We start from the raw sequence: 144,179 nt of genomic DNA, 5'->3' as shown, positions 1-144,179 counted from the left end.
GACATATATAACAAGGCTAACACTGCACCGTGGGTCAAGTTGCAGCAGGAGTGATGGCAAATGCATGGGAATGAGTCAATGCAGGATTAGAACAAAGAATGTAATTCATGGAAGCTTCTCAAATATACATGTTGGGATGTGCTGAACAGTCGACTTGAGTGGATTTGTAGCAGCATGTGAAGATAATTTACATAAATGTGAACTCATGCCCAGAAAACAAATGTGGCTTGCAAATTCACAACCCTGAAATCATGGAAGATGTACACAGAATCAGACATAATTTACAGTCAACACTACTCCCCTTAACTACTATTAAACACTCAGTGAACTCCAATAATGCAAGGCCAGGATAAGACTGAATAAACTGGCCTTTAGTTGAATCACTGAGGGGCCAAACCCATGCCCCCTTTCACCTAAGACTGAAAAGATCGCGCTGTTGCAAATGAGGGTGGCGACTTGGATTCTATTCAACTGGAAGAGTTTAGGAACATAGACAGAAGTGTTACTTTCGCTCTCTCTGCCTTCTAGCAGTCTACTTGATGTGTCCACCTATAAATGTCCTGCCCACACCTCAAGACAAATGTGTATTCCTTCCTCTTACAGCCAGTCCTCCCTCCTGACTCCTGTTTCTTCATTTAGCCATGCTGTGATGAACCTTCAACTCTTCCAGACACCTTTTTCTCCTCCCATGATCCAACCAGTTGCCAAGTCATGTATATTCTCCTCTGCAGTGGCTCTGGAATTGATCGCTTCCTTTCCATTCTCAAGTTCAAGTACTTACTACCTCACTCCTGAAATACTGCCATAGGCTCTTAACTAGTCCACCCAGCTCCTGTCTTCATCTCTTCCTCCTCCAGTCAACTCTATGTATGTGACACTTCATCTTTCTAAAAGGCACTACAGCCGTTCCAGCCTCTTACTCAGAAAACCTCAGTGCTTGCCCACAACCCTCTATTTCAAGTAAAATCTTTAAAAATTCTTATGCTACTTCCTAAGCTTATTTCCCATTAATGTCCCAAAGTAGCTACGCTCTTGGCCAGGGCTTCTCAACCATGGCTCTGTTGACATATTGGACTGAATAATCCTTTGTTGTAGGAAACTGTCCTGTGCGTTCCAGAATGTTTGGCAGCATCTTTGTCCTCTACCCATTAAATGCCCACCTACTCCAAATGGTGAAACCAAAAATGTCCTCACGCTGGTAATGGTTCCCAGGGGGTAAAATCCCTGCCATAGACAATAATGGGTCCCTTGTGCTTATCAAGAAGAGCTTTAGGTATTTTGGGTCTAGATGTATGTTTGCAATGGGCCCTCGGCTTGGAATACCCTTCCTACCATCTCTGCCTATTCTAATCACGGCCATCATTTCAGGTTTATCTCAAAAGCTCCCTGTTAGCCAAGTCTTCTCTTCTAACCAGGCTCTCTGAATAGCCAAGTCTATTCAGGGAGCCTGGTTAGAAGTCTATTTTGAATAGCCAAAAGCTCCCTATTAGCCAAGTCTTCTCTTCTAACCAGGTTTTCCTTCATTCAGCCTCGGAGTACCATAGCACTTTATGAATTGCTTAAATTATTTATCTCATTTCCACTGTTTCCCCATAACTTAGCTGCTAAAAACGTTAAAACGTTTAGACCCATGATTTAAATATATAAAAATCTATGGTGTGAGTTATATAAGCTACTCTCTCTTCTGTTTGAATTTTACTTTCCTCATGGGCTTTTTTTTGCCTCTAACAAATCTACTGTATTTCCTTGTATAAAATTTCCACTGGCATATAAATACCAAAAATGATCATCTTTATGTAATTATCTCAAAGTCACTGATAAATGCAATAATGTGGGTCACTCTTTTGTCAAAAATGGTACAAAAAAACCATGGCCCCTTCAGATAGAAGAAATAAAAAATAACTTAAAGTCAGCTGGACTTCAGAAACTATCTGACCCTCCTTCCTCTGCCACTTTACTTAGAAAAGAAATAGGATGGTGGATGAGTAAATGCCTTTCACAAGGTGGTAGACCTAGTCTGTGCCAATCATGCACCCAGGGCTCTTGTTCAGAATGTATCCCACTAGACGTGCTCCTCATGTGGGGTCTTGGGTCAGTATTTTGTGTACACCACTTGAGGACGTGTTAGAAATGCTAATTCTGGGGTCCCGCCCCCAAGCTTACTGGCTTAGAAAGTGGCTGGAGCCCAGCTATCCACATTTGCTCTAGTGCAGGAGTTCTCAAACCCCAGTTCATTAGAATAACTCAGAGGACCTGTTTAAGTGCAGAGTGGTCCTTTAATAACTGCATGCAGTGTTGGGTAAAGGTAAGTTGTGGGCTTGCAAAACCAGACCATAAAAGGCAGCTGTGCTCAATATCAAATTAACAGCCTGACCTATTTCCTGGAATTTACAACTTAATCCAGATTCCTCTGTTGACGTAGTAAAAAATTTTATTCCACTTGAATCACTATAGTGTCTGTTCCATCTTAATTAAGAGAACACACTGAATTTGCATCAAATTTAAAATAAAAATGCACCAGAATTCATTCAGCTCTGGTTTTTATCACATAAGATGCAGAGAGATGAAAGCATATTTTTGTCCTATTGAAAATAGATATATGCAAATAAATGATAGGCATTTTCAGAATGATATGTTTAAATACAATTTTAAACATGCAAGGACAACCACTGAAATGAAAGAGAGAATATATATATACCAATAGAACAAAAAGTACAGACAACATATCCATGTGCTAAAGAAAAAGAGAGAGCAAGAAAAATGGAAAAGATGTCAATAGTCATAACAATCATGACCGTTCTCCTCAAAACTGGTTTCAAAACCAGACAAAAATTTACGGAAGAGAATAAAGGGAGAAAAAAAAGACACACTGGGTAAATTCTTTAAAAACTAGGACAGCACTGCCGTGTTAATGTCTGACATCGTAATTCGAGGCAAAAAGCAGAAAGAGAACTAAATTTTTTATAAAGTTGTAATTCTCCAATATGATTTAGTAGTCCTCCAAACAAGCGCTCCTGACGATGTAACTTTGGGAAAGACAAAAAGTGCCATGAGAAATGGGAGTAGAGACGGACTATGTCACCCTGGAGGCAGAGACTGACACGTTTATCTCTGTAGTCAGCATGCTCAACAGGTAAAAGGGTGGCAGCCTGGTGACTACTGGAATCACAGAAAGAGCAGGCATATAAATGCTAAGAATTTGTGCCTAATGAAAGGCAAGTTAGGGTACCTTCATTTCCAATAGTCTTGGCATATGGATGAAAAGTGGCCATTGTGTTTTAGAGAACACCATACATTACATGTTTTCTGACCATAGGTCAATAAAATTAGAAATTAAAAACAAAAGGGAAGAGAGACTCCTTCCTACCAAAAAAAATACAAGAAATAAAGCAAATATTCAAGTGGAGATTTTAAGACTCATTTTGATAACATTTTGGTTATTACAAACTACTTAGAAAAAAAGTTTTAAATGACAATGCCACACCTCCAAAATCTATATGGATTTTGGTGAAAGTGGTATTCAGATGGTATTTTATAAAGGACTGCATTTGTAATAAAACAAAGAAAAAGGGAATGGGAAAAATAAACTATGTGCTCCACTCAATAATCTTGAATAAGATTCAAAAAAGCAATACATTTTTGCTGAAAAAATATGTAAATTATAAAGAAAAAAAATACCATGATCCCACTATTATCATTATTTCCTTTCCTGTAAGTATAATACATATAATGGACAATAAATAAATCAGGCCAAAAGACTAAAATTATGTGGCATTTGTACAGTTTCTGGGCAGAACTTCCCCTTTGATCCTACCGATATCCCAAGAGAGACTGCTTCTCAGGGACTCCGGGAGTCATCACAGAGTACATGTGGTTTTCTGTGTACGTGCAAGTGGGGTGTGTGTGTACGCACTAGGACAGGGTGATGGGCAAAATGGTCCTCCACCCAATTTTTTCTCAGAAACACTGCTTTCTTTTTAAGAAAAAAAAAAAGGGTGCAAGGAAAACAGACATGCTTCATTTTAGCCAATTTTCTAGAAAGATTTCAGTGACACAAAAATTTGGTCAAGATTTGACCGCAAAATGAAGTGATGAAAGCAGAATGGGAAATAATATCTGGAAGGAAATGATAGAGAAAGAATTCCATGGAATCCAATGAGGGGAAATCATTTCGGACACCGAGGTTAGGAGAGAAGGTTTTCTTATACACCCAAACCTGGTGGGAACAGCTCCATTCCCATGTGAGAGAGGGAGGCCACTTTCGCTTGGCTGGAAGTTCCAGGAAGAGCCTACCTCTTGTTCTTGGGAAGCAGTTGTTGTGTTTTGGGCTAACAAAGCCACTTTAGTCAGAAGAAGGCATCTGGGGCACCAAACGTGTTTCTTGTTGGGGCATTGACCCTACCAGGAGGTCTGCCAGGAGACTACCTTCTTTTCTGGGAAAGAGAGAGAATAAGAAAGGAGCAGCATGTCCCAACAAGCTGTGAAATCCTATCCTTCTTGCCCCCTGAATAGAGTCCAATGCCCCAAGAAAAAGGAAATCCACTCTGTCATCTGATAGGTTTGTTACCGAGTGTTTTGCCAAGAACAACGGCTTTCCTTCACATGGTGCCAGGGTCCAGGTGCACAAAGGCCAACCTCACAAACGCCAGTACAAAAAAGAAACAAACAATAACAAAAACCAAAAGACCTTGACACTGAATGCACATGATATGACAGGGGATACCATGGATTTTCTCAGCCATGATAGAAGGGCGAGCGTTCACATCTCTCATGCAGGCACTGTATTGGAGGTCTTCTGGCCTGATTGCCAAGGTCATAGCACAAAAATAGAAATCTAAAATTAGATTCCTGTAATTGTTGTTCTCATTCTCCCTCACTCTACTGCAAACCCTTTGAAAATCGTACCTTTGAATTTCCAACATCTATCATGGTTCCAGACGCCTGGTGCTAGGTAAAACTTTCCTAAATGGGAAGAGCTCTTTTTCTTTTTTTGGATAGACTTATACATTTTGAATTTAGAGTAAAGACAATCTATATTAGAAAGTGAAGAACTGTTATCACAAGTATAAAACTAACTAATATACATGCAGAATTTTTTAATCATTTATGGAGCACTTTTATAAAAAAAACTATCTCCTTTTACATCACACAAAATTCTGTTTTTATTTTTATTTTTCAGTACAAAAACCAAGGCTCAAAAGGCTCCAAGAGCCCGTGAAAGGCAATTTTTGGCAGCTCTTTCTCAGCAGAAGATGATTCCAGTTACAAGGAATATCTCACTCAGTGGGGTTAAATGCATCTTAACGGAAATAAAAAGATTAGGAGAAATCAAATCTGTATTCAGTGTTTGGAAGGCCCTAAGATCTTGAAAATTGGACAGTACAATTTTCCTCGGAGAGAGAGAGGATAAAACCAAGGACATGATGCATCGAAGCAGCATGTCAAGGTGTAGGACCTTGAAAAGGCAGGATGGACTTCTAGAAAAGAAGATCTGGCAGCCGGCAGGTACCAAAGTGTGAACATTTAGCTAGTGCCATTTCTAAAACTAGACCAGCCATCTTGTTTAAGTGCTTACTGACAGCAGCTACAGCCTTACAAACAAAACAAAACAAAAAACGTAAATAAAACAAACAAAAAAAACCAAAGCGATACAAGCAAACAAACAAACAGAAAACCCGAAGGATTTCTTGAGTGTCTAAGGTCAGAAAGGTTTGTTTTCACGAATCTAGAATTTCTAGACCTTTGTACCCAGTGGTAATAACCACTAAGGGGACAGTCCTCAAGCACAGTGTTAAATGTCTGCTTGGCTCTGAGTTCAGATGGTTTGTTTCTGGGGGGTGGGGAGGGGGGTTGTTTGTTTTGTTTGTTTTGTTTTTGCTGTTATTGGGTTTAGTTTTGTTTTCTCCACATTTACCCCAAGAAGGTCTCAACTTTTAAGTTTTTCCAAAATAATCAGAAACTCCATTCTTGAGCAACGTGGGCTTTACAGAAAATATGCGTGGAAATCAAGGAGCATTCTCTGCACACCCTCCCCAGGAAACAACATCTAACTGTTCTTGCAGGTCATAGTTCTGTGGCAATTTCTTTTCCCTACCCTCCTCACTCCAGGTTTACTCTTTTTACCGCCTGAATCCCAGTGAGCTACTAAGCAAAACAAATGAGCGTGTGGTTAGCAAGACCCTCTTTGTTAGAAATGAGCAGCTTTATAAATGCACAGATTTCTTTTTAATTTTATGTAATAACTGGTTAACAACTGTCTCCCTAAGATGGACCAAGTAATAAACTCCCATTGAGTGGCAGCTATATGCCATTACGTTAAAAGTTCTGGAAATTCTAGATTCATGACAGGAAAAATTTTCAATCTTAGACACAAGGAAATTCTTCAGTTCTTTTTTTTTTTTTTTTTTTTTTGGCAAGCACGTAGCTGGTTTCAGTGGGCATTTAAACAGCACGGCCAGTCTAGTTTTAGAAATGGCACTAGCTGAGCTAGCCACACCTTTACCTGCAGGCTGCCGTCTCTCCAAAATGCGAAAACCTCTTTCGTATTTTATTCATACAAAGGACTGATTTGCAGAAATAAGGACTGATCTTGCAGAAAGCCTTAGTGGAGGCCCTCATGCAGTGTAAAATGCTAAGAAGCTATCCATGATCCTCCAGATCAAGAGAATAGACAGGGCGTATTCACAGACAACAAATAGGATTGTATTCTGCCTCACCAGACACACCTTGTACCTTTTGCATTTTCCTTTCTAAGTAAATTCGATACTGCACACAACTGCATGCAAATCACGAGCGGGAAAGAGCAGCCTAAGCACTTTTTGGATCGTGCCAACGTGCAGGTTCAGGATCGCCTTGTTTCACTAAAGAATACAAGGAAGAGGAGATAATTTTTTCTTCCAGTAAATCGAATCCCTCAACCCCTCCAAAGGTGCAAAGACAGGGACAGACTCTAAATTTTGAGCCCTGCCTCCCAAGTGAGATGATATTGCAAGGGGGGCACTCCGAGATGCTTGTTTCTGCCTCCCTCACCTCTTCAATGGGAAAGGAAGTGTTTATTGCAAGTAGCAACAGGATTTTTTTAAAGAGAAGAATAAAGAAGGAGGAGGAAGAGTGGAGAGGGAGGAGGAAGAAAAGGAAAGAGAAGGGGAAGGAGGAGGAGGAAGGGGAGGAGAATTATTCTGCTAGCCTTTTCCACTAATTGCCTTTAGGGCATTCTCCTTCCACTTCATTTTTCTCATTCCACAGAATGAGCCTAAACCTTCAGGTGAATGAACTGAAGGCAAAAGGACCCAAAATGAACATACAGTGGAAATGGACCTTGTGTTAGCAGACTCCACGTTCAGATATCGAGAAAGGGCCAGGGAAAGGTAGGGAGGGATTCAGAAGAAAGGTCGGGATTTTCAGAAGAAAATCTCACACCATTACCTTAGCCAAATCTTGGGCTCCCTTCAATTAAACCTTAAATGAAGACTCCTGCTTGAATCCTTCAAATGTTTTGAAATAGAAAGGGGGAAGCAAGCTGCAGACTGAGCAAAAGTACATACTGTATTTATTATCACTGAACACAGCTTTTTATATAATTACATCCCCGTGCACATTTTATTTTTGGTCCTTGAATCGAGTCACTCAGATGAATTTAAGGAGTATGCAGGAGAGGTGTGCTTCAGTGCTTCTTTCCGTTTCTATGGCAACTCTGAGGCATCTTCCTCAACTTCCTCACTGAGTGTGCCCTGGGCATGGGGGCTGCAACTTGCAGATGATTCTGGAAATGCCAGGGAGGAGACCTTCGTGGGTCTCACACCAAGAGCACTTCTGACACAACAGGAGGAAACCTCCTGCACGCTGATTCAACTTTCCCTCACTTTCATATGAATGGCTGCCATCTAAGAGCACTTTGTTTTGCAGGGATGTGTGCGCACTTGCCTTTGAACTTCCTCTGTTGGTAAACAATCTGTTTTTGCCGATCTGTGTGTACGTGTCTGATGCAACCCCTTTTGAGGACACCTCTGCATGCTGTTTAGTGAAATACTCTCTTTGTCTGCAGAATCAAGTAAAAAGTGGCTTCCCCCCAACTTCAGATGCAGACGTGTGTTAGCAAAAATTAGAAACATGAAAGCCAAAAAAAAAAACACAACCATCCAGTGTGAAACTTGATTCATGTGTTTGTTATACAGGAGTGAACCCAGATACTTGCCCCAGGGGTGTCTTTCGGATCAGGAGTCCCTATCAGAGAGGTGATGAGTCAAAGATGACGTCACAGCCCTAATCTCAGCAGAGCTTGAGGTCCAAGAGGTCATTTAACATAAAGAAACAGAAGAGCAGCTTCCATGGCAACAGAGTTTTGACAAAATCAACTTCAACCATTCCCAATAAGATATTACAAAAATATCTGACTCCGTGGTGACATCCCCCCCCAAAATATTTCATTAAGTAAAGCTTTCTGTACATGGAGGGCATGCACTGTATTGTCACACAGCACCACACAGGCTGCAAGTATTTCATAACCGGTGGTTACAGTTACACATAAGTTTTTACCATCTGAAACCCAGGGGCGTGCCTCAAGCGTACGACAAAATGAGCACACACCTGTGCTGCCCATTTCCCACACTGGGATCTGTCGCTGACAAAGTCCAGATCGAAAACTTGGAGGAACCAACACCAACCGTATAATAGTTCCTGGACAAATTTTTGGTCACATTAAACAGCTTTTCAGACATCAGACCCCTTCATAGCTTCAACCTCTCAGAATATAATCCCAAATCTAAAATTCAAAAGGTCTCTGAGAGTAAGTAGAGTCACCATAAAACCCCTACATTCGAGGCATGTCTTTTTGTCTAACCTGCATGTTTCTGGCCTGCCTGGCATTCTGGTATTAATTATGTAGTCCTCATAATAAATTACCTGCTTTTCTCAACACAGCAGATCACAAGGAGAGACCTAGATGGTGCCTGGGGACTCCTGGCCCCAGACAAAGCAGCAGCTGATGGCTTAATGAATGGACAAACGTTTAAAAGTACATCCTACCAGGAAGAACTTGTGCCACATGAGGAAACATTAAATAACACAGACCACCTTTTGAATAAGGTGGAGAATTGTATAATATTCTAGAAAACCAATCCTCCAAAATAATGAATGCCTTGAGGCTATAAACTTCAGTTATTTGGAGAGAGCCACTTATATGCAATTATTCATCATTAGTATTCTTACTAGTTAGTTACATTCCTGTCTGGAATCTGGCTCACCTTTCTCCAGCTCTTCCCATTCCAATTTCTTCTTACCTGTCCTTCCCCACCTCTCCCCTCCCCCAACTATGCTGCTTCTCTTGCTCCCAAAGTGAATGACTGACTCATCCCAGTTTGTCCAGAAATTCCCCAGTTTCAGCACTGCAAATTCTGCATCCTGAGAAAACCTCTCTGTCCCAGGCAGACCAGGATAGTCGGTCACCTCATTCCAGAGCCAGGTATTGTGATCATCTTACTGCACCTGCACCTTGCAGGTGTTACCTTGTAAGTAGGTAACTTCTGAAAAAGGCATTATAACAACCCTTGTACAGTGGCTCAAATCAGTGACTTGGATCCCTGACCAAAACTATTTTGAAAAAGAAGTCTTTGGGGTCTTGAAATATGCTAATCATGGGCTTGTTTCTTTACTTCAGTTAAAGTACATAGAGCTAGTCTTCCTTCCTTCCTTCCTTCCTTCCCCCTTCCTTTCTTTTGTTCAATTTGGGGAAGCTAATCTGCTTGATTTCATCCGTTTGTCAGCTCTAAAATGGAACATGCTACAGAAAAAGTTGTTTTCTTTTTTACAAATATCATCCAGAGAGGTGCTACTGGCAAGGCCAGGGTTTGGAGGCCTTATTTGGATGTCATTGGAAAGAAGGCGTTAAGCAGAAAGACTCTGAACCTGGCCCTACTTTCTCTTCTTGTATGTATTTTATAAAAACATTTTCCAAGTAGAGGTGAGGCTTGTAGCTTTCAAGTCACTGCCTGGAGTCATCATTCTCTCTCTTGCATAGTAGGACAGGTCACCAGCAGGATTGTACTACACCTTTGACTGTGGGAAGATAGCAGAGGCCCCTGGCGCGGTGGGTGCCTGAAGTATGGCTAGTAACTGAGCTTTGTGAGTTTGCCATTGGACAGGCCCATGCAATTCCTAGTTAAGTGAGATTAATCCGAAGTGTGAAATGTACCAAACCCCACAATCCAGGCTTAAATTTCTAGCCTACCCTTTGTGAGTTGTTATCTCTCTCCAAGAACTAAAGTAGGAAGTATGCTTCCTGTGTGAAGAATAAAGGCTTTTCATCACCTAGGGGGATACGACTGACAAGCAGAAAGACTTTAGATAGTGAAACTTTTATCAAGAACCACTGCAGATGGAAGGCACAGAGTTGTGATAAAAAGCACAGCCCAGGGCTGGATGGGCCTCAGTTTAAATCTCAGCTCTAATACCTACTAGCTGAGTGTATTAGAGCTGAGTGTGCTAGCATGAGATGCTTGACCTCTCTGGGCCTCAGTTCCTTCATTTCTTAAATGGGAATAAAAATAGTGCCTACTCACTCCATTGGTTTGCTATTAAGATTATATTAAAACTTCTTAAGTTAAAACTTATTAAGAACCTAGAACCATGCTGGAACATAGTTAAACATAGTTAACTGTATGCTAAGGAAAAATAGTAAGGAGCAGCCCTTATTTCTGAATGCAGGTTTTCTCAGTATTTCCCATCTTGAAAAGCAGTTAAATTATTCCAGATTTGCTAGGGAGGAAGCAATACTTTCCCTGAGACCATGTGTCCTTGGTAACTTTGTGCCTTCAAACAACATATACCTTAGTGGAGTAAACTAGGTTTGGAGGCAGAAAACACCTGAATTCTAATATCACTTCATGACTGATGAGCTTTAAAATCTCAGCAGAGGTTGAGAAACCTGGCCCGCCACCTGAAGTTGTAAATAAAGTTTTATTGACACGCAGCCACACCATTGGCCCCATACTGTTTATCATTGCTCTCACCCTGCAGGGCTGGAATTGCAGAGTTCAGGCAGACACTCTCTGTTCGGCAAACCAAAAACTTTTACTCTCTGGCCTTTTACGAGACAATCTGCCTACCCCTGAGCTCTAACACATCGATCATAACTTCCTCATTTGCTTTTTGAGAATGAGATAATATCTCGATTCCAAGAAAAGCAATTGTTTGTATTACACACACAAAAATCTAAATCTAAACATTATATTTTTTGTTAGTTTTGTTTGCTTGTTTCTTGGGGTTTTTTTTTCCTTCTCTCCTTTCTCCACCTAGGTCATTCTGTCCAAAAACAAAACATGAGCTTGACTTCCTCCAACTTGGATTAACCTAATCTGCCACCCCACTGCACCTGCCTTTCTATGGCTCTATTCACGCAAACCATAGGGCTTCTCTCCCATTGTGTTACCGGCATGTGTTCACAGCCCCACAACTCAACACGAGCATAGAGGAAGCCCAAAGATCTTGCACCGCTTAGTTTTTCAACATTGAAGTTTTTATTTAGAAATAATAAAATAAGACATAATATATAAAAATATGTACAATCCATGGTTTGTGCAGTACAATAGGAAGACTGTAGATACAAAAGGACGGCAAATGGGAAGCTAATAACTATCACGGTTGTACAAGGCCGGGTTTGTTCAACTCGCCAGAGGCCAGAGCTAAAACCCAACGTCGCTAGAAAAGAGATTCTAGTTGGGAGAGTGCGTGGCGGGCAGGGATGACTATGCAACACTTTGTTTTTCCACCTGAACATTAGCAGACACAGAGTGAAAAGGAACTCGCTCTGCTTCTCAGGACAAGCTTCTTGCCTTTACTGAGGGGCTTAATCATATAATGTGAACTGACATTTGGTACTTGCAAGGGTAACAATTTGGGGGGATACAGCCCATGAAATAAACATCAAGGTTTGGGATGGGAGTTTGTAAGGACGAAAAGGAAGCAAAGGGAAAGAATAATTCATTAACAGACTGTTTCTTAAAGGTAAAACTTTCTCCAGGAATTTGGAAAAAACTACAGTGCTAGAGCTGACATTCTTTAAATGTCTGATTCAAGTATATGCTTAGAGGGATAGAAAACTATTCCTTTCTCAATAATCAAAATAGAATTCACTTTGTCTACATTTTATTTAAAAAATAGGATAACCAAGAGTCTATGCCTCCTCCCAAAAATATAACGCCCAGCCAGATATGGGCAAAGAATTCTTTAAAAGGGAATAAGTCCTAAGTAAATTCAATGAGGGTTTGCTTGCAATAGAGAAGCAACATGCATCCAGGGATAGACCCCAGACATTTGCGGTGAGTCCCTTCAATCTGCATTCTAATGACATGTGTGTACTGATTGAGGAGACCTGGGCAGTAAGGACAAATGTTTCAAATGTTTTAAAGGTAAAATGCAGCAAAAAAAAATATTGTGCATTACCTGTGTCGTGGCTCTTGACAAAAAAAAAAAAAAGCTTGTAACTGTTAAAATATTAATAACTAGAAAAAAGCTTTCAAATGAACAGTCCATGCTGAAATAAATAACCGGAGAACGTAGCAATACAAACCTTATAAGGCTGGTATACACTTGCTAAAACCATGCTAACCGGTAGCATACGGGTACTTAGCTCTCAGAAATTGCTGCACTGGAAGTATACTTGCTATGGCAACTTTTTTCCCTTTACACACTTCTATTTACATTTGGCTTTAAATATGAAAATATCTGATAAACTTTATAAAATGTACACTTTAAAAACATAGCTTCTGCAAAATTTTCTTGAAAAACAAACAAACAAACAAACAAACCTGTGCACCAGAAGTTTTAGATTTTTTTTTTCTCTGTTTCAGAAAGAAGTTGAAAGATTTCCCTCCCTCCTTCCTGCCCCCCCATGCCCGCCCCCTCTTCAGGTATCTCTAGTCTTTTAAGTGGCAGCCTGTGTGTCTGGGAGAAGCCTTGTCTGCAGTCACCCCCACTCTCAACTCCACCTTCATTTCATTTACATATCACTGAATACTCTTTGGTTTGATTATTTTCCTTTGCAAAATATCAAATAGCAGCAGCTGAAGCCCCCCTGGTACCCTCTCACTGTCAATGGCCAAACTGCTGCCTCTTGGGTCGATTCTCTTGTTCACTCAGTCCCAGTCCCTCCAGCTCTCTGAACAACTTCCCAAACCTGCCTTTCAATCTGAACTGCAAACAGCATCCACTTGCTTGACACCTCTGTCTTGGTTTCCAGGAATTTAACGCCACAGGTTTCAAACCCAAGGACTTGGAAGGCTGACAACAGCAGGTGCTGTGACCTCATCGCAGGCACTGCATTCAGATATGGCTGCTCAAGACCCAGAGACCGTCACAAACATCAATTCACAAAATACAGGATTCTAGAACAAGCTGTTTTTTAATGGCATACAGGGACATAATACCATGAGAGAGTTGGTTTTGAGACTCCAATTAAGAAGAAAAGTCAGTGACCCCAGAATTCACAGATAGGGCACTTCAGACCAAGAAAAAAGTATTAAACTACAGTGGAGGAAAATTGTTTTAGCAAGTTAGGCAGCCGGGCAGGATAGGATTCTGGGAAACAGTGTCCATAGTGACCCGCACGTGAGGGCCACAGGGGACAAGAATCAGCTCAGATTCAGTCATTAGTGGGCGCCCATAAAGGAGAAATAACCCTTTTTGGCCATCATCTCCTTTCTTTGTGATTGTGTTATACTTTGTATGGCTCTTGTTGACTGTAAAATACTGAGACATTTTCAATCCTACCCTCTACCGCTAAGTGATTTTCCTCTCCCTCCTGAATGCTGGAGCTGATGTACCACATCCAAAGAGGCTTGTCCGCATCTCGCCGCCTCCCCCACTTTGGCATTTCTCCAGACAGACTGATCAGAAGAACCAGCCCAGAGAGCTGGTGTGGCATCTTTTCTAAGGCAAAGTCCATCAGGAAATGTCCTGAGAGTCAGGGAAATGAATTCAACCGCAAGGACTTAAACCAATTTACCTTCCGTGGTGGATGGCTCAGTTTTGAGGATGCTGACTAAATTCAACCAAGCTCTCATCTTATGGAATAAATTTTGGAATGTGCAAAAAGGGAAAACCCAGAAAAATCTAAGAACCTGTCACCAACTCTCACCTTACGTGTTAGCCTCACCAGCACTACCCGGCCGGAGAGAAAAGGTGTTTTCATAGTGTGCGTGTGTATGAATGTCACTTCCCCTTTCTTCTTCCTCTTTTAATACAAAAGTTACATGAAAGAACAAAATTTAAAAAGCACTAGATGCTGTGTGTACAATGTCCTATTTTCTAGAGGGCAGTCAGTTCAGGTCTTGCTGAGGTTCAAAGTCATTATTTCTTGATTTCAAGGAATCTTTTCTTCCCTTTTAAGTATAAACTCCACTGTGCAAAAATGTGCATTATCTTTGGTATTTACTTTAGGTAGTCTGACTTAAAATTTTAGATAACCCATTAACATCATGGAGGGAAAAAAAACCAACCTGGAGGCTACCATTTGGCTAGTGTTACATAATGCCCTTATGTAACTGGAGAGAGAGAGAGAGGGAGAGAGAGAGAGAGAGAGAGAGAGAGAGAATCAATTCTAGCAAACAAATTACTGGCCTCGAAAAATCAGGCTCTCATTTTGGCAGCTAATAGCCAAATACTTGCCACTTTGAAGCGCATATCATGAGCTTTCAACAAAGTTCAATACTGACTTTTAAATTACACTAAGGAAAAACTACACTGCAACAAAAATACAATTTGTGTTCATGTAGTTTTTAGCAGCTTTTCGAGATTAAGGCAGAGTCTTGCCTTTGTTATGCCATTAAAAACATTCTTGTTCCCTAAAGAGAAGCATTCTGGATAAGTCAAATACCCAACCAAGGCTTGCCTGCAAGTTCAAGTCTTGTAAAAACACAAAACGCAACACAAGACCCCCATAACTTATTCTACAACATGTATATGTGCCATCAGGTCATGGGGAGGCATGTTTAGTGCTTTCCGTTAATCTTTGAGCTTAGAGTCTTTCTCTGAAACCATTGTGCTCGCCTCAGTCCCTGGTGGCCACTTGCCTTCACCCACCTCTTCACCAGTACCGTCGTCTGAATCACTGTTTCGGGCCTTTGACCACCAGACTGTGTTTTAACGTAACTATTCCACAGAAGGAATCAGTAAGTCATATCTCTGATTCTCGCCGTAAGGGCCTGGGCTCTAGAGGTACGCTTGCCTGGTTGTGAAGGTCAATGTCAGGGGGTGTGTCTGTACTTGTGCTTTCTGGAACGCCATTGTCACTGTCATCTTCCTCTTTGCTCGTGAGGGCAACTTCATTTTCATAGCAAAATGAATTTGCATTTGAGAGGATATATTTCTTTTCTGCTAAGTCTCTGGCGCTGCAAAGGGGTGTGTTGGGTACTTCATAAGTCTTGTGGAACCTCGAATAGTCCACTTTGTAGTAATGCTTCTCTTCAAACAGGACAGGCTCATAGCGGTGGCCCCAAAGGATTTCATTTGCCAGGTACGAGCTACGGCACTGTGTCGTCATAGCTGTGGCTTCTACCATGCCTTCCAGTATCACGACAATTTCAAAGTCTGCGTTGTCAATGTCCTGTTTACTCAAGTCATACAAAGGGCTGTCTTCATCAATTTCATGGACTATTGTGATTGGGGACACCAGAAATATACGGTCAATTCCACTGTCAAAGCCAACATTGATGTCTATTTGATCCAGGGGGATATACTCCCCTTCTGAAGTAATTCTGGATTTGAGGAGCTGCGCTCGAACATGAGCTTCCACCAGGTGGCTTTTCCGAAGATTGCCCACTCGCCACATCAAACAGAGCTTGCCATCTCTCATGGCGATCACAGCATTGTGACTGAAGACAAGAGTCTCATTTCTCTTCTTCGGTTTTGCCATCTTCGCCATGACTGCGCCAATGATAAAGGCATCGATGATGCAGCCCACAATTGACTGGAACACCACCATGAAAACAGCGATCGGGCACTCGTCTGTGACGCACCTGAAACCATAGCCTATGGTGGTCTGGGTCTCAATGGAGAAGAGGAAGGCGGCCGTGAAACTTTTGACCTCAGACACACAAGCTTTGCTCTCCTTTGGTGCATCCAGATCCCCATGGAGCAGAGCTATCAACCAAAATGCGCAGCCAAAAAATAGCCACGAGAGCACGAAAGCCAGGCAGAAGATAACCAGCATCCACCGCCAGCGAATGTCCACGCATGTGGTAAAGATGTCTGCGAGGTACCGTTGTCCCTTCTCACCCACGTTGATGAACTGAACATTGCAGTGCCCATCTTTCTTCACGAAGCGGCTCCTGCACTGTTGTCGGGTGTGGACTTTGCTCTTCCCATTCCCAAAGCCATTTGCAACCGCCATGGTGGCCAGCTTCATGCCGTCTTCTTCTGAAGACACGATGCTATAGCGGTTGGTTCGCACACTGCCCATCGCTTCTGCCGTGGACTCCAGTGCTTCTGCTTTGGAGAACAGTCTGAGTTTTTGCAAAACCCTTTGGAGAAACAGTTTTGAATGCTCAGTGAGGACACACACCAAAAAAAAAAAAAAAGGAGAGTTGGGGGTCTCCAGGAGCCTTGAGGTTCTACCAAGGTCTTTCTACTGACATGCAGAGTTACCTTAGTAACTCAGCTGACATCCAGAGAACAGGTCCTGCCAAAAACAGAGAGAGCATTCATTACAAAAGAAGTCATTATTAAGGGCTCTGCTTCCTAAGGCAACACTTCCTAGCAAGACACAGAGTCAGACGTAGATAAATAAATATACCCTACATTGAACTACTGGGTTTTTAATTCTTTGTTCCATAAAAGATTTTTTAAATTATACTTAAAAGCATTAAATCCTTAAATGCAGAAAAATTAGTTGTTTGTGATACTCTTTCCATGAAACTTTAAGGTTCCGTTTCTCCTATTATTTGCAAGCAATCTAAAATATTCTGTTGTATGGGTCTACAGCTCCCCTCTCATTCTCTTCTTTTGCTTTCTCTGCTTGCGAGGGTCCCGAGTGATTAAGCAGAAGAAAGACTTTCTAACTCCAAGGTTAATCCAAAACTCAATACATGGAGATTCAAGAACTTGGACACATCTAGAGAACATGCCATATGAATGCAGAATGTTAGTATCGGTTGAATTGCAGGTACACTATGGGAGAATATGACAAGGGTGAAATCAGAAGGCATAGGTTATTTTGTTTAAATGATGAAACTGAGCAGACAAGTCCTTAAAAGCATCTCAAATGGATCCCGATTTCTGGCAAATGTTTGGGCTGGCTTCCACTTTCTGCACACTTCAAGCAGCCACTCTGCAGAAATGCCTGATAACATCTCTGTTAGTGCAAGTGATTCTGACTTGAAGACGCAAATTTGCTCTGGGGGAGAGAGAGCGCAATTCTGTTGCCTAGCAATCAGAGTCCTGAAAATTCTCTGGAGATGGGACTGCCATGTATAATGACAGGCTAGGAAGTAAGCACCTTTGTGCCAAAGGACCGGGTCTTTAGTGGATTGAGATAAGGCAGGAACTCATTTCATATGAGTCCAATTCTGTGTTTTCCCAAACAGAGGCAACTGTGTAGGAATAGATCATATATGTCAGTCCGCTCACTTTCACTTCCAAGCACTGCTGTTTGCTGTATGTTCCTATGGAGAAGGCACTCACCTATACCTAATGTGAACAAACAGTAGTTCTCAGTTTTCTACTCTTGCCTTATCCTATCCTAGGTAAAAACAACACAAAACTATCTATAGATTTTTAACTTTCCTTCTCAGCTCCAAAGACACTATTTTTCTCTTAGGTGAATTAACAAAAGCCTAAGCAAAAGGCAGAGGGTGTTTTCTTTATCAAATATAAATTAATGCAGCATAGAATTAAAAAATAAAAGTGATTCTCCATATTTCAAGCAACCAAACCTATCTCCTGCATTAAAGGCAGACAAGGAACAACAGGTAAAAAAAAGGTCAGAAATTCGTCGAAGCCCTGATAATGAGGACTGCACTTTTGCTTTCTCCTTCCACCAAATCATATTATTAAGCAGTTAACAAAAAACAATCTCAGCCAAGCCACCTGCAAACAAAAAGCAAGTCATTTATCTTATTTTTGTTCACCCCCTTAAAGAGAGGCAAGGTGCATTGTCTTTGAAAAATGCCTTGTTACAGTCTTTTCTCTTCTCCCTCCTCATCCAAGTTATTATGCAAGAATGTGCCCCGACACATTTTTCCTGAGATTAGTCATCTGTGAAAATTGCAATGTGTGTTACATTTTGGCAGCTTTTGACACCTAAATGATGCCCGATTTGAAAGTGTCTTTGAATTACTTTATAAAAAGAAGTTACTGTGCCTTCCCAGTCTTCCACCTGCTTCAATGTTTTGTCTGCTTCCCTAGGAAGTTTGTACTTGGACAAAAGAAACAAGACTCTTATTCCTCAGGGTTCTAGATCCTGGACACGCGGAAAGAACTTTCTAAACACTGCTTACAGCTCATTTTACGCACATGAAATTGCCACGCATTTCTACACAAAACCAGGCAGAGGTGAGACATAACACCAGAGGCAGGTATATTTTTCCCCAAACAAGAGTGGGGGGAAAGGCTTCACTTAAATAGTTCTTGTATCTTTGCATTCTGATGGACTTCAGCATTTTATAAGCTGACATCAAGAAATTCCCTTTTCATGATTCAAAATAATCCTTCCTTCTGAGTTAGCATTAGGGACCATGAATAGACAAGTCTCAAATTTCTTCTGACTTATTTCTGCGCTTTTTCAGATTATAAAGCATAACCACCACAGGAAATCTAAAGACTGAATTACGACTTTCCAAAAAATCTTGACTCCAGGACATTAGCCTGAATCCCACAAAACTGCACACGACCAGCCTCCTCTGAATAGCTTTCCACATTTAGACCCTTGAAAAGAGCCTGGATTGAGCCACTATTATTGCTTTATTTCCATTGCTAGTGACAGAATGTATTCCACATTCAGAGCATCATTTACAAATTTTACCATTTCCACCCAGAAAGGGGAAAAAAGATTCTGGGGGGCAAAATGGAGACTTTTGCCACTTTGAATAGATGTGCTCCCAAACAGATTTATATGTGTGTGTGCATTTAGACTTTCATGGGGCTGATTACATAGCAAAAATCTAGAACCTGCCAAAGTCTGATAGGTTGTTTTAATATTCCACTATGAAAAGTGACTTTCCTATTAACCTGTCCAAATGCCAAGTGGCTTTAGGCAAGTGGACAACTTGCTTGCTCTTCTCTCACTGAAAACCACCAATTCATGAGCATTTGGGAAAACTTCTATTAGCAACTTGGGCTTTTATGCATCTTGATTTTAGGGACAGAATCAACATGATTTGGGGAGAAAGAATCAATTAAGAGCAGATGAGAACACTAAGTGAGGTGACTCCTTGATGGGAACAACCAAGAAGAACTGGTATTTGATTGGATGAACAATGTGGGGGATCCCCCTTTCAGCCAAAATACTGAAGGACCTGATGTAAGTTTGAAAGACACAAATCATCATCTCGCCCAGACTATAACCAATGAGGTAGAACATATTTCTGGGAAATTGAGAGGCTACATGTGGTGCTGTTCATGGTAAGACTATTTATAGGCTGAGCCAAAATTAAGCATAAGCAATGGAAAAAAATAGTTCAGTGCTTCAATCTTAGGTAGATGTTAAGGGACAGGGAGCTATGGGTAAAAAATGTCAAGGAGATAACATAATGAGTAACCCTAGATCATTTTTATCATATAGGAAATATTTCCAATATGAATTATAAAAAGACAGAAAAATGTCATTGTGAACAGTAAAGAAGAATGAATGTGACCCATACTATGTTCGTGATGTACTGGAAAAGAAAGTTTCTCACTAAGGATGAGAGCTAGGTAGTACAAGCTAGGTAGTGTGCTGGGCTTAGAGAGAGGTCTGCTAATGAGTGTTTAGAGCAGCTATTCCCCAGCTGACGCCATATAGACCAGCCTGGTGTGCTCTGGGCACATGTTGCTATGTGAGCACAACTGCTAGCAAAGCAACCTCTTAGAAGCTCAGTAAACAGAAGGAAGGGGGAGGGGAAACAAGGAAGGGGAAGGGGACACCCATTTACCTACGTGATCACCACAACATTTACAATCAACAATGCACGCAGCATCATTGAGCATGCACAAATGCTGAAGAATATACCTTATGTGGTAAACAAAAATACACTAAAATAAAGAAAAACTTAAAGCAGCCCATCTGTTCAGGTAAAGACACAGTCAACCTTTCAAGCTACTTAAAAGTCAAACAAGGGCTCTACTGCTAACTACAGATTCAACAACTGGGGAGTCTCATGGAAGTGGAAGTACTGTGACTTCCTTTTAATGACAAATTCACAAGACTTTACAACAAATATTCCTAGGGACACCAATAACATGAACTAAAGTGCTCCCAAAACACGTGGGGGAAGGGCTAAAGGCAAAGTGAAATGACCTTGACCCCAACTCCCACCCTCCCACAGTCCTCGAGGTTACACCTTTTATCCCTGAGCATGGAGATTTTTCCAGATAATGGCAAACAGAAATAAAACACAGGGGATGAGGGTGGAAGGAGCAAGAAAAAACTAACCAGTGCATGCTAATATACAGCAGACATACAGCAGTGGTTGGTGAGAGAAAATCTGACAGCCTATAGGCTATTAATGTGAAAAAGGTGATAAAAAGCAATATGCATTCTTTGCAAACCCAAAACACATTTTCAAATAAAGTCTTATTTCCTAAGAGGTAAATTCTGAGTTTATAAAAATCCCCAGGATTCACAGCCATATCCTGGTTATCATCCTACTGATACATTTACCCAGGCACAAACATTTCCTATCTCTATTTTTTTTCCAATTGTCACGATGAGTCTGTGTTATGATGCAATCTTTTTTGCAGAAAATGTCGTTTCCACCACTAAGCTCCCTAGAAACCATGCTGTCTTCAACGTAGGTGTTAGTACTATTAAGAATTATAAGTTGCTTAGGGAAAAGCGACATAATGGTGTGAAAGTTTTTCAGTGTTTAGGCTCAATTCCAACTCGAGCTCCTGCTCTCTTCCTCCCCAAAGCAACTTTGAGACGCTTGCTCTGTTTCGAACTCGACGCTACACTTGAAGCCATGACAAAGAAAAAAAAAAAAAAAAGCCAAGGATCAAGAGAATTGCTGGTCTGCCAAGGTTTGAGACCAGTACTCTACATATAGACTGTCCGTCTGCCCCTTCCCTTATCTTCGTTAGAGTGAGAGTCAAAGTAAAGTTCCCTCGCCCTTGTCTCCAAACTCAGTATCTCGCTACAGCTGGTGCATTGGAAGTTATGAGCACAAACAGATGCTGCAGAGAAATGTTTCTATTGCTCAACTGTTCCAAGCATGTCTCAGTATTTTTAGATCTGGGGATGTTCTGGTGCGCACACAAACTCTATAGGCATGATCAGGGGCTCGGGAGCTTCGGCGAGCGCTACTGCAGCGTGACAGCTGGGCACCTCTGGAGCAGCGGGGCAGGGTAGAGTCGGGAATGGCAGCCCGAGTCCACTCCCCAGGACACACAAGCAGCGAGACAGAAGGAGGAAAAGAAAATACACAGCAGCCCTTACCTGTTGCTGGAGCAGGAGCATGGGGACATGGAGTGGAAGTTGGGGGACACAGAGTCATGTAAGATCCAGTAGTTTGTAAGAGCCAGTAAGCCAAAGCAAACCAGAATTCCCAAAACTCAGCTTGCCGGCGCCGGGGAAGACTGCGCGCTGGCCAGGGCTCCAGTGCGCTCTGCAATATCCTGGGCTCTTTTGAGCCGGCCCACGAGATACCGGCCAGCCTGGCTCCGCCCCCGGGCTGCTGCGGGCCAATCGCAGCCGGCCTGGCCGCGCGTCCGGCCCAGAGACCGCAGCAGGGAGGGGAGGATGCTACACCCGTGGCCCTGGGCTCTGCCAACTAGGAGAACCTGCTGCGGCTTCCACCGCCTCCAGCCTCCGAGCCCGGTACGGGAGTCAGGCCCCGGCTGGGCAGGAGGAGCTTGCGCTCCATCTTGGACAGCAGCAGGTGGAAAGCTCCGCTTCCGGGATTTGGCCGCTACAAAAAATTGCAGCCTGGCCTTAGGCAGAGTTTCCTACCCTTCTCGGAGCCTCACACTTCCCTTTTTCTATCCTCTGTAGCCACTGCGCGGTGCGTGTTTCTCGAGGGGCCTGAGAAGTGCTGGTGCCAGTGCCAGGGCGAAACGTCTGCAGCTAGGGAGAGGATTGCATTTCAACCCGGGTGCGCCCCCCTTCTTCTCACGCCCCCCCGAATCCTCTGCAGAACCTGCATTACGCGGAGAAGCCGCAAATTAAATGGGGAAAGAGACCGCGACTGGCGCACAGAACCCAGCTGGATTTAGACGCGCACAAGTGTTGCAAAGCCGCTGGGCTCTTTCTTCCCCACCATTCGCAAATTACTTACAAAGCACCCAGACGTCTCCAAAGGGTGAACGACTTCTTCTCTCTCTCATTCTCCTCCCTCAATCTCTTTCTCCACCACCGCCCGGCACGCTCTGCTGATCTAAAATCGGAGCAATTAGAGAGTAATGAATTCTCTGGAACAGCAACTCCTACAGACACTCACGCTTTGCCCCTGCACCAGCGCCTTCCAGCCCTCATTTCCAGCAACAAGGCAATAGCATGTAGACCCTTTAAAAAAACCTCTGTTAAATTCGATGTTAACTGGGTCTGGGTAGTGAAACTTCGCAGATTAATCTGTGTGAGTTTGTGTATGTGTGTGTACACTACATAATGCATGCATAATACATTTAGTAATCTTTTCCTAACATCGAGTTTGAAATACGTGTGTGTGATTAATGTTAACTTCCTCGAGTGATCAAATTTGTCTTTCGTGCAGTTTATTACTCCTCCAAAAGGCCTCTTAGAGTTGCCAAACTACTTCAACAATCTAGTTCTTATTCTGGGTGGCACAGCCCGTGTACATTTGTGTTTGGAGAGAGAGAGGAGTGAAACGCACTTTACTAGGGAAGGGTTTGCGCCGGTGCTCACCTCTGAGCCTCATACCCTCACATGGCCTCTAGGAGGTGCTAGTGAAATATGCTTAGGTTTTGAAGATACGTTCTTAATCCTGTGTTAGCGTGTGCCTCTTTGCCTAGCACTGAACAAAATATTGAAATTAAAAGGGTGTGGAGTAGTTTATGCACGCGGTGTCACTGCTCTGATAGCCAAATGCATTTCTGATCCATTCCACTTGTTGAGATTACGCAGTCTGCAAGCCCTGTTACTAACTGTCTGGCCTTTTAAAGCCCTGTACGAGGGAATGGTGCCTCACATGAGGGAGGTCTACCTTAACGTTTATTTATTAAGTCGTGTATTATTTATAAACAACCTGAATGAACTCTGCAAAATAGATGGATGTCTAGGAACCCAGGCTGTAGCCCGAAGCTAAAAGAACCTGGAGATAGACAAGCTAATTCTAGACAGCCTAAGGACAGAGGATGAGTTACAGCTGGTTCCGCTAAGACAACCTTCTTCTGAAATGTGTTTTCTGTTGGATTGCTTCTAAGAAACAGGTGGGAGAGGTCTAATTAATTCCTTAAAATGTGTTAAGCCTAAATGGAAAGAGGAAATTAATCATTTATATATGTTTTCTTTTATTATGATTCAATCTGTGCATCTGTAGAGGGCTAAGAATTTTCCAAACCATATGAATTCAAAGAGGCAACACTTTTTATTTCCAGCTGCTTTTGAACATCAGTCATCCAGAAGAAGATGCTATTTCTCTGAAACTTGGATTGAAATGGATTTACTTTCATATTCTACTGTAAATAAACTGAATGTACCACAGGCTAAAGTATTTTTATATGGTAGGAAAATCTTTAAAGAAAGGAACACCAAGGTATAAAATTATGGTTGGTGGTTAGTATTTAGGTATGGGAGGAGGGGTGAATAAAAAATCTAGTCTTTCTCATCGACATTCCTCTCACTCTCCCATGGACTTATTCCTTGAAGTAGAAAGTTGGAGAACACTGGATTATTTTAATAAGCAGCTTCCTAATCTCAATGAAAAATTTTTTTGCCTGATTTAGCTACATAAAGAACTATGAAAGATAAATTCAGTGAGTAAGTGAAACTTTGTACATGCATTACAGCATTGTTTAATTTCATTGCCTCATCTTATAAAGAAAAAATATAAATGTGCATTTTAATTAATAAGTGACTTTTCTCTCTGTCCCCATTAGGAAAATTCTCGTGTTCCAATGCAATCAATGCTCGCATATATATACTTTTTGGAGTGATGTGTGATACAGATTTCTCAAGTCAGAGTACATCTTTTTTGGCTGAATCAGTCTTTATTTAGTAAAAATTCCCATTAGTTTTGGACACCAAGGCAGCTGGGTGCTGGGATCCATCTGTGGATTAAATTTTTCCAAGGAAATGACAATTATGCTATTACTGATTCCCTCTATGGTAACCACCTATGAGAGCCAAATATTAGTCACAATCCAGATCTGTAATCTGATTGTGTGTGGTTGTGTGACGCAGACGGTGATTGTCCCACTGGAAACACAGATCTCTCCTCTGTACTTATATGAAGATTTCCAGCAATTAGGTATAGCTTCAGACTTCCATTAACCATACACGCAACCCATTTCAGAATGGTGAGAGGTGAAAAACTCCTGTCCTTTGCATCTACTAGGTATTAAGAACCACTTATTAAGCTGCACAGCAATAATTAATAGTCCTAATAAATAAGTGTCAGATTGACTTGAAATGTAGACAGGATGAGTCTGCAATCTGCTGCTGTGTGGACAAGCCACCTACTATGGTATTTTAAGGTACTGAATATATTCTCATCTATTAGAAAACAGTTTTGGCAACTTCACTTATGGCATTAACAAGATTTAATCTTCATATTAAAGTCAATAAATGTATTTGTTAAGCAGCTACTTTGTAATTTAGCTATATGCTAGTTTATGACATGGGAGCCATAAGAGCCCTAGGAGAAACAATTGCTTCCCTCTAACGATTCACTATCTCCGGTTCAGTAGACAAGCAATGCACACATGAAATCAAATGACAATATAAGGCAGCCTGTGATTAAGTGATAAAATGGACCATGCAAAACAAAAATTCCAGAGTTTCTGAGGAGTGGAATGAAATGGAGTTGAATTTGTGGAGGAGTCTTCTAGAATGAAAGACTTAATATTATGACATATTACCATGGGCAGTTATATTCAGGATGCTAAGAACATATTAGAAGGCTATCCTGTTTGTGTCCTAAAATGCCTGTTTGCCCCAGATCTGTCTATATATGGTGCATGTAACCGTTTGTATAAATTCGAAGCTGCTTCTTAGAATGTCACACATGGCACTGCTTACACAGACACCGTTTCCTCTAAAGCAAATGTTCCACAAGCCTTATGTGTCATTTGTCACCACCGTAACACATAGTGACTGTGCCTTATTTGTCTGGCATACCTGGGAATGCAACATATCACGTAACGGCTTTTCTAAACTGCAATTTGTTTGGGTGGAAATTCTTTTCCCCGATATATTGTATGCATTCTCCACCTCTCCCACTGATTGCCTCTGAAGCGCTGGGTACGTATTTCTAGAAGAGCAGAGTTTGTTCTTCTCATGCTATTGCAAGTAAATTTTCTCTATATTTGTGTCTACCCACCCATAGTCACATTTTCAAAATCCACTGCCATGTCTTTTTTCCTTTATATCCTCATTGCCCTGTGTAGAGCCAAGTTAAAAAAAAGTCACTCTTATTAAATGTCGGTTGAATAAAGAAATGAATGAAAGTCATAATATTTTTTAGGATGTATGTCTTTTGTACAGTGACTCAGTTTCATTTTAATAAACATAAGCTGTTTCATTTTACCTGGAACAGATCAGGCCTATCAGGGTACCATGAGAGCAGGATCCCCTACATCAAATGACCCTACACTAAACTCACTCAAGCCTTTTCTCTGCTTGTTTTTCCTTCTCCAACAGTGACAGCCCTCACTGCTCATTTTTCGCTTCTGCCAATGTGCCTTGAATCAGGCCGTTACAGAGCTCTGTCTCATTTGCCGATTCTCATCTGCACTGGGCTGAGAAATTATGTAACTGAGGTTGTTAAAAATATGTATATAAAGTAAAAGCAACTGCAATTGGGGTTTTTTTAAGTGGATGTATGTTTTGGAAATAGAATGAGGAGGTGCTAAAATTGGAGTTACCTTGTTTTGTTCAGTGGTTTTTTAGGTAAAAAGCTTCAGGATATGGATTTACGACATCTCTTTTAGCTTCTCAGAGCACTTAAATGCTTTAGTCCTTGTGTTTGCTGTGTTATGAAAAGGTAAGTGAAGTACCCCTGTGTTTGCAAATGTGCCTTTGTTTAGATGTATATATACAACAAAATCACACTCTCTTTTATTGAAAAATCATCAAGTGCTTACTCTGCCCATGAATGCAGTCTTTATTTTTCATCAAATATTGTTAAAACTAACAACAGTAAGTGGGATTGCTCTTTAAGAGGCCCACGCTTCCACAGCAGCTGAGTTATTATTTAGTAAATTACATTTCATGCTTTGGCAGACTTCATTTATCTCGTGTGGGTGCGGCAATTACACTCTGAAAATGCCACATAAATGAGAAGGGAAGTATCTGAGGAGTTTCGGAACATATCATAGCCGTACCTGGAAGTCTAGGTTGGCCTCAGACAAAGGGGGGAAAGTAAATGGACGGCCAGCATCTGAATAAATGCATGAATAAAGGGTTATTTGCATCAGGCGTTAATTTTGAGCCAGATTTTAGGCCCCCAAGACACGCTTGGGGAGTTGGCACTTTATTCTTCAGACAGAGAGGAGTGCAAGGAGCATTCACCAGACTCTCCTTCATTTGTTCCTTCGCCTGCAGTCCTGACATGGGATTATTTCTGTTGTGTTTGTTTGTTTGTTTGTTTGTTTTTAATCTTAGATGGTTTACCAAATCCCTATTTTCATTTATAAGGAAATAGAGATGTAAAAATCATGTTCCAAGAAAGCACCCTGTGAGTAGAAGCTGTTGATAAGAATTCTGAGCCTGCGGATTACAAGTCCTGCAGGACCGAACTTTCTGGAGCATCTCGGCTCCAACAGAGATGCTGAGAAATCTAGGAAGCACTGGAAGAGGACCTATATTTTTCACAGCACTTACCGATTCCCCAGAACATCTCCACCCTGAATGTAGTATGTAAAGCTTAGTCTTTCACTGTTTCCTAATTCCAAACATTTGGCTCAATGTCCATGCTTCTCTGGGGGGAGTTTCTTCTGTTTTAAAAATAAATTTGATCAGCATGTAAGGATTTGATGGGATCTTTTCCTCCTTCATTGACTGGGGTGTGTTATGCAGGCTTATACCCTTAATTGATACTTAATTTCAGGCTTTTGATACATTTATCTTGTCACATTCAAAGCCCTGTGTATAAGTGACAAAGAAATAAGACTTGTATGACAATTATGCAAAAATAAAATGCTGTACCTACTGTCACCAATAACAATGGCGAATGATAACAGAACAAATAGCATTAATAGCATTATGATTATTAAAACCTAAGTTATGTCATTACTCATTTTATAGGTGCTTACTTAGATATTTTAATGTATTAATCAGAAGCAAATCCAGATATTTTCTCTCCTGCATTTGGATTTTAGCTACATCGGTCCACTTAAATGTTAGAGAAATTCAAATGAATTAGCACTCTAAACAAGTGTTTGAGAAAATTATTTCTATAGTTAGCAATAGAGAAACTAAATTTGTAACACAGACTTAAATTCTGTTACCGCGTTTCAGCTTCTGGTCTTATTAGCAAAGAAAATCTCCATTCACAACTTGTGTTTATATCAAAATATATTCTTTTCCATGGCTTGCATAATTAAGTCACTACATTTTAGCAAGGCAGGAACAGACACTACAAACAATACTATTTTGTAACCTGATTGCCATCTCCCTGCATGTACATTGAAATACATGTAAACTCATACTGTACCTGTTAAATCCATCAGGAGAGCTAGCTTTCCTGTGTACCAACATTAAAATTCATGCATGTTAGTACACACCATAGTGCTTTTTAAAAATGTTATGGAAAATGATATTTTTCTCACTTGGACAAAGGTTAAGTCGCAAAGCTGTTGCTCCTAACGTCTATTCTTTTTATATAAAAAATGTAGTGCCTCCTTAGTGGAGAATTAAGTGAAGGAAAAGTGTATTTAATAAATCAGTTGGCAGAAAGAACATTTGAAGCAGACATGCACATCAGAGCTATTTCTAACGAGTCGGTGGTGACATATCTGAAAACCTCACGAGAGGATGAGGAAGGTTAAGTTTTGAGTTGTAACTATTAGCCCTGGAGAAAGAGCTTTACTGAGCATTGAGATTCCCTTTCTCAGTAATTTGGATTTTATGATGTTTAGAGTTCAGTTCTATTTTACATTAGATTTGCAATTAAAAAAAGCATCTACTCACCCATTGCACGCACATGTCTTATGCATTAAAATGTGAAAACTTCAAAACTTCAAAGGCAACACTCTCAGTAGTTTCCAAAAATAAAATAATCTATAAAGCTCTGAGGCTAGGCAGCTTCAATATTTCAGTAAAACACTAGCTATGGACACAGAACATAAGCAGTTTCCTCACAGTAAAAGATGATAAAAATGTTACCGTATTTCCTTGCATAAGTTCTCTGAACATCTACTGGGCAAAGCATCATTTCGCACAAGGCTTAGTCACCACCGCCATGTCTACTATAGGCAGTATAATGGAAATGTATGCCTGTCTTCTAAATCCTGGGCTCAAAAGGGATCTATGCCCAGCCCTAAGTAAATTAGCACAGAAAATTGATTACTCCCCTCTCTGTTCTTCTTTCCTCACGCATTGCTCCCTTTGCTTCACTTTACCTCTCCATGGCCCATATTTCAAATCCTACAAAAAAAAAAAAAAAGATTGGGACCCAAACTTAGCCATGATGCAGGCACAGTGCTCAGAATTATATCACTGTTATAATTTAGCGTTTGGTTCACCTCTGGACATAACCACTGGGGAACTGCATGAGTCTAGCTCCACAGGCTCTGCTGAACGGCAACGTGCCTCCAAAGCACCAAGCACAAATTGATAATATAAACTGAGCCGTACCATGCAGGCGAACCAGTCCGGTTGGCAAATAATGATTATAATAATAATCATATAAAATGATTTTTGAAATTATTTCTCCAAAGGAAAAATCAACCTCTGTGAGTTGACTTAAAGACCATGATATAAAACCAAGGGAAAAAAAAGATAGAAAACAAGAAAGAACCCTAGGCATCAACAGATGTTCTGTCTATCGCCTGTCACCCGAACCCTCCTCGAGTCTGCATTGGAAGGCAGCCTGACCTGCAGCCCATTTTCAGCAACACGAGGAATGGGAGCTCTCTCCTGCAAAAGGTCTCTCCCCTAACTGCACTGAAGACCCCCTCAGGCTCTGGAAACTTTTTCTCACAGGACAGCTTGAGCGAGTCTATGAGTTCATGCTCAAAGTGAATTTGCTAATTTCCTCTCTGTGCAAAGACCAGGGTATTTATTTCTCTTACGTAATTTCCAGGGAGTCCGTTACATGACCCGACTTCTATTCTGTTGGCCGACTCAGGGACCTTACCATCAAACAGTCACCGTTGGTGAGAACAACCAAGGACTGATATATGACTGCAAAGGAACTTAACAATTCCTGGAAGGAAAAGGGTTAAGAGCCAGTAAAAACAGTATAAATTTACACATAACCGAGTGCGATTACACTTTGATTCTCTTCCTTGCAAGGAACCACAACAATGCAACCTTCATAATTAACACTTCTGGTCTAGAAACCTTCTCCCCCCAAAACACATTCCACCCACTGCAGATGGTCTCAACAACCTTCTGGCTAGAAAGGTCCTCTACACAGAGAGATGCACTTGCCGGTGGGCTTTCTTCCCAAGGGACCTGAAAGGTTAGTGGCAGCATGGGAGAATAATCTCAACTCTTGGGCCGAAGGGAACAGCCTTGTGCGATTGGTTCGTGATGGTTTGATTCCAGCTGACAGGTTCTAGAATTATAACTGCTTTGTCCCAAACTCACTACGAAGGGGGATGGCTTGAATTGCCTGAGGACTTGGCTTCAGAAAAAATCATGAGCAGATAAAAGCTAATGCACTGGCTTAAAAGTTACAAAAAAAAAGAAATAAAGAAATAAAAGAGAACTGGCCCTGATACCATTGCCTTTTATCAGGTGACCAAGCATCATGCTCTGCCTTCTTTCTACAAAACGCAGGAAGAAGTGAGGGAAAAAAAGAGGTTGTGCATTTGTTTTCCTGTAAAAATGACACCAAATGCTCTGAAGGATGAATGAGGCACATGGCTCAGTCCTCTCTGTCCTCACCCAGCAATGGAGGCTTCCCTAAATAACCAAGCTGGTTGCCAATTGAGCTCTCAGGAGGGGGGGGTCAGTTGGGCCACGACAAAGGGAAATAACGGCCTTACAGCTTCTCTCTTCCTTGCTCAGATCCCTTAACTGACCAACAGTCCCCCTTTCCGTTTTTTCTATGTTTCCTTTCTCTTCTAGAAATTTTCCATCAGTTGAAGAGCAAGGACATCAGCTGTCACACTGATGGGAGAAGTTGCACTTTTGCCCTTGGCCGTGGATGCACAGGGGTGGCCGTGTCTTTGCCTGCAGAACCCACCAGTACTAGAGGGACACACAGAGCTGCTTTGGCGGTGCCCTACCCATGCTGCCCTGTTCTTTTCCTCCCCCAACCTCCCCACAGCTTCCTCAAGGAAAACCTCTTCATGCTTCCTGGCCATGGAGCTCAAATACCTAGATCACTAGATATCTAGAGGAGCTGCTCTTGGGGCCTCTTGAATACTATTGATTGTATTAGAAGTTCTGATGAAGAACAGAACTAAAACAGAACAGGCAACAACCCGGGTGGGGGCAGAAGGGGGACAATTAGAGATGGCACCACTGAGCGATTTTTGTTCAAAAATCAATCCTTAAAAACACTGACTTCTTTGTGGGAAGAAACTTCCCTGATACCAGAGACGGCCAGCTCTGAAATGAGTGCTCCCAAATGTATCCCCTCTCCTTTTGTACAGGAAAACCAATAAAGGACTAAGCCTTGGTGATAGGAAAGTATCTGCATGAAGGAAATGACCCAGAACAGAGATAGATGCTTCGTAGGCGAATATCCTTGTCATACAAGACCCATAGGAAAGAAAACCTTCATCTGAAACCTGGGCCTTTTGGATATTTTGAGTCAAGGACGTCACATTCCCCGTGGTGCTAGGTCTGCAGACTACAGCGCTCAGGCCAAATCTGGCTGACCATCTACACACCTCACGGGCTGAGAACAGTCCTCCATTTTTAAATGGTAGGATCTAGAGAAGACGGGCGAAGAAGAATAGTATTTTGTGACAGTGGATCCTTGTACAAAGTTCAAATTTCTGTGTTAATCAATGAGTTGCACCAGAGGAGAGCCACGCTCACTTGTTCGCAGATGGTGTCTTACTATGTCTGGGCTGCATGACACAGCTGAGCAGGTGGGAAAGGGACCGTCCATGGCCCACGAAACCTAACACATGTCCTATCTGCTGGCCCTTCTCGGAAAACGTTCACCGACCGCTGGCCCAGAGTCATGCTATGGAACATAAAACTGAATTGAATAAAAAGGGTGTGAATGCTATTCCTCATCTCTGATTGTAGTAGGAGGCATACAGCAAATGTGTTTTTAGAAAGAGCACCCAGCCATTCATGCCATGGGGCAATCTGTGGGTAAATGTTCAGAACTGCCTCTTGGAGTCAATTCAATGGAAACATGAAAGGGTGGGGCATCAAATAGAGAGATGGGTGGGATTTTAAAAATAATAAATGATTGGATTTCATGAGAAGTTCTAGGAAGAAAATCACCAAGCCTTTAAAAAAGAAATAAAGCCAGCTCATTCATTTCAGAGGAATTTTTAGTTTAAGAATCTAATAAAATGAAAATGGTTCTATTAATGACTTCAAACAATATAGGACTTCCCCAACTCCTGTCTACTTAGTATTAAACCTTTTTATTTAAAAGTGGACTTTAGTGATCTTTAAGGTTAAATATTCACCAAAAATCCATGGATGAATTCATTCTCTACTTTTAACCTGTTTTTTATTTTACAAGCATGGAAGAGAGAGTTGAACAAGCTCTTCCTCCAGGTTCCACCCAGTTATTTCCTGTGATCTCTTTGGCCGAACTGAAATGGCAGAGCTTTTACCTGATTTTATTGGACCTCTCAACAGTCTGATCTACTAGAAATAAAGGTGATATAATCCATTTCAAACCCTCTGCATAGATGTAAGTTCTCTGGGAGTCATACAATTTAAATGATTATAATAGAATTATAGTTCGATGAGTCAGGACCTTCATCTTCCGTGCCCCGGGTTGGTCTCAGACTATGGCATTTAATGCGACATTGTCGTGTTATTTCTTCTGTTTGTTTTTGACTGTTACTTTAATCTGATGATCTCTGAAGGCTCATGTAAAGGTGGTGTTGCTAATTACTACTATTATTATCCTCACTATCACTGTAGTTTTCTGTACAGGGAATGCTAAGCTAGAAACCACTACTTTCTTCATAGCCAATAATGAATTGCACAAGAATTTAAAAGCAAGGATGTTCTGTCTTTTCAACACAGTGTTCTTATAGGAATATAGAGTTCCTTCATTTAGGCTCCTGGAAAAATTAAGTATACTGGCAGCTATCCTTGTAAATAATCAGAAAACAAGAAAACAGTGCATTTGATACTTTCAAGAGTGTTCCCTTTGTAAGGATATGCAAATAAGCACACCAACAAGTTTTTGTCAGCCTCTCTCTTGCTTATTTATCAGTCAACAAAAATCAGCAATCTACTGTAGTTCTCTGATGAATAGCAGCTTTACCATAAACTAAATATAAACATATTTCCTATTCAAATATTACTATCGAATCTACAATTAGAAGCACACACTATACTCATTAAATTAGAGCTGGTTTGCGTCATTATTCATTAGCCAATATAGCAATGCATACCCTAATGTACAAGCACACGCAGCTTTCCAAATGTTTCATTTATTCGCTGAAAAACCTGTTACCAGACTTGAGCCATCACTCTGTCTCTATAACACTTTCAATGAACATTGAACTTGTTCAGCTTTTATGTTCTGATAGGTTAATGAAATAGCCCCATTAGGTTTTAAAATTACCTACATGCTCACTGATAGTGTGTTTTTAAAGTACAAAAAGTAAATTTTAAAAAACTTTGTTTTAAAAGGATACCAAAGAACATGCCCCAAACCAAGGCAGCGCCAAATTCAATCAGCTCCGTCTGCTCAGAGCAGCGGCTGCGGAGGAGACCAGCCGCAGCCGAGAGTGCGGAGACAGAGGTCGGGCTGGCGTTGACTAAAAACCCATTTTGCCCGACATTGCACATGCATGTGTGTGGGTGGGGGGAATCACATCCATGAAGAGGAAAAACGTAATGCAAACTTTCACGAGGGCCAGCGAATGTTTGATTGAGAATTTCGTTTCTCAGTTGATTGCTCTTCAGCTCCAGCACGGACCCACTGTTCCAGAACAATTTCAGCTGAAAACAAACTGTTTCTCTAGGTCATGGAACTCGGCACTTAGCCCTTCCCACTATGCCTTAGGAGGATAGTTTAAAAAAAGAAAAAAAAAAGCTTGACCCATGGGCAAGGATACGCTGACACGTTGGATGCGTTTGCCTTCAGCTGCTGCAATATATAACCAGCGAGAGAGAGGCGGAGAGCCGGCATGGTGCAGAGTCAGACGTTTGGTTTTGTTTTTGCTCTGTGGTATACTTTTGTGATAGGTGTTCTTCTTAAGCCAAACATGGTGACCTAGCCCTTTGCTTCTAGATCTTCTCGATTGATGTTTCAATGGTAGATAAATTTAGTTCTCTCTTTTAGTGGATACACGAGTGCAGGTGCCACTCACACCAAGAAAACGTTGATTTGAAAAGCTGGATTTTTTTTTTGAAACTGATACATTCTTGCGAATTAAACTTCATGACAAACGTCCTAGAGGAAGAAAAACACAAGCCACGCTGGCAGCTGATGTTGCTTCGAACATGTGATCACAGACTTCGGAGGGGACTTTGGGGACCCCTACCAGCCTGGTTATATTTCCCAAGTCCATTCACACTCCTGGTCACTGAGATGAGTGTTGGGACCTCTCCTACCTCCACTGAAACCTGATACCCTTTACTCTTAGCTCGATCCTCGCTTCTCCTCATTACGATGGAAAAACAAAAGCGGAGAGAACTACATCTGCAACCTCAGCCCCTCCCCCGGGGGCCTCAACATGAAATCCGCCTCCAAGTCTCTACCTGCTCGTACTATTTCTCCTCCGGTACCTGCGGCTACGATGTCACCCCGCTCCCCAGTACACTAGATGCCACATCCCTTCTCAGCTATTCCAGGACTATACTTCTTTAATTACCCCCTCTCTCCTACATCGTCTATTTTTTCCTCTCTATGGGATCATTCCCATCTGTTCACAAGCATGCTAAACTACCTCCCACTTACAAAAGAGAAAGAAAAATACAAAGAAAGAAATAAAATGAAAGGAAAGCATCCCTCGACCCCGTATCTCCCTCCGGCTATTATTACTTCCTGTAGCTTCTCGCCTTTCCGTGGAAACTTTCCAAAGGTTGCCACTACTGCCCACCTCTCCTTCTCCTTCCGGCGTCCTTTAAGTCATCGTTCGCCCCAGGCGTTTGTTCCAAGGGCTTTCATGCGAGTCCCACAGTCAACTCTGTTCTCACCCAGCTCGCAGGGCCTCTAAGGCACACTTGAAGGTCAGTGACTTCTTGGATCACTTCCTTCACTTGGCTGTTAAGTAGCCGCTCTTCCCTGTCTTATCTTATACCTTGCAGACAGCTTGCTCCTTCTTGTCCTCCTGTGATGAGTTTCTTATGCTTCAGCCTCACCACGCGGCAGGGCCCCTGGCTCTGGCACCTGTTTTTATGCTGCATTCTGCTCCTGGCAGATTTCGTGCAAACCTGCACCGGTAAAGGCAGATAGGTACATGGGACTTGCAAACCTGTCCTCAGGTCCGACTTCTCTGCAATTCCAAACTCACAGATACAACTTCCTACTCCCCCCCCCCACTTGATTATTCAGTAAACATCTGAGAGACACCTTGGCCAACACAGAACTCTTAATTTTTGCTACTTCCCTAGACCCTCAAAGTCCTCCCTGTATCAGGGTCTTTGCACTGGCTTAGAACTCTCTGCCCCAGGTAGCCACGTGGTTTACTTACTCTGGTGTAGCTTCAGGATATTTATTCTGTTCTAACATCCTGGGCAGATGTTCCCTCCAGGGAAAGGCCTTCCCTGGCCACCCTGTCCAAAACGGCACCCCTACACCCCTTTCCTCCCTTTTCGAGGAACTTAGCTGTGTCTGTCATTAAATTTTGTGTTTGTCTCCTTGCTTTCTCCCTCTCCTCCTACACTTTAAGTCCAAGAGAGCAAGATTATCTTTTAAAAAATTTAGTTCCTTATTGCCTATGGAGTGCCTATGATGGAACACACACAGAGTAAATGCTCAATATATGAATGCATGAGTTAATAGATTTTAGAAAAATCAGGTACCGCAATTGAAATTCTTGTTTCACTGAATGTATTAATTCTAGTCTTGGCCGACAAACAGCCAGGGAATGAAGGAAGAAAGGATGAGTCAGAAAAATAAAGCCATGGCTTAGAATGAGATTTACCGTTCATTGCAACAAACTCTAGGTAAAGATGACAAGGGGTAGGTAGACACGGATTCGAGTGTGGGTTCTGCTTTTTAACAACTTGATGATAGGCAAATGGTTTCTGATTCTTAGCATTGTGTCGATAAAGTGGTTAGAAGAGGTACATGGGAGATTTTTCTGTTTGAAATTTTATGAGCTTCATCTCTAACTTATAGTGACATGATTCCTCTCGGTGAGACCATATTGGAACATCTTATGAGAACATCTTATGATAAATATTAAGAACGAATACCTTTTTAAGACAATAAAAATGAAGATGGGTACCACGTATTGGCCATTGACTCTGTGCTAAGTATTATCTTAGGAACTCTCACTTGCAATGCGCCCTTGAATTGTGACTTGAAGCTTGCACAGAACAAATGGTATTATGACATAATACTTCTCTCAACCTTATGAGATAAGCACTTTTACCCCCATTTAACAGATAAGCAAACAGGTGTAGAAGTTTGAGTGGTTGCCCAAGGTGTACCACTAGACACCCCCAGACCTAGGGTCTGTGCCTACACCAGTGGGCTGCTTAGATTTCCATCTAAATCAAATTGGAGAGTCTAATGGAGAGAGACCCAAAGAGAAAGACAGAGGAACTGTTATACAGAAAATGAGAATAAGTAATAGAAAGAGACTGAAGGAGACAGAGAAATTGTCAGATACAAAGACATAGAAACAAGAGACCAAGAAACAGCTGAAGAGACTCCAAACCAACTGTAGCATGGCAGCCCCTCTGTGAGAATTTATTAAATTCTCTCCTTCTCCACACCCTCCCTATGAGGGAATTGTTGGAACTCCATTTTTCTCCCTTAAGATCTCCATCCTTGGTTAAGACTATACCCTTGATCAAACAAGCCCTGGTAATATAAGACAGTGGCCATTAACATTCCTGAATTTGTTACCAAATATACTATTTAGTCCCGAGCAGAAGGAACCCTGCGGGCAGGTGGCCAATCCTATCTTTCTCTGTTCTTCACATCTGGATGCTGACATAAGTGGAATTTGGAAAACAGAAAAGTCCTTTAAACAAGTGTCGTGACTCTTCAAAACGCATAGAAATTCTGAGATTGTCCTGCACATATTGACCAAGCAAATCTCTGCTCATTATAAAATCATGTTCATTGAGCTGTTTCTATACATGCATTAATGTCATTATTCGAATACGGTCATTGATACCTAAACTCTGGCTGTTTTCTCTTGCTATAAGTAGATCGGTGGATTATTTATTAGATCTCAATGGACAGGATCCAGACCACCATGTCCATATTTGTAGGCAGAGAATGGCCACCCAAGTGAACTCCGATTTCACCTTCTAAATACGTATTACACATGGAGGTAGCAAAGGAAAAGTCTGCTTCGTGAAGCCCCTACTTAGACCAATGGCACTTGCTGCTTTGCAGTGCGAGCAACTGTCTGACTCGAGTAGTGCCGGTTACATTGCATTCAGAGGCCTTATTGGCAATGTGATTCCCAAATAACATCCCATAGAAGTGGAGAGGAAATTAAAACGTAATGATTTACTTTACAGGGGGAAAAAAAAAAACTTGTGTTCCCTTGTGACCACAAGATGGCACAATGGTGACCAAGAATGCTCAACCTCCTGATAGAATCACAATTACCAAATGCTTTTACATAATTGTTACTATTAATAGTTGTTATTATTATCCTCATGGCATTTTAAAAAGCCAACATATCACCCTAGCCTTTGGTGGAAACGATAAAGTGCTTCTATTTATTTTTAATCTCTTCCCTCTGCTCCCCAAATCACTAGTATTTTGCTTTCACCCAATTCCCCATCCCGGGAAGGACAAGCAGGTGCGCACACTCCTCATTTTATTTATTCTCCAAAGCTGTGAAACAAACAGTAATAACTTGGATACTATGTTATATTTCTGGGAAAAGACAGAACTTTTACATTGTTTGATGGATCTGATGTTGCTCAGATCCACAACAATTTCATGACTATTCTCATACTTACCTGTAATGTAAGAATAGAAGCAGTCACTCTGGGAATTGGGAGTTATAGGAAAGCTTCGGATTTGTTATCTACCGAGTGCTGTCCCTCTGCTGGGCCCCACAGCTGACCTGCTGTTGACAGGAGTGGCCCAAACGTCCCAATGTGCTGTCCAGTGATTAATGACTGTTTGGTATTGAGAACAGACCGTGTCTCTCATGCTTGGGGGGCTAGGAGACCACTAGTGTCTGGGAAGGTGGGTGCTGCTGTCACAGTCAGTTATATTCATTTGGAAGGGATGAAAAGGTAGTCACTTCCCCCAAAATGGAAATAAAACACAGGCTGGCCGAGCACACTTGTTCAGGTCACTCACTGCACAGGTCACCCTCCTGAAGATGCTCCTTTAGTGGTAGAACAAAGGATTGGCACCACCCTTGACACACACACAAAAAAAAACAAAAACAAAAACAAAAACAAAAACAAAAACATTTTCCTCCAACTTCCATAGATTAAGTGTCCTGGCATTTCATAATACTTCTTAATCCTCACCTGAGGGTATGTTGATTAGTTTCAGAGAGGGAAGGAGAGAGGAAAAGCATCAATGTAAGAGAAACATTGATCAGTTGCCTCCCATACACATCCCAAATGGGGATCGAATCTGCAACGCAGGTATATACCCTGACCAGGAATCAGACCTGCAACATTTTGGTATATGGGACGAGGCTCCAACCAACTGGGCCACCCAGCCAAGGCTGGCATTTTATAAAATTTAATAGCATATCCGATGTCCTTCGTTAGTTTGTCATAAATTTAGGTCGCCCTCATCAGAATGTCAGTGCTCTACTTTAGTGACTACATTTTCCACGCCACCACTTGCTTCCTGCCTTTGTCATTACAAAAGCAGTATTTCATCTTTTCAAAAAATTGGCCCTGTGTCACTTCTAATTCTCCTCTTTAAAATTGGCCCAATTTTAGAAAAGGACAGTAATATAGAACTGAAAACTAGGTTCAGCAAATATTATCACTTTAACTGAATGGTTGATTTATTATCATAGGAAGTATAAAGTGTACATCACAGTTAGTTATACATTGAAGAAGAATTTTTAGGTAGAAAATAACATGAAATCAGAACTCACCTGTTAAATTCAGAGAGTAGCACAATTATGAGAATAGAAAAGATTGCAGTCCATTACATATGCTAATGAAAATAATATAAAAGGCCAACAAGAAACAAATAAAAAAAAGAATCAGGATTAAAGTAGAATGAGGGAAAATCATTACATATTATGGCTGCGAGGAATCACAGAGGGACTTAAAGCAACATCCACATTGTGCCCTGTTTGGGAACAGCGGGCCAGAGAGCTTGAGTAGCCCCACCAAGTCCCCCAGCTCCTTAACGACAGTGCTGGGGACAGAATCAATGATACTTGGGAGCAGGAAGAGAATACACTTAGAGAACTAACCTCAGACATCCAGGTGGAAGCAGAGGTATTTAGGAAAAAAATAATTTTGTGATAATTAGCACAGCAGTGCCGTCCTGTAGCTAATAATGCTTTTGCTTTCAGATTCCCCGGAAACATGCAATTAGTGATACATAGAGGGAAAACACGGAATATCTGTTTTATCACGCAACTCCTAGGCACCTGATAGTTACGTATGTGTACACATATATATCTTCACACGTATATACAGCCTGCCCTCCATATACAAGGCTTCCACTTACAGGGATTCAATCAGTTGTGGACAGAAGATATTCGGAAAAAAAGTGTGTTGCCCTGCAGCTGATGTGTACTCTGTAGTCAGGCCTCTGATGGCTGCGTCTGAGTATGCGCAGGCTTCTTTCTCGTCATTATTTCCTAAACGGTACATTGTAACAGCTGCTTACATAGCATTTACATTATATGAGGCATTAGAGGTCATCTAGAGATGATTTAAAGTACACAGGAGGACATGCATTCATATTACATACAAATACTCTACCATTTTCTATCAGGACTCGAGCATCCTCAGATTTTGGTGTCCCAGGAGTGGAGGCGGGCCCTGGAACCAATCCCTCATGGATACCAAGGGAGGATCGTATGCAGACGCAAGTGTGGGGTGTGGGTAACTTGGGATAGCCCACAGGTAAACATTATCACCATTTATATTCATAAAGAAACTGAGGCTCAGTGACAGTAACAAAATCGCCCAAGTTCACATAGTTGCCAAAGGGCGCGCCTACATTTGAATTCACTTGTGTCTGATTTGAAGTACATGACCCCCCCTCCTATTGTGCATCGTACATCAGAGAGAAAGAATTGTTTCTCCCCCATCCAGATGCATTTGATACCCTTCTGGCACACGGAGGGCATGGGTCTGAGTCTCGGGGGGGGGGGGTGAGTGGGTTGCAGGAATACCATAGACCAGCAAGCTCACCCAGGCTCAACTAGCAGCCAACTAGCCTGTTTGGGTTGTGAGGGGCCATGGTCAGCTAATGAGCCGGCTCCTCCCAGGACCCCTCTAATTTGCCGGAACATGTTCAGAAGCTTGCACAGAACGAATGGTGTTATGACATAAAGTAGTTCAGTACTTTTTGAAACAGCTTGAACTGAATGCCCAGTAGGTAGTTTACTACAGGCGGGGTCTCCTACATGACATGCAGTCTAACTCTGCTTGGTCTGCCACTATTCACTAGGCCTCCTGTGCGTCTGAGGATAGTAGTATTTTTGTTCTCAAAGCACCATTTTGCTGAATCCCGATGCCTTGTGCAACAGCGTGTAGTTTACATTATCCAACATGCTTTCGGTAAGACAGTGCACAAATCATTTATGTTTGGGTGGGAATAATTTGTATTCCTTCTACTAAATGAGTTCTTTTCAATTTCCCCCCTTTTTGGCTTAGGTCAATATTGAAAGTCATGGAATGTAAATTAATGGCCAAAACTCTTAAAAGGGATGCAGACTTCGTTGCTGGTATAACACCTTCCACTTCATCAGGCCTCATATGTGTCTGGTACTGTTCTAAGCACTTTGTAAAAGTTCTCTCACTTAATCCTTACAACAAAGTATGTGTGGAACGGTATTATTATTCCTCACACTTCACAGGTGAGAAAACTGGGGCACAGAGAAGTTAAGTAAATTGCCCAGAGTCACACAGGAGGAAAATAGTAGAAATAGGACCCAAGCCTGGGCAGTCTGTTTACTAAGCCTGCTGCTCTCACGATCATGGCTTCATACAACAACAAAAACCATAGAGGTGGGAACCCAGCATCGGAAATATCAGCTAAGTTACTCCGGGTTGCACAATGAATAAGATGAGCAGCTGTGGCCCGCGTGGTCTATGGGACTCTCTCAGGTTGGGCTGTTTTCCTTGCAGCTCCTGCCTCAAGAATGGACCACGTCCGTCCACGTGGTACAGGAAGACCTCCACTCCTCACAGTGTCTGCTGGTTCCCCGAGGCTGGCCCTGCCCCAGGACTACATGTTCCAGCTCCCGAGGTGAGAGGCCGGGCGCAGGCCCCACCGCGCATTAGCACTGCCCTGGAAGAAAGGCAAAGCTTTTCCTTTTGAATTCAATACTTTTTGTGTACATTTGGGATGAGATTATCCTCATTGCTCTTAACAGCTCTTTTCCACATTTTTTTCCTTGCCTACTCTCTCGCCTGTCTAAATAATTAATGATAAATTAACAGTTCAGTTCAAAAAGCACTTCTAGAAAATAACAGGCTTTTATTTCATAAAGGGTCTTGAAATGAGTGCTTTTTCCCAATTAATAATTGCAGAATAAAAACATCTCAACCTCAGGCAGCATCAGAACGACTTGTTTTTCGTGCAGATTCAGAGCCCTGGGCTCCTCAGCAGCCCCTCCACGGCTGTGTCTCTGGGCACCTGTCTCCTCTGAGCTGGAGGGGTCCTCTTATGTAAAACGAACTCTGATTAAATAAGCTACTGTCTGAAAACATCTTTGGTTCTGGAGTTGCCTAGCTCTGTTTTGACCCTGGCCCCTAGGGCTAGCTGGCCTCCCCTCACCAGGCAAACTGGTATCAGACAGAATCAAGAGGCAGCACAATAAATAGTTGATCTGAAACATGTGCTTCTAATTCAAATAAAGAGCCTTTACCCATGATGCACAGCGCACGTGATCCAAGTATTTTATGTGGAAATTTGAAGGTTTCTGATAACTTTCTGTGCAGAAGTTTTCACAGGGTCTGAACCTCTTGGGGCTCTTTCTGTCTCAAGTTCAAGTTACTTAGATAGTGATTAAAGATGTTTTATGGGCCCCCGTGGTAAATTATAGTATAGAGGGGAAAAAAAGAATTCTCTGGCTGTGTAATTTAGCAAGACTTAATCTATCTGTTTGGGTTTTCATCCTCCCGGCTCACTGAAAACGTTACATGATGAACCTGTTTCTCTGTGGCCCACCGAGGCGCCCGGGTTCCCACCGACAAGACGGTCTGACTTCAGTGATTACCCAGCTCAGCTTACCGTGTCCTGTTTACTTAGAAGCCCCTCCATCTGGTCCAGCTGCTTTTTCTTGGGATGACAGACTGGGGATCCAGCATTCTTTTACTTTGCAGCATGAACCAATGGGTCCAAATAGCAAAGGGCAATAGTTTATTTACTTTCACATTTTCCTTGTTAGGTACTCAGCAACTAGGAGACTAATGAACTTGGAAACATGTAGCCATGTCAATTAAGTCTCCAAATGCTACCCTAAACATCCCCAACATTCCTGAGGAAGGGAGCACAGGGAGACATGAAAGGACAAGATGCCATTTGTCCCCAGCCAAATGTCATGACCCAACAACAGGGTCATCAGAGGAATGCGTGAAGTTGGTTCCGTCAGCTGGGCACAGGCAGAGAACGTGGGGATTGACTGGGACGGAACATTTTTCTTCCTGAAGAAAAGCTGCAAAGCGATGCCGACCAGGCCTGGTTTCCTGGCAACACTCTGACTTTGCCTCTCCGGGAAAAGGCCCCGGTGGGAGGCCTTGCTTGCTCTCTGCCCACAGATGTGTCTGAACCCGGTCTCTACGACAAGCTTTCGTTTCCAAAGACCTCAAATCCAGGAGAACCTTTGCAGAGAACTTGCCAAGCGCCTCCCCACTGTTTTCCTCTGTGTGTCTGAATTACCCCTCCTGACATTCTGTGTGTGGGGCCCAAAGTTACTTTCTCCAGCAAATGGGTCATGCTGCTTCTTTAAAAATGAAAGTGAGAGAGAGAGAGAGGCCACACCAAATTTAGATTTGAGGCAGGGCTCCGTGACTTACAGAGGACCAAGGGTCGTTTCTAGAAGTTCGCAGCAAAGTTTATTTAGACACACAGGCACGCACACACACACACACACACACACACACACACACACACACGCACACATACAAGGGCTTGCAGAACATTCAGAACAGAAGAATCGATGCTTGTCGTCAGGGGAGCTAACAGCCTGCTTTAAACGGAGATTTTGGTTTCTAATCTTTCAAATAGGTGCATCCCAGAGAACCTACTTTGCACAAATCCTGGCCAACTCAGAAGGAATGGAATACAAATATCTCCAGAAAGGATCTAGATTTCTCGGTAGATGTTTATACAATTGAATAAGTGGATGCAGTTGGCCTCCCTGGGGGTGGGAAACACAGTCCCAGCAGAGTTCTGCTTTGTAGCCTGAGTCTCGGTGGATTTCAGGTCCCTAACCCCAGTGGCAGTCTCATTAAAACACCGAGTGTCACTCTGGGAAAGGGAAGGAAGGAGCTAACTGGCAGCAGGCCAGGCAGTCCTTTTATCAAGGTCACTCAGCTGGTGGTGCCTGAGAGGGATTTCCAGGCCGAAGTAATTCTTTTGTGTTTGACAGTAATAGTGGCATTTCCTCAACTTCCCAGAAACGATGTGGTTTCCACAGAGACCCCGTCCATCAAGTGTCAGGTACAAGTTGGCCCTAACGTGAACGGCGTCTTTTCCTCGCCGGCCTTTGCTCCCGGAGGAATCGCCTTTAGGTACCTCCCTCACCGTGTCAGGAAGAAACTGCATTCACGTTCGGGCCTGCAGAGGAAGTCTGGAGCTACACAGTCTCAGGGTGCACCCCATTCTCCTCCTTTTCCAGCCTCCCCTGGAAGGCACGTCCTCATTCCCAGTCTTACAGGAGTCCCATAGAAGCTGCAACTACCAAGGGTGAAGTTCAAAAGGATGGATGCAGGGAGTAAAGGGCATGTACCACTAAGTCAGCCTTTCTGAAAGGTCACATCCAGAGCTCTCTGCTGACACCTCTCGGGCCACAGCCGTGTCACGGAAACACGAAACACGCCTGACCCCACTGCCGCAAGGAAGACTGAAAAGCAGAGTTGACTTTTTTCAACCTGGGCACATTGCAGTCCCAATTGGGACGCTGTTAGAAAGACACAGAGAATGAGATATTTGATGGCCTGAAAATTAAAAATACGCCCCCCACTGTTCTGCCACAAGGGTTAAGGGTATCTGTGCAAAGACCTCACAGAGCTCGATGATTAGGTTGGTGGTCTGTGAAAACAGGACTTCCTTCTCCCTCCCTGTGCTCCCTCCTGTGGCCTGTGGACACGATGCAGCACAGAGTGAAGACAGTGCCTTGGTGCCAGAGTTGGTTGGCCATCTAAGTTCGCTGAATAATTTCATCTTCAGGGAGAAATCAAGAAGAAAACAGTCGACCTACTTCTTTCTCATCACCGACACAACATCTGAAGCTAGAAAGGCCATTCTGCACAGCGCCTTCTTGCAGTGCTGACAGAGCACTTAATTGCAACTCAGATACAGCTGTTCGGTAAGCTGTCCCCACCCCAGGAGGGCGGCTGTAGTTCTGCCTGCGTTCTCATTCTGCGGGAAAAGGGTGTCATCGCTGTGTGTGGCACCACTGCCCACCCCAGTGGCAGAGCTCACACCACCTGGAACGCAGGCACATGTGCACACTTTCTGTGTTATTTTGGGGATCTTTATTATCGAGTAAGTCTTTGGGGTGTCAAAGCATGTTATAAACTCTAAACAGAAAATCAGAGGTAAATGATACATGGGAATGCCAAGTGTACATTCTATTCTGGGTAAGAGAATTTGATGACGGAATGTATTTATTGAACATTGATGTCTCTATTGCGATGCTCACACAGCAAGGTCTCAGGCAGACAGAGTGCAGGAAGCAAAGGAAAGCGAAGCAACACTCGAAGATGGTAGTAGGCAAACAAGTGCATCATTTGTCTCTCCCACATTAAGCTTCAAGACAGTTTTGCAACTTGTGGCCTGAACAAGTCTCTCATCCATGAAAAAACAGAAATAAAAAAGTTGCACGTGTTCAGTTACAAAGTAACTTTGTTGTTCACAGGCAAAAGAAAGAATGAGGGGAGGGAAGGGAGAAAAAGAGGAAAGAGGAAGGAAAAAGAGAAAAAAGAAGAAAAACACTTTATATACCTGTGTATTTTACTACTATTGGTCATCTTGGAGTATGTAATTTAGTTCAATGTACTTGTGTGCTTTAATTTAAACAGACAGAGAGGAAGATTTCAAAAAGCCAGAACTATGTGTGTTTATGTATTTAAATAAAATAAATAAAAATCTATGCCATATATTGATTGCCAACTCAACAACAATTGTAAAAAATACAGATGATTCTGAATGTAGCTAATAACTCCAATTTATAAAGCAAAGTGACTGCATCTGTATTTAAAGTAGTCATGATTAGCATTTTCTAACATAAAAATAAAATACAGAGATGTACCCCATGTCTTCAAATTTAAGCAATTTGATAACCCTCAGCTTCTCCATTTAATAATGTGCATTAACTTCCTTTAATTATATTTTACAAAATCTTCAATTTAAATGATTGTTCTAAATTCCATAGAAAAATGTCTTAAAAGCCACAGTTCAAGGTATTTATGTTTTGCAAAGTGACCAAGACAGACAGCATCACACCTGCTTCAAAGCGCAGATAAATGCCTTTCCCCTTGCCTCCCCCGACCCGCTGAGAAAACAAAGGTTCCATCCCTCACGGAGCCAGTCCAAGCTGCTGCACTTCAGGACACTGTAGGTCTTCTCCCTGAGGAGTCCCAGGATGTCCATGGCCGCTGTCCGCTCCCTCCCCCATCTCCACGATCCTGTTCCCTCACCTTGTCCTTGGGGAAGGTGGGAGGTGGGCATAAAATGCCTGCTTGTCAGAAAACCTACCAAGGTCAGGGTGGCCTTATTCCTGCCCTTCCTGGTTGGAGTTGACCAAGGCACCTGAGAGAAATACTGCTCTAAATAATAACACCACCTTTTCTTCTGCCTCCTGGGCTAGAGGAAAAATGGCTCCTAGCACTCACTGACCATTACCTGAGCAAGTGGCTGGGGACAAGCCATCTGAATTGGTGGCACTGTCTGTTTCTCACAGTCACTAACTCTTCTTGCTGATGCCAAGAGACAGTGAGGGCACACAGAGGGACTCAGATGGAAAAACTGCTGTCACGCTTCAATTTCTCAACACCGCCACCTACTAAATGCGTGCTTTGCATATCCTGGTTAGATGATATGATTTCTTTATAGGAAGCCACTCTTTACAGTACCAATTCTGATACATTAAAATTATCGATGCTGATTGCCTATTCTATTTTTTATGTATTCTAGCATTCTACCTTTCTTCCCCATTATTGAATATTATTACACCTGCAATTTAAGGTGCAAGTCTATGGAATAATAAAAGGAGGTGAAATTCGTATGAGTCAGACTCTCATGAATTGTACTAGTCACGTCCCTAATGCAAAATTTGCTAGCAAAAAAAAAGAAAGAGTAAGTGATAGGTCTATGTAATTTTTAGATTATCTTTCATCAAGTTTTACCTGTTCTTCTGACTCCCCATCAGCATCAAACAGAACTGTAACATTCCTTTATAGCCCTTTTTATAACTAAAACTTGCCTTAAGGTAATTACTAGATAGTAAAACAATTAAGTGCAATTACAGTGTGAGACTACATTTGGGATTCTACAGAGATTCTGTTTAAAGTCAGGAGAGCTTTCTGATAAGGTGCTTCCTTACACTCATCGATGGCACAGGCGGTGGTCTCCTCTGGGCCTTCACAGCTGTTGACAATGGCCACTGCACTGAATGACCTTCTTCTGACCTTGGGTTCTGACACGCCGCCCGATCCTCGGACTGGGGGTGCCTTTTCCACGTTGTGGAGCTGCTGGTCTTTCCAGTCCAGTTGCTTGGCGCTGCAAAAGGGCGCATAGACCTCAACGCTGCCCTCAAACTGTAAGCAGTTCACTTTGTAGTACTTCCTCTTCACTTCCAAGACGTCGTTGAACCTGTGGCCCCAGAGAATTTCCCGGGGCACGTAGGAACTCCTGGACTGGTGGGAAGTCCCCGTGGAGTCCCCAGTATAGATGAATGTCACCAAAATCTCGAAGTTATCTCTGGCCACTGCTTTCCGGTCAAGGGCATACAGAGGGCTCTCGTGGTCAATTTCATGGACAATAGTCACGGGCGTGACGAGGATGATCTGGTCGTTGACCAGCTTCAGGTCCTTGAACGCCATGGTCATGCGCCCTTCGCTGTCTTCCGAGTAGCGGAGGAGCTGGGCGCGAACGGTGCCCTCGACCACGTGGTTGGGTCGGAAGTCCCCCACGCGCCACATGAGGCAGAGCTTCCCGTCCCTCATGCCCACGAGCGCGAAGTAGCTGAAGCGGATGGTCTGGGCGCGCTTGCGCGCCGTTGCCATCTTGGCCAGCGCGGCCCCGATGATGAAGGTGTTGATGATGCAGCCGAGGATGGACTGCAGGATCACCACGAGCACCGCCACCGAGCACTCCTCCGTGACGCAGCGGCTGCCGTAGCCGATGGTGGTCTGGGTCTCCAGGGAGAACAGGAAGGCCCCGGTGAAGGAGTGGACGTTGTCCACGCAAGGCGTGATGTCCGGATCGTTCAACAGGTCCCCGTGATGAAAGGCTATGAGCCAAAAGATCGAGCCAAAGATCAACCAGGAGAGAATGTAGGACAAAGAGAATATCACGAACATGTGGCGCCACTTGATGTCCACGAGGGTGGTGAAAATGTCGACCACGTAGCTCCCCCACTCTCCGAAAATGTGCTTGAAGTACACGTTGCAGCTGCCGTCCTTGTGCAGCAGGCGTCTGCGGGCCCGCCGCTTCTCCGCCACGAGGTGCTCGGGGGCGAACCCTGGGTACTTGGGGTCCACGTTCACGATCGGGTAGCTGCTGCCGTAGTAGCTCATTCTTTCCTGCGCCCTGCGGGCGTCCAGCTGACTCCGGTAACCGAAATAGGTCTCTGCGCCTTGCTTTCTGTGGGTTTGGGTTTCCAGTTAAAACCTGAAAGAAAAAAAAAAAAGAAAATTAAACTCACTTTAACTCTAGCTTTCATTTCCATCTTAATAGCAATTGGCCGATTGCGAAGCAGTTTTATGCCATTTGAAATAGCTGACTTCATCGGAACGACAGAGGCTCTCGGTATTGATTACTCATTTCAGTTTAGGGTTCAACGCAGTCATTATGGGAACAAAGTATGAATTAGGAAAAATAACATTTTTATAAATGCATGAAGCTTGAGTAAACACTATGATTATCCCAAATGAAGCATCACTACTGTTTCTGAACTGATCCCCCAAAAATTACCTTTTTTTTTTTTGTAAACTCTTCTGGCATGAGGGCATTTATAAAAAACATCTATAATATAAAAAGGCAGAATAGAATTCAGATATTTATCTAGCAGTCTTATAACCTTTCTAGCTGTTTAAATAAAATGATTTTCCTTAAAAGAAGGCGGCATGGCAGAGTTTCTATCTTCACGTGAAAATGTAACTTACTGGTTGCTATCACGTAATCCCTCACCTTCCGCACCTGTCCCTTCCTCTCTCCTCCACAGAGGCGGTTCTTCCTTGTGTACTTCCCAGGACCGAGCCGAGCCGATTGGAACACTATTTCAGATTCAACTCCTTTACCCCAGCTCTACCTTTAGTCTTGAGAGCAAAAAAATATCTTTCTTAACCCCAGAGGAGTTAAAACCACTCCCAGTTAGGCTGTCAGTAAGGTATAAAATTGCTTGTGCCTTTGTCTCGTAACATCCATCTTTTCTTTCTTTTCTCTCTTTTTTTTTTTTTTGGCACTGGAAGCTCTTCTCTGTCCTTCTGAATAGAAGCCCCACACTTTGCCAAAGTTGCTAATCTTATTGCCCTCTTAAAGGGAGCAGACTTCCAATGGACCCCTCCCTCCTGCTTCTCAGTTCTGTCCCTGATGTCTCCACGGCCATCCCAAGGCAGAGCCATCTTTGCCCCTCCAAATTCAGTCTTTAAAAAATTAAGGTAGAACATACAGTTCTTAATGCCTTTAGCATTTCATGGTCTAGGCTCAAGTCTGAAAGCAAGTTTTAAAAAATCAAGGTTAAGCGATCTTTAGTTACTTCTATGCAAAATTAAGAATTCCCTGCAGCCCCGTATTAATGGTTTAGTAATTATTCGAGTGTGTTTTCCACACGGTCTACCCGTGCTGGGTGAGGGGAGGGAGTATAAGAAGAAGGTGCCACCTCAGAGGATCTGCGACTCTGCGGCACTGAACAATGAAGTCCGAGTAATTACTATTCCTGACATTGAGACCCCCCCCACTTGAAACCAACCAAGGAAATTGATCACTGAATACTTATCCAGCCTGCCTTCTAGCTGCAAAAGAGAGGAAATAGTTAATTTCCCTCCAGTCAGAGGCATCGTCTTTCCTCCTCTCCCGGGATCAGGCCCACGTTACAATAAACACTTTGTCTGGTGGACCACTGTGAGGATGGACACTCGGCCAGAAAATCCCACAGGGCACGCAGGAGTTTCTCTCCGTCCAGTCCCTGCCGGGGCCGTGTCGCCCACCCTCCTCCAGGTCTGCTTTCGAGTAGCTGCCCTCTCCTTTGTCAGCCTTCCATCGTGTTTTGGGGTGACAATCGTATAAATTCAGGGCATGACCCAAGGCTGAGAAAATGCTTACTGGAATGTAGAATAGCAGATATTTCCACTACGTTTGTCCACAACATATATCATTCCTTGCAGGCTCCAGGCTGACTTCCCAGTCTCCCCTCTCTCACCTGGTCATTGGGGGCAGGAGAATGGAGCCAATTATAATCAAAGACCCATATGATTTGAACCTCAGAAGGGTATTTGGAGATAGGATTGTTTTCTTACTGAACGCTCCAACCCGGTTCCTTAAAGGGACCGGCACTGACCGTGGGAGTGCGAGGACGAGAAAAGCACAGTTCATAAATCAAGAGCTACTGTGTGACTGGGATCTTTTCTGCTGCCAACAGAAAAATGATTTTTATTTGAAATGGCACTTGGTTGGCATCATTTTCAATTCCAGTGGTGCCAACAACTTTTTTAAATAAGCCAGTTTAAACACACCTGCATTAGTGTGCTAATTGGCAAATGAATCTGAAGATTAAGACAAGCAACAAGTGAGCGAATTTGAGGATGTGGAAAGTTTCTGAATCACGTAGCAATTTCAAGGATACAAGTTCGGCTGTGAGAAGCCTGCCCCAAACGCAACACATCCTCCGCTGCGGTTCATCCCTGGGGTCGCTCCTTTCCACTTTCCAGAGAGAAGTTTTGAGATTTTGGTTAGGTGCATGCACTTTATTTACCTATTCTTAGATTTTCCAACCATATAAAGGATGCATTTTCTAAAAGGCTGCCGTTTTTAAGCTAAATGATAGATTAAAAGCAAATCATTTTCATCAGTCTTAACCATTTTTCAGGCTGCCTAAAGAGAGAAGTTGTTTCTGGAGACCCTTTTTGCCAAAATAGCCAGACAAAATGAGTATGTATTGATCTGTTTCATGTATCACATCAATTAGAACAGTGTCCCAATTGTTTACCATTAAATAATAGAAGATAAGACTTGTTGATTGGCTGGCAGTCTATGATGTTTGTGTTGCTCAGGATTAAAACTGGCTTTCAAAGTTCCTTAAAGCTTCCATAACCACCTTGTCACCATCCATTGCATCATGGAAAAGCACTCGGGACATTCTCGCTGCTCAATTTCTTTTTTGCATTTTGTGCTCACTGCTCTCCAGAAACAGAGGGTGGCCATTGCATTGGTTGTAAAATTCTTTTTTTTAAAAAATGGAAGTTTGATCACTGTGATTTCCAAATTGTGGAGTATAAAGTTCAAAAGTAAGTGCTAAATCAGGTAAGGTCCCCCTTCTGCAGCAAGTTCAAACTGTTTTTCCAGGTGATTAATGTCAAAGGTAGAAAAAGGACTGCAATTTCTTGGCCGTGACATGGAGTTCTTTTCTCAGTGTGGCCAGGGCAAGAGACAGAGCGCAGTCGGGAGGCTGGGGGTTCCTGGGAAGGCTACGGAAGCTCACGATAACTTGCAAAGACAGGACAGCGCTTTGGCAAGATGACCTCATTCACTGCTGCCCACAGGGACAGAGGAACTGGGACTGTGGAGCTCCTCTTGACAGTGACTTTCCTCAGAAGTTCTTCCTTCTATTAAGCTCAAACATTTAAAAATTTTCCCTTAATATACTTTCACTAGTGAGATTGGAAATTTGTCCTCAGTTTCCTAGATCTTTGTATGACTTCAAGGAGAAGCCTTTATTGATTCAGTATATTTCGAATATGCTATACACGCAACAGGGAACATTTTCACCAAAACGATAAGTAACGCCCTGTGGATCTGCCTCCAACTCTCAATGCGCAAAAGTACCTCTGCTGGACTCGCCAGTTTCGAAGCAACGTCTCTGCCCATGTGCCCCAGCTTCTCAAATTCAGCTATTTACCAAGCAGACTACTCGTGTGGATAATTCCTCAAGCTTAAGCTTTTCATTAGCATGCTGAGGGCACAACACAAAGGTTAAGACTTTATAATCCTGTCACTTTGATAATAAAATTTGATCTTGTCTCTAGACCTGCTTAATATAAATACCATCATAGTAACCACCAATAATGGCCTCAAGTATCTTTGGTAAATTCATTTTATGAATGCCAACAGCCTTCCAGATTAAGCAGTATCTTTTTTATAATGCAAAAGACTTATGTGAAGTCATCACTGGTAATCAAGTTACTTGCCTGCCCACTATTAGGTCAGATAAATTGTAGGGGGAACTTGAGAGTTGATGGGGTAGAGAGCAGAAAAGATGGCCTAAATTCCATGTGCAGGTCACTGTCCTTGAGAACAGGCTGGGTGAAGCATTTTGGTACGTGGGGAGGGGCACCCGACGGTCAAAGGGGAGGTGTGGTCAGGAGGCACATAGGGGTGGGCTCTGGTTGCTGAGCAGGGATGAAAGGGGGTGTTAATGAGATGCAACAGAATCCAAGCAAGTTAGGTTATTTTGTGCAAAACTGGTCCTACTGCTTGTTGCCTTGGAATTACTCCTGAGCCTTCTCTCACCTGGAATCCTCCTGAGACCTTCAGACACACTTAGGTAGAGCCTGACACTCAGCCAAGAACACCCGCTTCATCCCGTGCTGCTGTCCAGCCTTCTCCAAGTACTCTCAGTCTCCCGCAACGCGCGCAGTCTCTCCTTGGTTGACGAACATGTGGAGTTCTCATGCGTCCTTTTCAGCTGTCAACCCCAGAGCAGGCTTGGATTTTACTGGTGACTATGAATTTTACCTTTTTCCCGATACTACCTGATCATTTCTCCTTCTCAGTCAACTTCAGAACGTTTCATTCCACTTAATGATAAGGAGGGACGTGTAATACGTTATGAGCGAACAACTGGACTGGCAGCTGGTGCTGGGGAGGAGACGCAGAGGCCCCGAGTTTGTAGGAACTTTATCTGGAGGCCCTTTCAGGAGCCAGCTGCTCCTGAAGTAACAGCTCCATCCCAGTCGTGGACCCTGCCTCACCCCAAATGATGATGCTGTGTTATAAAGGAGGAGAGATGTGGAGGTTGGGTTGATGGTTTTTCATTTTCCGGATGTCGACATAGTACCAAAGTAACGTGAGTTATGACACTAAATTATTCTTGCTCAGACATTAAATTACCTTTATAAGAAATAGTCTGAAATGAAATTACTTTTTTTGTTTTGGTTTGTACAGAACCCAAGCGTTGGAAAGCAGACCCCAGGTCCGGGTGGGTCCTCACGCTCCCGAGCAGCTGTGTCAGGTGGCTCGTCCCTGCACCTCAGTGTCTTCCTCCAGGAAATGGGGATGACACCTGCATCGCCGAGGTGCTGGGGGGCTGAACGAGAGAACCAGTGGGAAGCCAGCTCTCGATGTGCTGAGCGTGTAGCCATCACTCAGTAACTATTCCTCAGAGGTGAGCCCCATGAGGACTCAGTTTCCCCCTCTGTAAAATATCACGGCATCTATTTAAACCTTCTCCAAGAGTTTTCCACTTGCGTGATAGCAAGGCAGAAACTACGTGGTGCCCAATAGATATTTTTATTTAAGTTCAGGGGTGGCATCACTGTTTCCTGCCACTAAGCCACCGGGCTACTTCTCTGTCCTTCCACTCCTTCCCCTCACGTCCAGGGATGAGGTCATCTTCCTTTCCTTGTCACAATTGTTAACAAATAAGAGATCCCCTATTCCTTGTTCCCAGCATGCAGGCATGAACTGCACATACATATGCTATGAACTTAGTTTAAGAATTTTATTGCAAAAGTAATAATGTTATTGCTATTTACTCTGAGCAACCAGCCCAAAAGGAGCAAGCCTGACACGTGGCAGATTTGAGAAGTTAAAGAAATTCACAAGGTAATTATTGTGGATGGAAAAATGGACCTATGGAAAGTAACGTCACAGGGCGATCCGATCATAAATTCCTAACCGGGCAGGTCTTGGTGAGCAGTCACGTCCCAGGCCCAAAATGTTTTGGTAAAAGGTCTATCTTTGCCTTATGCCAGCCCTGTCTATTGTTCTTGTGCATTTGCGTTAACACGCCTATGCAGCGCCAGAGTAATAGCCCTGGGAGGGGGTATGAACCCTCAAGAGAGTACATGAGCTTGTTAACCGTTAACCATCCTGTAATCTAATGCCTGCCTCCCTTTCTCCCACTCCCATGTAAATTCCCTCCTTAATTTCAAAGGAAGAAAAGAAGCTGCAGAACTGCTGTTATTCTCTGGAGCATTTGAGATCTGGCTCCCCTGCATATATCGTCAGTTTGGCTCAAATAAACTCATAAAAACATCTGAACATTTCTTACGTCCACATCATCGCGCTTATTCTTTGTCTTAACAGTTATGTGCAGGTTGTACTAAGATGGCTCTGAAGGTTTCTCTTATCTTGAAAATCAGCCTGCCCATCCCTGTCTTGGAAGCATGCCAGCCCCAGCTGCGGAGAATTTACCTGGCGCTGAATCTGGGCTGGTGCAGAAGCTAAATGCCATGAGGTCTCAGGTCCCTTTAAGAGACCAGAGCTCAATTTCCCTTTGTTGTGTAAGGAAAGTACTCCCCCGCCCCCCCCCAAGGCTTCTAAAATCATCCAGTGGAGAATTTATGACTGATTGTTTACTTGTTTGGTTCTTGTTCATCTTTAAAAATGGAGCTTCTGTTGTGTGCCAGGCCCACCTGTCTTTAGGATTCAGTGAACAGATTCCCACCCGTATGGAATTTGCATATGAGAGTTGGACACCAATAAACATGAAAACACTAAAATGAGATCATTGCTGATCACGGCGAGTGCCGAGGAGAAAGCAAATGAAGTAGTGATGTGGACCAGGGTCGGAGCGGGATGAGGGTGCCACTTAGCGAGGGCGGTCAGGGGAACTGGGCCCAGGACCCCACCGTCCAGCCCGGCCTTCCCTTTTCTTGGCTCCTGCCTTGGGTGAACACTCAGCTCTGGCCTGGTTCTCCGTCCTGTTTGTTTGTGGGAGGCACAGTCACTAGCTGGTTGTTAAGGCGCTCGCTATTTATAGGTGTGATTTGGCTGCACCGTCCTTTGTTCTAAGCTAATTTTAAGGCCTAGTTCTCACCAGAACCTATCATTACAGGAACTCATCTGCATTTTATCACTGAATTCAGCCTCTTCTGATCAGGTGAAAACCTGTTTTTCCCTGGTTTCTAGAACAGCCTTCTAACTCCTTTCTTGCCACTTTCATCCAGAGTGATTATTTTAACCTGAAATGTAAATAAGCCTCCTGCTGCCCTGAGGAGCAGGCCAAACCCCACCTGGTCCTATAATCCCATTGGTTAAAGGGTGGGAATATGAAAATCAAAACCTCAGATTTTAGCTGTACGTGTACGATATCAGCATCTTAGCAATATCTTTAAGCCTCTCTGTATTAATTTAAAAACACAGGGACAATAGTTGACATCTTACAAGGTTTCTGTGAGGAATAAATGAATAATATAAAAGAGTACAAAGAGGCTAGCAGCCCGAGAGCCCTCATTATGTATAGTCTTCCTTTAAGTCTCAATTTGAATAAATATATCTGTTCTGTTTCTGCCTAGTCTGGGAGAGATGGATGTCCAAGCCACAACCTGTAAGACTGATAGGACTTTAATAAGAAGGAAAAGAGTTTCCCAGGCAGGGGAACAGCACTTGCAAAGGCTCAGTGAGTCTCAGAGGCAGAGAATGTTTTCCACAGAACTGAAACTGAGGCAGAGGGTGGGCGTAGGGGAGCCCAACCTGGAAAGGGAGATAAAGGCAGGACATAAATGACCTACAGGCAGAGTTATAGACTCGGGTCTCTCTCCCAAGAACAGGGAAAGCAATGGGAGGATCCTAACCAAGGGCACAGCATGATAAAGTTTGCGTTTTTAAAAGATCGTTCTGACTGTCCAGTGGGAAGTTGGTTGGAGAAATTTAAAGCAGACTTGGTAGAGATAATCCAGGAACGTATCTCAGTGACCAGGTAAGAGGTGATGATGGCTAGGATTAGGATGATGCCAGTGCAGGTGGCAGAAGCCGCCTGTAACTACAGTGTTTCTTCACCCTGCAGCTGGAGCAGGGTCACGTGAGCTTAGAGTGGCCAATAAGAACTTCGGAAACAAGGCTTTGCTTCTTGAGGAAGTGGCACCCTATCGTTCCACGCAGCTACAAGGACTCAAGAGGCCAGTGGTGCAGTGGTTCAGCTAAGTCTCCCCTGAGAAGGATGCAAGTCACAGCTCCTAGAGAGACAGCCCTTAGGTAAAATTTTGCTTTGCCTCTTATTTGCGCTCAAAGCAGGTTCTTTCTCTTCATACTTCCTTTGAGGCTATAAGCTACCTGGTATATTTTCAACAATATTTCCTTCTGCGTGTGTTAACAAAGGCTAGTGGTTTTTTTTGCGTGAAACAGAGAAAATGAAGTTTAAGTTCAGTTTAATATGGATGAGTGTGGTCTCGTCATTCTCCTTTACTCCTATCGCATAAACTAGGAGCAAGTCTTGGTGGTTCAACTTCATTCCCATCATGCATCATCACAGTTAAAACCCCCCACATCTTCAGTGGATCAGGTCTTCAAAGGACCACGGCTTTCTGAAAGAGCTCTCTCTGCCCCTGCTGTACTTGAATCTATTGTTTTAAAAAATAAAATCAAAATACGTTGCTCCCCTGCTTAAAACACCCAGTATCTTTCCACTGCAGTTAGAGCGAATTGCACGATCTATATTTTATACATATCGCGTGCATCTGACCTCTGCCCATCTCTGGAAGTCATCTCCTGCTGTTCTCACTGTTCACTGGATCTGCCTTTTCCACCAACACAGGGGTTAGAAAACTATAGCCCAAGGGCCAAATGTGGCCCGCTGTTTTTGTAAGTAAATGCCATTGGAATACACGCAGACCACTGTGTATCTATTGCCTACGGCCACTTACTGTCCAGCTACACTGCAGACCTGAGGAGCTGCAGAGAGACCACGGGATCCACAAAGCCCAACATGTTCACTGTCTGAATCTTGAGAGAGAAAGTTTGCTAAATTCCACTCTAACACATAAGGAGGTTCTTGCCCCAGGTCCTTTGCGTTTTCTGTCTGCAAAGCTTCTTCTTATCACTGAAGTCTTGCCTTTCATGTCATCTTTTTAAAGAGGGCATGACTGATGAGGATGTAAACTAAAACCTTTCACGCCATAGTTTTGTGTCTCATTAACATGCTTTATTCATTTTTTAAAAGATTTATTATTTTTATTTTTTAGAGACATGGAAGGGGAGAGAGAGAGAAAGGGAGAGAAACATCAATGTGTAGGAGAAACATTGTTCGGTTGCCTCTCACACGTGCCCCCACCGGGCACCTGGCCTGCAACCCGGGCATGTGCCCTGACTGGGAATCAAACCAGCAACCTTTCCCTTCCCGGAACGATGCCCAACCCGCTGAGCCACACTGGTTAGGGCAACATGCTTTATTCATTTTAAAACACTTACCACTACCGACTGAATTACTTATTTTTTGGCTGGATTGCCCGTGGACCAGATTGTAAGCTCCATGACACAAAGTCCCCTGGTCTTATTTACCTCTGTGTCCCCCCCAGCTATAGACATATGTGGCAGGTAGGCTCTCGTTAATTATAGTTCAAAGGAATGAATGAATAAGGCATCAAACAACACAGACTGAGCAGTTCAATATTTTCAGGGGACTTCAGTCCTACTAAGAGCATGAGCATTGCTGGAACTGTAAAAACGCCTGTGCTGACAGCCACTCAAACACCAGCTCCCAATCCTTCCAGTTACCTCGCCTTGCCCCGTCCAAGCAGCCGGTTCATGTGTAGCTTTTATTTATTTACTTACTTACTTACTTATTTAATTATTACAGAAAACTGCTTGTAACTCTGCTGCAGAACTCTCTGGAAATCTGGGAAAAAAGTGCTTAGCCTTAAAAAGTTTCATAAAATTTGCTAAAGCAGTGATTAAATTATGGGAAGTGTAGTTCTCCTTATCCTACTGCAGGTTGTCGTACTTTTATTTTAAAGATTCAGTCAACTATGGTACACATCGAGTTCATCTGAACTACTTCCGGAGGTGAGTTGGTTCTTTGGGAAAACGGCCCATGAATTTGGTGCAGCCTCAGATCCATCAACTCCTGTCAGTGCAGTTTGCCCCGAGGAAATGGTCACGGATGAGCACAGAGCCACGGCCAATTTGTAGGGCTATTTGTAGTAGCAAATACTGGCTATGGCCTAGGCATCAATACATGTGGAATTGTTTTATGTCACTACTCAGTACTTTTATGTAGTCATTAAAAGTGATAGAGTAAAAAAAAATGACAGGAAAAACGAAAACACTGTTTGATGGAAAAATAAAATGGGACTATAAAACAGCATGCGCAATATACATTTTGAAGTTTTAATATATTTAAGCATGGAGAAAAGACACAGTGACATACAAAATGTCACTTGTGGCCTTCTCTCTTTGGTCTGGTCATTTTTCTCCTTTTTCTTTTTCTGTTTGCCTATTTATATTTTCTGATATTTTACAATGAACATGCATTACTTTTCCAAAAAAGAAAAAAACAGGTCTTTTCAGCTGAGACTGTTGAAGTGGACTGAATCGCAGACTGCATTGAGGAAAAGCAAACCAATAGCAATCAAAAAGCATTTATTAGAGCATTTAAAAGGCAGCTATAAATAGCCCAGAGAGGCAGACAGTCTTACAGACGTTTCAAGTCAGACATGGATGCTGTAATTTCTGCTGGAACAATTCACAGAAACAAATATAGTGACATTTAATTCATCTAAGTAAAACCAGATCTCATTTAAAACAAGGAAGGGGGGTTAGAGGGAGCAGGGTCAGATGTGGCCACTGGAGACCAATTGGAGAAATCACGAAAGCAGCTGGGAACAGATCGGGGCCCACGGAGCAGGGTTAAAATTAAACAGGCATCACAGGCAGCTCTCCCCTCTCAGCGCCCCCTCCTCTCTTCCCCATTCCAAACACATTAAACTGTTAATACCGTCCTTTCTTGGCTTGGTATACCAAAGTCTGTTTTAGGAATCTTTCTTTTATCTTAATATTTTTCAATAACTTTGAGAAGAAAATGTTTTAAATTGTGTTATTTTGCAATATTAATGCTGTAAGGTCTATGTTAATAGACTTTAAATTTTTTAAAGAATATGTTTGTTGATTTTAGTGAAAGAGGAAGGGAAAGAGAGAGAGAGACATCAATGTAAGAGAGAAACGTTGATCAGTTGCCTCCCATATGTACCCCAACCAGGGACTGAACCCAAAACCCTGGCATGTGCCTTAATGGGGAATCAAACCCTCAATCCTTTGGTGTACAGAATGATGCTCCAACCAACTGGGCCACACTGACTGGGGGTTAATAGACTTTTAAGACCCAAGGAAGTGGTTCTTTGAAATGGATAAATTTGAGGAGGGCAATTAGATATTCATGATGTAGACTTGCCTAAATAGCTGGCCCTAGTCAGTTCTTAATAAGTCATATTCATGAGCTTCAAAACTATATTTGGATACCCCTATAAGCAGTATCGTATGCCAGTGTTTTTCAAAGCGCAATCTACTGACAACCTGCTTCTGAAATCCTGGGGTGGGGGGCATGTTACACCTGCAGATCCTTGGATGTCACCCCAAGCACTCTGACTGCCTGCCCCAACCCAGTCGGTTCTTATATGTCCTGAAGGTCTTCTGCTTTAAAGTGTCCGGAATTGGGACACTGGGGCAGACAGACATGAGACTAAATTGAGATGCTTGCTTGGTCACTACTAAGACTAACTGCATGACTGCATAAATTAATCTCTTTGAGCCTCCAATTGCCCATCTAAAAAATGCAGACCCTAGGATTGCATGGGTGGGTTAAATGAAGCTGTGTTTCCAAACCCCTTTTCATCATCACTTGTGTTTAATACATATGCAATTGCTATGCTCGTAGCTATGACTACGGTTCATTCAAATGTAGATCCAAGGGAGGGAAAAAAGAGAGACAGAGAGAGAGAGAAAGAGAATCTGCCAGTTTTCTTCACCATGAATTACTGACTGCCAATTTCCCAGACCTGTTTGCAAATTCCCTTCTAGCCCTGATTGTCATGACATTACCTTCAGGGAGACAGGACAGAGCTGCCCAGGAAAACCACAGGTACCATGAAGAACAGAAGTCATTTTGTACTAGGCACCCGCTTTGCTTTCTAGATGCCCAGGTACCTATGACTGACCTCTTGTAGCCCCCATATAGTTTGATTTGGAAGCAGCTATGTTCGAATCTAACTGTCAGTTCCAAAACAACTGTAATGTATGGAAAGCATATGTGGTGTGGCTTTTGACCTTCTCCAAGTTTGGTATTTATGATATCCCAACAGAAAACTAAGCCCTATCTTGCTACTTTTCCATTTCATGAGAACTACCTGCAAACTGTCCTCTTTGACAATGTGCAGAGAGTCTATTTATTAGTCTATTCAATCTGCTGGGAATCACTGAACTCACAAATGTGATTTGCTAGTAGACCAGGAACCCCCCTGGACAGTGTCTACAACTTCTTTGACCTTTAAATGATTGAGTTTCTGTGTTAAGCTGTCAAAATAAAAACTCAGGACAGCTTTATTACAGAGGAAAATAAAGCAACTGTTATTGGCTGTTATCTTAATTCTCCTTTTCCCTTGGGGATACAGAAAAATTGAGAAGGCCTTAAAATACAGGACAAAAGTTCTCCCTAGGAAGATCCAGACAGACAGCCTACTGGGACAATGCCTTAAGCAGGGCGCTGCTTATCACGGGAGGTCAGCTTTCTATTAGCCTGCGCCTGTCCAAGGGCGCTCGGCAGTAAACCATCGCTTTTGACTGCAGAGTATAGCTGATGGGACTTAGCATTTGATACTCTGGAGTTTCCACACATTTCATTCCCTATACTTGCTCAACCACATGCACTTGTGCCTCCACCACAGTGCTCTGCAGGAGGAATGAGTTGTCATACCTGAGCTAGAGGGTTTCATTGAATGCCTATACAAGCAGGGGTGGCCCACATTAGTGATACTCCTCTTAAACAAAAAAGGGACACTGTTCTTGGCATTTCTTGGGCTGGACTATCATTGGGATAACACTGGGGAGTTCAGTGTGGGGCAGATGGCACTTTGCCCTTAAACCTGGTGGTAAGGTGTTTACACCTTCACTGTGAGACAGTCTATCACTTAGCTGAATATGCCAAAGCCTGTAAGAGAGCATGGAAACAGCCTCTGCAGTCTTCAATTCAACCCACATCTAAATACACCCGATGCACCGCGTGGACCATTACTGAGGATCATGAGGACTGCTGTTGCTCTTGGGGTGCGCAGGCTTGCCAAGAGTACTACAGACGTTCTATCGAGACAGCCTGCCAAGAGCACACACGTGCTCCACGGCAGAATAACGTCAAAGTGGCCCGATGTTGTAAGTCCCAAAGGAAGGGGGTTATGCTTGAGATCTTTCTTGGCATTTACAGTGCTGTGGGGGTTCAGAACAAATTGCCCCAAGGCACTGCCTCTGTGGTATGCAGTTTGTTTTGAGCTAAAGGTAACTTTAGCTAGCCACAGGCTCAAGACAGACTTCTGTCCCTCCCTTAAGTACATAGAAGAACTTGAATTAGGGGCCTTGCCTGTAATGGGAGATGATCAGAGATAACCTCTTTTGACCTACTGGAAGGGTGAGGCAAACTTATCATCCTGCAGTGACCTGTTGAAGGCCCCAGGCCACCTGGCCTGACCCCTAGCTCAGGATGCGTCTTGCACACTCATGTGCCCTTTCTGTCTCTGAACAATGTCTGCCTGTGGGGTCTCTGACTCTCACGTACGCAGGCCTCCTGTACATATGTATGCGTTAAATTTGATTCTCTTTTGCTAACCCACCTCATGTCTGTTTGATTATTAGGCCTTGAGGGTAGTTTGTTCCTCCCCCACAGTGCAAAGGTGCTTCTCCAGTTCTGCTTTTGTGGTTAATTCTTGAGCTTCTAGGCTAATGGTGGAAGACGGTGCCATAGACAAGCCACAGAAGGGAAGCAGTCAGAAATCGATTTGCATTTGGCTTGGAGTAAATCATTTGCTTTGGAAAGAATGCCCCATTTCCGTGCATTGCAGGCTATTGAAATGATTTTCTGTTCCCTGAATTCAAGCTGTCAGACAGGCAGGATGTAATCAAGGGGAACATTCTGGGTAGTTGAGCAAAAGGCAGTTTAGGGGTTTTTATTTTTAATCCCATGGGCTAATTCATTCAGCAGATAATCTGTGTATGGAAATGTGAGTGGTGCTTGGCTTGAACAAATAGATTCCCCATATTCAAATCAAAAATTCATTCCTGGCCAAGAACATAGCAATATGGAGAAAGGTTTCTAATATATTTTTTAAATTCAACATTTTTAGCTACTGATTTTATTACAAGTAATTCCTAACCATTATAAACGCAGCCAGCCTGGCCTTCCTTTATTTGACTGACTGGAGAAGGGGGTGCAGAGAAGAGATAATAAAGTTACCTTTTGTTTCAACTTAATCAAAATGCCACTTTGCCCCCCCCCATGTAGGGAAGATAACATTTATGAAAAATTCATTTAACAGATGAGCCTTGGCAATACTGCAGAAATTTAAAATCTTAACGGAAAGAATATGCTGTGAACTAAAATAGCTTTTTCCATTCTTCGAGTTTCAGACCAGAGGAAGAAATACTGGCTTTTTAACTGAGAAATGTAAATATTATTGGCATTTGAATTCCTACGTTTCATGTAACTTCCTTATAGAAAGATAAATGGGGGTGCTTCATTGAAAAAAAATTAGAAATGAATCCTCAAATCAGATTTTCAACAGTTTGTGAATATCCAGTGTAAGTTCTTCTATATCCACAAACACTTAAGAGAGGAGATATAATGATCACTCATATTCATATTTGGCTAAACAGCACCCAAACCCTATGAAAACCAAAATGCAAGACTCCACTCCTCACTCCCCAGCACCACCAACCCAGCACTCCCATTTAGATTTCGTCCTGGGTTTGGCTAGGCATGAAAACACAGTATCTGTGCCTGTGCGTCAAACAAAGCCGGTGTCCACTGCCTCTCCCCAGCAGGGCCGTTCATGACCTTCATCCTTGTCATTCAATTCAAAACACACTCTGTACAAAAGCACTGACACACTGGGGGTTGTGATCTTGCCCACCTGGGGGCATGATTCTGCAGGCCCTTCCCCCAAGGAGATTTTACTGTCAGTGCAACAGAACATGCTATGGAAATCTCAACCATCTCAACAGGGATGGCCGGGCAGTCGAGAAGTATCGCCAGCAGGTCAGTGTGGTGCAGCCCTGAGGTCCAGCTCACAAGCAATTCATGACGCTCATCGAGGTTTCTCTGTGTGCCCCCGGCTCCCACTTTTAGTGGCATCTGCCCCTCGGTCCAGCGGGACCTCTTCTTTCAGAGCCTCGGTGCTGCGTCACTCACCCCCAATCCAAACAACACTCCTGAAAAGTAGGTTTTAGTGTATCTCTCACGTCCTGCACAGTCACAAACTAAGTCTTAGGGAAACGAAGTCTTCACTATATGTCATTGACTTGGAAAGTGAAAACACTAGGATTGTATTCCACATCTCTGGGACTAGATTTTAAATGGTGAATAAAGGTTAATGTCATGTTCTTGGATGTGCATATTTTTTGTGGATAAGGCTCCAGCCAGATTCTAGAATTAAAATTACAGACTATTCCTGTAACTCCAAATGCCAGGCTTGTTGTCAAGCCTCGTCGAGATGGGTCTTCCCAGTCTACTGACAAGACCAGCTCCTGAAGTGTACACTAGTCAGTACACACACGCACAGCTGACTGTCCACCGGCCAAAGCCCACCTGACTGAACCGTTAAGAATCTAAAAAAGTGTCAGCAAGGAATTAGGCTAAAGGAACTTTCAAAAAGAGCTGATTGGGTGATGCCTTTTCATGGAGAAGAATGTTTCCTATTGTAAGATTACATAGCCAATGGATGGCCTGGAGGGAAGGCTTGTTGCTTTCGGACACTTTTTGGAATTGAGCCCAAGTGTCTGAACACAAAGGGAAAAACAATGGAGTGTGGATGATGTCACAGAGCATCCTGAGGAAATCAGCAAGGATAAAGCTTCCTACTGTTTGGATCCAAAGTACACACTTATTTTGGCATTAATTCCTTCTGCAGCCAGAAACCTGACTCTTATGGAGGATTAGTCTTAATCATAAAGGCTCAGTGCTGGAGAGAAGGGCGGGGTGTGCGTGTGTGTGTAATCTGGTTGCTGATATGGGAATTATAGAGTCAACATCTCCCCCACACATGTGGTATGTTGTTTAGAAAACCACTGCAACTAGGCAAAGGCCATTTTTACTGAGGGGGGATGGAAAACTGGCTTGCTCTCCTCAAGGACACTGGCCAATTGTGATCAGAAATCTGCCTTCTCATACAATAGTAATGGTGGTTCTGGTCCCTCCTCTGGCTGGTGGGAGACTGCCCAGCGTTATTCTAAGAGGGTTGGCCAGTTCTTAGACATCGCAAAGGACCTCGCCTGGAGCAGGCTTTTCCTGTACAGAGCCTTACCTCCTCTGTCTGGCCTGTGTATCTCAGGAGGCCCTATTCTTCTGCCTTAGTCATCTCAAGGCCAAGTACCGAGCAACTAGGGACCACTCCTAGAGCTTGAAGCCTGCCAAGGTTATTCACACTAGCCGATTATAAACTGTAGGCCCTGCCTTGTCTGCCATTTTCTGAGGAAACCCTGGCAGAGGCTGTGACTTAGACCTTCCCCTCATTCCTGCCACCTGCCTCTTGGCCACCCCAGTGTCTTCCCATGTGCTCTTCTGTGGCCTGCTGTGTCTCCTGTCTCGAAGGCCTGTGAGTATAATCAGCTTTGTTTTTTCCTCAGCCTTGACGCCATCTCCACCCATGGCCACACCTGACTGACTCTCTCACGAAAGAATACAAAACAACTAAGGTTGGGATGAAGAAAAAAAAACAACCACATTTCCCTCTTCATTTAAAAGAAACTGCACGTGAGTAAAAAATGTACTATTCTGAGAGTCTAGAATTTGCTTAAGACGTAACACTGCCGATGGAGGGCAGCTGGCGTTGTGAGTGTTTCCGCCTCCGGGGACTGGAGATCGGTGCTGAGGCTGGTCTAGCTGCTGGCTGTGGAGGGCACCACCCGTACGTAGCTTTTCACTCTGTAGCCTGTGGGCCTGGGGACCTAAGAGAGTCACCCCAATGGCCTAGAGCACTGATCTGGCAAGAAGATAGTAATGCCTATCTAATAATCAAAGCTGATATAGGTGGCTTAACAGGCAATATACTGGCCAGAGTCCTAGGGCCAAAGGCCAAGAATTTAGGACTGACCTGGAAGGGAGCATCTGCTGTGTGTGGAGGCAGGTGCAGCTTTGACTGTGGAGGGCGGAGGTTCAGTTAAGCTACTGGAGGACAGGGTAGGAGGAAAGGGTGATAAGGCTTTAGTTAATCAGCTCACCAGCCACTGAGTGAGAGGCCACGGAACAGGAAGGGAGGGAAACACAGAGCCGGGAGCTTGACGGAGGGGAGAGCAGGCTGCATGCAGCTGTTCAGGCAGGCGAGCACTCCGCACCAAAGACATGTGACCAGAATCATTGGGCCCTGGGTGTGGGGGCCCCAGACTGAGGGAGAATCAGGGTGCGATGCAATCTCAGCCTAGTTAAGTGTCACTCACTTGACATACATGAATGTGTTTAATTTTACCCCAAATCCTGAGACCCTGGTATTAATATCACCCTCATTTTAAGGAGGAGGAACTGGAGCTTCACTCGTCTGGTAGATTTATCCAGGGTTATGCAAGTAGTGAAAGTTGGGGGAAAAGGACAACAAGAGAATCATCTCATGGTTCAAAGCCTTGATGAGAAGAAGAGCTGTTGCAGCCAGAACCAGGGCGAGGTGGGTTTTGCAAATTAATCTCAGGAAAAAGAGGAAACCCAGTCAGTAGGCCTGGGACATGAGTTCAAGAAGAACTAGCTGCAAGAGATGCTGGCTGAGCCCCTGAGATAATTTAGAGCCACCTGGGTCCTCTATGCATTGACCCATCTCAAAACCAGGAGCAGAGGGGCCTGCATGTGGAACTGAATGCCCTTAGCTCCACTTATGGGAGAAATCCACAGCAGGGAAACGGAGGCAATTTATTCCACTAAAAACGGAGCAGTATCAGGCCCAGAAGACCAGCAAAGGTGAGCGGCGAGAATGGGAGGAGCAGCAAGTGAGCTTACAAGTATAACTGTCCCAGACAGCCAAGGCAAAGGTTCCGCAAAAGCAGTTTTTCATCCACAGAATTTCGAGGGCAAGTAGTAATTGTGGATATTAATTACGGATATTTCATATCTAAAGTATAATGTTCAACTCTGGATGACCCGCTTTTTAAGAGAAGTCACTATAATGGTGGAGTGGAGCTAAAGATGGCCTAGGATGACTGAAGGAGAAAATATTAAAGAAAATATACACTTATGCATTTGAAACTCAATACAGCTTCCTGAGCAGTGGCTGTATTTCTGGTGCTGTGATCTGGACATGCGGAGTGAAGTAAAACACGACACTGCTCCAGGTCGATCTCCACCCTCAACTGCATCTTCCTGCAGTCGAGAAAGGGGTCTGGCTGCGTGATGACGGAGGGTGTAACTAGCAAATGTGGATGGGGTTGATGCAAAGGGAGATTTAATAATAAAAAGATATCATTGATTAAGGAACATACACAGAAAATAAAATTTATAGTGCTCTAAAATTGTGCGAGACATACAAATCATTTCTTTTTAAGTCAATGTTCTAATAGCCATGAGGTTTCAGTGGCAAATTATGGCCACTGCCCCCTTCCCTTCACTTTCACAGTTATAATGTAGGTCCACTCATCACAGACACCCAGGGCCTTTGGATGGATCTTTCACCCAGGATCTTTCGATTCTGCCTCTAAGTCACTGTCTTCTGGCTGAGAGATCTGCATTCTGTCATCTTTGTGGTTTGGACGCTGCACTCCAGCTCGGAGACCTTACAGGGGGTGATTTAATATCTGTATCCAGAAGAATGACTTTATTATTAGCATCTCTAACCATCTAGTGAAAATGGGGACTCTTTGCTCAGAATTTGGATAGTCAACTTGAAGAATACAGGTTAGAATTTCCTGAGTATTCAGGCGGCTGACCTAGATGCCTTGGAAGGTCTCCTTTCACATGCAGATATAAAGGGTTAGGTTATGTTGTTTTTCATTAACTAGTAAATAGCATTAACCCCAATCTTCTGAGAGGAAGAGTGGTGAAAGAATATCCAAGGAGATTAAAAATAAACAGTGCCAGAAAGACCTCATCTTCTCATCAAAATAGAAAGCACTTGCGTTTTTTCCTATTTTTTAAAAATAATGATGAGCCATATTGTCATGCCAACAGAAAGATCACACTGACCCGTGTTTTTGTATGATCCATGCCTTTGTTCAATTTTAGCTCATCTGTTTTCATTTTAACTTTGTACCTCTGTATACGTCCGAAACTTAAAAAAACAACAACAAAAAACCTTCTCATACTGAATCATGGATTTTCTTGGTGAAAAATTAGGGAAATCCCAGAACGATGGCTGACAGGTAAGTTTTCGAGGTCAGAGGGAGGGTTCTAGATCAGGGTGGCCCCGATTCCCACTGTGAGTTTGGACAGGCTATCTCTTGAAGGTGAACCAAATTTAGGTTTTGATGACCTGAGTCCCAGGAAGGTCTTATGAAGTTCTTATCACAACCAGTCATTGCAGAGGTAATACGTATGTAATACAAATGAAAAAGCATTTCCTTTTATCACTTAGATTTGATTTTCGTAGTCAGTCCGATTTCCGTTTGAGTCTCATCCCTACCACTTAATGTGAACTCAGACCAGTTATTTTACGTCTTGGATCCCCATCCCTTTGAAAAGAGTAATGATGAGAACTGCCTCAGGTAACCCTGTATAATAAGAGCAGGTGCCCTGTGAGAATGTCAGTGGTTTTCACGGGCAGCTTATCACTTGGACAAAACAGCGACTTTGCCTTAGCTGATTTGAAACAGCCACAGTGCCAATGAGAGAGGCAGATGTTTTGATTTGAAAAGATCATAATGTGAAATGACTGACTTCTCTGTATCAAACTATGTATACAGAAAAGAATGTCCCTGGCCCTAACTCGCTTCTTGAACCTCATTACCCCTCAGGCAAGCCCATCCCAACATATCTTCCCTGACCCTGGTGGCATCACTGGCCTGCAGAGACTGGGCTCATCAGAGGGGCGAGGCCAGGGATGGAATGCGGAGGTGTCTGCAAGCAGAAAGCTGAACACCACTGGTCCCCGAAACCACATCAGAAGCAGGTCAGAGCTGGTATGCCTTGCCAGAACGACCTTTGGTATTGTAACAGTATCCCACCTTCCTCATTACAAAATTGCAATTGCTTGGTATTTTCACAAACCTGAGAACGAGAGGTATGTTTCTTGGAGTTGAGTCATTTGAGATAGTATTCCAAGCTTAGCTATTTAACCCATATCCCTGTCAACAGCTCCTCTCTGGAACAGAGCTAATTATTACTGTTCCCACTTAGTTTGTTCTTTCTTTGCTCCAGGTACCCTATCAAATGAGATTCAATAACACCTAAGAGGTAGAGCTCACTAGAGGCTTCTGAAAAGGAGGCAGAGAGATGTTAAGGAACTTGGGAAGGCCACGCTGCTAACAAGAAGCCAATCTGGGCTCTGCAGGGTTACAGGCTTTCAGGCCCTCTGGAAATATGGCCCCTCAGCTCCTTCTGAATTCTCAGAATTATTTCAACCTTCGTAAGAAAGTAAAAGAAGGGGATTTCTTTTATTTAAAAAAAAAGCTTAGAGAGTTTTATAAATAAAACATAGTTATGGCCAAACCCACAGCCAAGCACCCACACAGCCCTGGAACTTCTGAGGAGACAGGCTGTGTTATTTCAGCCTCTGCTTCTTCCACTAGTGACACAGGGACCTGAAGGCCTGGCGTACGCTGGCTGTTATTTGCTCCATAGCAACTGTCCTGAGTGCAAATCGAAGGTCAATGGCGAGGAGAAGGAAAACACTGAACATGAGAAAACCTAGTGCTTTTATGCCTAATCAGACTTCAGCACTTGAGGAGCTCACTATGCATTGAAGTTACCTTTCAGCACGTTTTTTTTCCCTAATGAGTCATTACAGCATTTCTGTCTATATTTTTGGTTGTATAGATGCAATTAATTATAAGCTAATGACAGCATATTTTATCACACAGTTTCAAATTCTTAATGCCACTTCGCTGTCCCTTTGGAACAGTGGAAGAGTGACAAAGACATAAAGAGAGCCAGTTGTATGAATGACTGTTTCCACAGGAAATTAAAGACTCATCCTTTTCCTCATTGTCCCACGTTGGTAAGTCATGTTCGGCTGGCTAATTCATCACGCTCTGAGTCTCCTTCTCCCTGAATGTGACTTCCCTTGACTGATCTATAAATGGCACACACATTCTTAATCTGTTTGGTTCAGCACTCCCCAGAGATTAGATGAGAGAAAGACAGACTATTCCCAGCCACAGCCCGTGGAGCGATAGCGCATGCCTACTGAGCCAAAGGAAACACCAGGCAGGTGTCTGTGTGCAGGCATGCTACAAAAAAGAACGAGCTTGAGAGAGCAGGTGAGCAACTGGCTCCAGCCTAGATCACTCCGTAACCCACTGAATGGTCTTACCTTAGGAACCGATAATGAAGTTCAGGTCCAAACCCCGTATCCTTTTCATCTTGCAAGAGCACGGCAGCTCGACACCTCCGGGGTCTTTGCTGTCTGCTCCTTCGTGCTCTGTCTCAGGCTGCCAGCACCTACCACCATGGAGACGAGAAAGCCCGCGGGAGAATCTCACTCTCCTTTGCTTTTCCGGACACATTCACACACACAAAGGCCACTGAGTTCTCGGCTTCTCTCTGGTGAATCGACACTTTCTTTAACTGGTTCCCATGCCTACACGTAGCGGACAGTCTTGCCAGTGGTGGCTTACAGAAAGCAAGACTCAAGGACAAACAGCCTGCCCATCTGCATCCCTTTCGATCAAACCCCTGGGAGCTTATTCCGTAACAAGGATCTCCCCGAATCACAAAACGGCCCCTGAGCTTATCACCGTCCGGGAAACCTGGACTTTCTCTTACGAGTACCTCCAGCACTCGTACTTCCCCCGAGTGCCTTTCTTAAATGTAGGTGCTCTATTACTGCCATTATAAAGATTTTTCTGTGTCAACACACACCCTGACTATGTAATCCCACACCTATGGCAAATGGCTTCTTGCCCAAGTGTAGGGTTTAGATGTTTTTTCTGAGAAGTTGGCTTTGTTTTATGGCTTGTTTGTTTGTCTCTTCGAAGTTCGGGATAAGGGAGGGCCTGAGCTTCTTAGTCAATGTTCATTTCTCAGCTATAAGGAAGTTTTATAATTTGGGCGAAGTTGTCATGGAAATGTGGGCATTTATAAGGAATTGAGTGAACACTGTGTCACTTACTGAGATGACAGAACTGGGAAAGAGGAAGTTTGAAGAGGGGTCTCCATGGCTGAGGTCTGGTTGTGGGAACTGGACATGTGCTCTGACGAAATAAAAATGTCAGGTGGACCGTCCAGTATTTTGGAGTTGAGAGATGCAGAATGGAGGTGTAAGAGGGGGAGCTGTCAGCATACACAGTCACTGAAACCATGAGCAGGGACTAGGACTTTGCAGAGTGAAAATCGTTCGAAGGGAGGTTCCAGTGACCAAGGTCCAGGGCAGCCCATCTGCGGTTGGGAAGACGAATGGATCCAACAAAGAGAATTGCTTGAAATTGAAGGAAAACCATGATGCATGGTGTGAAGTGAGGAAAGTGTGACAAGAAAAAGGAACTGACCATCTGCCAGAGACAGGGGATAGGTTCAGATGAGGACTGAGAACTGGCCATTGGATGTGGTGGTGTGATGTCACTGGTGACTTTGATGAAAGACACCCCAGTAGAGTTAGGAAGGCAAGTGCCCGACTGGACCGGAACAAGGGGGAGCGGGGCGAGCAGAGCTGGACTCCGTGTGCGGCTCATCTGTCGGGAGTTCTGCTGACAGATGCAGGAGAAAAACACAGTGATAGATGGGAAGGAATATGGGGGTCAGGAGGGTATTTTGTTCATGAAGAGAGCTTTTTATTTTGTATTATTTTAGTGTGAAATGTTACAATTCATCAGCTAAGATGTTGCTACATTATTAATTAAGTAAATGTCCCTCAATTACTCTTGTGTGTCATTTCTGCTAAAAAGTAAGTGTTTTTGGTGGGGTTGAGGAAGGTGTCCTGTTTGATCTCACAGTTTCACTACAGGATCCACATGATAAACAAACTGAGTAAAGTAATTTGAAATAGAGAGAAACAGTACTTACTGTATCTGCACAATATAGATACTAGCTAGCTATTGGACGGAACTGTTTCTCGTAACCAGATTTTCCATACCCAAGGAAGAACTTTAAGTGGTTTCACAGGGCCTCAGCCACTGCTGACACCAGGCCTCCAGAGACCCGAACCAGCTTCACAGGCCCCATTGCTGCAGGCCAGCGAGCTTCCTATCATTCTGACTGCCTGGCTACCCCAGGACGCGGGGGAGTGACTGAAGTCCTCACTACTAAACAATGTGTTCTTTTTCCACTATTTATAAAACTCTCTCCCATTACTTGTGATTCTAAAGTTATTGGAAACTCACTGACTTATTTTCTTCTCTTTGGCCAGACTGTGCTACAATGGAATAGATTACCTACTAGATTTCAAAATCTGGAATCAGCAGTAAGTTGGTTAGTGTGCACTTCCTCGCAAAGTATTTAATTTTAAAATTGAACAGTGAGGATTAATAAGACTGTCTGTTTGGATCTTTTTTTTTTTTTCCTTCTTCTGAATTTAAATGAACTGGTTTTCTGGCTGGTTGTACCGGCTCCTAAACACTCACATTACCAAGCAACAACCCTGTGGGAACTGCCAAAAGGTCTGATTCGGGCACTGTCAGGGGAAGGTTCCAGGCAAAATGTGAATCCTCAGGAGAGCAGTGATACAAGAATTCATTGCCCGAGGCCCTCAACAATATCCCCTCCAGCAGGCCCACAGGCTCTGCCTCAGCATTTTCACTGACAGGGGTCTCACTGACCCCATCCCCCACCACGTGCTCTCTTCCTATTTGAGGAGGACTCAGCTCCACCGGGGAGGAAGTCCTGCCTCAGACTCAGATAAAAATATGTCTCCTTGTAGCATTCACAACACTTTCCTGTCCTCATGCTGTCCCTCTGCGAAACGAGTCTTGTACTACTTTAAACAGCCAGTTCTTCAGACAAAAATAAAAAAGTTAAGAATCTTATGGTTGCTTCTTACTTCCTAACTTACCTCCTAAGTCTCTATTTCTTCCAGTGAAAAATTTATGAAGCATCCTACTATTCCTGGTAGGCATACTGATTATTTCATGTGTCATTTTTTTTCTTTTTTTTTAGACTTTATTTATTTATCTTTAGAGGGGAAGGGAAGGAGAGGAGAGATATATCAATGTATGTTTGCTTCTGGTGCATCCCCTGCTGGGAACTGGCCTCTGCTGGGAACTGGCCTGCAACCCAGGCATGTGCCCTGACTGGGAATCGAACCGCGATACTCTGGTTCGCAGGCCCACGCTCAGTCCACTGAGCTACGCCAGCCAGGGCTCACATGTGTCATTTTTGAGGGTGAAGAGGATATGGGCAAATGATAAAGTGGTGAGTTATTAAGGCAACAGGAGTCAACCAGGGCTGCTCGGGACGTCTGGTCAACTGAATTTATAAGCAGTGGGGTGCCGGAAAATTTTAACAGTGGGCTCTCTGAGGGGAAAAACGGGCTGATTGGTAGAGTTTGCGAATTTCTGTGGCACAAGTACTCCACACATGGCTGATTTTGAGTTCCTGGTGTGACCCCTCAGACGTGGGCTGGTAGGAGGTGTGCACAGTCGGCCCGTGGGAGCCCACCTGTCTGCTCAGCACGGCCCCGTGTGATGAGCCCTGGTTTAGGGTCCGCTCAGTGTCCTGGTTGTTCTCCTCCAAGTGCCTCGTCTTTATGTGCAGCCCATGATCAGTCTAGATCCCACTTAAAATGTCACTTCAAAGGCCCAATTCCATCGAAACTCAAGTTCAAAGCATCTATGAATGGGGGTAGCATGTAGAGAGAAAGCTTCTTGTTTCTAATGATTGGATCAGTAAAAAAATTGGTCTTTAGTTGATATATTAGGGTATATTCTCATCAAATTATACACACTACTATGCCTTATTAAAGTTGTCATTTGTTTAATGAAGTGGAAAAGAAACTAGTTTAAAATTGCTGGCTTGTTAAGAGAGATACTGCAAAAAATGATTCAGACTTTTAAATGTTCCCATATAATTTAGTAAGCACTTAAGTCCCTATCGGATATTAAGGAAACTGTAAATATTCAGCTTAAAGCTCTACTAATGAATAAACTTGTTTTCACATTTGGCCTTTCTCACTCTTGGATAGCTTCCTACCCTCTTAGAAACCATGGATGTGTTTGTTTTTGGTCTTCAGTGAATCCATTCTGCCGCAGTTACTCATGAGTCACATTTCCCAAAAGGTGTAATTTATAACTTTAGTCTGTTCATACTGAATACAACCGGTTAGGACAAACCATGTAAGCCCTGAACTGTAATTAGCAGAAGTGTGAGATAGGAGTCGGAGCAGCGCAGCATCTGGTACATCAGGGTAAAGAACACTGATTGCTCTGAGGAAGGATTAGAGGACTTCCACCAAGGGAGTCTGATTAGCATTTAAAAGACTGCATTCTGGCAGTGGTGGTGAGAATGGACTGGCCAGACTACGATGGGGGTGCAGTAAAGGAGATGTTGTGTAACTTAGGGGACTAAAGCACAGGAAAGAGACTCAAGAGATAGCTGGAAGTCTGAATCCCCCATCATCAGAAATGTATCAGGGAGGGAGGGGACAAAGAAGGAGGGATGAAGAACTGTCCAGGATGATTCCAAGGAAAGAACCTGTACAGCTGCAATCAGGCCTACATAAAGGTCGGGTGGCAAGAAATGGTGGTTTTATTTCCCTAGTAAATAAAAGGATGGAGAACAGAAGAGACAGGAACAGCAATTTCGAGGGAATGGAAAACATTTGAAATAGTCACTGTCGGGAAGTTGCAGAATATGTTATTGAGGCTGCATTCAAGGCCTATTCTTAGGAACATTTCCCAGGCCTCTAATTTAACAGTGTCTCTGAAAAAGTGTTCCAGGTGCTCCTGATAGGTCTTGCCACTTCCCTCTAATGACCCGATCCTCTCATTTCTAATGAAACCCACCAAATAAAACAAATACCTTTTGATTGAAGAATTTTAACAAGACAACTTGTTCCGTCCTTGGTTTCCAGATTGACCACTAAATAGCTTTTACTGAAAAGAACAGTGAAATTCCCACAAAATATTTGTTTGGAAAACATTCGCTAGAGACACCCCCTCCTTCCAAACACATCCCTGACATCAGGGAGGAGATGAAGCTCATAGGCAGTGCAGTCGACGCTGTCCTGGGGTGGAACTCCAAAACTTAGTCAAGGGACGAACTCCAGTGAGATCATGTCTCGTTTGGGATTAAATAGCTAACTCTGATTCTGTGATCATATTAAGAAAAATGCACATAAAATGCCCAGGAATTTTTCCTTTGTTTGATTCAGAAATTAAACTTACACATATCATGTCTGCAAAACGAGCATCTCACCATGTCAGATGCAAAGGAGAATAAAGGACATGCTACCTTCTTCAGTGGGCTGGGTCATGGACCTTACAGGGCTTCTGCAAGTATGTATGTACAAAAGCAGATTTGTCCACACTCTAAGAAGTAAAGTTAATGTCCACAAACCCTAATCAAGTTACTAGGTGTGATCTGCTCAGCCAGTAGAGGCCACTGAGGTCACTACTTATTCCTACTTGCCTGACACCAGATCACCCCAGTTCTGTGAGACTTGGTATTCAGTACAGAAGGTGTTCAGCACCTAAATTACGAAGACAGTTGCCTTCTTTCTCCATATGACATAATGCACATATCTGATACCTCAACCTGCAAACTAGCAAGTCACCTGCAATTTCTAAATCTTGGCTCCAAATGTTCCGTGTTGTAACGTCAGATATAAAAAGATTGTTCATTTGGAAAGAAGAGCATCTGTTTTGTTGTAATAACTATAGTTATTATTTACTGAATACATATTCTATATTAGGACTTTGGTTAACTGTTTTACAGAAATTACCTGCTTTAAATTTTAAGCAACCTGTAAGATATTAACTAATGTTACTAGCAATTTTTAAATAAGACTTAAATATGCCCACAGACTCTCTAAATCTTATGAATAAAAGTTACCATCAGGATTAGAAATAACACCTCCTAATATGAAAGGCCGCACATTTCTCAGTTAATAAAGGCAAAAATAGACCTTCAGAAAGAAATAGAACCCATGTGAGCTCATCACAGATGAACACCCTGTTATGCCCAAACAGCTCTACAAGGGAAACCGCTCTCCAAACGAGGCTACGCAGGAGATGCACGAGCAGTGAGACCTTGGCGGGGATGACTTGGAAAGAGAACTGAGTGATACAAACACCAAATTATCACAGATTTAGCAAAGGGATGTTGACCCAAGTCTGAACCAGTTCTAACAATGTTTCTGGCTTTCAAAATGATGGGCACTACTACCCAGTGGCCCTAAATGATTTCTAAACTTTGGCAGGTTCATGTTGCCACTTAAAGATTTCTATATAGAAATTATAGTGAACATTGTAGAAATAAACAAAGACCACCCAAACTAGAACAGAGGTGGACGTCCTCCAGAGTTTGCTACAGCAAGGGAGCCAGCTGTCATCACTTGTCACTTGTGTTTAGCAGCAACTCAGAGGAAAGCAGAGAGAGAGAAGGTTCCCAGTGAGAAAGGAGGGAGGGTGCTGAGTCCACCCTCCTCGGTGGCTGCTGGCATGAGAAACTGGACTCAGGTTAACTAGAAGCAGGCATCCTATGTACGTGCTGTGCAGAAGCATATTTTTGCTTTCTCTCACTGGTTCTAAGTTAGAAGCGAGGACAAAAATTAGGAGAGTTGGAAGTCAATGACCAAGTCTTGACCACTTTGGACCCATTGTGGCGAATGTTTTGGTTTGTCTTCTGAGCAATTTGCTATAGAGGTTGTGGATCAGATTTGTTTTGTCATATATTGTCTTGGCCATTTTTTATTTGTATGTTCAGCCTCTCAACATAAACAACACAATATGATGGTAAATGAAATGTGGGAAAGCAACCTTACATAACTATAATTCTTGAACCTACAGCCTCCCCACCAATACTAATAAACTGAGTGATTCATGAATAAACCCTCAAATAAATTATTCAGAGTTTTCTGTGATATGAGTGAAAAATAAATGTAATCATTCATTTTTTAGGGCAGCTTAGTTTTCTTAGAAACCTAATTATCTATGAGCCAATATATTAAAGCCGGATTGATAAAACTGTAATTGAGTCTTTCTGGTCTTAATGAAAATGATAGCAGGTAATTCTCAGTGATAATGGTTTTTCTGGGTAGAAATTGCATAGCCTTCCAGTAGAGGATCTTGAGAACAACAGTTTCTACCATCTCTCGGGACTGGTAAACAGCACATGGGATGCACCGCGTTCTTGGAAACATGGCATTTTGCCCACATTGCATTTACTCTCAAGTGTGAGAGTATTTTCACCATCCAAATTATTTTAAACCTAGGGGGTGATAGCGCATAGTACATTTTGTCTTGGTCGAATCTGCTAATTCAAATCTGTCTCAGTCACAAAAAGTGAGGTAAATGTATTTTACCGTTCCCCCCCCACCTTTTCTGCTGGCTATATTTCTCTGGCTTATCTCCTTGGTTAATAAAGCACCGTGGATGGATGTGGTAATTTCAATATTTTGTCAGCCTGTCCTTTTGATCTAGATGGTGTCTGTGTATCAACTAATTGTTAGCAGCTCAAGTTCTTTTGGCTTCTGCAGGTTTCTCAAATTCGCAAAGGCAACACCAACTAATCAACAGTCTGTTCACTACTGAGATGTTTTTGTTCACAGATTCATTTGATGTTCCCACCTTTCCACCCTCCTTGCATACATTGCTATCGCTGCCATGAAAATAAGGACCGAAAGACAGCCTCGGCCAAAAGGGTTGACTCAGTTCTTCCAGACAGCCACTCCTTGAAGGTTACTATTATTTTCGCTTTGATTTTTTTCTAAGCCTTAAGTAAATGCAAATGTTACTATTGTTATTTCTCTTTAGGCTAGGAAATCTGGAAAATATAGTGGAAGCTTCAGAACACATGATTGTCTGGGGCGCAAGAAAAGTTATGGAAGAAAATCTGAGTCATGAGCTCTTGCGTCAATACCCACATCTCTATTTTCTCCGTGTTTATAGGATAACTGTCTCTGAAAATACTTCATGTCCTTTACCTTTCCTCAATCCAAAGTGAATTGTTCCTTTTCTTTCCCACTTTTATTTGTACTCTCTCCTCTTTGTGGAACACATTCTCCTATTTGGTTTATTATCAACATTAAGGTTGCCTGCTTACTCACAGCTCATCAAATTCAAGTAGTCATGGCCAATTACAAAAGAACGAGTCTGGCCATGCCTCTGCAGAGGGATGAAAGATTCAAAGCAGTAAGTAGAAAAATAAATGTTTACATCTCGTATCATCTTACCATTTCATAATGGCCAAATAAAAACACAAGAATAATCGCTAAGAAAAGGAAAGGAAGTCTTTTTAAATATATTTTATTGTGTTTCTTTATTATTTTGTAAGGAAAGTATGGAGTTTCCCATCTCTTTGCCATTATCACCTGTTATGGGTTGAGCTGTGTTCTCCCCCAAAAGATATGTTGAAGCCCTAACCTCTGGTAACCATGAATGTGACTTTAGAAATGGGGTCTTGGCAGATGTCACTGAGTTAAGATGACATCATTAGGGTAGGTCCTAATCCAATATGACACACACATACTTACACACATGAGAGAGGGAGAGAAGAGGAGGAGAAAAAGAAGAAGAGGAAGACAACGACAATGACCATGGCCATGAGAAGATGAGGGCAGAGATGGGAGTAATGTGGCCACAAGCCAAGAAACACCTGGGGCCCCCAGAAGCTGGAAGAAGCAAGGGAGGGGCCTCCTCTATGGGCTTTGAGGGGAGGGTCGCCTTGATTTCAGACTCCCAGCCTCTGGAACTGTTGTTTTAAAGCCACCCTGTTAAGGCAGCCAGAGGAAACAAACACGAACACCCATACTTGCCTCTGAAAGGTTGTTTTATATCTTTTAAATTTTGCCTCTATTTCTTCATCTCTGAGGAATCTTTTACTACCTTTCAACTTTTGAAAATTTATGGACTAGTGAGTAGATCAATTCTTTCCAACTAGGAAGCTAGCTGCCTGACAAAAGTCAGGCTCTGAATTTGTTTTCCCAAAAATGCCCTTCTAGGAGCTAAGCTTACTCTTATATTGGAATATATCGCATTACCAAGATGTGATGAAAATCTTAAAGGCTGTGCCTCAACTTTTCATGGTAACTACCGATCACTAGATGTGTATTTCCAGGGTGTAAATGGGAGTTTATTCCATAATTCTGAACATACCGGCTGAAGGGAGCAAGCACATCTTTAGAAGATGTTGTTTAAAGTTATTCTGATACTATGTGGAAACTGAGGCTCATAAAACAGTAAAGACTAAATTGAAAAAATTAAAATCCCACTATGGTTCACTCAAATGTGCTTTTAAATAGATATTTTAGCATTCTGTTATTTAGAGTACAGACCAAATTTTAGACTATTTGGTGTTGTCTAATGCCTATTCTCTTGGCCTATGAATGAGGCTCTGCTTAAACAGTGCAACATCACAGTGTTCACCCTGAACATCGCAGTGTTCAACCAACTGACATTATTTCACTGCGTGGGCCAATGCACTCAAGAGTCTCGGAGTAAATGTGAATATTGTGTGAAAGGGTAGAATAGGGGAGAAGAGACTCTTTGTGGAGTAGCAGGTCAGGATAAGCTACAAGCAAGCCAAGGAGCCCCCAAATGTCTCATAAAAGTCTACCTGGGTAAGAGCGGGAAACTGAAGACCCGCCCAGGGCCACAGCGAAGAAGCAGACCTGCAGCCTGTAGCACAGAGGAAATAAAAACATCAGGAGGGGAATAGGAACATGCTGAATGCCCCTAGTGAACCAGCAACTCAGTCTGTAAGTAAGGCTATGTGGCTAAATTAGGTCCCTGATTCAGCCCTGGGAAAATAAAGTCCAAGTGTTTCCATTGACCTCAATTAACCAGATCATATGTGCCATTTTATCCAGCCAAAGTGTAACAAAGATAATCTGTTTTCAACAAACGAAGGGTCTGTGAGAAGAAATAGTGTTTTCAGGTAGATTTTCCCTTTATCTGAGAGCTTTCAGAGCTGTAGAATTTTTTTCAAGGGAAAAACAAAAAGCCTGGGACAATGACCCCATTCAATGATAAAATCCCTGTGATCAGCCCTTCTTCTACGCTGACCCCTGGGACAGAAGCAGAAAGAGCAGGTTCTGCCCAGATCGAGTTGCCCTGTTGAACCAGCACAAATACTTTCACAGGAAGATAAGTCAGTGATTAAATTGGATGCAGAGCCTAAAAAAATAAATGCTGGAGCAAACGACTGAACAGTTCTCTTGCGGCACAGTGAGACAGCTGAGTCTGGAAGGAAGTGGACAACACCAGTTCTCACCAGTCACGGTCCTCTTCCCAAAGCAGCCAAGCACAAGGGCTGGGCCCAGGGTGGTGAAGGGCCAGGATGTCACACTCTGCCTGTCTGTGGAGGGTAATGTAACTAGAGATTCTAAACGGAGTTAGTCAGAGCCCTGTGTTCTATGTCAACACTGGAGTAATCAGCTTTGAACTTTTTTATGTACAGATAAATTTAGTAAACAGATATGGTAACCTTTTGAAAACATGCTACATGAGGTTGGAAGTCTAGTTTATAGCTAAATATTTCCCTCTCTCCCTGGCGAGTGAAGGTGATTTTATCGGAGTGCCCTCTGGTTACGGATGTCCACAATTACGGAAACCCCATCCTTGACTTAAGTACCACGAGGTATTGTCTCTGTCTCCCTGCCTCCTCCCAAGTCAGGACCCCCACCTTCGGGAAATAAACTATAAAGGAGACGGCTTTCGCCTGCTGTTTCTCTTTAAACTCCTGGAACCTGGGGACGTTAGGTGTTTATTAAAAGCAAGTATAACATTGCTGTCCTTCCTGGTAGTTAAAATTTGGGCACAGATTATGCAAGAATCTTAATTCAATCTAGAAGCAAAAACTTAGGTGGCTAAGTGATGTGGCTTAAATGTCCCAATTTTGTTACAAAACACCTCCCAACCTCCCCCTCAATAAACCCAAATAAATGACAAGGTGGCCCCACCTTGCACACAGCGTAGCACCTGGCACATGGTAAGTATTTAACGAATGGTCTCTGTGTTTGTAGGTCCAGACAGAAGACAAACAGGCGATCAGAAGCAGAACCCCTCTATTCCACAAAGCTACTGAAAACCAGCTTTCATATGTTTTGATGAACACAGTTTGTAATTTTTTTCAATGAGTTTTTAAACAGAATTTACAGATTTTTTTTAACCTAAAGACTTTCAAATTACTGAGCTATATTTAGATATACAAATTGAAAGCAATTCAAACTATGGAACTGAATGTGGTCACTGGGCATAGCTCTTGCGACCCCACTGCCAGAATCACATGAACAGATAAAGCAGTGGTGACAAAGACGGAGGTCACGCCCCTGCCCTGATTTCTTGTGAGTTCCATCCGGAAAAGTGTCACTTGGCTTCATTTCATTTCTTTTCCATGGCAGCCACTAACTACTTTGAGTACCACCAAAGTGCACCGTCCGGACTTAGAAATAGTCATCCCTCCGCATTCAGAAATCGTGTTGCATCCAAGAGAGGCGACCATTTCTGCTCTCCCAGAGACCCGCACTTCTTGCAGGAGTTGGAATGAATGTCTGCAATAAAATCCCATCCCCTGGGAATGGCAGCATTTTGGAGGTGCCCACCTGCTACGCGTTAGATGTTTCACATTCACTGACCCAATCCTCATGCAAACTCTGGATCACGGCCACCACTGACCCAAATGGAAGAGATGTAGAACTTCTATCATGGGAAGTGCCTTGGCCTGGTCCACTGGTTTTCAAACCTTCACATTCATCAGAATCAGCTGGAGGGCTTGTCAGAAACAGATGGTGCTGGGCTCCATCCTGAGAGTTGCTCATTTGGTAGGTCTGAGGTGGAGCCTGAGAACTTGCATTTTTCCTACAAATTCCCAGGTGACTCTGCTGCTGCTGGCCCCAGGCCACACTCTGAGAAGCACTAGCCTAAATCACATGAGTCCTAAGTGGCCAAGCGCAGACTGAAACCCAGGTCTGTCTGATTCGAAAACATACACCACTGCCGCACAGAGAAGGTACCTGTTACCCTCTTAAGGTTTCTCTGCAGCAGAGATGGAGAGAAACTGTCACACCTGCAGAGGGGAATGAGTCTGGAGTCAAGACCTTGGAATGTAAGTCCTCCTGTCGGCCCAGTACCAGCAGGTCACTCAACTGACCTGGTCCTTCGTATTTTCGGCAATGAAGGCAGGATTCTACCACTGTCGCTCCCGTACCCCCGCTGAGTCGTCTGGGGGTAAAAGCTGACGGGACCACTGTGAAAGATCGGGCTGAGCCTGGACGTACTGCCACACGTGCTGATTGTTATTTTTATTAGCAACCGAGTCAGAAGGAGAGTAAAGACGAACAAAACCACAAAAATATGTCAGGGGACGATCTGGCCTTCAGTTTAAGAGCTGAGACTACGTAAAAGGAAATGCCAGCCACAACAAAGAAGCCTGTGGGAGCTTCAGTTCACTCCGCTCAAAGGTGAGGGCCCAGCGCCCTTCAGAGGAGGGCCACTGACACGTTTTCCCAATAGGTTTCTTTTTCAACTTAAAAAGTAAACATCCTCTTTCTTTCTTTAAGGGACATTCTTTTCATGAATATCAGAAAATGATTACTCAACAAGTATTCTGATGTAGTTATTTTTTGAATAGTAAGAGTTGAAAACTTAAAAAAATACTGAAAATGAAGACTTCTTCCTCCATGAAAAATTTCATTCTAAATACTTACATTATCAAACAGAAATTTTTAACTAGCAAAGTTAATATTCACTGGCACAAAGAGAGGGGGCTATTTTAGACCAGATTAAGCAAGAAGAAACTTTTTACTAAACTAGGAAACCTGTCGAGAACCATGGGGCTCCAGAGTCACCTACAAATGGCTTACTTGGCATTAGCTCAATATTTGGTACTGAAGCCAACAGCCGTCCCCCCGTGATTAGACCATAGAGTGAGTGCGTGCTCTCCATTCATGAACTATTACTTTCCTTGGATTGGAGATTATATCTGCTCAGTGAAGTGAAGTCTGTACTGATTTACATGTTTGAAGTTCTGTCCGTGCTTATGAGCTTTTGATAAAAATGACAGATCTCTGCAGGTGCAGCTGGGGTTCCGCCTGTTAAACAAGCTGCATAGACCTTCTTTTCTCTTTCTTATTTGCTGGAACTTACTCTTTACATGTCTTCATAGACAAAGTACAGTTTAATAATGCTTGGCGTGCAAATAGAATACTACACGGAAATCGACAATCAGATTTCAGAGAGGGGGTTCAGTGGTTTGATTCTATCTCATCATTTCAATGACTGAACATTTCTCAGCCTTTCACTTTGAGTTGTGTACACAGGTTTCTTCACTGGTGGGTATATAATCCAAATTATATGTTCATGTAACTTAGGATCTCTAATAATAAAACAAATATAAATTTATGGGGAATTGCGGTTCTTTAGAAAGCATAGATTAGTGGTTAAAAACACATATTATAGAGAAAGACTGCCTGGTCCAAAATTAGCAATGCCATTTTCCAGCTGTGTGACCTTGAAAATATAACATGCCCTCTCTGTTTTCTTAAAAGCTTCATGGGGATGAAGAATCAATATTTATAAAGCACCCTGAATGAGGCACAGCAGGTAGTTAGCACCTTGTGCTTGTTAAATAAATGTCAATCAGTGCACCGAAAATGTTTCTGCTCTGAAATGGCACTTCTGTCACTGATGGAGGAATGTTTTCCTAAGTTTCTCCCTATAGTCTCATGCAAGTCATAGAATAATCACCCAAAATATCCTATTTTCTTGACTTTGGCAACAGAACATTTGAGATGTGAAGACAAATCCTTCAATGAAACAAGGAGGCTGCTTATCATTCTGATATGGAGAAAATGTGAAGTCTCTAAAATACAGCAAATCTGCCCTTTTAGACAGAAAGCAAAACCAAGGCAGAAGATTAAGGTGAGAGAGTCAAACGTAAATTTATAAAGAAATAGCAGGGAAAACCTATGTAAGGCAATGCAGGTACACAAGCAGTTTTCATAGCACAGCTTTGGCATAATATTCTGAGGCTATTTCCTACCTTTGATATTTAAAAAAAATAGTAGATGACTTCCAGCCAAGATGGGAGCTTAGGTAAAGACACTGTGCTTCCTCCCACAACCAAAGTAAGGACAATAACAATTTAGAAACAAAATAACAACCACAACCAAAAGAAAATTGACCTACATGGAAGTCCGACAACCAAGGAGTTAAAATAGACACATGCATCCAGACCAGTAAGAGAGGTGGAGTTGGAGCCCCGCAGCTGGGTGGAGAGGGATTGTGGCAAAAAAAGTGGTGGCACCAAGCGTGCAAAGCAGCAGCCGACAAGCCCCGGGAGTGTAAGACAGCAGCGGGCAGACCCTGAGTGCACAGTTGGCAGCTGGCACACCCCAGGCACAGGGTGGCAACAGGCAGACCCAGTCAGATGGCAATCGTGAAGTAGGGCATGGTGTGCAAGGTGGCTGGTGGACCAGGTGGTCCCACATTCATGCTCAGATAAACCAGGTGAAACCGGGGAGCGAGACAAACTGGGCAACCCAGGGTCCTACTGCCAGGAAATAAAGCCTCAAAACATCAATTGAAAACACCTGTGGGGAGTTGCGATGCCGGAATAGATCCCCAGCCTCACAGGAGAGTTTGTTGGAGAGACCCACAGGGTCCTCGAATGTACACAAGCCCACCCACATAAGAATCAGTACCATAAAGGCCCAGTTTGCTCGAGGGAAGTGGTGGAAAGGACTGAAATCCAACAGACAGTAGAGCAAGCACCATTGTTCCCTCTCAGACCCTGCCCCCACATATAGCATCACAACCCAGAGACTGGGTTGCCCCACCCTGGTGAATACCTAAGACTCTGCCTCTCGCTACTAACAGACATGCCAAGACAAAAAGGGGGGGGGGGCAAACGGAAGAATAGATCAAAGCTCCAGAGCAAATACAACTAAGAGATGAAGAGATAGCCAACCTATCACATACACAGTTCAAAACACTGGTGATCAGGATGCTCACAGGATTGGTTGAATTTGGTTGCAAATTAGATGAAAAAATAAAAGCTATGCTATGTGAAATGAAGGAAAATGCATAGGAAACCAATGGTGATGGGAAGGAAACTGGGACTCAAATCAACTACGTAAACCAGAAGGAAGACAGAAACAACCAATAAGAAAACAATGAAGAAACAAGAATTCAAAAAAAATGAGGAGAGGTTTAGGTACCTCCAGGACATCTTTAACTGTTCCAACATCTGAATTATAGGGGTACCAGAAGGGAGACAGGAAGAGCAACAAGTGGAAAACTTATTTGAACAAATAATAAAGGAGAATTTCCCCTATCTGGCAAAGGAAATAGACTTCCAGGAAGTCCAGGAAGCTCAAAGAGACCCGAAGAAGGTGGACCCAAGGAGGAACATACCAAGGCACAGCAGAATTACATTAGCCAAGATGAAAATGAAGGAGAGAATCCTAGAAGCAGCAAAAGATAAAGGGACAGTCACCTACAAAGGAGTTCCCATCAGACTGTCAGCTGATTTCTCAAAAGAGACCTTACAGGCAAGAAGGGGCTGGAAAGAAGTATTCCAAGTCATGAAATCCAAAGACCTACAACCAAGATTGTTCTATCCAGCAAAGCTTTCATTTAGAATGGAAGGGCAGATAAAGTGCTTCTCAGATAAGGTCAAATTCAAGGAGTTCATCATCACCAAGCCCTTATTATATGAAATGTTAAAGGGATTTATCTAAGGAAAAGATAAAAAAGATGTATAGTAAAATGACAGCAAACTCACAATTATTAACAACGTCACCTAAAACAAAAACAAACCAAACAACTAGAACAGGAACAGAACCACAGAAATGGAGATCACATGGAGGGTTATCAACAGGGGAGTGGGAGGAAGAGAGGGGGAAAAGGTACAGAGAATAAGTAGCATAGAGGGTTGGCAGAAAATAGATCAGGGGAGGGCAAGAATAGTGTGGGAAATGTAGAAGCCAAAGAACTTACATGTATGATCCATATAAGCTAGAGAACTTATGACACATGGACATGAATTAAGGGGGGGAACATGAGTAGGAGAGGGTGTACAGAGTTGAGGGGAATAAAGGGGGGAAATGGGACAACTGTAATAGCATAATTAATAAAATATATTTTAAAAATCCTAGATGGGAAATTTTGCTGCCATCGGTGTATCTGGCACTATTCTCAGCTTAAGAGGAGTCAGTTATGCTTCAGCAGGACAAACACTACCTCTGGACGAATGGCTGGTGGCAGGTGCAGAGGTGTGGTCACAGGGACGAAAGGACCGGGGGTGGCATGGGCATTTGGTTGCTATCCATTCAGCACCACTGCACTCCCAAGTGACATATGACATAGACCAAGGGATCTCGGGGAGTCTAAGCTTTTCAAAATATCTATAGTGAACTTATTTCCCAGTGTTTACTTTTAAAAACAGAGCTAATCTAGTGTCAAATAGCCAGGATGAGACTCTGAAAAACTATTAGAACTTTAACACTTCCGAAGCTTGTTCATGTGCATTCATCTTGCAAACGTGGCAAAGCAGTTCTATCAATGATGCATATCAAGGTGAATCAAGGCTCTGTCCTACTGCACAGGTAGCGATCTGGAGGCAGGAACTATGTCTCCATCATTTGTTTCATATCCTGAATGGCAGGTGTCAGAGGTGATAGATTTGGATTGTTTTATTTTAGCTTGACTAGGACTGCATGTCCCAGAATTCCATTCCCTTCAAAGTTCCAGGTAAGCCTTGGCCATGGAGACATTTTGCATGACATAAGGCAGAAGTGCCCAAACAGCCACATTCTTTTTATGTCAGAAGGTCAGTGAAGGGCAAGAGGCAGCGTGTGGCTGCTCACACAGGTTGTCGCTGACTGCTGGATCATGCCGTTGGCCTGTGAGTGAGTCACAGTCCCTGCTGGGCCTCCTCCTTCAGTTCCAGTGCCCCACTGGCTTCCCCTGCTGGCCACCCCATTATCTGATTGGAGGCTCAAGGACTCAGACATAGGCCCCATTTCACCTGGTGTCTCTGGCCAATGTTCCCTGGTTCCCAATTGTTGCCTCTTTCCACTTCAAATCCATCTGTTCTTCCAACTACCTGCCTCACAGCTTCAGGTTCAGCACCAGACACAGAAGCAACAGCTTTACATAGACTGTGTGGCCCATTATACAAGGTCAAACTTTATCACAATCCTATCATGAATACCTATTAATAGAGTTAATCACTGGGGCTTCATTAGCAAGGCAGAACCAATAGGAAATGTCATGTTTATGATATAGATGAGGACACTGACTATGGACAGTTATTAATGTCAAATAGCAGTAAACATGTAATGACAGTAAGACTAAAGACTTCTGACATTGGGTACATGTTCTTTCTACCACACTGTGATGTGTCTTCTGGTCTATTTACTCGTCCCTCGGTACATAGAGGAACTGAGCCTTTGTAGGCAAATTCCTAAAACCATCTTAAGCACTCCATTCAGGTGTGAAAAGATATTCTGAGCATCTATTCCATAACAGAGTGGCACCAAGTTAACAGTAATGCAGTTGGGGACAATAAAACACAGGGAATGAATGACTTCAAAAGGAAATACAGCCCTGATAAGCAATGACCAAGTTCTTTATGTTGGAGACAGTTGTATTTATTGGAAGAATGTACCTTGCATTGGAACCAAAATGTCCTCTATAAAGTAGGAAAACATCACTAATTCACTTCTTTGATCTCTTCCTTACTCTCCAAATTTCCTACTGAGTTTAGTTCCTTTGCCAGAATCTGTCCCAGGTAATGGGGAACTAGCTCAGTTGTAGAACCACGGTCCTGAGTGATGTGTGGGTGTACAGATGAACACTGTAAGGATCCTTCCATGTAAGCTACTACCTAGGTCATACTCACTCCTGTATTCCACTTATTACCACGCTGCCTTCACCTTCACTCCAAGAACTCTGCATGCCAGCCACATGAAACTTCTTACATCTTCCCAAACACATTAGGTTTTTTATAAACCAGATAGACATCCCTCCTTCTAAAATACAAGTGTGACTTCCACTGTAAGATCTCCCTCAATTCCCTTGGCATAGCTAGATTTTCTGCTCATGTCCTCCCTTGCTAAGGCATCGACTTTCCCAATGACAAGAAACTTATGGCTTGGTCTTAAATACCTGGTGCCCAAATGGAATGAGTATTGCACACCTGCTTAAGAAGAAAGGACCTGCCATTTGTTCAGGTCACCAACACTCTGTCTACTAGATGTTATAGTAGGGTCACTGAAGGCTATTAATTTGATGCCCTAAAATAACCAGGTCTACAACATGGCAATAATGGTATAGCGATTCTCAAGGTACTACTTGGTTCATAATTAAGAGTCACTTACTTTCCACACAAAAGGAAGCATGGGCATTCTAAACAGCTAATGTCTACAGGACATACTTTGGACTTCTTCTCCCCTCCTGGCTTTGCTCACGCTGTATTCCTGTGCTTCTGTTGCACGAGCTGCTCTGACAGATCACAAATTCCATGCACAACTGGAGAAACAGTGTCCACTCTTCACACCAGGAAGACAGACTTGTATGGGAAAAGCACGCAAAACATTCTCTTCTTACAACAGTATAATGCAGGAAAACATTGTCCTGATTCCTATTGTACTTCATTCCCATGAGTATAAATCACATCATGTTTTGCTTCTGTTTGGTTTGTGATTTTGCCTTGTTCAGTTTTATTTCTCATAATATTTCTTAGCTTTTAAACTCCTAAGGCCACTGGTGTAATCTTATCATCAGCTCAATATTGTTATCTAATACAGTTAAATAAAACTTTAGTCATAAGGAAATGAAACAACCTCCTATTCCCACAAAGCCTAAATTTAAATATGTGTAACTCGTAAGTCTTAGATAATTTGTTCAAATTAGTCATACAACTTTCCCCTTGAGTGTTCTCTAACCACCCACAAAGTTAGTTCAATTCTGACCCTAACAAAAGGCAAGTAAACACACAAAGGAGCAAGCTGCTTGATGTGACAAGCCTGGTGTCTAATTACAGCCTCTAATGTTCTGGCCCCTTCTCAAATGTTAGTTGCATGGCTGGGGAAGGATTTTATAGTGCCATCTATAAATAGAACCCAATAGCACATCATGAGAATGCTGAGAGATGGTTGAGCGTGACTTCCATGCAAGTGCTGGTTGGTGAGAGCTATTATGCTCTTTTTCAGCTGACTCAATGTTCTTCTGGCTTCTGTACAGGAGAACCTTGAATCAGAGACTGACTGAACAATTTATGTGGTCCAGCCATTATGCCAGGTGCCTTGTTTTGTGAAGTTACCTTGGAATTCTTATCCCAATGCAGAGACAGAACATGCTGAATTACTCATTGCTTGGAACAGTGTCACGTGTGATGGGAAGAGTACAGATTTTTAAAAATATTGGCCATATTTGTGAGTGAGTAGATGTTTTTCTGGGGCACAGACAACTAACTAACCAAGAAGTAATCTAACCCAAGAATTCAGTCTCACAAAAATCATCCTTTAATAGAGCTTCTCAAAATTTTCCATAAAAGGACTTCCAGCCAAGATGGAGGCGTAGGTGGAAACACTGAGCCTCCTCACACAACCAAATTTAAAGACAACAAAGTTTTAGTAACAAAAACACAACCAAAACAGACAGAAAATTGAACTGTACAAAAGTCCGACAACAACGAACCATTCAGCCAGACTGGTAAGAGGGGTGGAGTCCATGGCTGGCACAGAGGGGTCGCACAGGAAAAAGTGGCCAGACCAACCCAGGTGCGCAGGCAGCGGTTGGCAGATCCCAGGTGTGGGGTGGCAATGGGCAGACCCAGTGAGGGTGCAAGGCAGCTGGCTGTCCGGGGTCACACATTCGAGTGCAGATAAACCAGGCAAAGAAGTGAGCAGTGAGACAGACTGTGCAACTCAGGGCCCTAGCACTGGGAAATAAAGCCTAAAAGCACCAATTGAAAAAACTGTCCGGGGTCGAAGTGCTGGGAGAGGTTCCCAGGGTCACAGAGAGTTTGTTGGAGAGACCCACAGGGTCCTGGAAGGTGTACAAGCCCACACACCCAGAAACCAGCCCCAGAAGGGCCCAGTTTGCTTGTGGGAAGCAGCAAAGGGGACCGAAATCTGAGATAGAGCAAAATAAACACCACTGCTCCTTTCTGACCCCGCCCCCACATACAACATCACAACCCAGTGACTGGGTCGCTCCGCCCTGGTGAACGCCTAAGGCTCCATCTCTTATATGTAACAGGTGCAAACAGACCAAAACATTATGGCTCAAGAAGAAGGACAGCTCAAAGCCCCAGAGCCAATACTTCTAAGCAACCAAGAGATAGCCAACCTATCAGATGCATAGTTCAAAACACTGGTGATCAGGATGCTCATAGAACTGGTTAATTTTAGTCACAAATTAGATGAACAAATGAAGGCTAAACTAAGTTAAATGAATGAAAATGCACAGGAAACCAACAGTGATGAGAAGGAAACTGAGACTCAAATCAAGGGAGTGGACCAGAAGGAAGAAAAAAAATGACCAAACAGAAAAGGTGAAGAAACAAGAATTCAAAAAAATGAGGAGAGGCTTAGGAACCTCCAGGACATCTTTAAACATTCCAATATCCAAATTATAGGGGTACCAGAAAAGGAAGAGGAAGAGTAACAAGTGGAAAATTTATTTGAACAAATAATAAAGGAGAACTTCCCCTATCTGGCAAAGGAAATAGACTTCCAGGAAATCCAGGAAGCTCAGAGAGTCCCAAAGAAGGTGGACCCAAGAAGGAACACACCAAGGCACATCATCATTACATTAGCCAAGATGAAAATGAAGGAGAGAATCCCACAAGCAGCAAGAGATAAGGGGACAGTCACCTACAAAGGAGTTCCCATCAGACTGTCAGCTGATTTCTCAAAAGAGACCTTACAGGCAAGAAGGGGCTGGAAAGAAGTATTCCAAGTCATGAAATCCAAAGACCTACAACCAAGATTGTTCTATCCAGCAAAGCTTTCATTTAGAATGGAAGGGCAGATAAAGTGCTTCTCAGATAAGGTCAAATTCAAGGAGTTCATCATCACTAAGCCCTTATTATATGAAATGTTAAAGGGACTTACCTAAGAAAAAGAAGATAAAAAATATGAGCGGTGAAAGGCCAGCAAACTCACAGTTATTAACAACCAACCACACCCAAAACAAAAGCAAACTAAGAGGACAGCTAGATCAGGAGCAGAACCATAGAAATGGAGATCACATGGAGCAACAGTGGAGTCAAAGGAGAAGAAGCGGGGGAAAGGTTCAGAGACTAAGTAGCATAGATGGTAGGTAGAAAATAGACAGGGGAGAGGGCAAGAATAGTATGAGAAATATAGAATCTAAAGAACTTGTGACACATGGACATAAACTAAAGAAGGGGGAGTGCTGGGGGAGGGGTGTGCAGGGTGAATGGGAATGAAGGGGGGAAATGGGACAACTGTAATGGCATAATCAATAAAATATATTAAAAAAAGAGCAGCTAAGGTGAAAAGATATTTTTTCTATAAAAAAGTGAGAAAACAGAAGAGAAATAAGCCTATAATCTGTATTTCTACCCTAAATCCTGGGAGATAAAAATATAAGACGAAGAACTGTGCCCCAATTTCAAAATATTCTAGTCTTAGACTTCTTCCTCACAATATATGCTAATTTTGAATTCTGACATTGTATATGTTATATACATATACATATATACAGGTATATATCAGCATATATATGTGCATACATACACATATATACCTATATGTGTGTGTGTATATATCAGAATACCTTCATTACAAAAATAATTATTGAAACTGCTTATCAGTTAAATTATGTAATTCCTCTTCTTCTCCATCTAAATTGTTGAGTTAAGTAAATGCTTCCAAGAGGCATGTCATGTGCCTCTCATGGCTTCTCCTAGCTCCTGGCTAATTGCTGCTATTGTGGAGATGATTACTTGGAGGCAGGACTCATGCACATAAAAAATAAACGACATAAAAATACATGAGAGAATACATAAGAGCCCAAATACATGGCAGAGAAAGCGAAGCTAGTGGAAGAGGAGAGAAAGCCACCAGAAGGCTGTACCATGGGAGTCCTTTACACTTACCTGCTCTTTGCCTTAGTGAAAATAAATCAGTTCCCCTGTGACCAAATTGCATTTAGAATTCAGACAAGACTGAGTTTGAATCTTAGGCTTGAAGAAGTTACACGGCTTTCCCAAGATTACACAGCCAGAAAGTGGAAAATCTAAGCTTGCTCTATAAAATGAATGTAATAGCTCTTCTCAAACTTGAGATGACGATCCAGTGAATATAGTATTTAAGCACCCAGAACATAACAAGCACAAAAATGTTTATCTATCCACCTCACCACACAAATAGTTATAATCTATCTGATGCCTAAAGTCATGAAATTTTCCATCCTGTATTGCTAAAGTTAGGCTTGAGGCCACTTTTCCTGGAACAAAAAAGTAACAGAATACTCAAGGATAAATTCATATGAGACAAAAGGTGAACAGTTTGTTCAAATTGTGGGTTTTCCAAATTCAAAAAAAGAAAAGGTTCTACTAACTATATGGGTTGTTATGATACCAAATATTTACTCTGAATACCCTTTCATATATCTATTGTTTTCCACATAACTGCACTTTTTGCCAAGTCCTAATTTTCAACTAATATATATCCAAACCTTAACTTGGACTCACCATTAACATGTATAATGAAAGAAACATTTTTTTCAAAGTCCTTGAAAACTTGTTCTCTTGCAAGTCCAAATGTACTAATTCAGGAAAATGCATTAAAATACCTTGCCGAGTGCCCCGCCCACTACATTCTTTTCCTCCAGTGTCAAATGTTGTCACGGTCTTGTTTCGTGTAAGACTAATGTCTCAGATTTACCACAATTCTCAGATTCTCGTGTTCTAAAAACAAAGCCAAGCAGGAATTCCAACAGTGACTCTAGTTCTCTTGCTGTTCATCTGTCTCTGCCTCTCTGTTCCTCTGTCTCTCGCTTCTCCCAGTTTGAACTGAATTGAACTCTGGACCATGTCCACTCTGAAACTTCTTTTTGGCTTCATTTTAGAACTCCTTACATGGCATTCTACAAAACGGCTATGGTGTAGATACAACACTCTAGGTCACTTTATTGCTTAAAACCTGACATAGAAAATGGTTTGTTTACATTCCCCAGAGTAAAGTGGCAAAGATGCATTAATGTGTTCTTTCTTCTCAAGGGTCTGACTCTTATAGCTATAAGGCCAATATTCAGCAAAAACACCCCAGTCCCTTTTTCATGAAGCTTTCTGTTCACGTGATTACATAAGAGTGTAATGCACATGATCAAAATCACCTGATTTATAGGAAAATTCTTTCCGACCACCTGCACCCAACACCAAGGGCCACAGCTCAGTTATACACATCGCAGAATTTATGGTAGCCAGGGAGCAGGGATCGAAAGATCTACATTTCCCTGAATAAATACCCAGAGATAGAAGTTCTACAATTTTAATGGACACGAGAAAAGCTGTAGAGAGAGGAAAGTGATTACAACAGAAGAGAATCCTTTACTTCTTAATTTATGTTAAAATCAATCTAGAAAGTGGATGTTTTTACTCTCTCTCATATCATTATATACAATTCTCAGAAAAATTAACCTAGTTTTCCTGAAGTTTTTTAGGTGGTATTTGGATGCATATTTCAATGCTTGAAGCTCTATATTCAAAAGACAGGATGTAATCATTTGCTTCTAAAAGGAATTATAGAATACTCCATCTGGTATTGAATATGGAATATGATGAAATCACTTTGAGACATTTACACATATAATGGCACAAAGATTGTTTAATAAATTCTATAAAGACTAATTTGAAACTACTTTTGACCAAATCTTCAAAGGAACTCAAGGGATGATACTCTGACTCCTACCTGAAGCACTTGGATAGGAAACTAAATTACCTTTATCGCATTGAACTCAACATTAATATTTACACTGCTGGACACAGAGCACTGTGGCTCCCTAAACAGAATCCAGCATGAGCAAAACGTAGGCTGCACGACCCTGTATAGTAACAAAAACAGAACAAAGCTTACCTTTATTCACTCTCCCCACAGAAGATCTGTGAGCTGGGTGCTCACGGCTGAGCACTGGGAAAAAACATTCTCTGGTTAATAATAAAGGAGAGAAAAGGTCCAGACACCGAGGACCAGGGTTAACCATTGACATTGTTTGTTCCTACAGTTCCACCCTGGGAATCTACATAGGTAGCCCTTGGCATCTTATAAAGTGGGTGATAGCCGGTCAGCTGAGACTGAGGTTACCTCCCCACCTCTGTACCTCTGGAGAAGGTACAGCGTGAAGGTCATTCAAGCAAACCCTGACTAAGTTTTCACTCAGTCAGGCATATAAAGGAGAAAGATTTTCTTGGGCCAGAAATATGCTCAACAATGCCAGTAAGTGACTCAGATATTTACAAACAGGGGTGCCAGTGCTAACCTATGGACTGCTTCCTGCTGGCTTTCAGACTTGGAGAAATGCAAAGACACCCTTCTTAACCAGAACTCTTTGTCTGCACCATAGCAGGTGAGAGTTGAGATTGCATGCCAATGAAAACTGAGACAACACAACCAGAAATAGCTAAGCAACCAACCCTGCCTTTATTCGACGTGCCTTTAATGATTATTCACCAAGTGCTGCCCAGTTCCAGAGAAGCCCTGAGAAATAGAAGATGGAGATCAGGCTGGAGGGTCCCCCCTTTCCCAAGCCCAGAATCCCAGCCTGAGATGGAGAGGATAAACACGAGACTGGCTGTGGGCCACACCAGAACGTGCAGTCTGTGTGCAGACGGCTCTTCCAACCCAGCCCCAGGTCCTCAGGGATGAAAAGGAGTGTGGCGGGGGCCATGCAGGTGAGGTGGCTGACCAGAAGTCAGAAAACTGAATGGGTAAGTGTAGAGCTGGCTTTAAAATGGGAGCACCGAGAGAGAGAGAGAGAGAGAGAGAGAGAGAGAGAGAGAGAGAGAGAGAGAGAGAGGGGGGGATCCTAAAAATGTGAAAGGCGGCCACGAGAAACTAAATAACAATTCTAAGCAATTCCAACCCCGGGGGAGCTGTAACCAGGAGCACTCAAAAGCCTTATTGTGCTGGGTGAGGAGTTAGTATTTTTTCTTTTCTCCAAGAGCACCAGTAACCAGGGCATCTGGGAGCCCCATCCAGTCTGGCTGACCCTCCAAACTGAAGGGGCCATTTCTAGGTGCTGACCATAGATGCTATTTGGGGATTGTTTGCTTTGTGTTTCCATTTTTTAAAATATGAACACTCAAGGAAGCAAGATTGGATTCCAATGTTGGTGTTGTTATTTATTAGTTTTGTGACTTTGGGAGCTGCTTAACCTGTGTGCACCTCAATTTCTTCACCTGTAAAATGGGGCTAATAATGACAACAACCACAACAACAATACAAACACCAACCTAAGGCAAATCCTTCCTGCTCCAAACCTGTTAGCTATCATTCAGGTGTTTACATTCTGATGGGACACACAAAATGCAACCTGTCCGTAACAGGGAGAAGAATTTGAACCCTCCAAGGGGCCAATCTTGTCAATCGCCCATAAATGTCAGTAAAGTACTGGACCCTGAAGTTAACTTTTCTGTAAAGAAATTTGAACACTAGAGAGCTGTCTACATTTTCACACTAATTACAGCAACTTTCATTATGGTTCATCCATAATAAACCTGACTTGATACTTTAGTATGATCAATTACTCTGTTTAATTACTGGCTTGCTGGAAAGCCGAGCTCCCTTTATCAGTGTTCCATCCAAAAGGACATTTAGTAGAGCGAGGGATGCACGTCACTCCCCCTGCTCTGCAAGGTCAGCTTCAGGGAAGGTGGCTGTGGTTGGGTGAGTGTTCGGGCTGATCTGAGGAGATGAGGCATCTGAACTGTACGGCATGAAAAAGACCACAGAGGAGGCAGCGCAGGAAGCGAGACGGGGAAACTGGATGTCTTCCCAGCTCCAACTGAGTCATGTCATCATAGTGTGGCTTCATTCCTTTGTTTGAAGTAAATTCCCAGAACATCTGACACACCCATACACACATGTAAGTGGAAAAACAGAGACCTTCAGAGTCTCAACAGAGTTCGTGTGGCCCCGAATGCCTGAGATATCTATTGTGTGGCCCTTTACAGAAAACCACTTGCCAATCCCTGAGCTTTGTAAATCAGACAATTCACTGTTCTTCAAGGACCATGTTCCTCCTTTCTGATTAATGATTAACTCAAGAGGAACTTCGAGTCAACAGAATTTCTATCACTAAAATCCTATCTTTCTATGTACCATCCAGCAATCATGCTCCTTGGTCTTCACCCAAAAGAGTCAAAAGTTTATGTCCACACAAATACCTGCACATGGATGTTTATAGCGGCTTTACTCACAATTCCCAAAACAAAAAGTCTTTCCTCAGCTGATGAATAAACTGTGGTATATCCAGAAAATGGAATATTATTCAGTGCTAAAGCAGGCATGAGCTATTGAGCCTTGAAAAAACATGGAGAAATTGGTACAGAGTGGGGCAAAAGTAGGTTTATAGTTGTTTGTAAGGAAAAATATAATAATTAATAAATAATAATAATACAAGAATATACTCTATGTTTCGCACTCACAACTGTGAACCTACTTTTGTCCCACCCTGTATTGCTGGATAACACTCTGGAAAAGGTGAACTTACAGAGACAATGAAAAGATCAGGGGGTGGTGAGGGTTGATAGAGGCAGATGAACAGGCAGAGCACAGGGGATTTTTAGAGCAGTGCAAAGGCTCTGTATGGTGTTAAAATGATGAATATGCAGCGACCAGAGGGGAGAGGGAAGGGAATTTAAGGGGAAAAACGAGGAGGGATTTTGAAGAACAAGTATGAAAGACACAGGGATGAGGTCTGTGGGGAGGGGGGGGATGGGAGGGAGGGGGGAGACGGGGCGGAGGGGAGGGGTGGGATGGGAGAAATTGACAAAAGAAAACTGTACTTGAAAAATAACTCAATAAATTTAAAAAAATTTTAAAAAATTTTAAAAAAATGATGAATACATGTGCCTGCAGATTTGTCCAAACCCAAGGGTGAAGCTTAAGAAACACTATGGGCTTTGGGTGATAACGAGGTGTCTGGGTAGGCTCATCCTTGCTAAAAAATGTATCATTCTGGTGAGTGATGTTGGCTTGGTGATGAAGGAGGCTGTCCATGTGTGGGAGCAGGGGTCCATGGGGCATCTCTATATCTTCCCTCAATTTCACTATAAATCTAAAACTGCTCTAAAAATAAACTCTCAAAAATCTAATGTTTTCTTCAATTTTCCTTTAACTAACTCCTTCCTTCCTTGCCTTCTCTAAACAATTCATAGTCATTTTAAAAATAATTTTTAAAGAAACAAACTTCTAAAGGCACTCTCCCTTTCAATCTACATAGTGCAGCTCCTTTTGGCAGGTGCCATTTCCTTCACAGAATTTTGAACACCGGTGGTGAGAACTGACTGAAGTGTATTCATCTTTGAATCCAAAGAGGTGTCTAGCAGAAAGCTGTAGTACAGAAGATACTAAGAAATAAATGCTTTTCTTCATGAAGCAAGTATACAAAACACTTATTATTTTTTACTCTCCTGACCGCTTCCTATATTCTTTGTCCACCCTCCGAAAGCCCACAACCCTCTTGCTGACCAGAGACTCCACACCCCATCAGAGTTTTTCCTCTCTTTATTACCCCAGCTCTCAAAATTCTCCAATTGGGTTTCATTTCCCCTTGAACAACTCTGTGCTTTACAGTGTTCCAAGCGCTTTAGAACCTATATGATGCAAAAGAAAAAAGAAAAAACAGAGTTAACTAGAATTTACTTCCTCAAGAAGCAATCCAGTCTAGCATTTCCATAAGCTAAAGCACAATATTTCAGCAAATTACCTAAATAAAAATGATCAAACTGGTGGTGCCATTTGAAAGAGCTTGACCCATTCATTGAATGAACCACGCTAACAGTAGAGAGCTACATTATCCTCCCCGGGGTTGGGGGTGGAATGGGAAGAATACCTTTAAAAATCTCTCCCAGATGATAAGGTTACATGCGTTTACTGCAGAAAATCTGAGTAAGAGTACAAAAAGAGTACAAAAAGTAATTACAAGACTCTATTTCCTTCGGCAAACTTTCCTCCAGTCTTTTCCTCTGTTGTATGAAGACAGAACTGAGATGCACTTATGTATGTCAATGTGAATCTCACTTCTTAACCTTTGTCAAGAAGCTCTCGTGTCAGTGCAAAAGATTGCCGTCGTGGTCATGGAACCGCCAACCTCCAAGACACTACGGCCACTGTGCTGGCTTCTGAGCCCCCCCCCCCGCCAGCTCACCCCCATTGACTGCTGTGACTCACAGATGTGGGTGTGACCCAAAATCGTGCCTTAAGAGAGCTCTATGAACTGTCAAGCACGCTGCAGGTGTGATGAGACACCTAAAGGTGTGCCTAAACATTCAGGAAATCCCAGTCCTCTGTAAGAAGTGCTTGTAAATTGAAAAGTCGCCGCCCTCCTGAAGGAAGTATCTGTTCTAGGGAATGGGAGAGGTACTGCAGGCGGCTGACCGGATTTCAGAAGCCGGACTGGGACTGACCGATTTCACTGTGCACAGTGCCCTCCGGGTCCATCCCCGCAGTCACAAATGCTAAGATGCCCTTTTTTATGGCCAAGGGATACATCAGTAGGGGAAAGACAAACACCACATGATTTCACTTATTTGTGGAGTCTAAAGAACAAAGTAGATGAACAAACAAAACAGGAACAGACTCATAGACACAGAGAACAGACTGACAGCTTTCAGAGGGGAGGGGACTTGGGGGCCTGGACAAAAGGATGAAGGGACTGAGAAGTACAGATTGGCAGTGACACAACAGTCATGGGGAGGTAAACTACAGCACAGGGAATATGTTCATAACTATGTACGGTGCCAGGTGGGTCCTGGAAATGTCTGGGGGGTCACTTTGGGAAGGATGCGACCGTCTAACCGGTCTGCTGTACACCCGAAACTAATATAAAATGATACTGAATGCAAACGGTAATTGAAATACTTTTAAAAATATATAAAAGATGCCCTCGTTTGAAAGACTATTTTACTTTTAATTCTACATTTACCTTAATAGGTCAAGCCCCAAGCCCCTAATTTACTTCACGACCATGTTGAAGACTTCATGAAAAAACGCTTGAAGGAGATTAATTTTCCTGCACAAGTTTTTCAGTTCTTCTTCAATGTTCACATAGAGGCATAACCCTCTCCCCCTTTTGCCCCTCTTGGACTCTTCCAAACTACAGGGGTAAATGGGAAGAAGGGAGGCCCTTGTTGCCTCCCTCTCTGCCAAGACATTTTTTCCCCCTAACACTTTCCTTTCCCCCACCCCAATACAAATTAAAAGTGATATTTCTTTTGACAGCTGGTAACTAATCCCACCTTAGCAGGAAGGAGAACAGGAAGCCAGCAAAGGAATTTTCCATTCCTATGTCTCTTCTAATTTTTTTCCACATCAGGTACTTTTCAGAATCGAGACATTTCCAGGAGTCTGTATAGCTTCTTGTTTTGTCTAGCGGAGTCACGTGCTCTTCCACTTCTCCTGTGCGGATGAGAAACCTGACTGGGCTGACGTTTGTATTTGGAGAAGGGAGAACTTGAGAACGTTTGAATCTCCTAAGGAAACATAACTGAAATGTGATGCCTCTGCTTATGCAGATGGGATTTTTCCTTGGTAAAGATCAAGTTCACGCAGCGAGTCTCTCAAACCACAAATCAAAAAGCCCCATATAATAACTACAACTCTGACTCTAAAGGTTTCTGCTCAGCTGTCTTTTGCCTGCCTGCCTTCCTTTGTTTCTTCCTTTCTTTTCTGTTTAAATACTAAAGGGCTCTCTGTATATTACGATGTTCCAAGCCCATCGGAATGTATATGATAAAACACGGGGCGGGGGGAGGAATCAACTTGAATTTGTTTCCTAAAGCAGTAATCCAGTTCAGCATTTTCATAAGATAATATACAATAGTGCAATAAATTATCTTTTAAATAATGAAATTACACTTTCTTAAAGGTGGTGATTTGTACAAAATGTGAATCAAATGTACAGGTGTAAGTTTATGTCATTTCAAATGAGACAATTAAATTAAGATGATGTCTATCGCATCATGCAAGTTCCATATAAATAACTAAATAACTGCAGGAGATTTTTTTCTGAAATTTTTCAACTTATAATTTTACTGGGGTGATAACATAAGAACCCAAATAAAAACAGTGAGAGACACTTACTGAGTGTCTACTAGTAGCAGACATTGATTTAGACACTTTTTGTGCATTCTCACTCATTTTTTCACCTTTAACCAATGGAGAAACTGAGTCGGGGACAAACATCTTATGTTATCTGCCCAAGGCCCCACGTCTAACAAATAAGGGCCCCAGGATATGAACCCAGGTGGTCTGGCTGCTGAACCGGAGCTCACTACCACTCGTGTTTGCCTGAGTGTCAGCCAAACAAACCTTTCCTTGGTCTCACCATATGGATTGTCTTGATCAGATGTCCCCGAAGGACCCCAGACTGAATTTCATCAGCCCCCCAGGCAAAAGCATAGTCATTTCAAACTATGGCGATGACAGATTAATTTGGGCACCTCTAGTTCCTAATTACATCAGCTAATGAAATAACTACATATGACAAAATTATAATGATCTCAAAATCTGAAGTTTGATGACCTTCCCCAATAGGTGGAACCCTATTGGGGTTCCTTCCACCTATTGGAGAAGGTCGTCAGGGAGATGTAGCCACCAGTTTGAGCCTCAAGCTAGACCTGGGTGTTCGCTCGCCTTTCCTGAGCTGGAAGCCACCCAAGGACACAGCCAGGAGACAAAAATGTGGTGAGCCAACTCTTTGGACGGGCTATGGGACTGACCCCTCTATACTAACTGTAGGGCCTCTGTACTAACTTTTAACATTTGGCAGGCCAGTGCAGAGAAACTATTTGTCTTGTGGCACCCTAGCCAAGCCTGTAAGTAAGCTCTCTTGCTATTAAACTTGCTACCTACCATTCCAGAGTGGCCTGTCTCTTCCTTCAGTATCTCTCTGACTGTTGTTTATGGGGCCCAATCTCCTATTTCACTCAGGAAGCTCCAACAATGTCTCTTTTTGACAGATGTAGAGCTCAGTGCAAAGCAAATACATCTAGTAACTTTCTTTCTTGGTGTAATATTTTGTATGACCATTTAGTGTATGTTTGAGGTATCTGCCCAACTCAAAATGACTCCTGTTTTTTCAGCTCTCCCCCCCCATCCGTTCTGCTGGTACTCACAGTGGTGCATGTCCTTGCCTGAGCTCTGGACTTCCCAATAGATGTGATGCGAAGGTCACTGACTGCCATCTCCTTCTTCCTGGTCCTTTTAGACCATGACTCCTTCACCCCTGCTTTCATATTATGCATCTTCTTACTATAATCAAGTCCATTCTGCCTGTTTTTCAATGAACTTACTTAAATACACTGGAATTACTAGGATGTGTGGGTCACTCACATAGCAAAAATTGAGCATTGCTAAACAACAGCAACTCCTTGAACTATTTCACTGATTCTTATATCTGTTGTGTAGTAGAGAAGATACAGAATTAGAATTTCTGCATTTTCTACAAGAGACAGAAAGGCAGGGAGGATGGAGGGAGGGAGCAGGGAAAAGGAACAGGCAAAGGGAAGGAGGTAGGAAAGGACCCTCATCTTTTAAAATTTAGGCCCACATATGTACATATACATTAGCATTTGATTTAAATACAGATGAAACATCAGCTGTATTCCATGGAATACACTAAACATCACAGCTACAAACTTGGATAAGACATAGCCCCCTGTCTGCCCTCAGGGAGTTACTAGTTTAGTAGGACAATAGAATAAGTACCTAAAAACAACAACGAAACTGCTGGGTTTTAGGTAATATGAATGCTTAAAAGAAGCACAAACTGTTTGCTATAGAATCAGAGTAAGGATAATTCCATCCACTGGTGGAAATCAGCAAAAGTTCCATGCAAGTGGCAATTTCACAACGAGCCAATAAACTTTCAAGAGGTTGAAAAGATTATGAGTGTACTTTGAACCTAAAGACAAGCAGGAATGAAGACAAAACAGAGAAACGATTGGAGAAAGCATAGTGCTGCAGATTGCTCACGAGTTGGGACACCTATCACAAAGCTGACTGAAAACAGTGATAGGGGCTGGATCACCAGATGGGACTAATGTACTTGATTTGGTAGGCAGTGGTGAGCCCCTGAAGGCCAGGGTCAGAAGTGTGAATCCAGCCTATATGTGGCTCAGTTTCAGTGGAAAAAGACAGGTGGGGGTACAAAAGGGAAAAATAAATGAGAAAGAATAAGTTAGTAATGAGCATTGAGGTTACCAGATAGAGATAGAATTAGGCAGACATAAATGGAATAGCATGGCTTTATGCTATTTAGCAGCTGATAAAGCCAAGCAATAGGGGAGAAATTAGTAGTCCAAGATAAATACTGAGTTTTCATTATCCAAGTATGTGGTGAGAATTTTTTCTGAAGATTCTTCATTGCTTAATGAGAAGAATATTCATCAACTAAGTATAAGTAGTTGATTATAGGGGCAAAATCACCAAAAAAAAGTCAGAAAACTAGATTCTACTTTTGGACTGACAATCAATCAGGGGGATGCCCCTTGTCAAGACACTTTCTTTCTCTGAAACTTAGTTTTTAAGTATGAAAAATAAACAAGTTGCATGGTTCTATTATCTCTTCTAGGTATATTATTTTATTTTTCCATCTGCCCATATAGTAATGAAATGAAGCTACTTAAATAAGAACAGGGATTATATCTTTTTTTGTTCCTTACTACTTACTCAATGCCCAACACAGTACGTGGCCCACAATATGTGCTTATTAAACACACATTTAACAATCGAATGAGTGAATCAACAGAAGATTATGTGTTTATATAAATGCAAAGAGACCAAACAATGCAATTTGTTAGATTTTTTAAAAATCAAAGCAGTCATTTGAAGTTTCATTGTAAGTAATTGGGTTTGATTCATGTGGAAACAGTCCATTAGACACAAAAAAATATAGTTGCATATATAATCTTATCTTAAATGTTATTTGCTATTGCTCTCATGTAAATGTTCCCAGCAATTATTAGTCTTCAAAATAGCAGATTCCTATACATTCCTGTACATTTCTTATTTCTATTGTCATCTCTATAGGTTGCTCTTACTGGAGAGTATAAAATATAGACCTAGTGAAGGCTGAAATGGAAGTAGTTACTGTGAGATTTTAGAGGCTTAGAAATCTTGCATTTGGTTTTGGGTTTGTACAGTGCTATCTGAAAATAAAATACATCTTGAAATTTTTTCTGCAATATGTTGACTATATTATATTGCTCAGTTTTTCAGTACCTTGTAAACCACATTCAGCCTAGAAAACAGCGTATTTCACATTTCAACTACTTGCTTTGCTTTATACATAGGGGAAAAAAATGGAGCCAACATTTAGCAGAATTATGTATGCAAACCTCTGTATACAATTGCTCTAGAAATTTTACTTTGCAACAATGATTTCTCCTATCTTGATGTATGTACTTCACAAACAGATTGCTAAACATTAATATATATTCTCTTTCATTCTCCCTTATACAAATTGATACCTCAATGGAGTTGGGGTTTGTAGGAGAAGAAAATGTTACTATGTATGCAAGTGTGTGTGTGTGTGTGTGTGTGTGTGTATGCTCTAATTAAAAAGCTAAGAGAACAATAAAAGAACACACTTGTTGGTTGTAGGGACAGAATATTCTAGAGAGGGTGAAATGGCTGGGATCTCTTGAGAGTGGGAAGTAGAATTGTTCATGCTACATTTCCAATTACTGGGCTCGTCTATGTTATTTTGCCTGTGCACAGAGCAGAAAGGCACACGTTGTTCTAGCAGAGCAGAGTATGCAAGACTGGCCTTCTCCTTTTCCTTGGGCCAATTTTCACACAATAGAACCCAGTGGAAGAACACATAGGAATCCCCAAATGCATACTGAAAAGAAATTCATTTTTCACTCATCAGATAAAAAACACTTAATGACTTGGGTAACTCAACTTTACTTTCCCGTGGTCTTAATAAAAAGACCAGTTCATTCCATTAGGAAATCAGTGAGATGAATCGTAATGAAAAACCACACTTCTTTGCCAGGATTTAGCAAAGGCCATGAATAGCCCAGCTTAAAAGTTGAATTTCTTGTTTTCCTTCCTGTGTGGCTCTCTTTGAAAAGGCAGCAAAATGGTCCATTTGATCTTTGGAAAACCCATCGCAGAGTATGAGCCACTGCCAACTGGTTAGGTTCATCCTAGGTAAACTAAGCCACTGGGCATTAGGAATGAAAGGACCAGAGGGCAAATCTGGAAATGAAGACAAAGTCACGTGTTCAGATTTCCTCGCTAATGACTGAGGGTACTGAACAGGTGCCATCTGTAGGAAACAGCACCTCCAGGGCACAGAGTCCTGGCACATTATAGTGGTCAGTGCTTCACATTCATTCCATCACCCATGAGTTCCCTTCTGTGGTGAAGCAGTTCTGCTATAATGTGACATATGTGTTTTAAACTTGCCATGCTATGCATGGTCTAGGAAAAGAAAACAAGAGTCATAGGGAAATTAGGGCTAGCAGCATAACACTCAAAAATTTCATCAGAAATACACACAAACATATATATTAAAGAACGACAGGAACCTGATAAAAGGATGGCATAGTTTTACACATGAGCAATGTTAAGGAATACATAAATACGACAACAAATATGGCGCTTTGCCTTGGGAAAGGTCCGAGGTTTACCTGTGGAAGTGGGCATCAGAAGACAGGTTTGCAGCTTGTGAGTTACTGTGAAGTGGTAGAAAACAGTTCTGAGGTCTGATGGGAAGTTGTAGCAGCAGGTGTAGGTGAGGGAGCTCCTTGCACACACTGAACCGAGGAGCTCTTCGAAGGTTGGGCATGTGTGTTTTGGGCATTCCTATGCAGTTCAGTTGAGTTAGCTGCTGCTTCTCTCATTTACCTCATGTTTCTTGTGGACAATGTCACATATAGGCAAACATGATGCTTGCTTAAATTCTGATTTGTGCTCAAGCAAACACAGGTTATGTGCAAATTGTTCCATCATATATTAAGTGTCCAGGAAAACTAATTTGCACTTTCAAAACTGAAGTTATCCTTATTTAATACCTAAATAATCCAATGAAGACTTAAACTTTTTCTTGACCCTGTGGTGAGTCCCAGATAGCTGTTTGGTGTCGTGCTGATGTATTAAATCATTCTACCTCTGTACTTTTTGTGTGCCCTTCATAATACCACTTACTTTCTCATCCTAAGAGACGGTAAATGTGGCAAAGGCAAAGAACTTATTCAAGAGCCTTTTTCCTTCTTACAGCATGGAGTGCCTTATTGATTAGATTAGATTAGCTTTCCAGCTCATCTCCCATCTTCTTTTTAAAGATTTTATTTATTTATTTTTAGAGAGGGGGAAGGGAGGCAGAGAGGGAGGAAAACATCAATGTGTGGTTACCTCTAGTGCCTGTACTGGAGACCTGGCCTGCAACCCAGGCATGTGCCCTGACTAGGAATCAAACCAGTGACACTTTGGTTCTCAGTCTGGTGCTCAATCCACTGAACTACACCAGCCAGGGCTCATCTTCCATCTTTATATTAGCTCTGGTTTTAAATTTTTTTTAAAAATTCATTTTTCAATTATATAGTTGACATACAACATTATATTAGTTTCAAATGTACAACATAGTGATTAGACATTTATATACCTTACAAAGTGATCATCCCAATAAGTCTAGTCTAGCTCTGGTTTTTAAATTCTATTTGTTCCGGTCTAAATCACAGGATTCTTATAGCATATCTACTTATGAGTGATACATTCTTTCATTTTATCCAGCAATTTCTTACCCTTGAAATGTTCTTTTCTTGTTTCATTGAAAGTTGGATTTTGTTATCACTTTGTGGGCTTTTCTCTCAATTCTATGACACTAGTCCACTTACATAAAATATCCAAAGCAAATGCTTTTCAGTATATCTCATCTGGTTTTTCAATAATGTCCAGAGTTCAGAATCTTCTCTGTCTAGGATCTCACTCTTTGGAAAGGATTTACAAGGATCCAATGTAAATACAAAGTAACAGGAACACCCACATTGTGCGTGGACTCTCTTACTACATCATTAATGCCAATCCCAGAAAACAACCTATAAAACACGCACACACGTATGTGCACTGCAGGTCTTCTTGTAAACATCCCTTCGATGATTAAATTGATTCCTGAGGAATTGGCTCAGACGGCCAGTACCAAAGGTCATTTCCAAAACTTCCTGTGCCCCTCAGAATGTTTTGTGTTAATAATATACATTAGTTTTATAGCCACTTAAGAAAACCTCTTTCATGTCCAACCAGAAACAGAGCCAAGATTAAAACAAGAATAAAATCCCACCAACTCCATAGAATTGAATGGATGCAGACTTCTGGAAAAAAAAGAAAGCTGAGTTTTAAAAGCTTCACTAAAAGTCTCAATCTCTTGACATTCTATTTCCAAGCCAACAAATAAAAAAGCAACAAGAAACTGTCCCATCCAGGGACAAAGGCCACGTATTGATCTGAACAGGATGACAAATGAGAAACGAGAAAGAGCCAGTCGTAGGATTACAATTAAAAAAAAAAAAGCAAAACAGAGGAAATGGATTCTTAATGCTAATAAACTTGCTAAAAAGGATTATTTGCCATATTTTTAAAGAAAGTAGAAATTTTAGAGACCTTTTTAAATTTTTTTCATATTTAAGATGTGCTTCTTCATTTCTTAAATGTAAATAAGTAAATATTAATCAATCAATCATTGTCAGGCCCTTCCTGGGGAACCGTGTGCACACACACCCAGTGGGGATACCATGTGCAAACAATGTTTGCCTGCTCGAGCTAAAAGGAAATCAGCATATGTTTTATACAGAAAACCTGATTTAACTGATGATATCAAATCCTCCTACTTATAGTTTTTGAAGACAAGTATTTCCATCTCCTTTATGGAACTAATGTATTTTGCTATAATTTCATGAGCCATAGATGGTTGGTGAGTCACTTTTCTATTTCTCTTTTCCTAGAGATCAGAGCTTATCAAAAGCTGCGGTTTGAATGTTGTGTAACTGTCCCAACACTCCCAATGTTGTTCGCTAGATTTCCAAAGTGTTAAGCAGAGAAGGGAAACATTTTTAAACATTCAGGTTCTTTTTAAAGCAGGAACTCAAACTACCAATGTTCTGCTCTTACTGGGTTACTATTGTCAAGTTCTGCAAGAGAGACTTCTCTCACATGACTGCAATTACCAACATCACCATGCTTTTAGAGTGTGGCATTATGGCTTGTCTATCACAGTGCCTAAGATTTATTTTAAAAAAGAGAGAGAGAGAGACCTGCAGATGAATGAACCATAAGGACTGAGAGGCCAGAAACCGAATTGTGGGACGTATTCGATTTGTCACATAGTCTCAAGTCCACTGACTTGGCCCAGCTCGGGTACCCGTAACCGGGAGAGAGCAGAGAACAGAAGTCAGTTGAAAATACTCGTGTCATCAGTTCTAAGCTTGTGACAGGTGACATGACGCACAGATTCTTGGAGGAGAGGAGACAAGACATGAGAACGGTCCAGTGGTGGGAAGAGCCAGTTAAAACTCCCAAATGTAAGTGTAAGTTATCTGAGTATAAAGAATAAAGAAATAAGCTACAACTGCTGAAGACACATATACCCAGGGGTTCTCATCATTTCCACTTCAGTAGATTTATTTGTTTCATTAGATATGCACATTGATGCTAGATGCTAATTTCCCCACTCACACTCAGATTCACGTACTGATACCTCTCATGGGTAAGCTTTTCTGAGCTCTACCTGGGGTACTGTGATCTTGAATGATCTGCTTGCTGCTACTACCTGAACTCTAGTGACGTTCCGCCTACTGGATGGTCTCCTAGTACTTTAACACTTGACCAGATAGAGTGTGAATTTTCCATCCTTTTGTTGTTGTTGTTGTTACCATATTTTCAATCAGTGCCTCCCTTTCAAATCAGTTAGTCCCAGAGACAGGTTAATTCCTCAAAGCAAGCCTGGTCCATCATTGGTTTTTGTACTTGCATGCGGGCCTATGAAAGGACTGGGGAGTATAGGTGGGGTGTCTGACGTGTAGCTGGCACTCTAAATATATCAGTAAGACAATGTATTAATGAGTTGATTTGGCAAAGTCTAACTGTTGAGTCATCTGAACATGCAGACTTAGCTTGTGCTATGACGGTCCCGATCTCCAAGGACTGTGATATAAGAGGAAACAAGTTGCTACCATTTCCCTCACATTAGTCAGGAACAGACGAAACAGTTTCTACTAATAAGCGTTTCCCTGGGGTACTTCTGTGGAGAATGAAGTGTGTAGACAACACCAGACATTTCACCTCTGGGACTCGTGGTGACGGCATGTGGTTATGATTCATTCCACTAGATACATGGATGGAGCTTGCCCAGCCTCCAATCAGTTGTCTCAGAAAAAAATTTAAACTACTTTATGTATATGTATATAGTTTTTTGTAAGCTATAAACTATAACTCCTGGGAGGATGATTTCTGAAATAAAATACAAGGTAAGTTCTGCTTCATTTTATGAAATCTCTTTAAACTCCCATGTTTTAGAGGGTATTGATGTGGGAAAATAGGGCTTGTTAAATTGTATAATGTTGAAGAGAAGACATCATTTGATTACACATTTTGAAAAACACTGATCTTAAATGTGAGAGATCTGGCTTGTGGTCTCAGCTTTGCCACTTACTGACTGGTGATTTGGGGATGTCATTTAACTTCCTTTAGTCTCAATTTCTCAATTGGCAAATTAAGATGACTTAAGCGGAACAGATGATTCTTGGCTAAGATGTTTTTACATTCCTCTACTTTATTGGTAATTCATTGTTCTATGAGATTGAAGCTACTTCTCCTTTGCTTTCTTTTTAACATATAGCACAATTATCATATGGCTTTAAATTTAATGTATTTGAATAAAATAAGCCAATTTTTTCACCTTAGAGGTGACTATAATATGTAGCTCTGACATTTAGTAATATTGCTGGCCTGTGACGTGTAAGTCAGTCCTGTCTCTGAAAATGGAGCTATAAGTCTATACACTGTGATTCGGGTATAAAAGTTTTCTCTATAACAAACACTACAGCCTCTTGATTGATATAGAAATCTTTTGGGTTTGAATACACATAGTTCTAACTAAGAGTATACAAGGTCTGTCCAGAAGGTATCCATCCATGTAGTATGAAAATAGAGACATTTATTGAAGAAGATACAAGATATAAGAAACATTGTACCTAGGACAATGATGCCTCAGTACCCTTTAAAGTAGGCACCTTGGGACCTCACACAGTTCCAATCACCATCAGTTGCCCTGTTGTACTTTTCCTGAATCTCCTTAAAGGTCTGAAGTCACTTCCCTTTCAAAAGTGATTTTAGTTTTGGGAAAAGCCAGAAGTTGCAGGGTGCCAAATTTGCACTGTAGGGAGGCTGAGTCACCTGCATGATTTGATGTTTCACAAAAAAATTCTGCATGAGGCACAAAGTATGAGTGGGTACAATGCCATGATAAAGCTGCCAATCACCAACTGCCTGTAGCTCCAGCCTTCTGAATCATCCACATAGTTTCCATGAAGAAATGCTCAAGCTTAATGCAAAATCTAATGCAGATTTGTTGCTCTACTCAGTCATTTTGAATGTGATAGGCCACACAGTACACATGCTCACTCAATGGCATCTACTGCCCCCACTCACTAATACAGTGAAGTCTTCCTTGTTCACACATGTGCATTCCAGTCCACTCTCCTTGGCTGCCAGATTACGTTGATGTCGTACAAACCATTCTCATTATATTAACAATGGCTGGACTTTTTCTGGACAGACCTCATATAACCTAAACATGGAGCCTGTTCCCTTAGTCTGCCCTAAGTTGGACCAGGATGGTGGTAGTAGTTTTCAGAGCTATTAAAAAAAAAACCTCAAAATGAAGCAGGATTATGTCACAGAAACACATCCATTCTGGCACCTGAATCCTGGTCATTTTTATTCCTGACTCTTTACTACTTGTTGGGTTGGCAAGTGGACAAAGGGCCTTGTTCTAAGACAACCAGATAGAAAACATAAGCTCAGGGAAGCCTGAAAATTGTTCCATTAAGTGCCACATGCAGCAAGGTGACAGTGCCAAAAACAGACTGAAATTCCCCAAGCCATGAAAGTGTCATCTACATGCTACTGGGGGCTTCAAACATACAATACTGTCATCCATCTAAGTTCCAAAAAGAACACGCAGCTCCTGCTGTGTGTGTGGAAGGAACTGGCGTTGCTCTATGTTCAGCTAGCCTCAGCAGACCACAAAGATGGATGGAATAGAGTCGCTAAGCTAGAGAGTCACAGAAAGCACCATCTTCTTCTCTTTCATTGGGAAGGCAAAGAACCCACTCTCCAGGGAGCAGAGTTCTCTCCAGAGATAACCCTAACCACTATAGTAATTCTACGTGAATGGTACTAATTCTAACAATGAGAATTCGCCTGCAAGCCTGGTTAACCAAGGAAAACAGTAACGTGCCCTGCCATGGTTCTTTTGGTCTTTACCACAGTGGGAGAACCATTCATACATAATGAGCCTTCTCATAATGCATTTGCATTGCCCTTGTTCTGAGTATTTTCGGAGGAAAAGCTTACATCATGACAAAGGAATGTCCTTATTCCCCTGCTCATACATACAAATTCGTTACTGAGATACAGGTAAAAGAGAGTCAGCGCAGGGAGGAAACATCTGCCTGAAAACATCCACATTGAACAATTCATACCTGCTATCTCCTATGCGGCATTTGCTAGGGGCCTGGCAGTATGCTGAGTGCTTCGAGTGTGTTATCTTATTGAATCCTTACATCCTTGTGAATCAACACAAAATTATCATTTCCATTTTGCAAATAAAAATCTGAACCTTGAAGAAGTTGACTGTGAAGGTCCCAGGTTCTCCTTGTCTCTGGCCTTCCTTCCATCCATATGCTTTTGCATATGGTCCTTGGGGCAGACTTGAAGTGAACTTGTCGGTTTGAATCTAAATGAGAAATTTCCTCTAAATTAAAACTGACTGCTTCTAGGTATTTTACAAGGAGGGAAATGCACATCAGCAGAGCCCAGGTATTGACTGGATGTCCATTGCCCTGGATGTTGCAGTTATCTAAAAGTACATGGAAAGTGGAATATGCCACACCTTTTTTCAGGTCTCATCTTTACCACAAGTGGGCCAAAGTGCCGTCTTAGCCACTTTTCTCCCTTGAATTATTATCATTTCATTTAAAATATTTTTTCCTCTGAGTGTTAGAATAGGGCTTACATTGTCACAGAAGTGATTTTCTTTTTTCCTTTTAAAAACCATTTATTTATTTGTTGGTTTATTTGTTTGTTTGTTTATAGAGAGAGATTGAAAGGGAAGGGGATAAAAGGGAGAGAAATACTGATGAGAGAAACATTGATTAGCTGCCTCTTGTACACAGAGTGACTGCAGGCTGAATCTGCAACCCAGGAATGTGCCTTGACTAGGAATCATACTAGCGACCTTTAGCTATGTGGGACGGCATCCAACCAACTGAGCCACATGGGCCAGGGCACAGAAGTGATAGTCAAAGTTGTCATGAGTAAACACCAAGCTCTCCTGAACCAAGCACACTTACTAGAAGCACACTTCAAGGGCCCCCTGGGCTCTTTATTCATTTCCTAGAAGCAGATACCGATCTGTAAGTTCCTGGATGTTGTGAACACCTGAACCACAACTGAATTATAGTCAGAGAAGTAACAAACTGGTTTTGTAATATTACCTTCATGAGATTTTCATTTTATATCATAAGCAATTTGAAATTTAAAAACTTGAGATCTTAGCAAACACAAAATTATAAAGTTGAAAGAATATGATCATTATTACTTCAAATTCTACAGAAAGTGTTACCCAACTGCATTCATTCCTTAACTATATTTTAATGTTCCATAATCCTTTTGGGTGACACCCCTGAGACTTACTATCATTCAAATAATATCCATTCCACATTTTAAATCTTACTAGAAAGTTTCCTTTAATGTCATTTTCCAAGCTATGCCATTTTCTGTTATGGCAATCATGGATAGAATTTTGTAGGGGTGGGAAATCAGGATATATGGTCCAGCTGAATATGTTTCTGATTTATGAGTTTATTTCTGAATAAACAGAATTTGATTATCTTTTTAATGAGTTGCCTTTATTCAAAAGCAGATGGAAGCACACAGTTGGATGGCTGTAGGAAATCTGATTTGCATGGTCACCTGCCTCTTTCCTAATCATTACACAAAACAAACAAACAAACAAACAAACAGAATACTTCTAAGCCATAAAAAAAAGAAAATATTAACCTTTGAGACAGCAAGAATGAACCCTGGAAAGTATTATGCTAAGTGAAATAAGCCTGTTAGAGAAAGATAAGTACCATATTATTTCACTTATGTGTGGAATCTAATAAACAAAATAAACTAACCAACAAAGTAGAAAGAGATTCACAGACACAGAGAACAGACTGACAGATGTCACAGACAGGGGAAGGGGGGTGAGGAGCTGGGTGAAAAAGGTGAAGGGATTAAGCAAAAACCCACCAGACAGCAGTATGGTGATTACCAGAGGCAAAGAGGAAAATATGACAAGTAGAAGAGGGTAAAGGAGGGATAAATGGTGATGGAAAGAGACTTGACTTGGGACGATGAACACACAATACAACACAGATGATGTGTTATAGAACTGTACACCTGAAAACGATGTAATTTCATTAACCAATGTCACCCCAATAAATTCAATAAAATTTTAAAAATCCATAAAAACAGCAACCTCAATATCCTAACAGTAAAAAAAAAAAAAAAGAAAGAGAAGTAATTCATTATCACCTTGAAAGTAAGGAACACACTTAACATTTACATTACAAGTCAAAGTAATTATTTGAGTTTAGTAAGGGGTGATAGTATTTTTATCATTAGCTATTACTTAAAATATTTTGAAATCCATATATCAAGGTTGCTTTGAAAAAACAAAGGACTCTCATATATTAACCCATGAAAGCACACAAGAGTCACTTAGAAATTCTCTCTTTTTTAAAAGTCTGTCTATACAATGGATTATTCAGGGTCTTCACAGTGGAATGTCAGAAAAGCAACGAATTTTGTTCCAAGCTACTCCCACTTAGATGTAATCTGGTTCCACTCTAGACACTGCTCATATCTGCTCTCTGCTTCACAGTGCTGTGACCAGGCACTGCAGGAAGCTGAGTTTCACAAATCGTCGTGGAGCAATGCAAAACTGGGAGGGAGAAGGAGTATGGAAGACCAAGGAAACGGGATCCGCTCTACACTCGATGAGCTGTTCTCTTTCTCCCTTCCCTTTCTGAACTAATTTTCCAGCTTGTCTTCCTCCTCTCCCTGTGAGTGCTCCAAAACCTCCCGAACTCCTTGCTGAGGTCTAGGTCGAATGTAAAACACACACACCTCAGTGGCCACTAAGGCAGGAAGGCCTGCACCTTAAACCTCACAAGAAACCTTTATAACGAGAAGAGGAAATTGTGAATGCAGATGAAATTTTGTTGATTAAACTGCCTACTTCCAAAGGACAAGCTTTTGGTGCACTTAAATCCCTCTTGTTGCCATGGAATTAACTTCGGCTGCCAGAGACCAGAACTCATGGAACACTTGAACTTAAAGGTCATTCACCCCACACCACCTACTAGCCCCTATTTTTACATTGCCAAGTTTCAGCTGCTTCATCTGACTCCTGGCTCCATTTAGGGGCCATTCAGCATGGACAGAACAGATCTATAGTATGAAAATGAATGAGTTTGTCTGAGAAGTTTAAATTCTAGAACAGCTATATATACTGCACCACTGACTTACTGGATGGCCATACATCCTCAATAAATCCTCCCTTCTTCCCAGGCAAAATGCATGCTTCCATAGCACAGGGCTCTACTATCACACTTGCGACTACAAATTATTTTACGTATATATATACACACAGCGAATACAAATTATTTTACGTATACATATACACACACACAGCTCTCTTCCCCATCCTACTGTGAACTTCTCAAGGTCTCATCTCCATCATGTTGACATCCACCACCCAGGCTCCTCTGTGCCCCTGACCCTTCGTGGTAACTGGGAGGTAGTAGGCATTCCATACTGGCTTTTCAAATATGAAAATGAACGAATACATGACCTTCCCTGGTCCCTAAGGAAAAATATGGCATTATTTTTTTTGCTACTATCCTTTATCAGGAAGTAGGTAGGCATCATGAGATCTGAATTATTCCCTCAGTCTGATCGTACTTACTCTTTCTTCTACGATATGAAGGGAAGGTTGCAGTCTTCTTGTTTGCTTCAAGCAAAACTACTAGCATTCGGTGGAATTTTGTAGCCTGCCCTCAGCCCCTCAGTGACTCTCCTCACAGAAAAATGCAATGTCCTACTTGGGCATAGTTGTGTTGCCGAGAGAGAAGCCACATTCTCCAGCCTGTTTAAAATGACCTTCATTTTTCATCGGCACCATGCAAAACTAACTTTCCCCACAGACATATGAAGTTGGTCTCAGGACTCAGACAAAACACCACAATGACACCTAAGTCAAAGGTTGTTCAAGATACCATCCAAGAACTATTTTTTAAATAAATGACTGGAATTTCTTTAGAATCTAACAGATGTGTTTTACTTTACTTATTTCTATGTTGCTTTTATATATTTTTATTCAGGAGGAAACATGCCACTCAATGGAATATAATACTAAAAATCGTGAGCTACTGTGACACATAACAAAGGGAATGAACCCCATGAACAGTTTGCATGTTCTGCATTAAGATGCATTTTGGAATGGGAGGGCTAATAAACATGATGATGCTTTACATATCACAACCTCATCAGTTCTATCCATTAACTGTCATTAGGGAACCCACCAACCCTGAAGGAGCCTTGCATCCGAACAGAACGAAGAAGAGCGTGGCAAGAAGAAACACTGAGGTTAATGGAAACTAATTTCATCCGAGTGACACAGTAATATAAGCCTCTGTGCTCTGTTTATACTCCGCTTAATAATGTCTCTAAAAATCAGAAAGTCTAAAATTTGAAAGATTGTGCAGAAAATGTCAGCCTGCCATGAAGTACACTCTCTACAGTTTCATCCCTCTCAGCAGAGGGTTTTGGAAGGGGGGCGGTCCCTCTGACCAGGCAGGGTCTGTCTATCTCTCAGTGACACATTGTTTTAGGCTAATGCATATTAAATAACATTTGCTATTGCAGCCGTGATTGGTGGAAGGGTTACAATGATTAAAGTGGGTAGTTCAGATTTTCAGAATCAACCATCATCATTTTTTTTTCAGGAATTCCCAAGAAAGAAAAGCATAGCAGAGGTCAGAGGGCTCATGCTGAGAGGGGGAGGTGCAGGGATCCAGTTTCCAAGTGCCCCCCTCTGAATGGGATGTCTGGCAACAAGAGATTTGCCTCTGGAAGAAAAAAATAAGACTTTCTAGGTGAAAAAGAGAAAAAATCCCTCCAAAATGAAGTTGTTTTTACATCTCAAGGCTTAAGTAATACTTAAGTATCTGGCAATATTGGGTGGAAGGATAAGGAAAAAATTTTAATTTTCTCCAATCGCAAAAGAAAATTTAATTGCTGAATTAAAATGCGAGGGTACAGCCATGCCAAAAAGCTTTGAGAGTCACTCATAAAGGGCTTACTTAGCTTCTGCACACGCATGGCCTGGCCACGTCAGCAGTGAAACTTGGAACACGTCATGAAGTCCCCTAGTAGCTGAAGAAATGTGCCTCTGGCAAGGCCAAGGTAACAACACCTGACTGAGAATGCACCATCTTCCTGCAGATGTGCTGCATTTAAGGAAAAAGTTCCATGTTTTTGCCTCAGCTAAGAGTCCCACTGACTGAGAGAGAGCCATGAATCTCAGGGTTATAACTCCAGAAATCTTTTGCAAAGTGAGAATGACTTTTAGATGTTTAAGTGAACTACCTGAACTGTGTTTCTTCCCAGCACAGAACCACCAGGTATTCTGCAGCATTCAGATGAAGAAGATACATCAGGACAAAAGATGTACCTGTCTGAGAGACTCTGGAGAAATCACAGGTTCCGGCTGCACAGTCCTCACACACTTGGGTTGCTGTACTACCCTCTGATCCCTTAAAGTTTAGGCCATTGATTTCCTTTTAAATCCTCTTCCAAAGCTCATCTGCAATTGAGGGAATTAAAATGTAATGCTGCAGGCATTTCGTCTTGACTGTCAGCACTGAGGGCGGACTAAAAATTTACCAAAAATCATAGGAAGGATCCTTGGATGAGACAGAATTTGAACTTTAGTTCAAATAGATTTAGGCTGTAAATAAGAACTGATTTGGATTTGATTTTGGGTTTTTTTTTTGGGGGGGGGAAGAATATTCAGGCTGTTTCTGTTGACGTAAGAATTTACTCAGGAATTCTTATTTTCCAAAAACATTTTCCTCCTGCACCTTTAGTTATTATCTTTAGGAATTACCATCTTAAATTACCTATTCCACATGGACATATATAGAAACTTAGCTCTAATAACATAATTACTCAAATCCTCTATTGGAAGATACCTATGAAAATTCATGGACTCAGGGAATAAGCTCCAAAGTCCAGTAACTTAAAGCTAAAATTAGACATATGATTTATGTCCAGAAAAAGTTCTACCATTATAATATAGTAAAAACTGTTTGCTTGATCAACATTGATACAACCTGGAAGTCAACGAAAGTGGACTGGAATGCGCATGTGTGAACAATGATGACTTCACTGTACTAGTCAGTGGGGGTGGTAGATGCTGTTGAGTGAGCATGTGTACTGTGTGGCTGTTGCATTTGAAATAACTGAGTGAGTATAGCAACAAATCTGCATCAAATTTTGCATTAAGCTTGAACATCCCTCTGTGGAAACTATTCAGATGATTCAGAAGGCCACAGCTATGGGCGACTGCTGATTGGCAGCTTCATCATAGCAATGTGCCTGCTCATAAATCACAATTCATGCGGAGTTTTTTTTTAAAATATCAAATCACCCAGGTGATTCAGCCCTGCTACAGCCCAGATTTAGCATGCTGTAACTTCTGGCATTTTGCAAAACTAAAATCACCTTTGAAAGAGAAGAGATTTCAGACTGTTGGTGAGATTCAGGAAAATATGACAAGGCAGCTGATGGTGATTGGAACTGTGTGAGGCCCCAAGGTGCCTACTTTAAAGGGAACTGAGGCATTATTGTCCTATGCACAATGTTTCTTGTATCTTGTATCTTCTTCAACAAATGTCTCTACTTTTCATACTATATGGCTGGACACCTACTAGAGATATACTCGTATACTATATATAATAGTCCTCTATTTCTAGAAGGATGTACCTCTCATTTTAAAATACAGTGATTATTTTTAGTTAAAAAAAAAACTAATGGATCTGGTCTGGCATGTAAGAAGGTTGAAAGTTTCACACCATCTTAACAACTAATAAAAAACAGAACAAGCTGAAAAATCAGCAACTCTTAGGTGAGTCAGAAAAGGGAGTTCACCAGGCGGATCACTGCCCCCAACGCCGGAGACACGGACAGCGACAGCGGAGCTCAGAGAACCAGAAACCTCCATGGGAACGGCACCAGCACAGGGCGATCTGACTCTCACTGACAATCCACAGAGCCCAACATGGACACGTCTGAGAGCCGACAGCTCCAGGGGAGTGCAGATACCCCTGAGGTTCTGCTTTCAATTCCTCTGCATATATACCCACAAGTGGGATTGCTGAATCCTGTGATAGTTCGTTTTTCACTTTTGAAGGGACCACTGTACTGCTTTTCACATTGGCTGTACCAATTATATTCCCATCATCAGTGTACAAGGGTCCCTACCTTCTCCATAGCCTTGTCACATTCTTGCCAATACTATATTTCTTTTTTATAATATCCGTCCTAATAGGTATGAAATAATATACCATAATGCTTTTGATCTGTGATGGTTTCAAAGGTGTATCTTCCTCTCCTACTGATCATGAAATTCAACAAATGCTATCACTCTTTGATTAATGATCTACCACAGGGGAAGAAGCATTCACTACTTTTTGAAAATCAATTACAATCTTCCTGGCCTTTCAAGAGACGAGGGGAGACAAATGTTTATTTTATGTCAAAACTGTCAGGTCAAATTCCACTGAAATTCAGTAAGAGAGTTTCTGCTTACTGGCTGTACAATCAAAGGCTACTTCTTTAGTGGGAAACCCAACCTGCGATTTCAGGCGCCAATCACATCAGCTCTCATTTCCTCACTGCCCAATCAGAGAAAGGCCCTGGGCTGGAGACCTCACTCATATCTTCTCTTTCATCTCACTAGTCTCTGACCTCCATTTCTCGGATGAAAAACTGAGGCTCGTAAATGTAAGCTAATTTATCCAAATTCACACCGATAAGAAGTACTGGACCTGGAATTCAAAGTCACATATACCGTACTTAAAAAACAGGACAGATAAATTCCAGCAGAAGACATGGAAAAAAATTTAAGATTTTGGTTATTTATTTTTAGAGAGAGGGAAGGCAGGGAGAAAAAGAGGGAGAGAAACGTTGATCAGCTGCCTCTGGCAGGGGCCCCAACAGGAAACCCGCCTTCAACATGGGCATGTGCCCTGACAGAGAATGGAACCAGAGACCTTTCGCTTTGTGGGATGACGCTTGATCAACTGAGCCACACGGATGAGGGCAGACACAGAAATTTGAACCTGATTTATAGATATTCTCAGATGGAAACTGAATTAGGAGTCCAGGGACTCATTTCCAAAACTTGACCAATGGTTGTACTTGAATAAAATCTTTTCCTCTCTCTAAGCCTCAGTTTCAGTTTCTTCATGTGTAAAATGAAAAGATCCAAAGTAATCTTTAATTATAATGTAGCCCATCATTTAATAAATTATAAAAAATAAATGATCATTATGAGTCCTTATTACTTACTAATATTCATTTTAAAGACAAGATTACAGTCAATATACTTATGACAGAAGAACACAGAGCAAAGCCAACGGCATATATCTAAATATCATAGATTTTTTAAAATCTTTCCTATTATAAATTATTGAAAGTTAAAGTCTTGACTGACTTACTAACAGACTTGAAACTTCCCACACAAGCTCTTTGTTTACACTTCTCATTACCTCTGACTCAGACTAAACAAAGCACGTTCCCTGCTTTGGCCACTTTCTTCTTATCTCCTTTTATCAAAACCCTGGTGGGATGTCCAACCCAGCCAGTCCCGTAGGAGCCAGACAGCTGTGAAATTCTGACGCCAACAGGACGCTCACTCAGTGTTCCTAAACTTTCCTCCTTGCAGCCAAACCACATGACCACCAATATTTGAGGAGAAACTCACATTCCATGGAAGCTTTAGCAGAAAACCTGAGAGCATCTTATCACTTCATCACTGGCTTGGTCTGGAGAGTCACACCCCTTATGTCAACAACACAGGCTGGGACAGGTGTGTGTCGGGTCTGTGCTCACTGAGTGGCCTTGAGCTTCAGGTTCACTTACTAGTTCATGTGTGTGGACTTTCCAGAGTCCCTGATTCATGCAGGGGAACAGACTACGTTTTCTCACACCTTTTTACCACTCACATTCAAGTCTCATAATGTCCTCTGCCATTTTACCATCCTGGAAAACTCTTATCCATCTTTCCGGGTTTGGTACCTTCATCAGGTCTTCTGGAAACACTGCCCCTGTATCATGGCTGCCAAGCCGACTATTAGTTCCTAAGTCATTTCTTTTCTAACACCCGCCATATCCGAATTCAAGGAACAGTGATTATTTTTTACAAATAGACAACATGACTATAAAATGCAAGTGGTAGATAATTTACCAGAATGTCTTAGAAAAAAGGGGAAGTTAAGAGTAATGCCGTGTTACATTTTGGGTGTCAGAATATTATAAAGTCATAACAATGAAGTCAGTGATGAACAAACCACAAGAAACCAGCAGATAAATTTAAGACAAGCTTCCCCAGAGGCAGATCCTAAAGTGTGTAAAAGTGAAATATTTGCTAACATTCACAGCATAAACTAATAAGAAAGGAATGTACTATGCAATAAAAATATTAGAATAATTGGCTAGCTGTTTGGAAAAATAAATCAATTTAGTGCCTGACTTCCTACTTTACCCCAAAATAATATTCAGGGAAATTGTCAAAAATTAAGCCATAGCAAGTTATAAGGAAATAGAGGTAAAAATGTATTTGATCCCCAGATAGATAATAAACATGTAAGTAATAAAGGAACTATGCCTTTACTATCATTGTGATAGGCAGTACTGATTGAACCCTGACTCTGGGTTAGGGATGTATAAAGTGATTTATATATTTTACTTGAAGCCACAACATGATGCAGATACTCTTGATGGCTCCGTTTCAAAAACATGGAAGCTGAGGGACGGGAGCGTTGAGTAAGGTCACATACGGCCGAGAAGAGGCAGAATCAGAGCGTGAACTTGGGTGGTCTGATTCTAGAACCTGTGCTCTTAGATTTTTACCAACTCAAATGTATGTAATGGAAGTAAAATCAGAGAGGAAAAGACAAACCAGCAGAAGGAAAAATGAAAAGAAAACAAATAAATAGACTAAGATATAAAACTCTGAAACAGAAGAAATGCAAATGAATAATAAACTTGAAAAAAAACGAGCTTCTGTAATCAGTTACACAGACCCAAAACATACATACACTGACGCCCTTCTTATAAACTATAAAATCCATACGTCCTTATTTTCCTTTACAAATACTCGTAGTTAAAACTCGTGAGATCTTGAGGAGGCATCTACGAGGCATTGCCAACTGCTTTCCCAAAATAACACACCAACTCACACTCCCCACAAGTGGTAAAAGAATAGGAGGCTTTAAAAGTATTTATAGCTTTTGACCTAGAAATTCTACTTCCAGGAATGCATTCTAAGGGCAATTTTGGAAATACAGACAAAGTTTAATTAGAGACGTTTGCTTAAAATTTTTTTATTAACATAGGAAAATGTTTGGAATAATCTAAGTGTCCAATGATAAGAAAATGGTTACATAAATCAAGGTAAATCTATGAGATACTTTAATGCCATCCAGAAGTCAGCAAACCATGGCTGTGGGCTGAATGCAACCTCCTGTCTGTTTATTTTTTCCTGCTGTTGTCAATAAAGTTTTATTGGAATACAGCCACATTCTTTCATCTGCATATTGTCTGTGGTGGTTTTCATGATGCAAGGCTGGAGTTGAGCAATTACTGCAAAGACTGTATGGCCTGTAAAGCCTAAAATATTTATTACCTGGCACTTGACAGAAAAAGTTTGCTGATGCCTGTTGTAGCCAGTTCTGATGATGGAGAATATATGTTTATGAGGGCCTTTTAATGACAAGGTTAAATGTGAATTTTTAAATCTTAAATGAATAAGAAACAAATGATATTTCTGACATTAAGGCTGTAATTACTTACTGATAATGACACTAATAACAATAAAGGTACACAAACAATGCCTTGGTATATCACAATTATCAATTTTAAAATGGGGCGGATCTATATGATTTTAGGCTCATTTAAATATAAATACCTTTTCTTTGTGGTACATTCTTTCCTAGGACTAGTAATGCTTACAGAATGCATTGTATCTTTTTGTCTGTACATCATCTGTGCTGCACAAACATTAATCAGTGATAATTTACCAAACTTGAGTCCTAAAGGCAAGCAAGGCCACGGCCAGTGATGTTGTCATCTGTTATTTACGTTACCCTTAAAGGGCAACTTGTTTCCCCCGCTGACTTCTTGATCCAATGACCATACTTTTTCATAGCATGTCAACATCTGAAATTATCCAACTGACCTATTGGGTCACCCTTGCCTGGAAAATCAGGCTGGTGCACTACTCCATCTGTCTTCAGGATCCTAAAAAATTGCAAAGATGGGTTCAGAGCTTCTGAAACTCCCTTTGAAAACAAACAGTGCCTTCCAGTGAATACATCACCAGGAAGGAGATGACAGCACAGAAATCTGTGTTCATGGCTCTGTTGTTTTTGTCTGGTTCCGGAGTCATGAGTGCCTGATGGTGCTTTCAAAGCTGTCCCAATGGGGAAAGGCAATCCCCAGGCCAGGCTGCTGCTGGAGAGGATACAACCTATGGAGACGATAACCTGAAGCAAAGACACTTGCAAATGTTCATTGTTCCCATGGGCCTTAACATAAGCAATTAAGTGAGTTTCATAGCAAAAATTATATAATAACAGAACTGCTAACAAGGGCAATGAATGAGTTTTTAAAAAAATTTAGAGACTACAGGATCAGATCCAAGTGTATAGTGATCAAGTTCTAGAGTCTCTATTAAAGAACTGCCTGTTTCAAGAGGTACACAGATTATTTTCAATTGCTTCCATTAGCTAAAATAAGAACTGGAAAATCAAAATTGGCTGTGAATTCAAGAACTACTTTTGTTACAAAAGGTAGATATGGTTGGAAATAGATAGTACATTATATTTATGTAGGCCATTGGTGTGTCTCAGACAAGGTTCTTTCTTCAAATGCAATATAGACAATACTGACTATTTCATTTATACTGTTATTATGGTTTGCTTGCTTATTTAATTTTTAAAATTAAGCCTGCAATCTCTACTTCCTTCCTTCCTTTCTTTAAATAGATGTGCATATTTAATATGTTATAAATCCTCTTGCAAGCATGGTGAATACAGGGCATGATAAGTACTCATTTCAGTTCTTAGGAAATGCAAAGTCCAAAGTAAAAGGTAAGTCACAAAGAAGGATGATAAGGACCCTAAGTGAAAGCCTGCTGTATAAACACAACAAACAGAGAAAGAGAGAGGTGAGGAAAACACCCCACACGTAAGAAGGTGGTTCTGGAGGATAAAGGAGAAATTATTCAGGTCAACCATGCGAGGGAGGTCATCCAAGGTCAAGGAATCCAGATGGGAAAAGGAGACATGTGGGTAACTTTGGTTCTGTGAGAACTGCCACAGGGAGAGGAAGGAAAGCCCAGGAAGGTAGAAACCTGATCACAAAGAGCTCTACATGCAAAGATGTACCCTCCAGCGAGTAGAAGTTTTTCTAACATTTTAGAAGCATCCACCAGTCAGTGGGGTAGAGGAGGGATTTGAAAGTTCAGAGGGAAAAGAATGATGGACAGTAGGCTACCACCACGATGGCCAGGGGGAGACGTGGAAGAGACCATGGACGGACAGAGCAGAGAAACAGAAATGAGAGGTGGTTAGAACAAGACTGGCCCGTCGAAAATACAGTAACAGCCACATGTGTCCTCTGAAGTTAACATTCATGATATGTTCTATTTAACCCAATATATCCACCATATTAGCATTTTCACCTACAGTCAATATAAATTTTCCATGAGATAGTTTCCTTTTTCGGTATTGTCTTTGAAATCCAGTTTGCATATTAAATTGACAGCTCATCTCAATTTGGCTAACCACATTCTGAGGGCCCCACACCTCATGCATTAGAAGCTACCATTTGGGGCGGTACAGGTTCAGAAGGTAGAATCTGCAAGACTCGATTGCCAACTGGAATAGTAACAATAACAGAGCAACAGCTACCATTTATGAGTACTAAATATTAAATATGAGGCAAAGGTAATTAATAAATATTGTATGTCCACTGTAATTGAATATTTTTTAAAGTTATAGAACTATGCTAGAAAGAAATATAGGTCGATAATTATCTCTACTTGTTGATATTATGGTTATGCCTTCTCCTTTCCTGTCTCTGTAACTACTTTATTTTCTAATTTTATATAACAAGTATGAATCCTTTTGCAAAAAATCCACCACAGTTTTCATTTTCTCAAAGCCGTGGGGGGTAGGAGAGGGACGAGCAGCAGCTGGAGGGAGACAAAAGGTCAAAGGAGGGTTTTGTGTGGAGTGGCAGAGACGTGCTCCTGTTTGTAAGGGAGAGGTAGAGAAGGAAAGGCCGGTGGACAGAAGGGGTCATTGCTGGAACAGTCTTAGAGGAAGGCGGAGGGAATAGGGTCTAGGATCAGAAGAATAACTCCAAGGACTGCCATGGCCCAGAACAGGGATGCTTCTTCCATTAAGGATAAAGATGCATGTGTGTGTGAAAGCATTAGCAGGGCCACTGAGGATGGGGTGGCCCTGTGACAGTTTATCTTCCTGGACCTGAAAGGTGCTGCCTCTGCTTGTGTAGAACTGCCCTCCCCTACCCACTCTCCACTCACCTCCAGACCCATCTCAGACCTACCTATGTGTGGGGTCTCTGCAATGTCCTTGTCTCCAGGGGTCCCTGCCTTCTCTGGTTGATTAGGTCACAGAACCCTCTGGGGAGCCTGTCAAAAATACAGGCTGTGTGGATCCCCCTACCTGGAGTGTCTACTTCTGTAGTCTGGACTAGACAAGCTCTGTGGCCCAAAGTGTTTAACTTTGATGCGCATGTGAATGGCCCCAGGTGGCTTATGAAAAATGCAGATTCTGACTCAGTGGCCTGGGATGGGTTTAGAGGTCCTACATTTCTACCAGGTTTCCAGGTGATGCTAATGCTGCCAATCCTGAGACCACACTGAGAAGCAAAGGACTAGAGTGGGGAAGCTGTGTGTGTTCATGTATTTTCCCTACAATTTCAATGCGACACCCAGCTAGGAACAGTTTATTGGTGGTTACTCAGGAACTCCCACTCACTGCTCTTCTGGCTGTTAGCATCTGCTCTCCTGGTTTATAGCAACCATTTATCTATGTATATGCTAGCCTACTGCTTTTCCTCCAAACTACAGATCAGTAGAAAACAATGATACTTAATTCCACTCTGCATCCCTCCATCCAGCAGAGTCCTGCAGAACCAACACTCAAGCAATGTGTTGTAATTAAAGGAAATGAATAATGTTGCTGATTTAGTACTGACATATTGTACAGAAAGTGATTCCAAACTGCTGCTGTAATCAATGTAGAATGAAAAGGAAGAATGATTATAGTTTCCAAGGTTTCATTCCCGTGTTAACACACGTAGCTCCCATCAAGTGTGACAGCACACATATTGAAATCCACAGGTCAGCCTCTCTAGAGACACGTGCCCCTGCTGGTCTGCCATATTTATGATTCATCTGGCCTAGGATTTGTTTTAATTACCTGGTGTCTTGTTTCTTTCTGCCCACACCTGATTTTGGGATGCTGAGGTCAGATGCTCTTTTTCAAGTTCTCTGCACCAAACTGGACCCTGTTTTAAACACCTGAAATGTATAAAATCTAAGGTTAACGTGGATTTTATGTTATCCTTTGGGGCAGGAAAATATAAAACCTGAGCTCCAGGAACGGCCTATTTCCTGTTTTATTGGTCATAAAGGTTTCTTAGGGGAGCAGGTGGCACACACAGAGACACAGGCCCGACTACCTCCTAGCAAATCTCTCTGCTCCATGACGACCAGCCTCCCGTTTCACACGGAACCACATTGCACACCTGCACAGACACCCCACCGCGGGGCTTGGACTGGTTCTAAGAGGGCAATTCAGCGATTTGTGCTAAATGGACCTACTTGTGCATCTGTCACTATAGTCCTAATTCAGAACTGTTGTATCACCCCAATAAGACCACTCATGCCCCTTTACAGTTAATTTCTGTTTCCTCCCCAGCCCCAGGTAACTGTTAATCTTTTTTCTATATTTGTACTTTCTGGACATTTCATATGAGTGGGATCATACCGTATTTGGTCTTTTCTGCCTGACTTCTTTCACTGAGGATAGTGCTTTCATGGTTCATCCATAGTGTAAGATGTGTCAGTATTTTATCTGAGTGACAAGGAGTATTCCAACATATGGAAACAGGGTTTTTTTTATCCCTTTACTAGCCAATAAATATTTGAGTTATTTCCAGATTTTGACGATTATCTTATGAATATGCATGTTTTTGTGTGGTCGTACTTTTATTTCTCTTGAGTAGATACCTAGAACAGCATTTCTGGGCTATATGGAAAAGTTAAGAAACTACCAAACTTTTGTCCACAGGGCTGAACCATTTTACATTTCCATCGGCAACCTGAGAGAGTTCCCATTTCTCTACATTCTGAACAAGGATTGTTTCCTCCTTCCTATTACCACCACCCCTGTGGGTGTGAAATAGTATCTTACTATTACTTAAGTTTGCATTTTTCCTAATGATTAATGCTATTGAGCATCTTTTCAGGTGCTTAGTGTCCATTTACATATCTTCTTGGTGAACTGTTCCAATTGGGTTGCTTTATTCTTACATAAAATGGTCTTAATGCTTTGTTCTCCAAAGTGATCTCACTTATGCATCTGATGACAACAAAAAAAAAACTCTGGAAGAGCAACCACTCTGCAAATGGAAAAGGACTTAATAATATTCATAGTTGACATAGCAATGAATACATCTTTAGGAAATTCAAGCTTCATTTTATAGTGTGCAATCAAAATGCTTTGCTAACCTGAAACTTTTCCATTAATGAACTTGAATTTCAATTGGCATACTCTTTCTTTTTCTTTACTTTCTTTGCCATTCCTCCCCCTCCCCCAAATTTGTCAGCATTGCTGTAAACCGACACCTCACGGAGGGTTATTGTGGCATTGGGAGCAGATGGTGAAGTTTCCCATAAAACAGAAGGGGCAATAGACCTGCCTGAAATGAGGTGAGTAAACACCTGAATGGTGAGAACTGAAATGGAGTGTTAGGTACAAATTAAAAATAGAAAGCGTGACTACTAACCTTGTTTTGGAAAAAAACATATCTTTTTAGAATATGGCTAATGAAAAGCATGCATAAGCCCCAAATAATTTTTATTTCCCTTGGAACAGGACCATACACCATTATTGGGGACAATGGGTGAAACACCAATATAAAAATAGAGTAGAGGAGACTGTCTGATAATTTAGTAACAATCCCAAATTTTATAGGAGAATGCCTTTTGTTTTGTTCTGGCTTTATGAAAATAAAAAATTACTGTTCACATGAATTGAATATGAGATAATTATTCTTTTCCAATTCTCTTTCCATGTACAGTCACAACTGTTAAAAGGAAGCCCGTGGATGGCCCCTTCTTCTTTAGTGGGTAGAGCATATGTGGAATAATCTCCATTGTCACCTGTCATGCAGGTGACGGCCCTGGACTGAGCCAGAACTCCTGGTATTTTTGTCACTGTTGCTATGGCTTTTGTTCACCCCTTGTTTGTTTATCTGATTTAATATCCACATTTAAAAAAATAAAACCCTTAAATATAGTCCAGCTCCCATTTCCTCTTCACAAAATAGAATGAAAAGGGACATGTGAACTCTTCTCTGTGTGATGGAAGGAAATTATTTTTTCACTCTTTAGGGCCATGTGCTGTTTTTGTGCAGAACTTCAAAGTGGCTCGCCCTGTGTGGATGCTCTGACTCCCTCACAATGACTATGACGCAAAAGAAAAGGCAGGAGGAAGCGCACGTGTCAGATTTGCTTGCAGTTGTGTCTCCAAAGTGGAGCAGTGTCTGGTATATTGTCAGAAATCCACACATATTTATTGACTGTATGATGGCTAGAGGAAGATAGTTTTCTCTTGAAAAATTTAAGTGAGTTAGTTCTTGTTTAGAAAGACATCGATTCATGTTTAAAAATAAACTGTTGGGTTCAGGGTAGGGGGAGAACAACACTGAAACATGTCATAGAAGACACTGAAAGTCTCTTTATTGTAATCAGTCTCTGCTCCGACTCAAAGCCCTTCATGTTACGAGACGACTGTGCTGTAGACAGTTCTGCAAAGGTCTTTCATACCACATCTCCCTTCCAACCCCCAGCCTCACGTATGCACACACCGCACAGAGTGCAGCGAGGAGGGGGGAATGCATGGGAACAAGCAACTGACAAACTAATTTTTTCTGCTCTCCAAGATTTATATACCTTCTCCCCAAATCCATTCCCTGCTGCAAAGTGATTGGTACTCACTAAAAGATCATTTTAAAAGTTTACAGGATTACATAATGATCTATACTAATTGTGTAAATTATTCATTGATGACAATATGCCCAACAGTCTGCTAAATTAGATTTTCTAAGGTTCTGATTATCTAGTCAGCTACTAATATGCATCTAATATCCATGCACAGAAGATCAATATTTAATTGTGTTGAGTGGGAAGAAGTCGTGATTAATTCTAATTCTAAAAAAATAATTTTTAAAAAATGTCATTTCGGCCTTGAATTTATATCAAATCAAGACTTTTCTTTTGTATCTGGCAATGCTCCCTAATTGTTTAATTAGGCTAATGTTAAGAATGAGCATGTAATTGATATCAGAGAGGAATAGATTTGAAAAATATTATAAAAGGGTGATAGGAACCAGTCTGGGGTGTTAGGGCTGCTGTTTCAATCATCAGCTCGGTTGGTCAGGCACAGGCTTTACTGAACAACTACACAGGCCACATGCGAACAGCAAGGACAGGTATTAATAAGACCTCACCTTTGCAGGCTTTCCAGTGCACAGGATGCTTTCATGTGCATTACCTCACTTAATAATACATACCTCATGGTGTAATCGAGGGTTGTTAGACCCATTACAATTAGAAAACTGAGACTTGGCTTAACTGGCTAAAGAAGTGCCACTAGTCTAAAAAGGAAGCAAAGCCTGAAACTTTGCTTTATTTGCCTCTAAATGTCACAGACTTTTGAGATACATCTTTGGGTTCACAGGGGAAAGAGTTCTTAAGAAAAGGCTTCAGAGTAAGCAATCAATATCAATTAGCCATGCTGTGGGAAACATTTATGTAAGATAAATAATCATTTGTCTAAGGGGCCCAAATGAAGAAACGTTTCTTACAGATGCTTTACTTCATTAAAAGTCCTGAGCTGTTAACAGAATATTTTGAGACCAAAGTCTGAGAAAGACAGAGTGAGATTTAATATTCTCATGTCCTGAGACTCAACGTGCCTCACTCCAATTCCTCTTTTCATCTCAGTGTATTACTTTCCTCTAGTAAGATGTTAATGAAAAGTGACTAGTGGACACCCCGGAAAAGGGGATGAATCATTTACCCTTGAACCTCAAACATGGTAGAAAGGCCTTGAAATTCCATAGTTTGGCTTATTTATTTTTGCCTTATTGGAGGGAGACTTCTCAATTCCATTCCTTGCCTCATCACTTTCACCCATAAGAACCCCATGAACTGAGAGGCCACAGAACAAGCTGACTTTCATGGATAGACGTTGTCTTCCACATGACCTAGAAGGTCCAGTCCTAGCCAATTGCTTTGGATTTTCCCTCGTGACCCTCAACAAAGAGAGTGGGGCTTTCCAGTACAGGCTGGAAACAACTGGATGACAGTCAGGTTGGCTTTATTACCTGAGATGGAGTTCAACCTTTCATACAGCTTGAAATGCAAGGTAAAGCCGCCTGCACCATTTTTCAGGTAAGAGGATGGAGGGTCCATCCTTGAGCCATGCCGCACTGAGCTGGCAGTGTGGCAAAGCAGGGGGCCACAGAATTTTTTTGAACAGCCCTAACCTGGAATCCCAGCCCTCCCATTTACTGTGTGACTCACTAATTAACCTGAGCTCCATCCCAGAAGGTAGTTGGGAAGACCAAATGGGAATATCCTCTGTGCAGTGGCTGTTACATTCTCAATAAGCACTGGGTCCTTTCCTTTCTATATAAGAACCAGATGTGGAATAAAGCCTTGAGTACAGTACATTTGAAAAGGAGAGGGGGGGGGAAAGGAAAGGAAAGGAAGCAGAAGTAGTTGCTATGACATGGAAGCTGGTATTTCAGAGACCTAATGCTTATATACGTAATACAAGCATTTGGAATAAAATCAAGAGGTCTTAGCAAGGCCAACAGAAGCACATGATCTGGTCCCTGACACCTTTCTTACCTCACCACCTACCATTTGTCCTCACTGTCTGAACCCCCTGTCTTCCCTTGGAAGAGGTATTCCTTAGGACAGCAAGTTCAAAGACATCTCTGTCTGGAAAACTCTACTCTTACTTGTGCACATGGCCTCTGTCTTGCTGAGTCCACATCTGAGCTCTAATCCTAGAGCCACCTCCTCAGAAGCACTTCCCTGATGTCCCACTTAAAACAGAAGCCGTGACCTTACTGGCAGTGTCTTCCTTGTTTCTGGGTATTCAATGTATTTATAACAACCTGCTATTATATATTTATATTATAATATTTTTATATTATATTTATGTGTTCATTTGTTCATTACCTGTCTTTATGGCCTTCTTCTCAACATTACCCTGATATCCTAAGACTCAAAAAGAACAAACACTATTTTGTTCTTTATAGGTGTAGAGAATTTATAGTGTATAGAATTTAGGAATTCTATATCTTAGATCCTCAAACAATGCTGTGTACATAATAGACACTCAACTTATATTTGCTGAATGAATGGGCAGATACCCACTTCTTCATTCCAGACTCAAAGCTGAGAAAAAGTAGGCACTTCATCAAGATTAAACCACATGCTATAATGACATGTAAGTGAATTCTATACATGTAATGCATATGAAAGCACTTTCATGAAGTCACATATTGTAATATAAGGGAATATAGTGCTTTTTAACTGGCCATGGGATCCTGGCACAAAATTAACATTGTGTTTCCATGTTGAAGGCCTTCCTGTGTGGTCACCGGCTTCTATGTTATCAGCTCACAAAAGTCGGCACCTTTTTCCTTTGAGTCACTTCCTCCGAGCTGCGCACTTGATTACGGTAATTAAAGAAAACGTCTTCCTATGTGAAATAAGGTGTGAAAGAACAATAAAAAAAAGTAAAATGGTGAGAACATTTCTCTGAGCAAAAGCAATTTCCCCTTTGAAAGAGCTCACCTATTATGATCCCTGTGGAGGAATCTATTTTCAGTCTATTACTTCTCCATGATGGTGAACAGACTCATCTCAAGGAACTAAAACACCAGGAGAAATTGTAATGAATGACCTCAACTTTTAGTCCTTGACAATCAGAGCCCCTGAGATACAAAGTCGCTAAAATAAAATCAGAACACTAACCTCCGGGGGCTAATGAGGTTCTTTGGGAATAAGACTGTTCTCCTCTCCATTTATCGTGCTATATTAGCAGCATAACATATAAATCAATTCCCTAAGGTTTCTAATTGAGTCCTGGGTGGAACTCAGCTTATGAGATCCTGAGGCTTCTACATTCAGAAACTTATGTAGTTTCTAAGTGGATCTTTATACTCAGAGTTGTAAAGGGGGCTCAGGGGGGCTCAGAGTTATTCAATCATTCAATACATATTTTGAGTTTTTTATGGGCATGGTGCTCCACGTATACATTTTGATTATAGTGTTATGATTTTGAGAACCTATTGCACACAAAGCACTGTGTTAAGTACAACTGGAGAAACAAAGTCATGGTCTCCTACTTCTAAGGGTGCCCAGCATCTATGGTCTGGGCCACCAGAGAATCTGCCATCTAGACAGGGATAAAGGACAAGTGAGTGAGAAAACCCAATGAATGCCCCAGTTATAAGAAGGGCTAGAAAAATAGGAAAAAAGAAAGGTATAACCTTAGGCCGTGTTGGTAAAGAGGTTTATCTTGGTCATCATCCCAGCTGTGGGTGAAGGGAAATTCTTTTTACCTTTTGACCCTACTAGGCTCATATTAGCATAAACCATAAATAAGCCTAGCTATCATCTCTAGCAGGTTTTCATATCTGACCACATCTTGCTTTTGGCATACGAATAAATGATGCCACTTAACAGTAGACATATGTCTAATAAACTCATTTTATAAGGTTTATATGGGAAGAGTTAATGGTCCATATATCCTCTACTTTCATGGCACATCAATGAAAGAATCGCCTACAAATGAGATGCATTGCTGGACTGAAAGGAGCAAACCTTTGTACTTAGTTACACTGACGTTTTGATCTTCGTAGAGGGATTAAACTTAAAAGTACCTTAGGAGGTAGTGATACTGAAAAGGATGCTTCCACTCCCATTTCTTTGGAAGAAAAAAGAATAGGGGGACATAGGTTGCACTTGGTATCTTGGTGATAGACAAGGAATATAAAATCTGATTTCCTAGCAGCTAGTCACCATTTCAATATAGAGGAAAATCCTATAATAGGGTAATTTTATCATTTATCATCTGTCTTAATCCATTCTCAGTCACTATCCCCAATATACTCCAGGCTATGTGGCTTAAACAACAAATATTTATTTCTCACAGTTCTAGGTGCGGGAAAGTCCAAGGTCAAAGCACCAGTATATGGTAAAACCCACTTCCCAGTTCATAGAGGGATATCTTCTCAATGTGTGTCCTCAAATGGTAGAATAAAAACAGAATAGCTTTCTGAGGCTTTTTTATAAGGGCACTAATAATCGCATTCATAGGGGTTCAACATTCATGATCTAATCAGTTCCTAAAGGCCTCATCTCCTAACCCCATCACATTGGTGGTTAAGATTTCAGCACACAAATTTGGGGGGCACATAAACATGTAGTCCATGACATCATCCAAACCTGGGGAACACTATTAATCATTGCATCTGAATAACAGGCTTAAATCTTGACTATTCCAGCAGCCCAGCCACCCAAATAATAGATAGAAGATGGAATTCAACTTTCTATAATACAGGGAAGCAAGAGGAGCATCAAGTATACCTTGTCTTTGCCTCTTGGCAGCAAAGTTATGAACATACTATCTAGCCCAGCCAATCAATGCTATGACCTGTATTTGACCCTGAGTAAAAAAAAATGGAGGCAGAAAGTCAGAAAATGTTCACTATCATAAGGGATTTCAGTAGCATAGCAGTCAATGCCCGGAGGCAGTGGAGTCCAGCAGATCATCAGCCTGTATTTGGGGAAGGGGCAGGAAGCAGGGAAGCACCAGTGGCAGCAATAATAAAGGCCAGTCGGTGAAGTGATGTCCTGAAGTTCACTGGGTACATCTTTGGAGGCACCTTTCTTTCCTTGAATTCTACTTGAGTTTGGTTCTCCAGCTTGAAGCCGAGAGCTAGTACAGATCTCATGAACTGTCATTTCTCCCCTTAAGTTATCCAGAGTTGTTTTGTTGGTTTCTGTTTCAACTGACAACTCAGACTAGAACTAGTACAATACTAGCTTTCTTAGATGATGGTGACAATTGTACTTGATAATGATCATCATTTTAACTTGTATGTCTCAGTTGTTGACTATGGACCACTCTGACAACATAATAGCACTGCCTTTTCAAAAAGGTCCCTAAATACATCTTTTGATTGTTACATATTTTTCTAAAAATAGCCCAGAATTCTGTAATTCAAATCTCTTCCCTTTTTTAGTCTCATGAAAAATCAATAGGGGCATTCATATGAGTTCTATGAGAGAGCCTGAGATATTTTAAGAAGTCACACACTTCTCAGTTGAAAGGAAATATTCAAAGCTGTTGAGGCCCTTGTCAAATTATGTACCTTCATTTTTAGATGTTGTAGCTAAAGGATTGCAATAAACAAATATTCATTCAGAAGACTGCAGATGATGAGTATTAATTGCTACATATAAAATTATAATGGAGTTTTTAATTATAGTTAAGGGATTCCATAATTGCTAGAGGCCTTGAGAAAGGGATAAATGTAAAGGATCTAGAAAGCCAAGGAAGATAAATATTTTTCAGGATGGAGGTTTATAAAGCATTCACTAAAGTTTTCTAATTCAGGTGCACATTAAAAGTGAGTACATGGTCCCTGTCTATGAATAGCTGGTACCATAATGATAAAGCAAAAGTCACAAACTTATACCAAAAGGCAATGGCCAGGATGTCTCAGTTGGGCTAGTAAGAGTCAGAACCTATTTCTACTCATTGGTTTATGAGTAAATTAATTCTTGGGAATCACCTGATGCTGCTGCAACAAACATGAGGGGCTGGAGCCCTAAGAGCAGGCTCTGTTTCTGAAGAAAATGATCCTAAGAGCCCTGGACTTGGATGTGAACCACCTTAAGATAATCCTGCTTATTCAGATGACAACTTAGGGCCCAAATTAACCTTCTGGCTTCTGCCTTCTGAACAGCTACAGAACATGGGCAACTAAGCAGCTGCCAAACCACAATCTAAGATAAATTTCTGAACATTCCTTCCATCACGTATCCTGTCCAGCTCAAGGGAGAAAGCCTGAACTAGAAGATGATAGATATTGTTGTGAGATCAAGGGTGGGAAACCAGGAGGTATGAATATTTGGAACAACTTGTTCCTTCCCAATCCATTGCAGCTACATAAACAGGATTTTAAAAAAGAGAGAGAAAGAGAGAGACACTGATGTTAAGAGTATTGAATTTGATTGGTCCATAAGTATGGGTTAGGAAAAAAATGTGAGAATGCAGACTGGTACAGCCACTATGGAAAACAGTATGGAATTTCCTCAAAAAATGAAAAATGGAATTGCCTTTTGACCCAGTAATTCCACTACTGGGATTATACCCTAAGAATCCTGAAACACTATTTCAAAAGAACCTATGCACCATAATGTTCATAGCATCACAATTTACAATAGCCAGGTGCTGGAAGCAACCTAGGTGCTTATCAATAAATGAGTGGATCAAAAAACTGTGGCACATTTACACAATGGAATACTAGGCAGCAGAAAGATAGAAGGAGCTCCTACCCTTCATGAGAGCATGGATGGAACTGGAGAGCATTATGCTCAGTGAAGTAAATCAGAAGGTGAAAGACAAATACCATGTGATCTCACCTATAAGTGGAGCCTAATTAACAAAACAAACAAGAGAGCAAAATATAACCAGAGACATTGAAATTAAGAGCAAGCTGACAGTAACCAGAAGGGAGGCGGGAGGGAAATACCCGGGTAAAGATAGGAAAGGGTCATCAATGAACATGTGGAAGACCCATGGACAAAGCCAAAGTGGGGGTGGGATTGAGGCTGGGAGGTGAGGGTGGGTGAGGCGGGGGAGAGTGGTGGTGGAAAAATGGAGACAACTGTATCTGAACATTAATAAACAAAATTAAAAAATAAGTTCATCAATAAAAATGATGTCTTATCTCCCATTAATTCCTCTAGTTAACTTAAACTCCCTCAGAAACAAAAAGCCACGGGTTACCATCTTAGCATGTACATTTCTGGACATAATTAGTAGTTGTAAAATTTGAATAGTTCACCTCATTTCCACCTTTCCAATCACTAAGAGGCCATGTGCTGTGGCTGGGAGAATGATGGGTTAGAGAACAGAGACCTGCATTTCCAGTCCTTGCTCTGCCTGGTACCAGCCAGGCAGCCTTAGCTTTCACATGTATGAAATGAGAGATGTTATGTTTTTGTTTTGTCTTGTTTTTCAAAATTATGACTCTTAATGCTTTAATTTCTTTTGTTTTCCTAACTGAACATTTCAAAGATTCTTCCTATATGTTTATTTTTATTTGGATATTGCCACTAGATTATGATTCCCTGGAAGTTGGAAATTATGTCAATTTTCTTCTTTCCAGAGACTTACTGACCCTTTCCTAGAATATAGGAGGCTCTCACAGTTTATTAAATGAATGAATAGATTGTATGAAGAAGTATATTCCAAATAGAAATATGTATTCTTTATCTTTAAGAGATACTTTATTGATTATTTGCTTTTATTTGGATTCTCCCAAAAGCTGACTTTGAGACTTGGATAGAATTCAAGTAGTTATCTGGAATGTGATTCCAGGAGATACAGAGAATGTCAAAGCCAGAAGAGGGGAAAAGAAACAATGAGCATGTTATCAAGACACTTATCACTATGGGTAATTGGAGCTTTATCCAGCTGGGAAAGTATAAGGAGTATGCACCTAGAGTGACCCATCCAAAGAGCAAGGGAGATATGGAATCTGTACACTAATGCCTCCCAGCCATTGGTCAGCCTGGGTAACCAGAGGAAGCCCCCTTGGGTAGAGATGAAGGTGCTGGCAGCTGGCAGGTAGACCAACATGCACTGATGTGGTAAAGGCAAAGTCGTTTATATCAACAGTGTCTACCACAGTCTCAAAACATTATCTTTCTTAGGCCTTCCCATGGAGCAGATATTTCCCTATCATACTTATCTTTACTCCCCAATGGCCTATAATCTCCTTGAAGGCAGAGAACATGACTTCTTCAATACTATATCCTTGATACCTAGCATTACATAGCACCCTCATACCTGGGGAACGAATGATAAACAAGAGCATAATACCAGCAACTTTGTCAGGTTGTACAAGAACTAAAATAGGAAATGCAGATGGAAGTGTATTGTGAAGAGTCAAGTGCTCTCCATATCTGACAAGAATTATGTGATGAAAACCGAACACTGTCCCCGAGCTACCCACGTGAGACAGAAGTCTTCCTTCCATCCTTCTGCACTGACACATCTCCCTTGGTAGGTTATAGACCAAGATGTGACCCAGAGATCAGCATGCTGAGCAAGGATGAAGTGCAGCAGTGAAGAGTTAATAGAGAGCTTCTGTCTCTGCTAGGGTTTCATTGGATGAGAAAAATGTGAACAGCTAGAACTGGTACCACTCTATACCCTAGACCCTGCTGGAAGGTGAACGGGGCTAGAGGTGAACAGGGCAGAGAGAAAAGAACACTTCTATTTAGGTATAGGTCTCTTAAACACCAATTTCTTCCACTTTAAAAGAGTGAGAATAAAATACACGACGCTAAGGGAATTTGCGGCTCAGATGCTGTTTTGTTCCTTAAGATGCTTATTTGTGAAATTAAAGGCCAAAGAACAAGGCCTGTGTTTTTCACAGTGATATGAAAAGAGCAGTATTCCAATTTTTTTTGACCACCAAAAATTGAATTCCTTCCATTTTCCCACACCAGATTTGAGAAACTTCTTAATTCCTCATACCACTCCAAATAAGCTAGAAGCTATTTGCAGAGAGTATAAGAGCTGAGAACATTCAGACAGACAGTAAGAATTATAAGTAACAGTCTGTTTTACTAAGAGGAATGGGCTTTGGGAAATTAGGAACAGAATTTTTCAGTTTGTGGAGAACCCATAAAAACTGGCCGTCTTGGACCAAGAACCGATCCTTCAGTTGGTTCTTCATACACTTGAGAAGACACTGGAGAAAGGCTAAGTCATGGACACCCCTCTCTGAGTAAGCCTGATTTCCCAGTGTTACGGATCCAAGAGTGACTTCACCCTTCCTTGACTTGGAGCATTAATCAAGTCCTCAACCCTTTTGTTTCCAGAATACCTCTATGTTTCTCATGTAAGCTGTCCACAGAGTCCAGCCCAATCAGCAGACATTCACTAAATCTGTAGTTATGAAAAAGTCATGTCCCCAGAGAACTCAGAGCTTAGTTTATTGAATATTCAATTGTTTCTCCCCACCAAGAACAGTAGATTGATATCTGTGTGTAGCTTAAATGTCTTTCTAGGGACTCTCTCACATCAACCAGTACTATCCCTAAAGACAGAAACCGGTATAAATTCTAAAAATGATGATTGCCTCACATGAAAATCCCAGTCTTCATGGAGTATATCACCATATATGCTATGTTGTTTTTAAATTCATAAAAATAAGTGTGATAATTATGACCAACTTCAATTAATGAGAGGTTTGGAGATAAGAGGAGGGGGACAGATACTGAAAATTTAAAAGGTCATATAATTGTCTGAGCTTATACAGCTTATAATGAGAGATACTAGAGTTTTTATATAGGTAAAATCTAAGGCCACTAGAACTCAATAGTTTTTCTTGCTAGGAATCTTTAAAACATGGAAGGTTTGGATCTCACAAAGAGAGTGTAGATGCATATAACCTTACTCAGAATGAGGGAATGGGCCAGAGAAAACTTAATCATTCCTACTACGATTTCATTACTCAGCTGAATAGCATCTGTGGATTTAAAAATTGGAAGTTCACCATGGCCGGTGTGGCTCAGCTGGTTGGAGTATCATCCTGTAGACCAAAGGGTCATAGGTTTGATTCCTGCTCAGGGCATATCAAGAAGGCAGCCAGTTGATGTCTGTCTGTCTGTCTATCTGTCTGTCTCTCTCTACCCATCCCCTTCCTTTCTCTCTGAAAGCAATGACCTCAGGTTATGACAGGGAAGTTCTAAAACCTTGTGCTCAGTGTGTCTGCAAGCAAGTCATGTGATCTCACTTGTAATATACAGGTTTCAGCAGTACTTGCAGTTGTTTTCCTATGCCCTGACTTGATAAAGGGGAATCATTGCATGGAACTGTAAACATGAAAAGATCACTTTGTAAAGTAGATAATCTAACCACTATGCTGTATACCTGAAACTATTACAAATATTAAATGTAGACATTAATTTAAAAACACAATCTAGAAAAATATAGACCTATAGAGTCAAAAATAAAACTGTAAACAGACCCAATGATAGAACATTTTTATTTTAAAGAATAATGAGCTATAAATGCAGCAAACTCTATTTTTGTATCAGTGGTAACACAATATGCAGAGCAGTTCTCATTCTGTTTCCAGTCACGTGTCTGTCCTACAAAGAGAAAGATTGCTATGTTGGACTCATTTCGTTTTGCAGTTGCTGGAGTTGGGGGGTTTTCTTTTGTTTTGCTTTTTGAGGCAATGATATATATCCCCATTTCTCCTCTATGTTATTTTCTCCAGTTCTGGGTAGACAAAGCATGCGTTATAGAAAAGACTATTGAAAACAACACTGTGGCCTTGATGTCTCCTCTATGTCAAGGCTATACCACACAAGACTAAAAATTGTAATTAGCTACCATATTAGCAAACCCAAAGCAAAATTAATGTTTTTTATTATTTTAAAACAAGTTCTCCTTAGGGTTCATCTCTGCAGCAAATAGAAATCGAAAGTCGCCATTCTGCACACAGAGCCTCCCCCCGACAGACTTGTTCTCTCACTCACTGGTCTGAGGATGTTACGAGAGAGAAGCTGTACTGTGAGACATCAGCATGACTGTCCATAGGTGGTTAGCAGCCGGGAAAGAATCAGATGCCTAGAAAATCAAGTTGCCTGCACTAGACTGAGACCTGCCACCCCCTCCTCCACACATTGGTCAGGGTCCTGGAGCAGCCTGGGACGGCACAGTTGCCGGAAGATCGAACACCTCCTCTGTAAGTCTATGTGCAACATTTGTGCACCCCTCACCCCTTTCTCCAATATTCTAAAATTGCATCCTTCCAGCTGCATTATTATAAAATCACATTTGCTGCACACAAGGACATACCCTCCTCCCAAGGGTGCAAAACAACTCATGTGGCAGGTAAGTCAGGAGACTCCGAGACTTAAATTGCTGTTTATATGGAGTCTCAACTCAATATATATTTCTTTATAAATTTATAAGATGTACTTTATAAGATGCAAAGTATAAAAAAGATGATATTTTCATGCAAAATACAATATCATTAAAATAAGAAAGAATACCTCTCTCATTTTCTGTAACTATACCTCTGTCTGCTTAGAAATGGAAAATAGGATTGAAAGGTGCAACTTCAGAAAGGGCACGTTAAGGACTAGCTATTGGATGAAGGCAATGAAACAGCCAGGCCAGGCTGGAAATCCTTGAGGGTTTTTAAATCTGTTCAATTTGGGGTCAAGTGGATGCTAAGGACTGGCTTTCAGAAAACTGGTTATTACTGCCAAGAGTTACACTCCTCATCTGGCTCTTTGCTATCTTTCTCGGAAACACTTATGGCAGACATAATTTTCCAAGAGATTTCAAAATAGTTAGGCTTGCAATGCAGCCTATGAAGTTCTGCTACCGTTTCAAGTAATAAAAGGAGGATGCAATTTTTATCAGATAAATGTCCCACCCATGTGGCCATACATTTTGTATAGTATCAGCTTGAAGGGATGCCCAAAAGGTGTATTCAAAATTAAGATGATAAAAAAAAAAAACCTTTTAAATGACTTCATTGTTTTGAGACACAAACCATCTTGGATTGATCCAGTTGCTCCCTGAATCTTCACTCTGAATAATACTTTTTGGAAATTCTCTGAAGTCACCCAAACCAAGTTCTTTATTCTGCATGTGAGGAAACCAATGACACATAAGCAAACCACCCTGCTCAAGGTCACAGAGCCAACCTAAGCTGTGGTTGCATTCCCTTTTACTCACCTGACTCCTGTCAAAATTCCAACTGGGTGTGAGGTGGGAATAAATGGGAAGACTAAAAGCTCTTATACATATACTGCCCAGGAATACCAACCATGTCCCCGCCACTTCGGCCATCCTATAGAATATCTCAACATAAAATCAGTTGCTGCCAGCTTCATATAAATCCCCCGATTCCCTAAGGACTGTAGTAAGTAAAAACAAAAGTTGCGACATGTAATAAGATGATATCCAGCTTACTGGTAGGGAGACTTGCAAATAGCTCCCTAAATGCCACTTTAAGAATTCTAGAATGGGACCTGAGACTAGCAAAAAATATCTTATGAAAAAACATTCTCTGGAAGGTGTCATTAAGAAGACAAGTTATCAGAAAGCTGGGCCAGAAAGAACCAGATTTCAGAAATAAAGGGTCAAATAAATGTGAAGAAGAGGGCATTTGTTCTCTACGGTAACTACAGGCACACAGCAACTTCCAACCAGCCTCTGGGCTCATTTTTCTAGGCAAGTCACAATTAAATCATAAAGCACTTAATATTAAATTTTGATGAGCAAAACTGATGTGAGAAAGTTAATGCAAAGCTTTGCTAAAGTCAAGATAGATCCCATTTATCATACATCCTTTGGCAACGGGTATGTCAGTCAGTCACAGAAGATTAGAATCGTGCAGTTAGAGAAATTCAGAACTGGCAGAAACCCAGAGGTCGGATGTGTTGAACTTATTCAGTGCACAGACACAAGGAAAATGCCACATCCGTCAATGGGGCTGCTGTGGAAGCAGGGTTTGGGAATCACGGCACCGAGTTAAGGAACGAGGCAACTTTATAAAAGAGAATTAATTATGCCATGATTCATAGTCACTGGCTGTGCTATAAATACTTTTATGGAAGTGTTTTTCTTTTCCCTTTTCCTTCCCTTTTTTCTCTGAAAAGGCCACGTGGATGAGCATTGCTTCCAGGACTCCACATAACTGCACCTCAAACCGTAGAACGTTAGAGCTGGAGGCATCCCTGGAGTCTACCCAGGATCCTTCACAGGCGTTTTTGCAGGTGCGGAAATTGGAGCCCTGAGAGATCAAGGAACGTTCTGGAGGCCACAGAGTTAGTGCCTGGCAGGCTGTGAGCTGGACCCCTGGTCTCCCGAAGCCCAGAGCTGAGTGCATTCCACTACACCTTGTCATTTTCCAGTGCCGGAAAGGGAACTGCCCTGGACAGGGCACTGTTTCCTGCAATTAGACCTCAGTCCCAGAGCCAGGGAACCTGAAGAATTCCTCTTCCCAGAGTTCCGTGGTATTCCTGATCGTTACTTTAATGAGGAGGTATTTTTAGCTCATCTCCTCCCATGGACATCCTTCCAACTCACTTGCGCAGTGTTGGGTTCAAGCTTAGAGGCTAGAAAAACTCGGATTATTGTTTTTTAATTTAAGAAACTCAATTCAATCATCTTTTAGTGAAGGCCTTCAGTGCATCAAGCATTGGATGAAGTGCTTTGTCAATGCAGCCATGAATAAAGGGTGTCCCCGTTCCTAAGTAGTGTATAGGCTATTGTGTAATGAAGTGCAGGGCTTCATCAGGGAGCATGGTGTTAGAGACAGGTTGGAAGGTGGAAAAAGAAGGTGCTGGCAAAAGACCTTATTGGGAATCAAAGTCAGTTTCCGGGTGTAGTTTTTGGACAATTAAAAAAATTACCTAAATGTGTTGTGCCTCAATATCTTCTACAAAATGGGTAACCAGTCCCAGCTTTCTAGGGTTGTCAATGAAGTTTAAATTTAGTAATGCATGAAAGACCTTTCACTGGACACATGATTATCATTACTGTTATTATTTGCACATATCTAGAATAAAAAGTTAACTGAAAAAAGTTCAAGCTGAGGACTACAGAGCAGAGGAGATAGGAAAAAACTAAGACACCTGAATAAAGTATACACTTCAGTTACTAATGTGGGATCAATCTTACGTCCCTAATGTTGACATATGCACCCTACTAATGGAGGATGCTAATGATGGGGATGGCCGTGTGTGTGCTGTATGGAAGCCATCTGTACTGCCTTCCTAATTTCTCTGTAAATCTAAATTTAAATGTTTGTCTTGAAAAGATATAACATCTGAAAGGGAAAAGATTGATCCTGGACAGAATTACACCATCCTCATCAGTTTGCTGGTTTGGTGTGCGCTTCCCAAAGGGAACCTTCTGAAGCACTCTTTCAACTGTCCTTGTTTAAATGAGGAGTGTTTTAACATGGAAAAAAACACATAAAAATATTTTTAAACATACCTCATTGTAGCAAACTATTTGAGTCCTCCCTTTATACTTCTCTCGGATTCTTTTATTTAACTGCTTCTTAATTACATCCAGTTGCATTGGCCCTATCAAGTTGCTTTTAATAGCGCATCTAGTAAACAGAGCTGCAGAGAAAAATCGTGGTTGGTATAGGTCACTGGGGTGGGGGTGGAAACCACAGCTATGAGCTGTATGTGCACGGGCCTGCAGAACGGTCACGGGGTCAGTGGTTGGAGGTGAGATGGTGGAGAGGAAGAAGAGGCAGGAGATGACTGCTCAATTCTATTAGACCAGTGGTTCTCAACAGGGCAGCTGCCCATCCCCTGGACATACCTGGAAATGTGTGGTGACATTTCCTATTTCCACAACTGGGGGAATTAATACTAGAATCTAGTGGACAGAAGCTGGAGATAATGCTAAACGTCCCACAGTGCACAAGCAGCTCAGCCCACCACCCACACGGAGAATACATGTCTGGTCACAGTGTGGATAATGCCAAGGTTGAAAACCTGTGCATTCGATAAAAGAGAGAAAGGAATACGTTTGCCTGTTTCCTACCCCCAAGGAAACCAAGAAGTATCTGAGTTGATAAGTACTTTTATATTCTTCTGAAGTCTACTCAAGGATAACTACTAACCCATTGCTAGGGAAAAAGCTTGCAGAAGATTCCTGTTGGGCTCATATCCACTTGACCCATCTTTTACTAAGACTGTCGCTACAGCAGCCAGCTGCCAGCAGGGTAGGCTGAGGAGCCCTTGCTTCAGCTGCAAGGAGAATCTCTCCCTTTCTGCCCTGGGGCCTCTCTGACACCCAGGTGGTGGAATGTTTACAAGAACCTTCCAGGCTCGCATACAGGAGCATCCTAGAAGCTCTGAGGCATCACTGCCCCATGGGTCAACCCATGGGGGATGGAAGCCAGTGAATAAATGACCTCTTTTTCCACCTTTCAGACAAGTGATTCTATATCTCATCTAACTGGTCTTTCAGACAAACCTTATGGGGAGAGGCAATGGAGCTACTAACCCAGTGGAGACCCACTGGACAATGGTCTACAGTCCCCGGCGCTCACATCTGAGATCATCTCCCCCAAATAAACTACCCTTACCCCACAGCCCTGGCCTCAGGCTTTTCTTTCTTTCTTTTTTTTTTTTCTGGTAGGTACCCTCATGATCATTTTATTTTATTTTATTTTAATATTAAATTTTATTTAGTTACTTTTCAAGTACATTTTTTTATAGGCTTTTCTTTCTGAGGAACTTCAGTTAACAACTTGCTCTTTAAGATTTTTTTTCTGAGTAGTACATATAGATTGTAATGGGTTTTCCAGAGTCTCTCAGCCCTAATTTCAAATAATAACAACAATAACAACTAACAATGACAGAAGTAGTTATTAGTAGGAGCCTTTCTTACAGAAAAGGAAGCTGAGGTTCAGAGAGACTAAACTGTGCGGAAATCCCTTGTAAAAAGCCAGGATTTGACCCTCATCTGCCTGAGCTCAAAGTTCTTACCACACATAATGGCTAGTTTTCCTAGTAGCAGTACAAAGTCCGGGCATAATGTCTGAGAGCAAAATATTTTATTTTGAAAAACAAATCTTGGTTCTCTGTCCTAACCCTCTGCCCTTGTCATGAGTTCACACAATGTCTAACAGAGCAAGATAATTAAGATCACGTTGGACTGTCAAATGTGACACGTTTGCGTACACTAACTACTGATTATGAGCGGATTAACACAGTAGCTGAAGGCCACCAAAGTGGGTCTAAGAGAGGAGGTCACTATAGGGAAAAGCATGCATGCGTGTCTAATGCCTGTCTGTGTCCCTGTGTCTGTGTGTGTGTGAGAGAGAGAGAGAAAGAAACACAGAGGAACAGAGAGAGGAAAAGGGGGAGGAAGGAAAAAAGACAGAGATGTCTGAACCTCTGGCCTAGGACCAAGAGCCAAATTGTAATTAGCTTTTGTAGCTCACTGCTTTGTGTTTTCAAAACTGCCACAGCCTGTTTGTGTGCCCACTCAAGGGCTTCCTCCAGCTGCTGATTCCAGGGCAGCTTCGCAGGGAGTGTTCTTGCGGGGGCGGGGCAGCCCTGCCTTTTAGGCAGCGATGAGACAGCAAGGCCTGACTTTACCCCCTTGCATATTATGATGGGAGGTGTCTGCAAATAATGGTGCTGTTGGGTTTTTTCCCCTAAAATAACCAAAATTGAAGGTTGACAAGGCATTAGTCTTTTCATCCAAAAACCTAAGCTTAAGTTCTCGAATTGCTTAATGCAGCTCTGAATAATAGTGATAGTGGACATAGTTGTTATGGCTGATGTCGTGATTACAACAAACAAATGTTTATTGGCCATATGTTATGTGCCAGGCATTTTGTTAAATGCGTTACAGGCATTACTTCATTTAAACTCGCTTAAAAATGCAATGCAGTAAATACTATTATTATCCCCATTTATTGGATGAGTTATTAGATGAAATTGAGGGTGGAGACGTTAACACAACCAGTCACACGTCCAACGCGTGAGACACGCAGGACCCAAGTCGGTCTCGACGCCCCTGACCATGTTTCATTCTCCTGCCTGATAACATTCAGCTTCGGCTTCCTTACCCCAGCAGCTGAGCTGGTCCGCTTTCCCCATGCAGGTCTGGATGCCGAGCGGGAGTTTCTT

General features: G+C 41.9%; 2 protein-coding genes across 4 annotated transcripts; both read right to left on the bottom strand.

Moving 5' to 3' along the window:
• Positions 1–11,490: 11,490 nt before the first annotated feature.
• KCNJ2 (potassium inwardly rectifying channel subfamily J member 2) lies at positions 11,491–22,556 on the bottom strand. Of its 2 annotated transcripts, none has more exons than XM_037128076.2 (2): positions 22,461–22,556; positions 11,491–16,672 (listed from the first exon to the last, which is right to left on the bottom strand). In XM_037128076.2, the coding sequence occupies exon 2, from the start codon at positions 16,451–16,453 to the stop codon at positions 15,170–15,172; it is 1,284 nt and encodes a 427-aa protein (XP_036983971.1). In that variant the 5' UTR covers positions 16,454–16,672; positions 22,461–22,556; the 3' UTR covers positions 11,491–15,169. The 2 variants fall into 2 exon arrangements, with proteins under 2 accessions (XP_036983971.1, XP_036983970.1); XM_037128075.2 differs by lacking the exon at positions 22,461–22,556 and adding an exon at positions 21,623–21,789.
• A 22,011-nt stretch (positions 22,557–44,567) lies between these two features.
• Positions 44,568–93,292, bottom strand: KCNJ16 (potassium inwardly rectifying channel subfamily J member 16). 2 transcript variants are annotated; one of them, XM_037128115.2, is made up of 3 exons: positions 93,128–93,292; positions 69,236–69,363; positions 44,568–48,050 (listed from the first exon to the last, which is right to left on the bottom strand). In XM_037128115.2, the coding sequence occupies exon 3, from the start codon at positions 47,954–47,956 to the stop codon at positions 46,694–46,696; it is 1,263 nt and encodes a 420-aa protein (XP_036984010.1). In that variant the 5' UTR covers positions 47,957–48,050; positions 69,236–69,363; positions 93,128–93,292; the 3' UTR covers positions 44,568–46,693. The 2 variants fall into 2 exon arrangements, with proteins under 2 accessions (XP_036984010.1, XP_036984011.1); XM_037128116.2 differs by lacking the exon at positions 69,236–69,363.
• Positions 93,293–144,179: the final 50,887 nt, after the last annotated feature.

Source organism: Artibeus jamaicensis, unplaced genomic scaffold (assembly GCF_021234435.1).
Source record: "Artibeus jamaicensis isolate MK-2021 breed Jamaican fruit bat unplaced genomic scaffold, CSHL_Jam_final contig_1998, whole genome shotgun sequence".
Lineage (NCBI taxonomy): Eukaryota > Metazoa > Chordata > Mammalia > Chiroptera > Phyllostomidae > Artibeus > Artibeus jamaicensis.
The sequence above is the reverse complement of the archived record's forward strand: the minus strand, read 5'-3'. Positions and strand labels throughout refer to the sequence as shown.

Coding starts and splice junctions, on each gene's coding strand:
- KCNJ2 (XM_037128076.2), bottom strand. CDS start 16,453: ATGGGCAGTGTGCGAACCAACCGCTATAGCATCGTGTCTTCAGAAGAA.
- KCNJ16 (XM_037128115.2), bottom strand. CDS start 47,956: ATGAGCTACTACGGCAGCAGCTACCCGATCGTGAACGTGGACCCCAAG.